The sequence below is a fragment of the Oncorhynchus nerka genome, linkage group LG4 (assembly GCF_034236695.1).
Source record: "Oncorhynchus nerka isolate Pitt River linkage group LG4, Oner_Uvic_2.0, whole genome shotgun sequence".
Lineage (NCBI taxonomy): Eukaryota > Metazoa > Chordata > Actinopteri > Salmoniformes > Salmonidae > Oncorhynchus > Oncorhynchus nerka.
The window spans coordinates 44,116,568-44,242,429 of NC_088399.1; the positions used below are offsets into that span (position 1 = coordinate 44,116,568).

At 42.1% G+C, this 125,862-nt stretch overlaps 3 protein-coding genes and 1 long non-coding RNA gene across 7 annotated transcripts; 2 read left to right on the top strand and 2 right to left on the bottom strand.

Moving 5' to 3' along the window:
• The first annotated feature begins 3,793 nt into the window (after positions 1-3,793).
• Positions 3,794-9,940, top strand: LOC115125929 (sulfate transporter-like). Its single transcript, XM_029655521.2, has 3 exons — positions 3,794-4,039; positions 5,550-6,197; positions 6,417-9,940. Exons 2-3 carry the CDS (start codon positions 5,604-5,606, stop codon positions 7,938-7,940), a joined length of 2,118 nt encoding a protein of 705 aa, XP_029511381.1. The 5' UTR covers positions 3,794-4,039; positions 5,550-5,603; the 3' UTR covers positions 7,941-9,940.
• Positions 9,941-11,910: 1,970 nt separating this feature from the next.
• On the top strand, positions 11,911-32,448 carry LOC115125939 (protein regulator of cytokinesis 1-like). Of its 4 annotated transcripts, none has more exons than XM_029655531.2 (14): positions 11,911-12,078; positions 12,701-12,833; positions 12,934-13,056; positions 13,174-13,407; positions 13,584-13,754; positions 13,874-14,023; positions 16,200-16,350; positions 16,433-16,569; positions 24,701-24,796; positions 27,948-28,100; positions 28,551-28,652; positions 28,988-29,092; positions 29,466-29,570; positions 31,655-32,448. In XM_029655531.2, the coding sequence occupies exons 1-14, from the start codon at positions 12,062-12,064 to the stop codon at positions 31,718-31,720; spliced, it is 1,743 nt and encodes a 580-aa protein (XP_029511391.2). In that variant the 5' UTR covers positions 11,911-12,061; the 3' UTR covers positions 31,721-32,448. The 4 variants fall into 4 exon arrangements, with proteins under 4 accessions (XP_029511391.2, XP_029511410.2, XP_029511398.2 ...); XM_029655538.2 differs by having other exon boundaries at positions 11,912-12,078; positions 29,000-29,092; XM_029655543.2 differs by having other exon boundaries at positions 11,912-12,078; positions 29,003-29,092.
• Positions 32,449-33,065: 617 nt separating this feature from the next.
• Positions 33,066-99,274, bottom strand: LOC115117643 (5-hydroxytryptamine receptor 4-like). The gene is made up of 8 exons (XM_029646135.2): positions 99,101-99,274; positions 76,779-76,890; positions 76,369-76,515; positions 75,032-75,232; positions 67,887-68,040; positions 65,884-66,464; positions 39,358-39,455; positions 33,066-33,723 (listed from the first exon to the last, which is right to left on the bottom strand). The coding sequence occupies exons 2-8, from the start codon at positions 76,829-76,831 to the stop codon at positions 33,632-33,634; spliced, it is 1,326 nt and encodes a 441-aa protein (XP_029501995.2). The 5' UTR covers positions 76,832-76,890; positions 99,101-99,274; the 3' UTR covers positions 33,066-33,631.
• LOC115125972 (uncharacterized) lies at positions 68,810-71,290 on the bottom strand. The gene is made up of 2 exons (XR_003863055.2): positions 69,816-71,290; positions 68,810-69,212 (listed from the first exon to the last, which is right to left on the bottom strand). It is a non-coding gene; the product is annotated as an uncharacterized LOC115125972 (long non-coding RNA).
• Positions 99,275-125,862: the final 26,588 nt, after the last annotated feature.

Below are 125,862 nucleotides of genomic sequence, written 5' to 3' on the forward strand. Positions count from 1 at the left end.
TATTGATCTAGTCACTGGTGCTTCCTGCTTTAATTTTTGCTTGTAGCAGGAATCAGGAGGATGAAATGATAGTCAGATTTGACCAATTGAGGGCGAGGGAGAGCTTTGTATGCATCTCTGTGTGTGGAGTATAGGTGGTCCAGAATTATTTTTCCTAAAACGGATTTAAGTTTCCCTGCATTAAAGTCCCCGAATACTAGGAGCGCCACCTCTGGGTGAGCTTTTTCTTGTTTGCTTATGGCGGAATATAGCTCATTCAATGCAGTCTTAGTGCCAGCCTCTGACTGTGGTGGTATGTAAACCGCTACGAAGAAGGAAAAAGGAAAACTCTCTTGATAGGTAGTGTGGTCTACAGCTTATCATGAGATACTCAACCTCAGGCGAGCAATAGCTCGAGACTTCCTTAGATATCGTGCACCAGCTGTTATTTAGAAAAACACATAATCCGCCGCCCCTTGTTTTACCAGGCGCCAGCTGTTCTATCTTGCCGGTACATCACATAGCCTGCCCACTGTATGTTGATATTGTCGTCATTCAGTCACGACTACGTTAAGCATAAGATGTTACCATTTTGTATGTCCCGTTGGTAGTTTAATCTTCCGCGTATCTCGTAAATGTTATTCTCCAAGGATTGCACATTTGCTAGCAGAATGGAGGGAAGTGGGGGTTGGACTTGATTTAGAAAGGCACACACCTGTCTATATAAGGTCTCATGGTTGACAGCGCATGTCAGAGCAAAAATCATGCCATGAGGTCAAAGGAATTGTCCATAAAGCTCTGAGACCGGATGGTGTCGAGGCACAGATCTGGGGTACCAAAACGTTTCTGCCGCATTGATGGTCCCCAAGAACACAGTGGACTCCATCATTCTTAAATGGAAGAAGTTTGGGGCCTCCCGGGTGTCGCAGTGGTCTAGGGCACTGCATCGCAGCGCTAGCTGTGCCACCAGAGACCCTGGGTTCTTGCCCAGGCTCTGTCGCAGCCGGCCGCGAACGGGAGGTCCATGGGGCGACGCACAATTGGCCTAGCGTCGTCCAGGTTAGGGAGGGTTTGGCCGGTAGGGATTGAACTCTTTGGCCTGAATGCCAAGCATCACGTCTGGAGGAAGCCTGGTACCATCCCTACGGGGAAGCATGGGGTGGCAGCATCATGCTGTGGGGATGTTTTTCAGTGGCAGGGAATGGGAGACTAGTCAGGATCAAGGGAAAGATGAACGGAGCAAAGTGCAGCGAGATCCTTGATGAAAACCTTCTCCAGAGCTCTCAGCGCCTCAGACTGGGGTGAAGGTTCACCTTTCAACAGGACAACGACCCTACGCACACAGCCAAGACAATGCACGAGTGGCTCCAGGACAAGTCTCTGAATGTCCTTGAGTGGCCTTGATTTTGAACCCCATCTCTGGAGAGATCTGAAAATAGCTTAGCAGCAACGCTCTACATCCAACCTGACAGAGATTGAGAGGATGTGAAAAGAAGAATGGAAGAAACTCCCCAAATACAGGTGTGCCAAGCTTGTAGCGTCATACCCAAGAAGACTCAAGGCTGTAATCGCTGCCAAAGGTAGTACTGAGTAAAGGGTCTGAATACTTATGTATATGTGATATTTCAGTTTTTTATTATACATTTTCAAACACTTCTAAAAACCTCCCTTTGCTTTGTCATTACTGATTGACGAGGGGGGGGAAACTATTTCATCCATTTTAGAATAAGGCTATAACGTAACAAAATGTGGGAAAAGTGAAGGGGTCTGAATAATTTCCGAATGCACTGTATAGGTTTTTCAAGAGGTATTTTTTGTCTGGAATGAATGGTATACAAACGGATGATGAGCAGTACTGTGTTACACATGAAACAATAACAATATACACATTTCAGTAATTTAGTACTATTACTCTACTGAAGCCTGTTACACGGTTGGACAGGGGTCTGTTGAATTCAACGTCTTCAGCCCACCAACAATGGTGCCATTCACTATGAAATACAGCCAAACAAGGCAAAAACCTAGATGAAGTGAATAACTGATTAGTGAAAAATACCTCTTTAGCTATTTAGCTATTCCATTATAAAAGGCTATATAATATCATTCTCTACACAAATATTATTTCATACATGTAGTTTATTATGTTTACACAGCTTCTAATTCATATTGATGATCCAGACCTTTTGGAGGGTATGTTTCAACTTAACTGGTCAAACAGAGTGATATCAAATCAAATCAAATCCAATCAAATTTATTTATATAGCCCTTCGTACATCAGCTGATATCTCAAAGTGCTGTACAGAAACCCAGCCTAAAACCCCAAACAGCAAGCAATGCAGGTGTAAAAGCACGGTGGCTAGGAAAAACTCCCTAGAAAGGCCAAAACCTAGGAAGAAACCTAGAGAGGAACCAGGCTATGTGGGGTGGCCAGTCCTCTTCTGGCTGTGCCAGGTAGAGATTATAACAGAATATGGCCAAGATGTTCAAATGTTCATAAATGACCAGCATGGTCGAATAATAATAAGGCAGAACAGTTGAAACTGGAGCAGCAGCACAGTCAGGTGGACTGGGGACAGCAAGGAGTCATCATGTCAGGTAGTCCTGGGGCACGGTCCTAGGGCTCAGGTCCTCCGAGAGAGAGAAAGAAAGAGAGAATTAGAGAGAGCATATGTGGGGTGGCCAGTCCTCTTCTGGCTGTGATAAGTTATGGTGTATGCCAAGACCTGGCACAAATCAATTCACACACATCTCACAAGACCTCACTGGTCAAAGTTTGACTTAATTCATCTGCATATAATGTCAAGGGCCATTGTACAACTTTTCCCTCATGGCACAATAGTGGAAAGACCAGACGACACATAGTCTTGTGATCCCACACTAGAGTCATGCCATATCATAATGGGATTTCACATGGGATTTCAAGCTAGGGCATTCTTTAATATTGGGTCCACAGATATGACATCACTGCAGGTCACGAGACAGGAACTATTAGCTAGTCACAGATCGATTTCTGTACCATAACACTGAGCACAATGGGACTTCATATAGCAGATTTGGAGTGATGTGCTCCATGGCTTAATTGGCTAAGTCTTAGTCAATGACATAGCTAGAAACAAGGAACACAACTCATCATCTAGTAGTTCATTAATGAGGACTAATATGCAATGCAGAAGTAAAAAAGAATGTGTGAACACGTATTTCCCTTAAAAGGCATACCTTACTAAACCCTAGGCCTCTGGAAACAGGACATTCAGTCAAATGCAAAAAAAAATCTAGTTCTAAAAAAACATGTACATTTCCATATTTGACACATGATGACAGATATATTAATGTATGCAATACATAATAAACTGAGAACAGGGATCAGTAATCTGGTGTCAGGTCAATAGTGAATGAACCCCTATCTTATTGCTGTGTTGTAAGACAATCACCAAACCAGGTCACTGTGTCAACTAGAACTACTGCATGTTAACAGTTTGTGACCCTTCTGCTTTAGTTTCCGTTTGTGACCCTTCTATTTCTGTTTCCGTTTGTGACCCTTCTTCTTCAGTTTCAGTTTGAAAACTAACCAGATCCCAGGTTAGGTCTGAATATTAACAGATAGATAAGCCACACCAGCCAGTAAACGATTGACTTTTGTTACCCTATTGCCCTGAACAAAATTAGATTGCCAAGGGAGGCCTTGCTTCCACTTTATGGACAACCCAAAAGGAGACAGTGGCCCCACCTCCCCACGCTGTCCAGCCTATGGCAATGATCAGTGTCAGGACAAGGGTTGCCCTTATCGCTATACTCATCCAACATAGATTTGAGACAACACCCTTTTTGTCATTCTACTCCGGGATAGCAAGAGAGGTGTGTGTATGACACTACCAGAGAGACAGGAGAGACAGGATAAGAGAAAGTAAAGAGAGAGCATGTGACACTCACATGTTGGCTGTGAGGGAGAACACTGATAGTGGTGACTATTTGTAGGTGTACCTGTAGGTTACATGTTCCTGACTACAAAACTTTGACACAAAATTTGCATTCCTCTTTGGGTTGGCAGAACGAAGTGTGGGTGAGTTATTGTTTTTACCTCAGCCTGAACATTGGTAGAATAACAAGTAGCCTGCGTTTGTAACCTATGTCTGCCATTTCATGCATTTCATGCGTTTTAAGACAGTTAAACGTAGAGCCTCTAGAGGAGGGTCTGAAAATGATTTTGACCTAAAATTGCTATTACTATTTGAGTACCGTTATTAATACATGAGGGGTGGGTGTTGACTTTGGTACAGGAAGAAGAAGCAGGAATCAAAGCCCATCAGACAGCTGTAATGAGGTTATGATGGGACACAACGATAAGATTTAATCTTCTGTTTACTGCTACCGTTAAGGGTTATCATCCCACCGGGCACAACGTCTGTTGCATGTTGGTGCAACCTAAGTTCATTGAAATGACGTGTAAACAACATTGATTCAGTCAGTGTGTGCCCAGTGGGACAGTTATCTACTGCATAGTTTAGGGCTTCTGAAGACATGATAAGACATGATGAGCTCTATGCTGAATGTCTGGATCACTCATTCATCTCAATCTAGAGATGTTCAGACTGTCCACAGTGGGAAATGTAGGAACTTTATTTCTACTGATTAGAGGCATGCTTTCTATCATTAGAGGCATGCTTTGATGCTTGATATTTCCGGTTAGGTCGCATTTAAGATATATTGGAGTTTTAGATGGTTTGTCAATACATTGTCTGCGTTTGTCTTTGAATTAAGAGACAATCTGAGATGGGTTGCCTAAAACACCTGTATATTTTCACTGTGGTCCTTGAGTAAGTGTTGCCACGGTTATCACCATTCAGGTAAGACCCAGATGCAGACAACGTCGAAGTAACAACAGTTTATTAATCGAACAGGGACAGGCAAAAAGCAGGTCAAGGGCGGGCAGAGGTCGGTAATCTAGATTGGTGGTGCAACGGTACAGGACGGCAGGCAAGCTCAGGCTCAGGGCAGGCAAAATGGTCAACACCGGGAAAACTAGGAAACAGGCCAAATAGAGAGACAGGAGCAGAGGGAAAACCACTGGTAGGCTTGACGAAACAAAACGAGCTGGCAACAGACAAACAGAGAACACAGGTATAAATACACAGGAGATAATGGGGAAGATGGGCGACACCTGGAGGGGGGTGGACACAATCACAAAGACAGGTGAAACAGATCAGGGTGTGACAACGATGCTGAATGTCTCTGTGTAACATTGAACTTGATGTGGGAGCACATTAACAGCAAGCAGGAAGTTTCTTTGACGATAGCCTAACTAATCTCTCACAGATCCCGACATGTTTATTGCTTTTCAATGTTTTCATTTTCACTAAATCACTCCTTGACTGAACCTCTGTTACAGTTTCAATGATACAATGAACTACGCATCAAAGTTTAACGAGAGAACTATGAGTAATGCAACACCCCTTGAATGCAAATGCTAGTTGGGAAGGTGTTTAATCATTGTTTCCTTCGGGGAAGGACACACTATCTAATGATCAATGAGTGTCATGATGAGTGACGATTCTCTGTCTGATTCATTCCAGGAGCACAGCTAAGCACCCCACCCCCACCCCCACAACCCACCCCTTTCAGAGGCCATGGAGGAAGCCAAAGTCACTGAAGTTCCCCACCTGGAGCGGAGGGTCCGGCAGCGGAAAGAGCCCATGACCGTTCTGAAGACCAAGCTGAGCCGTAGCCTGTCCTGCTCTGTGCCCAGGGTCAAGAACACCTTGACTGGGTTCTTCCCTGTGGTGCTCTGGCTCCCCAAGTACAAACTGAAAGAGTATATCTGGGGTGATCTCATGTCAGGCCTCATCATAGGCATCATCCTGGTGCCCCAGGCCATCGCCTACTGCCTGCTGGCCGGAGTGGACCCTATCTATGGCCTCTACACTTCCTTCTTCGCCAACATAATCTACTTCTTCATGGGGACCTCCAGGCACGTGTCTGTGGGCATCTTCAGTCTTATGAGCCTCATGGTGGGCCAGGTTGTGGACAGAGAGGTGTATATGGCAGGGTTCGAGCTGGATGATACCAAAGCAGCCACGGTAGATGGATTCTTAAACGTAACAGAAGACTCAGACAGCTCAGCCGTCAACCTGACAATAGGGGCCTTCGGCATGGAGTGTGGGAAAGAATGTTATGCCATCAGCATCGCAGCATCCTTGACGTTTTTGGCTGGGATTTACCAGGTACAGTTTCAACTACTCTGATTGATTCAGCACTCTCATAACTGCTTTCAACATGTAGTGGAACAGATTTCAACATGTAGTGGAACAGATGTAAATCATTTAGACTTGATTTACTCATGTCCTAAACATCATCAATTACCTCACATCAAAGATGACTGTGCTGAATATTGACCTTTAGATTAGATTAGCTATCTGATAAACATGGTTACCTCCTTTCAGGTATTGATGGCTGTGTTCAGACTGGGCTTTGTCTCCGTCTACCTCTCTGCTCCCATGCTGGATGGCTTCGCCACAGGCGCATCGTTCACCATCCTCACCGTCCAAGCCAAGTACCTACTGGGGCTCAAGATCCCTCGCCACCAGGGCTACGGCACTGTGGTGGTCACCTGGATCAATATCTTCAGTAACATCCAGAACACCAACTACTGTGACCTCATCACCAGCGTCATCTGCATCTCTGTCCTGGTGTTGGGGAAGGAGCTCCAAGATCGCTACAAGGATCGTCTGAAGATCCCTCTGCCCACAGAGCTGGTAGTGGTGGCGGGCGCTACACTGGTGTCCCACTTTGCAGACTTCCATGGACGGTACGACTCCAGTGTTTCTGGTGCTATCCCCACAGGCTTCATCCCCCCTAAGGTGCCCAGTTTTGGTCTGATGCCCCGGGTGGCCTTCGATGCCATCCCACTGGCTGTGATCAGCTTTGCCTTCACGGTTTCCCTCTCTGAGATGTTTGCCAAGAAGAACGGCTACACCGTCCGGCCCAACCAGGAGATGTTGGCCATTGGTTTCTGTAACATTATCCCTTCCTTCTTCCACTGTTTCACCACCAGTGCTGCCCTGGCTAAAACTATGGTGAAAGACTCCACGGGCTGCCAGACTCAGGTCTCCAGCATTGTAAGTGCCTTTGTCGTTCTCCTGGTCCTGCTCTTCTTTGCCCCCTTCTTTTATTCCCTCCAGAAGTGCGTCCTGGCCTGTATCATCATCGTCAGCCTGAGGGGAGCTCTCCGTAAGTTCAGAGACGTGCCCAGTAAGTGGCGCGTCAGTAAGATGGACGCTGTCGTCTGGATGGTGACTATGAGTGCCTCAGCACTGATCAGTGTGGAGATGGGGCTGGTGGTTGGGGTGGTTTTCTCTATCCTCTGTATCATCGTCCAGACCCAGAAGCCCAAGGTTTCGCTGCTAGGACAGGTCCATGACACTGTCTACTACGAGGATTTGGAGGAGTATGAAAACCTCATGTCCCTCCCTAAAGTGAAGATCTTCCGCTTCCAGGCCCCGCTCTACTATGCAAACAAGGACTTCTTCCTGAAGTCGCTGTACAAGGCCGTGGGCGTGGAACCCTTCCTGGAGATGACCAGGAGGATGGAAGCAGAGAAAAAATCTGAAAAAATGGCAGCGAAGGAAGTCGGGAGAGACGACAAGACTAATGGAGAGGTGAATGTAGGGCTGGTATCCAGAGAACTTGACTTCCACACTATCATCTTAGACTGCTCTGCCATGCCCTTCGTAGACTCCACAGGGATGCAAACCTTCAAAGGGATCATTAAAGACTATAAGGAGGTGGGTGTCACAGTGCTGCTAGCAAGCTGTAATACAACGGTCATAGATTCTCTCAGACAAGGCTCTTTCTTTGGGAAGGCTGACAAAGACATGGAACGCTTGTCATTCTATACTGTACACACTGCAGTTCAATTTGCCAATGACAGGGCAACATCTGCATTTATTGGTGACACATTGGTGTAGACCAGAGCCGTATATTTCCAAATAAATGGATATGTAAATAAATGGCTTTGGTCAGGGATGGACTGGCCTGGCAATTCTGGAAAATGCCAGATAGGCTGGACAATTTTTCTGTTGGGTGGCTTGGTCAAAATTGACACACACACAAACAAAAATGTTTTTATATCAAAATAAAACAATTAAAAAGGTGACATCGCCGGCGGTCCATGGGCCTGGTAGCCCTTCACACTCACAGCCCCTGTCATCCCCTGTACGGGTTGAAAATGGCAGATTTGGTCACTCATAAGCATCTAAATCTGAATGCAGTGGCTGTACAGTAATGTACTATATATGATGTCAGAACAAGCTCTTTACTTTACAGCCCTGTGTGCGATTCAACTGACAGTCATTCTAAACATGTGTACCACGTACAATAAAATAAATGCCCCCAAACCCTCCTGCTAATTGGGCTAGTAGTTAAGCAACATTTTTGTGGTCTGAGTGAGGGGACGCTGTAAATTGAGAGGAGTCAATGTGTTCTGACAGATGACACGTTGAGGATTATAAGAAACACTGCTGTGATGTCATACAAGCAAACCACACACCCAGAAGTCCAAATGTGCACTTCACATTTCCATATTTGAAAACTGATGTAATTTACCGTATCAACAATCATGATAGCTATATTTGATGTACAGTTACACGAATGACAAGCGTCATACCATGGGTTGTCCTGAACAGAATGTTTGTCATATTGTGAAGAAAATTGGCTGCGGAACACACACTTGAAGGACTCCATTCTATGCGCACAAAAATTACAATATGTTTGTCTGAAGTGCCTTGTGAAAGCCTAACACTGTAAGATCCTATTTTATAACTAGTCATGTTGGCAATAGAATAAGCTTTCAAATGATGTCCACCTGACCCAGATTGTGATTTATAATGGAACGTTTGTTTTGGACGTAATTGTGTGATGGTGGGGACGCAGGGCTGTGTTCCAAACAAAAGACTGTAGGTGTCCTTGCTTCAGTTCCTCAACGGCAAAGCTAGGAGATCAAAAAAAAACACCTTTAAGTTGAAGGCTCTTTCCTTGTGTCATAAAAGTGCATTGAAATGACTTAGGTACTGTGCACAGTTCGGAGAGGTGTGTGTCCACTTGAAGACACCAGTTAGACCTCTCACTCAAGCCCTTGTAATAATGTTTGCACCTACCCCAAAATTGCAGTGAATATTCTTATCTTATGATTGTATTCGTCATCAACAAATGCAGCGAAAATTACAGTAAATGTTAAACGCAGATGAAATCAACAGCGTAATGTTTGGATTTGTTTGGTCTTGTGTCAGGTGAACTGTTGTGTTCTCACATTTGGTCTGATCATTTCCTTCAATTTATACCATGGTCATGCATATACTTTTTATATTTCTTCTGTTAGAAACTATCCATATAGGTGTAAAGGGTTAAAGATGTACCAAGCAGAAATCTCTCCGACATTTCCTGGTTGCTAAAATTCTAATACTGTAGTTCACCTAATTTCAGTTTGTGACAAAATAAGCAAGTCTAGTGTAGAGAATCATTGTACAATCTGTGAAACATATTTTCCATAAGCAAAAATATTGTATTTTCAGCTGTTTGAAGCTGGTGTATAAAACCGAAAGTAAAAGACACAAAAACCAAATTTAAGACTGGGAAGCATAGAAATGGCGCTCATAGAACAGATCTACTGCTTCTTAGACTTGCTTTCAAGAAGAATGACAAATCTATAAATCACATTTCTATCAAATTTGCCTTTGGTTGTTCTGTGGGCAACGGCTGAGCTGAGGTCACGCAAACTCACCTTCAAGGTCAAATGTGGCATCAGACCTTCCCCGACTCTGTCATAAGTTATACAGCCAAGATCATAAAAAACGGAAAGGTGTTCATAAACGTAGCAAGAGCAAGTTGTACATTGTCACCTCAAAGATCCTATTTTGTTGGCGGCTAAACCTATGATTTGGTCAAACAGTAAAGTGTATTATCCTCATGATTCCTGTAATTTTGTATTTATCCGTTATTTTACCAGGTAAGTTGACTGAGAACACGTTCTCATTTGCAGCAACGACCTGGGGAATAGTTACAGGGGAGAGGAGGGGGATGAATGAGCCAATTGAAAACTGGGGATTATTAGGTGACCGTGATGGTTTGAGGGCCAGATTGGGAATTTAGCCAGGACCCCGGGGTTAACACCCCTACTCTTACGATAAGTGCCAGGGGATCTTTAATGACCTCAGAGAGTCATGACACCCATTTAACATCCCATTTGAATGACAGCACCCTACACAGGGCAGTGCCACTGCCCTGGGGAATTGGGATATTTTTTCAGACCAGAAGAAAGAGAGCCTCCTACTGGCCCTCCAACACCACATCCAGCAGCATCTGGTCTCCCATCCAGGAACTGACCAGGACCAACCCTGCTTAGCTTCAGAAGCAAGCCAGCAGTGGTACGCAAGGTGGTATGCTGCTGGCAATGAAAGTGTCTGCCATGTGCCTGTGCCTTCGCTGGTGTCTGCCTCCGTGATGAGCACTCTCTTCTCCCCCATGCGCTCGAGAGAGAAAAAAACAGCTTCGGAAACTTCGTGCCGTTCGCCCTCTTCTTCCTGTCGAAGGGAGGAAGGTCTCCGGTTTCTGTAGGTATACTTTGATTTTAAACAACCAACATGTACGCGTTCATGAGAGACTCAGCTTTCGATGGTGGGGTCAACCATTCGGACGCTACAGACAGAAGTTGGCACAGATGATTTTCGGGGATGTCTCTTGGTCGGACAAACACCGCTGTAACTCTGCCACCTCCCACCACAGATGCGGAAGACCAACACAGGTGGATTGAGACGCAGCCCATGCAAAAAAAACATCTCTAGCTTAAACAGAAGGATTTTCTTTATCATGCTAATAGGGGGGGGGGGTTAATGTAATTTGAATAATAAAACTAGCAAGCTTTTGTACAGTGATGAATGTGTCAGTGATAATGTTATCCGCTGGTTGTTTTATAGGGGATTTATGATTGACCATCTAACTACTAATCAAGGGAGAATTCATCTATTTTATGTTTCATTTTGAGTTTGACCAGGACAGATTCACCATAATATATTGATGGTGACTTCACCAGTTATTTTGTAACACACAAACTCCAGTGTCTATTCCAACAAGGTGTTGGTATCTAAACAATTACAATAGAAGTTGATGTTTCAGATGAACTTTTAAAGTTTGGAATCTTATCAAATTATTCTTAAAATCGTATTTTATATTACTTTGTAGAGTTGTTGACGGTTGAATGTTTTTATATACTGTGCATCTTAGTTATCAATAGAAACAACGCTTTTGTATAAAGTATAAGTAAATTCATGGTTTAATAAACTACTACAATACTAACTATGTGTAATTTAAATGACTAATGATTTTGAGACTATGAAGTTATATTGTATATAGTCCTTTTCAGTTGCCAATTCACTTGACAGCGGCTGTGTCAATGATTAACTGGCAAAATAACAGAATGCAGCATTGGAACAATTCCTCTGTGCTCAGCCATTACAGGCTTACTACCGTTTAGTCATTTCACAATTTGCTGTGTCAGTTTGATAGAAATAATCATTTACTTTGGGCATTGGCATGAATTATGCTGACTTTTCATATTGCAGGTTCAAACATCACTCCAAAGCACTACAGACATTGATTACAATGTGAGCTTTCCTGACTCTTCATTCAACATGATTGAATGTATAGACTTATGTGTATCCATCTAATCAGCAACATCTACCAAAAAATAACATTGATATGGCGTGTGGCGTAATTCTATAAAAGTATTTTGACTTACTTGGTATAGTACTGAAGTGAAAATACAATGTAGCCTACTGTCCACTTGATGGCGGCAGAGAGCCTCCTGACAAAAGTGAGAAAATGGGAGTGCCATTGGTGAGTGAATAGCCTATTACAGCGCTTCTTGAACAAGGACGTCTTTTTGAAATTTTTTTGCACAAGCAGCTGAAAGGGCACTGTTTCCGCACCGTTGTAGTGACAAATGAAACTAACCAGCCATCTACGTCTTTTTGCATAAATAATTGATACTCCTCAACAACTACCTATTTTTCCTTTATTGTTTTCGGGGGAAACTATGTCAAATCGGAGGAGGTAAGTTCAAGTTGACTTGGCTTGCTAAAGTATGTTACCTTAGTACAGACGGTAGCACCACAGTTATACGAAATCTTTGGTAGTACCAGTTAGCTAGTTAAGTTAACTGGTACTGTCTCTTAGCTAGTTAGCTGCATCAATGTTTGGTTGATTACAATTAGAAGTTGCTTCCCTTCCTAATAGAAATAGCTAATGACATTGCAGCATTGCCGAGATAGGGGGAAATGTTCAAACCGTTGGTAGCTAGCTAACAGAGGACTAACGCTAATCTTTGATACCCTTACAAACTAGCCAGCTGTGTGTTGGCGCTGGTCCAGGGTGTTATTTTTACATTCACCCCTAGATGGATTTCCACCTTAATATTAACAGGCTTTAACATTACATCTGCTACTCGCCAAAGTAAAGATGTTGTTAGAGTAACGGTTGCTGACTAACATTTATTTGCCTGAACCGCGAAAATAGTTGTGTGGTCCATTCGTTGTAGTGCAGATCTAACGCATGCGCTTGGACCAGAGCTAGTCTGGCAGTAAACAAAGTGTTCAAAATACCTAGTTATATGTTTGCTAGCTACTTAGCCAGCTTAAGTTACCAAATTTGATTGTCTTGTCACTCATCTCTGCAGTGAAGCCCTGGCTTTCTCGCTAGTGACGGGTATAAACCATGCCATGGCCAGGCTGGTGGACATCTGGGACAGCATGGGCATCATGGAGGAGCAGAGGGTGGAGCGAATGGAGACAGTGAAGAAACACATTGAGGTGAGGCTTTAGAAAACAGTATATTCAGATGAACTGCATGTTACTGAATCCTCGTCAAGTAGTCAATTAAATTAACCAACTCTGACACTATTTTCCTAAGGTCCTTTTGAATGATATGATCACCGAGGAGGAAGCCTTGAGGCACCGCATCCGGGCCAATATCATCACTTTTCAAAAACAGCTGGATACCTTGTGCCTGGAAATGTCAATGGATCCATACAAAGTAAGTGGTACTTTAAGGCTTTTTATAATCAACCTCAACATTGTTTGCTGATTCCTTTTCTTGACTCCATTCCTTCCTTTGTACAAACCTCCTGTCTCCGTCTTGCCCAAATGTCAGATGGAGGAGGGCCTGACAGTCCTCCAGATTGAGAAGAACCTGCGTCTGCGTGTGGAGGTTCTGACCAAGGAGAAGGGGGAGCGTTTGAAGGAGCTACACAGACTGCAGCAGCAGGATAAGGAACTGTGTGTGGAGCTGTGCGTCACCCCTTATTACATCCCCACTGGCAGCATGCCATCTCGCACGCAGCTACAGGAACTCCGGGAGCACATCCAGACCCTCAGTGAGGAAAAGGTACTGTAATGGCTGCAGGACAGGTTGAAGATTTGGGTTTAGTATGAATGTCATTTTGAACTTCCTATTGTCTTTAAAAAGCAACATTATTATTCAAACTGTGCATTTGTCATAACTGCCCATTGCTGGTATTTTGGAGAGAAAAAAATCTAAACTCTTATCACTCAATCCTGTAGAAGAGTCGTGCAAAGGTGTTCTCAGGTCTGCGTGAGGACATCAGGAAGCTGATGGAGGAGATGGGTCATGAACCAGAGACTAGCCTGGAGAAAGAGTCTGTGGGCCACGACGAGGATATATTCCTGCTCACCCATGAAAATATCAAAGCCCTCAAACTGCTGCTCTCCCAGGTACTGAAAATAATCTCGCCGCGCTACTAATGATTACTTATATATTATATTGTAGTCTTTTATTTTATCTGATGTGACTTCTAGGTCTGGGCCAATAGTATGTGTATAATTTTGTGTAGATGGAGGTCAAGAAGGAATCACTGAAAAATACTCTAGCTGAGCTGAAAGAACGATCCATGTGCCTGTGGAATCGTCTGGATGCGCTGGAGCAAAACTGCAGTGTGTTCCAAGAGAGTGTGCAGGGTACCCTCTCTGACCAAATCACACAGGTTGGAACTCTCTCCTCCTTCATACCTCTCCTTCACCACTGTGTTGGACAAAGCTTCCCATGCATACCACACACCACTGTTCAAAACACTAAACCTTACACTATGACTAGAATGTTGCCAAATCAAATCAAATTTTATTTGTCACATACACATGGTTAGCAGATGTTAATGCGAGTGTAGCGAAATGCTTGTGCTTCTAGTTCCGACAATGCAGTGATAACCAACAAGTAATCTAACTAACAATTCCAAAACTACTGTCTTATACACAGTGTAAGGGGATAAAGAATATGTACATAAGGATATATGAATGAGTGATGGTACAGAGCAGCATACAGTAGATGGTATCGAGTACAGTATATACATATGAGATGAGAATGTAGACAAAGTAAACAAAGTGGCATAGTTAAAGTGGCTAGTGATACATGTATTACATAAGGATGCAGTCGATGATGTAGAGTACAGTATATACGTATGCATATGAGATGAATAATGTAGTATAAGTAACATTATATAAGGTAGCATTGTTTAAAGTGGCTAGTGATATATTTACAACATTTCCCATCAATTCCCATTATTAAAGTGGCTGGAGTTGGGTCAGTGTCAATGACAGTGTGTTGGCAGCAGCCACTCAATATTAGTGGTGGCTGTTTAACAGTCTGATGGCCTTGAGATAGAAGCTGTTTTTCAGTCTCTCGGTCCCAGCTTTGATGCACCTGTACTGACCTCGCCTTCTGGATGATAGCGGGGTGAACAGGCAGTGGTTCGGGTGGTTGATGTCCTTGATGATCTTTATGGCCTTCCTGTAACATCGGGTGGTGTAGGTGTCCTGGAGGGCAGGTAGTTTGCCCCCGGTGATGCGTTGTGCAGACCTCACTACCCTCTGGAGAGCCTTACGGTTGAGGGCAGAGCAGTTGCCGTACCAGGCGGTGATACAGCCCGCCAGGATGCTCTCGATTGTGCATCTGTAGAAGTTTGTGAGTGCTTTTGGTGACAAGCCAAATTTCTTCAGCCTCCTGAGGTTGAAGAGGCGCTGCTGCGCCTTCTTCACGACGCTGTCAGTGTGAGTGGACCAATTCAGTTTGTCTGTGATGTGTATGCCGAGGAACTTAAAACTTGCTACCCTCTCCACTACTGTTCCATCGATGTGGATAGGGGGGTGTTCCCTCTGCTGTTTCCTGAAGTCCACAATCATCTCCTTAGTTTTGTTGACGTTGAGTGTGAGGTTATTTTCCTGACACCACACTCCGAGGGCCCTCACCTCCTCCCTGTAGGCCGTCTCGTCGTTGTTGGTAATCAAGCCTACCACTGTTGTGTCGTCCGCAAACTTGATGATTGAGTTGGAGGCGTGCGTGGCCACGCAGTCGTGGGTGAACAGGGAGTACAGGAGAGGGCTCAGAACGCACCCTTGTGGGGCCCCCGTGTTGAGGATTAGCGGGGAGGAGATGTCGTTGCCTACCCTCACCACCTGGGGGCGGCCCGTCAGGAAGTCCAGTACCCAGTTGCACAGGGCGGGGTCGAGACCCAGGGTCTCGAGCTTGATGACGAGCTTGATGACGAGCTTGGAGGGTACTATGGTGTTGAATGCTGAGCTGTAGTCGATGAACAGCATTCTCACATAGGTATTCCTCTTGTCCAGGTGGGTTAGGGCAGTTTGCAGTGTGGTTGAGATTGCATCGTCTGTGGACCTATTTGGGCGGTAAGCAAATTGGAGTGGGTCTAGGGTGTCAGGTAGGGTGGAGGTGATATGGTCCTTGACTAGTCTCTCAAAGCACTTCATGATGACGGAAGTGAGTGCTACGGGGCGGTAGTCGTTTAGCTCAGTTACCTTAGCTTTCTTGGGAACAGGAACAATGGTGGCCCTCTTGAAGCATGTGGGAACAGCAGACTGGTATAGGGATTGATTGAATATGTCCGTAAACACACCGGCCAGCTGGTCTGCGCATGCTCTGAGGGCGCGGCTGGGGATGCCGTCTGGGCCTCGGACTTAGCTAACAAGGAAACAGAACAGAGATGGTGCTAGTACCCCACAGTGTTTGAGACAGTTCTTACCCGGGTAATGTTCATTGGGGACCACTGAGGAAAAAACGTGTTTCTTATAGTACCTCCTCGTATCACTGTTTCTGAGCGTTGTTTTCCTTTTTCTTCATACTGAACCTGACCATGTTGTCCGGTCCAGTGGCAGGGGGAGGTGGACCGTCTGACAGAACTGCAGAAGACCAGGCTGGGGGATGTGATTGAAAAGGTCAGACAGGAACTAGTGACCTTCTGGGACAAGTGCAACCTCGGCCGTGAGCAGAGGGAACCCTTCAATGCCCACTTCTGTGACAGTGAGTAGAACACCACTATGAAATCTCACTCTCACAGACAAAATACACATGCATCTGATCGAACCCATTCGTTTTTCCCTAGATAACTTCACAGAGGAGTTGTTGGTCCTGCATGATGCTGCGCTATTGAAGGTGAAGAATTATTACGACCAGGTAAAGCCCTTACTGGAGGCCCTGCAGAGATGGGAGAAGTACTGGGCCCTCTTCCAGGATTTTGAGGTACTGCTGGTATTTGCAGTCAGGCTATGTTTGAATGAAATTGCAACGTTTTGTAAAATTGTGCACTACTTGGTGCATGTCATCTAGGACTGTCCGTAACAACAAAAAATCGACCAAGAGTTGACTTCTTTCGACCAGTCGACTGGTTTAAATTTCAAACGGTGTATTTTTCCCTATATAGAAATCAGCTAGTCTATATGTAGGCTAATGAGCTTGTCTTATGTTTTAAGCACAGTGATGAAATAATTAAGACACAAATGACTCAAGAATGAGCCAGGGATAGCCTACCCTCCTCCCCTTGCTGCTGGCTTTCTGCAGTTAAGCTCATGAAGTTGCTGGTAATAGCCTGTAGACACAAAATAGCCTACATAAAGTTAACAAATAAAATGTTGAAGCCTGCAGGTAGAAAATATCTTGACTAAAAATAAATTAGTTGGCTATGCATGGTTTGTCTGCAAGGAACATTGTATAAACTTGGTCCGGCCTGAAGCTCGCGCTAGCAAACTTGCAATATTGTATAAAAATGTTCTGGGCCCTTAGTTTCCCGCAAATTAGTTCCAGACCGACAAGGCTGTAGATACACAGTTGTAGACAGTTTGTGTAAGGGATGAGAAGTAATCAGGTAGGCCTTTTTTACAATGTTTCCACCGGGTCACAGCACAAGTGGTTATCGAAAGAGCTGGAAAGATTTTTCAAATAGGCTACGTTGAGGAACTATTGTCTTTCTCAATGGATGTAAAAACAGACTTTATTTACTTGCTGTTTGAGTTGAAGAAAGAAGTTCTTACTGACTTTATTGTCCCCATGGGGAAATGTTGTTGCAGTGTCATTTACACATTTGAATATGCTTTTAAATACAAAACAAAATTGACAATACAACTTTCATAAGTTACCAATACATAAACATTTTTTTTAAAGACTAGCCTGCCGGCCTTACTGAGTCTGTAGGAACATTAGCCCGAGCTATTTAGGAGGGATATCACACCTGGCACAAATGATTGTCTGGTTTTCCTGCTGAGGGGTGCCTTTACCTGCGCCCAGAGGGGAGTACGTCAAAGTCCGGGTACATGGGGTGGCTTGGGTCTAAAATGATTTTGTGAGCCTTGCGGAGGGCCCTGACCTTAAAGATCTCATCTAGGCCTGTCTGTTTGACTCCAAGTACCTTGCTTGCTGTGGTGATAATCCTTCTCAGCATATTTCTCTGGCTGACAGTGGCGCACTGCCAAACCAACAAACAATAACAAGTTCCACAGTGGTGGTGAGGTAAGACAATCAGAAATACTATCAGATCCCCAAATGGACACGTTTATAGGCCTACATTTGCACGCAGGCCAGGCAGCCTAGGCCTATTTCTCTGCATAATCCAGTGTGCGTTCTCAGTTAACGTTGATAGGAGAGCTACAAACAAAAGACAATTCATAAATTGACAACTCGGAAATGGTATGAAATAAAGCAAAACGTGTTCCTCATAAGGGTAGCCTAGGTTGTGTGGTCCTTAAACAACGTGTCCACTCCGGACAATGAGAACGGTAAAAGACGGTAATAATAATATATTGAATGCATTAACAGAAATTAAACCAATGTTGTAGATTAGAACGGTACATTACATTACATTACATTTAAGTCATTTAGCAGACGCTCTTATCCAGAGCGACTTACAAATTGGTGCTTTCACCTTATGACATCCAGTGGAACAGCCACTTTACAATAGTGCATCTAGGTCTTTTAAGGGGGGGGGGAGGGGGAGAAGGATTACTTTATCCTATCCTAGGTATTCCTTAAAGAGGTGGGGTTTCAGGTGTCTCCGGAAGGTGGTGATTGACTCCGCTGTCCTGGCGTCGTGAGGGAGTTTGTTCCACCATTGGGGGGCCAGAGCAGCGAACAGTTTTGACTGGGCTGAGCGGGAACTGTACTTCCTCAGTGGTAGGGAGGCGAGCAGGCCAGAGGTGGATGAACGCAGTGCCCTTGTTTGGGTGTAGGGCCTGATCAGAGCCTGGAGGTAGTGAGGTGCCGTTCCCCTCACAGCTCCGTGGCAAGCACCATGGTCTTGTAGCGGATGCGAGCTTCAACTGGAAGCCAGTGGAGAGAGCGGAGGAGCGGGGTGACGTGGTAAGAACTTGGGAAGGTTGAACACCAGACGGGCTGCGGCGTTCTGGATGAGTTGTAGGGTTTAATGGCACAGGCAGGGAGCCCAGCCAACAGCGAGTTGCAGTAATCCAGACGGGGAGATGACAAGTGCCTGGATTAGGACCTGCGCCGCTTCCTGTGTGAGGCAGGGTCGGCGGATGTTGTAGAGCATGAACCTACAGGAACGGGCCACCGCCTTGATGTTATTTGAGAACGACAGGGTGTTGTCCAGGATCACGCCAAGGTTCTTAGCGCTCTGGGGCGAGGACACAATGGAGTTGTCAACCGTGATTCATGGAACGGGCAGTCCTTCCCGGGAGGAAGAGCAGCTCCGTCTTGCCGAGGTTCAGCCAGGTGATGATCCGTCATCCACACTGATATGTCTGCCAGACATGCAGAGATGCGATTGCCACCTGGTCGTCAGAAGGGGGAAAGGAGAAAATTAATTGTGTTCGTCTGCATAGCAATGATAGGAGAGACCATGTGAGGTTATGACAGAGCCAAGTGACTTGGTGTATAGCGAGAATAGGAGAGGGCCTAGAACAGAGCCCTGGGGGACACCAGTGGTGAGAGCACGTGGTGAGGAACGGATTCTCGCCAACCTGGTAGGAGCGACCTGTCAGGTAGGACGCAATCCAAGCGTGGGCCGCGCCGGAGATGCCCAAAGAGGGTGGAGAGGAGGATCTGATGGTTCACAGTATCGAAGGCAGCCGATAGGTCTAGAAGGATGAGAGCAGAGGAGATTAGCTTTAGCAGTGCGGAGCGCCTCCGTGATACAGAGAAGAGCAGTCTCAGTTGAATGACTAGTCTTGAAACCTGACTGATTTGGATCAAGAAGGTCATTCTGAGAGAGATAGCGGGAGAGCTGGCCAAGGACGGCACGTTCAAGAGTTTTGGAGAGAAAAGAAAGAAGGGATACTGGTCTGTAGTTGTTGACATCGGAGGGATCGAGTGTAGGTTTTTCAGAAGGGTGCAACTCGCTCTCTTGAAGACGGGAGGGACGTAGCCAGCGGTCAGGGATGAGTTGATGAGCGAGGTGAGGTAAGGGAGAAGGTCACGGAGATGGTCTGGAGAAGAGAGGAGGGGACAGGGTCAAGCGGGCAGGTTGTTGGGCGCCCGGCCGTCACAAGACGCGAGATGTCATCTGGAGAAGAGGGGAGAAAGAGGTCAGAGCACAGGGTAGGGCAGTGTGAGCAGAACCAGTGGTGTCGTTTGACTTAGCAAACGAGGATCGGATGTCGTCGACCTTCTTTTCAAAATGGTTGGCAAGTCATCTGCAGAGAGGAGGAGGGGGGAGGGGGAGGAGGATTCAAGAGGGAGGAGAAGGTGGCAAAGAGCTTCCTAGGGTTAGAGGCAGATGCTTGGAATTTAGAGTGGTAGAAAGTGGCTTTAGCAGCAGAGAGAGAAGAGGAAAATGTAGAGGGAGGGAGTGAAAGGATGTCAGGTCCGGTTTAATTTCCGGCTGCCCGGAGCCCTGTTCTGTGAGCTCGCAATGAGTCGTCGAGCCACGGATCGGGAGGGGGAGGACCGAGCCGGCCTGGAGGATAGGGGACATAGAGAGTCAAAGGATGCAGAAAGGGAGGAGAGGAGGGTTGAGGAGGCAGAATCAGGAGATAGGTTGGAGAAGGTTTGAGCAGAGGGAAGAGATGATAGGATGGAAGAGGAGAGAGTAGCGGGGAGAGAGAGCGAAGGTTGGGACGGCGCGATACCATCCGAGTAGGGGCAGTGTGGGAAGTGTTGGATGAGAGCGAGAGGGAAAAGGATAAAGGTAGTGGTCGGAGACTTGGAGGGGAGTTGCAATGAGGTTAGTGGAGGAACAGCATCTAGTAAAGATGAGGTCGAGCGTATTGCCTTGTGAGTAGGGGGAAGGTGAGAGGGTGAGGTCAAAGAGGAGAGGAGTGGAAAGAAGGAGGCAGAGAGGGAATGAGTCAAAGGTAGACGTGGGGAGGTTAAAGTCTGTGAGAGGTGAGCCGTCCTCAGGAAAGGAGCTTATCAAGGCATCAAGCTCATTGATGAACTCTCCGAGGAACCTGGAGGGCGATAAATGATAAGGATGTTAAGCTTGAAAGGGCTGGTAACTGTGACAGCATGGAATTCAAAGGAGGCGATAGACAGATGGGTAAGGGGAGAAAGAGAGAATGACCACTTGGGAAGATGAGGATCCGGTGCCACCACCCCGTGACCAGAAGCTCTCGGGGTGTGCGAGAGCACGTGGGCGGACGAAGAGAGAGCAGTAGGAGTAGCGGTGTTGTCTGTGGTGATCCATGTTTCCGTCAGAGCCAAGAAGTCGAGGACTGGAGGGAGGCATAGGCTGAGATGAACTCTGCCTTGTTGGCCGCAGATCGGCAGTTCCAGAGCTACCGGAGACCTGGAACTCCACGTGGGTCGTGCGCGCTGGGACCACCAGATTAGGGTGGCTGCGGCCATGCGGTGTGGAGCGTTTGTATGGTCTGTGCAGAGAGGAGAGAACAGGGATAGACAGACACATAGTTGACAGGCTAGAGAAGAGGCTACGCTAATGCAGAGGAGATTGGAATGACAAGTGGACTACACGTCTCGAATGTTCAGAAAGTTAAGCTTACGTAGCAAGAATCTAATTGACTAAAATGATTAATGGTAAATGTACTACTGGTAATACTACCGCAATGGATTAGTCCACTGAGTCAGGCGTTGTCTCGTGAGTCAGGCGTTGTCTCGTGAGTCAGGCGTTGTCTCGTGAGTCAGGCGTTGTCTCGTGAGTCAGGCGTTGTCTCGTGTACCATACGTATTTTTAAAATTATTTTTTTACAAAAATGATGTATACACTACCGTTTAAAAGTTTGTGTTCACCTAGAAATGTTCTTGTTTTTGAAAGAAAATGTATGTCCATTAAAATAATATTGAATTCATCCGAAATACAGTGTAGACATTGTTAATGATGTAAATGACTATTGTAGTTGGAAACTGCATTTTTTTTAAATGTTTTTTTTTATGGAATATCTACGTAGGTGTACGGAGGCCCATTATCAGCTATCATCACTCCTGTGTTCCAATGGCACATTGTGTTAGCTAGTTAAGTTTATCATTTTAAAAGGCTAATTGATCATTAGAAAACCATTTAGCATTTGTTAGCACAGCTGAAAACTGTTGTGCTGATTTAGACTAGTTGAGTATCTATAGCATCAGTATTTGTGGGTTCGATTACAGGCTCAAAATAGCCAGAAACAAAGTGCCTTCTTCTGAAACTCGTCAGTCTGTTCTTGTTCTGGGAAATGAAGGCTATTCCGTGTGAGAAATTGCCAAGAAACTGAAGATCTCGTACAGCGCTGTGTACTACTCCTTTCACAGCACAGCGCAAACTGGCTCTAACCAGAATAGAAAGAGGAGTGGGAGGCCCCGGTGCACAACTGAGCAATAGGACAAGTACATTAGAGTGTCTAGTTTGAAAACAGATGCCTCACAAGTCCTCACTGGCAGCTTCATTAAATAGTTCCTGCAAAACACCAGTCTCAACATCAACAGTGAAGAGGCGACTCCGGGATGCTGACCTAGGCAGAGTTGCAAAGAAAAAGCCATATCTCAGACTGGCCAATAAGAAGGTTAAGATGGGCAAAAGAACAGACAGAGGAATATTGGGGGTAAAAAGTGTTATGGAATAATTAATCTAAGTTTTAGGTGTTCGGCTCACAAAGAAGAACATTGTGGAGGCAATGTGATATTCTGGGGGTGCTTTGGTGGTGGTAAAGTGGGAGATTTGTACAAGGTTGAAGGGATCTTGAAGGAAGGCTGTGACTCCATTTTGCAATGCCATGCCATACTCAGTGGACAGCGCTTAATTGGAGCCAATTTCCTCCTACAACAGGACAATGACTCAAAGCACAGCTCCAAACTATGCAATAACTATTTAGGGAAGAAGCAGTCAGCTGGTATTCTGTCTATACTGGAGTGGCCAGCATTGTCACTGCATCTCAACCCTCCCTATTGAGTTGTTGTGGAAGCAGCTTGACCTTATGGTACATAAGAAGTGCCCATCAAGCCAAATCCAATTTGTAGGAGGTGCTTCAGGAAGCATGGGGTGAAATCTCGTCAGATTACCTCAACAAATTGACAACTAAAATGCCAAAGGTCTGCAAGGCTGTAATTGCTGCAAATGGAGGATTCTTTGATGAAAGCAAAGTTTGAAGGAGACTATTATTATTTCAAGAAAAAATGATTTATAGCCTTGTCAATGTATTGACGATATTTCTTATTCATTTTGCAACTCATTACATGTATGTTTTCATGGAAAACAAGGACATTTCTAAGTGACCCCAAACTTTTGAACGGTTGTATGTATACACACACAGTGCATTCAGAAAGTATTTGGCCCCCTTCTCATTTTCCACATTTGTTTTACATTGCAGCCTTATTCTAAAATTTATTAAATAATAATTTTTCCTCATCAATCTACACACAATACCCCAAAATGACAAAGCGAAAGCAGGTTGTTAGAATTTTCGGCAAATTTATTACACATTTTTAAAAAGATGCCTTATTTACATAAGTATTCAGACGCTTTGTTATGACAGTCAACAAACACCTGTCTATATTAGGTCCCACAGTTGACAGGGAAAAAACACGCCATGAGGTCGAAGGAATTGTCCGTAGAGCTCTGGGACAGGATTGTGTGGATGTACAGATCTGGGGAAGGGTGGCAACTTTGCGGCAGCATTGAAGGTCCCAAAGAACAGTGGCCTCCGTCATTCTTAAATGGAAGAAGTTTGGAACCACCAAGACACTTCCTAGAACTGGCTGCCTGGCCAAACTGCGCAATCGTGAAAGAAGGGCCTTGGTCAGGGAGGTGACCAAGAAGCCGATTGTCACTCTGGTGGAGTGCAACAGCTCTGTCATTCATGCCTTTATGGTAGAGTGGCCAGACAGAAGCCACTCCTCAGTAAAAGGCATATGGCAGCCTGCTTGAAGTTTGCCAAAAGGCACCTAAAGGACTCTGACCCTGAGAAATGAGATTCTCTGGTCTGATGAAATCAAGATTGAACTCTTTGGCCTGAATGCCAAGAGTCATGTCTGTAGGAAACCTGGCACCATCCCTACGGTGAAGCATGGTGGTTGCAGCATCATGCTGTAGGGATGTTTTTCAGCGGCAGGGACTGGGAGACTAGTCAGGATTGAGGAAAATATTAACCAAGAAAAGTGCAGAGACATCCTTGACTAAAAGCCTATAGAGCGCTCAGGACCTCAGTCTGAGGTAAAGGTTCACCTTCTAACAGGACAACGACCCTAAGCACACAACCAAGACAATGCAGGTGTGGCTTCGGGACAAGTCTCTGAATGTCCTTGAGTGGCCCAGCCAGAGCCCTGACTTGAACCCGATTGAACATCTCAGGAGACCTGAAAATAACTGCTGCAACGCTCCCAATCCAACCTGATAGAGTTGGAGAGGATCTGCAGAGGAGAAACTCTCCAAATACAGGTGTCCCAAGCTTGTAGCGTCATAAAGAAGACTTAAGGCTGTAATTGCTGCCAAAGGTTCTTCAACAAAGTACTGAGTGAAGGGTCTGAATAAATTTAATATTTCAGTTTAGCATTTTTAATACATTTGCAAACATTTCTAAAAAAAAAAATCATTTTTTGCTTTGATATCGTGTGTAGATTGAAGAGAAATTATTTAATCAAATTTAGATTACGGCTGTAATGTAGAAAACAAAAAGGGGTCTGAATACTTTCCCGAATACACTGGATATTTTATTTTTGTTTCCAGCAAATCCTAAACCGATTATATTAGGGCTGACCCCATGTAGTTGACTGGTTGATGGTCAGCCAATAGCCTATCAACCAGTTGACTAAATGGGGTCAGCCCTAATGTGATCTGTTTTAGATTTGCTGAAAACTAAAATAAATTTGCACTCTAGATACTAGACAACAATCTGCTCATTTTCTGATACATGTTCAGTGTGTTGCTAATTTTGTTATTCTATATAATTTGACAAGAAAATGTATAATCTATCACTGAAACTTCTCTTTGCAGAAAAAGGCCAATGATCCAAACCGTTTCTCCAACAGAGGAGGAGCCCTTCTTAAAGAGGCCAAAGAGAAGGTCAAAGTTCAAAAGATGCTGCCAAAGGTAAGACTTAATTTGATTTAAGTCATGTCCTTCTATACATTTGTATGGCGGTTGGCTTCACAGTCTGAAGGAATGTTATATACCATTCATTCAACTCTGACAATTATTTTCACCTGCTTAAAATCTGTTGTAAATTGTAGAAATGATAGTCTTTACATTTTTACATATAAAATATGTTTAAGAAAAGTGACAGACATGGTTGATGGTAATCAAACAAACTCCTGCTAAATTAGTTGGAGTCCAGCGTTATATCAACACAGCTTCTATTCACAACCACTCACTGGAGCATCCAATGATCGGTTCAAGGTCATTCTCATATGCTGTTTATATGGTGGTGTCATTGAAGTTGTACTCTGATGTAAAATGCCAATGATGTATACAGTGCATTTAGAAATTCCATCATTCTTAAATGGAAGAAGTTTGGAACCACCAAGACTCCTAGAGCTGGCCGCCCGGCCAAACTGAGCAATCGGTGGAGAAGGGCCTTGGTCAGGGAGATGTCCAAGAACCTGATTCTCACGCTGACACAGCTCCTGAGTTCCTCTGTGAAGGTGGGATAATCTTCCAGAAGGACAACCATCTCTGCAGCACCAATCAGGCCTTTATGGTAGAGAGGCCAGACGGAGGCCACTCCTCAGTAAAAGGCATTTGACAGCCCGCTTGGAGTTTGCCAAGAGGCACCTAAAGGACTCTCAGACCATGAGAAACCAGATTCTCTGGTCTGATGAAACCAAGATTGAACTTTTTGGCCTGTATGCCAAGCATCACGTCTGGAGGAAGCCTGGCACCATCCCTATGGTGAAGCATGGTGGTGGCAGCATCATGCTGTGGGGTTGTTTTTCAGCGGCAGTGACTGGGGACTAGTCAGGATCAAGGTAAAGATGAACGGAGCAAAGTACAGAGAGATCCTTGATGAAAACCTCCTCCAGAGCACTCAGGGCCCCAGACTGGGGTGAAGGTTCACCTTCTAACAGGACAATGACCCTAAGCACACAGCCAAGGCAATGAGCGAGTGGCTTCGGAACAAGTCTCTGAATGTTCTTGAGTGGCCCAGCCAGAGCCCAGACTAGAACCTGATCGAACATCTCTGGAGAGACCTGAAAAATGCTGTGCAGACACGCTCCCCATCCAACCTGACAGAGCCGGAGAGGATCTGCAGAGAAGAATGGGAGAAACTCCCCAAATACAGGTGTGCCAAGCTTGTAGCGTCCTATCCAAGAAGACTCGAGGCTGTAATCGCTGCCAAAGGTGCTTCAACAAAGTACTGAGTAAAGGGTCTGTATACTTATGTTAATGTGCTATTTCAGTCTTGTATTTTTAAGACATTTGCAAATAATGTTTTGTCATTATGGGCAGTGTTGCAACGATATGACACTTTTTTGGGCCGATAGCGATATCCAATATTTTCCTTGCTAAAAAACACGATATCGATATTTTAAATTTTAGCAGCCTTTTAAGCATTCTAGCGCACAATTATATGTATGTACTGGTATGTCCCCATTACCAGTAAAGCATAATCGAAGCCTATTTCTTTCACTTACTTGCTGTGCTGTTTCCTTGTTCAGTCGTTTCATTCTCAACCAGGATTCCTATGGGACGCCATTTGGATCTTTGCGTGTCAAAATAGAAAACAATGACCAGTAGGTAGATAACACTATTTGACGCGTTAAATAAGCTTGCTGACCAATCAGGACCTAAATATGACTGCACGTCACATCATAATTTAACGCATTCATAAATTTTTACGTAGTTATTACACATTGATTACACTATCACTTGTATTTCATGTGACAATGATTCATCGATACGTATGCTATGATGCTGGTAAAGTTGTCTTGTGCACCCACAGTGCTGGTCATAAAAAGAAAAGCTAGCTTAGCTCATGGATGCAAACAATGTTCTTCCCCAAAAACGACATCTGTTTCAGTAGCCATTGTTAGCTAGCTAACTATATAGCTAGGTGTTATCATTCATAAGACAGTTTTTATTTGATTAATGGTGGTCGGACCCATCTATGTGAAGCCAACCACAATAATAATTAACCACAATAGTGGACTTTGTGGTTAGCCTTCAAAATAACCGTATGGCATAATTCTACTATTTGTATTAATTTGCATCACTTTCAATTACTTATTTTGAAGGCAAACCGCAAATTCCACTATTGTCCCTAATCCTTATTGTGGCTAGCTTCACCACACATAACCATGTCCGGTCGAGCCTCACTAGCCAGATGAAGCTAGCTGGCTTCTTATAACGTTAGCTTTGGGCAACAGGGTTAAGTAGCTGGCTAGCTATTTAATTTCATCAACTGAAGTTAAATTTTAATAGGTGAACAAGTGGCGACCTAGCTAATACTTACTCACAAGGATTCCTAAATCATTGCTAAGAATAATGAAGACTTTTGACAGTGCTACTGTATCTTTTTTGACACGCAAAGACTCAAACAGCGTTCCATAGTATGTATGTTGTGAAGCTAATAGCAGTGTCACTATTACTGTGTAACTCCGGTAGGGCAACATCTGAAAAATAGCGCGCTTGGTAGTGTGTACCGGTGCTCGAACAGTCGGCGAAAGCCAACATCATTCATGACAGAGAACGGTTGATTGTCAAGGGCAATGAATTCCATAATCTTGGATTTTGCCTTTTGAGTTGTCTCGCTAAAATGTTCTTACTCTTTCAAATGCCTGTTTGACTTGTTGACTGCTCGAGCCACACCTCAGACATTGTGGGCTAGGTTGTGAATGCTGTGTTGCACTTGTAGCGCCAAATTTTACATGTCGTGATTACGGCATGTACCTACGTTATATAGGTATGCACGTCAACTTTGACATTGGTTTCTCACATCAGCGTTAAACTAGACATCAGTTGATTCCGATGTTGGCATTTTTAGCTAATATCGTCCGAATCTGATATGTTCACCGATATATCGTACATCCCTAATTATGGGATATTGTGTGTCGATTTTGCGAGGGGAATAAACTATTTAATCCGTTTTAGAATACAGCTGTAATGTAAAAACAATAAGGAAAAGGTCAAGGGGTCTGCATACTTTCCAAATCCACTGTAAATGACAGTAAGGTGTGTGTGTGTGTGTGTATAAAGGCTTTTTACAAAGGAAAAGTGACATTGTTTCTCCCTGTGATGTGACCAGTTTGAGGAAGAACTGAAGAAGGGGGTTGAAGCCTGGGAGAAGGACCAGGGTTCTGCCTTCCTGGTTCAGGGCCGGAGAGTCATGACCTACATCTCCAGCCAATGGGAGGAGTACAAGCAGCAGAGGGACAAGGAGAAAAGTGAACGTGCCGCTGTAAGTCCAGCCCCTCCTAATTCTCACCCATAGATTACCACAGTATGAGTCATAATCCCCATAAACCCTAGCAGTCAAACAGGGAATTGGTTCCAATTGTTTTCCCACCATGCATTTTTCCCATAGGGGATTTTAGAAACACTTAAATGTGGGGCTGTGTTTCGTCTAGGCTTACTCTGGCATAACGTTTTGATACCTGTGTAAATCTCTCTTACAAGGTGACTGTTTTTCATCACAAAGCCATATCTCGCTGTTCCCATGTGCAAAAGGCCGATTCTAAAACTTACTGTGCTGAACGTAGATTAAAATAGACTTGTACAGTGTAGCGTGGTCAACATGTGTAACTGCCAAATGGCAATGCTGAGAAATGTGGATTTGACCATTCTGGGGCACTGATCGTTTGTTACTGACTGGTCTGTGACTGAGGCTTTGTTTGTCTCTGTGTTTAAGTTGCAGACATCAAAGAAGGGGGAGATGACGACTCCTTTCAAAACTCCCACTAAGAGGGCCCATGGAGGGATAAACGGCCCTACCCCCAACAAGATCAGAAAGGTACTAGGGCTGGGAATTGCCAGGGTCCGAACAAGCTATGAAGGAAAAATATGAAGTTTTGGTACAGGGACGGCTGACTAGCGCAAACATAGTATTTGGATTTTTTTTGTCAAATTATCTCCAGATATGTAGCTGTAGAAGGTACAGTAACTAGCACTTACAGTGGTCCTTATGAGATGAGTTCACTGGCCTCCGAAACCAACTCGAGCACTTAATTATTGTGGTAACACTTATTTTGATATAATTGCGTAATGTAAGAATCTCATTAAGTACCGTACGTAGGTGGAAAATGTAAGAAATGTGTCACTAGTCTTACATGACCTTGACCCACATAGCCCTTCTTTCAGAAGACTCCTAGCCAGGTTACCAGGGTGCGGTCAGCCAACACCTTCATAAGTGTGCCCAGCAGCAAGCCTCCTCTCTCCCAGGTTCAGATGCAGGTACACACCCAGCACTCACTCCAAACTGTGGACCATTGTTGGTTCTTGTGCTTGGTGAACAGCTTCCATTTATATAGCGCAATGACTATTAAGAGAACCACTAGGTGATTGCTGTTATAGAGTTTTTCCTGTTCGAGCCGTAAACCACTTTCCAAAGTCTACCTAGCTTGTGAAAGACACAGTATTGACAGCAAAATCCAAACTCGTCTTTAGAATCTAATCTCTTTCCATGTTAATAATTCTATTAAAGAGATGTAGAAATATAATACTTCAGGTGGATTCGATAGGTAAGCAGAGAAGGAAGTGTGCTGCATGTTCAGTATGTTGACTCTGATGTGCCGTGTTTGTTTGTGTCCACTCATTGGCTGTGCAGAAAATGAGGCCCCTGGAGAGCAGCAGCAGTCAGAGAACGCCTCTACTGGAGTGCAACAGTACAGAGAGGAAACAACCTGTTGACATCAGCTACCTTGACTTCACTGTGAGACCAGCCTTTTAAACTATACTCTGACTTTAAGACCAGCTGTTAATTATTATTTATTTTTACAAATATTTGAATAGGATTTTTCCCTCGGCTCTATAGTCAACCAATTAAATAAACATGGCACTTTACAAAACAAAAGCAATTCATACATTCTCATAGCTCATCATATATTGTTAGTTGCGCATTTTAAACTACTCTGACTTCACTGTAAGACTAACCCTTTAAACTAAACTCTACAACCGTCTTGTCTGCAGAAACATTTTGCTCTCAAAATCACATTTCCTGCAATTCTACACATTTTGTCATGGGGTGGAGAGAAAATATTAGTTTTAACGCAAATTTCCTGCAATTTATATATTGTTAAACCAGCCTTTTTAAACTATATTCGGACTTCACTGTGAGACCATCCTTAAGACTGTCACTGTGTACTTCAATAATCCGGACACATGAATTTACAGTGCATTCAGAAAGTATCCAGACCCCTTGACTTTTTTTCCACATTTTGATACGTTACAGCCTTATATTAAACTGTGGTGAATGCAATTGATTTGGAAAAACACACCGGTCTGTATAAGGTTCCACAGTTGACAGTGCATGTCAGAGCAAACACCATGCCATGAGGTCAAAGGAATTATCCATAAAGCTCCGAGACCGGATTGAAGTGCACATCTGGGGAAGGGTACCAAAACATTTCTGCAGCATTGAAGGTCCCCAAGAACACAGTGGCCACCATCATTCTTATATGGAAGAAGTTTGGAACCACCAAGACTCCTCCCAGAGCTGTCAGCCTGGCCAAACTGAGCAATCAGGGGAGAAGGGCCTTGATAAGGGAGGTAACAAAGAACCTGACGGTCACTCTTACAGAGCTCCAGAGTTCCTCTATGGAGATGGGAGAACCTTCCAGAAGGACAACCATCTATGCAGCACTCCACCAATCAGGCCTTAATGATAGAGTGGCCAGATGGAAGCCACTCCTCAGTAGAAGACACATCACAGCCCACTTGAAGTTTCCAAAAGCCACCTAAATACTATCAATGAGAAACAAGATTCTCTGGTCTAATGAAACCAAGATTGAACTCTTTGGCCTGAATGCCAAGCTTCACGTCTGGAGGAAACCTGGCACCATCCCTACGGTGAAGCATGGTGGTGGGAGCATCATGCGGTGGGCATGTTTTTCAGTGGCAGTGACTGGGAGACTAGTCAGGATCGAGGGAAAAATGAACAGAGCAAAGTGCAGAGAGATCCTTGATGAAAACCTACTACAGAGTGCTCAAGACCTCAGACTGGGGAGAAGGTTCACCTTCCAACAGGACAACGACCGTAAGAACACAGCCAAGACAACGCAGGAGTGACATTGGGACAAGTCTCGAAGTCTAGGCTGGGCCAGTAACCGAGAAGTTGCTGTTTCGAATCCCCGAGCTGACTAGCTGAAATTTGTCGACGTGCCCTTGAGCAAGGCACTCAATCCTAATTGCTCTCGTAAGTCGCTCTGGATCAGAGCGTCTGCTAAATGTAAAGTCTCTGAATGTCCTTGAGTGGCCCAGTCAGAGCCCGGACTTGAACCCAATCAACCATCTCTGGAGAGACCTGAATAAAAGCTGTGCAGATACGCTCCCCATCCAACCTGGCAGAGCTTGAGAGGATCTGCAGAGAAGAATGGGAGAAACTGACCAAATACAGGTGTGCCAAGCTTGTAGCGTCATACACAAGAAGACTCAAGGCTGTAATTGCTGCCAAAGGTGCTTCAACAAAGTACTGAGTAAAGGGTCTGAATACTTATGTAAATGTGATATTTCTGTATTTTTGTTGTAGATTTGCAAAAATATTGAAACCTGTGTTCTTTGTCATTATGGGGTATTGTGTGTAGATTGATGCGTTGGAAGAAAACCCTTTTTTTAAATAGATTTTAGAATAAGGCTGTAACGTAACAAAATGTGGGAAAGTCAAGGGGTCTAAATATTTTCCGACTCCACTGTAAGTTAAATGTTGACCTAAGTTTTTCCTCACTTTCTACTTCAACGGTGCTTTTTTGGGGGGGTTTATGGTATCAGTTACTGAAATATGTCTTTCATTCCCTCCAGAGTGCATTGTCCAAAAAGTCAAGTGATGCAGTTTTCAATTCCACAGCAAAGGACCCTGCGTTTTAAGAGGTGCGTGCACAGTTCACTCCTCAGAGGTTGTGTTCTGTCCACTTGGCACTCTTCTCCTGGCTACACGGCCAGTGTTTTAATAAAATTGGTTAGATTTCAAAGTAACAGCAACACCAATTAGCTCAAATTAGTTACATCAAAGACTTGCCGTGGCTACACGTGTCTTGATGCAACTAATTTGAGCTAATTGGTGTTGCTGTTACTTTGAAATCTAACCAATTTTATTTATGTATAGTAATACTACAACCTGCATGGAAGTGGATAGGTCAAAAGGGACTCTTAGTGTAATTTGCAACGTATTGTAATAGTAAAGGTGTGGATGAAACTGTCATAAAGCCATGTTTTCCAGTGATTTAATATTCTGTTGTCCAGGGCAGGTATTTCACGAGTTTGATACTTTTTTAAAGGTAGAGCCCCTTAGATGTTAGACATGCAGTACTTTAATATTCATTTGAAATGTTTTACTTTATAATAAATGACCAGGTAACACCAGAGGAAGTATCCTGTTTTGATACAGACCTTCCAGCAGATCTACATGCTAGTCTTTTAAAAAAATGTTTTATTATAAATATTTCTGTTTGTAAATATTGCTTTCTTGTAATGCTACTTCTCATTTGTTTCTTCTGCACACACACTGTCTTGGCAATGTGTTTTGTCCTTGTGTCAACATGTGAATTTGACTGTTTCTTGTATACCTATTAATAAATATGTCACCTGTCTTTTAATTACAGTAGTGCATGCATTTTTCATACTGGTCCCGCACTGGATTTGAACTCCACAACCTTGGCATTGCAAGCACCATGCTCTATCAACCGAGCTACATGGCAGTGTTTGAACTTTTATCTACACATGAAATGATGGCATGGGAGTTTGGCTTTATTCATGATAGGGAATTGTTGGTTTAGAGCCAAAGTCCTAAGATTGATCCAGACCCTGTAAACTTGAATGGTTATAGAGAATGAATGATATTCCTCTTGTGCTCCATCAATCCTGGATTGTTTCATTGACCTTGAGCCAAAACACTCCTTTACCGTTGACCGACGAGTGGGATTGTAGAAACCATGTAATTGTCATGGATAATCAAGTTAGTCATTTATGAACATGGAGAAGAGGATTTTTGGCTGTATAATTGCCTCACTCAAACAATGGCATGATGGTCAAGAACATTTAAATGCTTTCAAGGCAACACAGTATTACACAATTAAAGCTGTTTGCTATTCAACTGTCTCCATTGAAGCCCGTCACGTTGTCTAGGCTGCATGATTACAAATCTAAGGCTAGATTAAACTGACTGCAACGAGTTTGAATAATACCCTGATCCTGTGGGAAAGAATTTTAGACATTCAGAAGCACATTTTTAGTTGCCAAATTACATGATAGTTACATTTGGTACATCCCAACTATGCAAAACATATATATATATACACATGAAATATTTGTCAAAAGATAATGTAATGATAAGTTGATTGACATATTTAAACGTAGTTGTCCTTAAAACACAGGTCACTAGCAGGAATGGGAGAGACCCCAGTCCACAAAACTGCTTGGCCAACTGATTACATGTACAATAGCTTTTAACTTCATAGGGACTCTTAGAACATCAATCACAAACAATCTTGGCACAATGCTGAGTCATTCCACAGGCACATTAGCTTTTGATCTCTTCCTGTATCTTCATTGTCTGAGTCTTCACTTGGGGGGGGGGGGGGGGGGCTCGACTGGACAGTGCTTTTTTTGCATCAAATTCCATAAACCTTGATCTGCTAATTCGATAATCAGACTGCAGTCCTCTCAAGTACTTCAGCTCAGAATCTCAATGTCGTGACCATACGTCCCCATTAATACCTACTGTATTTCACTTGTTCGGCTTGTGTGAGACAAGCAGGTTAACACCATTATTTCTCTGGGCTATGGTCCACCCATGGAGTCTTGAGATCCTACCTCATTGGATAAAATCTTTCTGCTGTTCACTGTGGCTTCGGTTGGGAAGGAAGGATAATCTAGAAGGAGGAAATGAAAAGAATGCTGTTAGTTACCGTTTATAAGCTGATGAGGGTCAAAGTGAAATACTAACGATATCCTGTGGAAAGGTGAATCGGGAAAAACACGACTAATGTAGGTGTAGGGAATTTGTATACAAGTGCTGTTTCTCATGAGTTATAATACTGTTCTGTTTGTATAGAAAAGTGCACTGTAGTTGGCTTCTAGCAGGCAGGGCAGATACCAGATAGTGTTACGCAACCAGGTATACTAACAAAATAATAATTGACACATATTTCATGCCTCAAGACATGGATTCTTAATTACTAAACAAAAATACCCCTCTTAGCCAGTGAGAAAACACGTCATATTTGGAATATTGGATAGATCATGTCTTAGGTGGTTTAATCACATGTAGGGTTAGCTGATTTATGGCTGAGTTATGACTGAGCCCCTCAGGCAGCAATAAGGCTCATAAGAAGTGAAAAATAAGTAGGACTAGTGCTGCTAGGTTTTACTGCTGCCCTGTCTGAGTTCCAGAGAGTCTACTGAAGCCAGTCTCAGGAGGCCAAATGTCGGTTGTCCTCATTATCAGACCACCAAAGCCCTCGATGAGAAACCTGAGGGGGAACAAAACAAACAGCAATGTTCCTCCACCTCCAAATGCACTCTGTTCTCTCAGGAGACCCTTTACTGTCCAAGTAGAGCTCTGTAAGTACTTATCATACTCAGGCAAACAATGTCAGATGCCACCTGGCTTAGCCCGTACAGTATGGGAGGTAATTGTCATGTCATGATCAACTTGACAACATGAAAATGTCACCAATCAAGTTTGTCACGTGAACATCCATCAAACTTGGGAATGTGTTATCACTCCTACACTAATGTATGTTACAAGCGAGAATGACAAATGGCTTATGAATGGTCCATAAACAATATTGTAATTGTTTGTCATATTTACACTGCTGATCTGCCATTAAAGCTGTAATAATGCCACTGTAATTACTCATTTGTTGTAGTTCTGAAAGTCGCACTCACGAGCCAAAAGGCGTACTATGCCACGAATGTGCAGATTTGTGCACCACGTCATTGCTCTCTCTCGCGTCGGGCTGAAGCTCATTGGCTGAAACTTTAATTTCTAGGGGGCTGGCCCATGTGGGAGTTACTTATTAGTTGCCAAAGTTCGAGAGTATTTTTAAATTTACATAGCAACATATAATGCTACTGTGCCTTCTCTATGGTGGTATATTTTGTCAGTATAAAAATGCCTATTATATACACTTAAATGGAATGAAGGCAATCACAATAAGACACAGTAGCAGAATGATTCTGTACCTATGTCATTGGACTTGTCCACTGCAATTATGTTTTAGAGAGACTTACAGTAGTGAGTGCATACGTTTTCATGCTTTTCCTTTTTGGTAATTGAACAAAACCCTGAGCCACACAGGAACACACAAAACATACAAGACATGTTCAATGTTATTTCTAGATGATTTATGTTATGCCTTCTGGAGCCAGCTCAAACCTGAGAGCTGCATGCATGGAATCAGACAGTTATGTGAGACTGACTAAAAACTGAGTGGTCATCTGTAGCTTAGTTGGTAGGGCATGGCTCTTGCCATGCCAGGATAGTGGGTTTGATTCCTGGGGCCACCTATACACACAAAATCTTATATATATATGTAGGATCTTCATTTCAGCCTGTTTGCTACAGCAGGAAAATAATCCTGCAGCAATAGGAAATTTGGAATATAATTAACATTTTTGTAGGGTTTGATTAAAAAAATGGTAAGTGGAAATCAAGTCTGAAATTTCAAAGTGGAAATTACAAACTTCAGAAGCCTTTTTAAACCCCAAATACAATTCCCATTGCTGGAATGTTATCCCGCAACAGAGTGATCAAATTAAGATCCTGCACATGTAGGTCGCTTTGGATAAAAGTGTCTGCTTAAAGGCATATATTGAGACAATTTGAATGCCAATTATACATTTCTAGAGCAGCACACTTGTATGGTTCCATTCACCAACAGACAGTTATGATTTAGCTTGAGATGTTTATGCTTAATAAACTAAAATCGCTCTCCATAATGGACATTCTCACGTTTGACCAAAATGGGTTCTATGGTCCCCCTCGTAACCTCTGAATTGTATTTCATATAATTGAAACACATTGGTGTTTCACCCTATCACACTAAGCAGTAGATCAGACTGATATCTTTGATTGTAGTGCAAACTCTTGAGAACAAAAGGGGGTGTCCACATTTTTGATAACTGGGAAACCTCCAGGATGTACAGTTTTGAAAGAACATGTGCCAAAATAAACCCACACTTGGTCATGGACAACATAAACATGTCAAAAGAAGCACCATAACTAAATACCATGCAATACATGTCCAATTTGACCTAAACGGTATACAAGTCCTCGAAAGAGAATATGTAGTGAACTTGGGGCGGCAGGTAGCTTGGCGTTCCCTGCTCAAATCCCGAGCTGAGAAGGTAAAAATATGTCGCCCTGCCTCTGAGCAAGGCAGTTAACCCACTGTTCCCTGGGCGCTGAAGATGTCGGTTAAGGCAGCCTCCCGCACCTCTCTGATTCAGAGGGTTGGGTTAAATGCAGAAGACACATTTCAGTTTAAGGCATTCAGTTGAACAACTGACTAGATTGTCCCCCTTTCCAATGAGTAAGCTCTTTCCAATGAGGAACTCTTTTGACACCTCGTAGAGTCCATGCCCCAACGAATTGAGGCTGTTCTGAGGGCAAAAGGGGGTGTGCAACTCAATGTTAGGAAGGTGTTCCTAATGTTTGGTATACTCAGTGTGCAATATGTGTGGCTAAATTCACAGTGACTTCCTTGTCTTTGAATGTAACTTAAGCCTGTTTATACCTGGTGCTAACATGGGTCCTTTGTCCTGATCTTGTCTACATTCTGATTGTATCCACATTTCCAGAAAGACACATTTCTGGAAATGTGTCTACATATAATATTAAAATGTGTCTGAGGGCCTCCCGGGTAGCGCAGTGGTTAAGGGCGCTGTACTGCAGCGACAGCTGTGCCACCAGAGACTCTGGGTTCGCGCCCAGGCTCTGTCGTAACCGGCCGCGACTGGGAGGTCCGTGGGGCGACGCACATTTGGCCTATCGTCGTCCGGGTTAGGGAGGGTTTGGCCGGTAGGGATATCCTTGTCTCATCGCACACCAGCGACTCCTGTGGCGGGCCGGGCCAAGGTTGCCAGGTACACTGTGTTTCCTCCGACACATTGGTGCGGCTGGCTTCCGGGTTGGATGCGTGCTGTGTTAAGAAGCAGTGCGGCTTGGTTGGGTTGTGTATCGGAGGACACGTGACTTTCAACCTTCGTCTCTCCCGAGCCCGTACGGGAGTTGTAGCGATGAGACAAGATAGTAGCTACTAACAATTGGATACCACGAAAAAGGGGTAAAATTCAACAAAAAGCAAACAAACCAAAAAATGTATTCCATCCATTGTGTCTGCATTGTGACCAGATTTCCTGGACCCTTCCTATATGCAAATTATTTCACATATATTCTTTCAAAATAATGTGTATTTATTTATTGTAAGACATATTGATTTGATCAGTTAAGGGTGCCAACTGTCAATGACACTACCCCACCCATTCCACTGCTAAGCAACAGAATGTTGCTCTGACTATGATTCAACCTTCACTATCAGCCATATCATGGAGATGGAGAAATATCCATAATATCCATCATAGCATGATCAAACTTCACACATGTCCTCCACATACTGTAGAACTCTGTTGTGATTATAGCAACATTCGAGAAGATTGTGGGAACAGTATTTCAGGTACAGTCCAGGGCCCAGATTCATAAAACCTTCTTAAGAAAAAATGTCTTCTTAACTGCAATTTTCCCCCTAACTATAGACTTATGAAGAAAGTTAAGCAAAGTTGGTATTCTTCCAAAACGTTCTTGGAAATGTACTTGTGCTATGTCTTGTGTTTCTCCTGAAAGCAAACATTTAAAAAGAAATATGATTCTTGAAAATAAAGTTTTGGAATTTGTTCTTAATTCCAAGATAGCTTAACCCTTTTCGTAAACGAAGGGCAGTGAGAGAATAAGCTCATGAAAGCAATTGAACATGTTTAATTCACTCACAAAGTTAATCTGAAAGTTTCAGTGTTGATTTCTTTAAACCCAAGAACATGTTTTAGAACAGTAATCTCTGTAGGAAATATGCTAACATGATTGCCATTGCTAGCTAGAAAGCTAGATAAATCGGTTGACTAGCAACAAACATCCTAAGAAGATTTGTAAAGAACATTTTTGAGAAGTTTGTAAGAACATTATTCAATCTTAAGATATTGTTGAGGAATTGCACATACAAACTTTGTTATGAAATTCTTCTTAAGAAGCTTCTTACGTTTTTGAGTAAGAAGTGTTTTGTGAATCTGGGCCCAGGTGTTTATTATCCACTATCCTCCGTGGGAACCTCAACATGTCTGTGACGTGGATTAAACCTGAAGCTTAAAGCTGATACACATGAGGTCTACGTCAACGAAGGGCGACCATTTGAACATGTCCATGGGAAGGGTTTATTGACTAGTTTGCTGTTTAATTTCATCTTGATTCCTCAGGCGCTGGTCCACATGGTTGTTCTTGCCAACATATAATGTGATCAGTCTTAAAGTATAGACTCTGAAACCTGGAGGACTCTGGGTGGAAATCAAACCCAAACACTGGACCTGAGACACCTACTAGGCAGACATGAGGAGCCATGGAGATCACATGTTCAAATCAAATCAAATCGAATCAAATTTGATTGGCATAATAATAATAATATGTTTTTCTTCTGACATGACATCAAAGAATGTTGAAATTGAGCTACAGTATATGATACAAACCACTTCAACCTTATTTCACAGGGGTCAGAAAACAGAACCTGGCATGAGTCCATGGGGTACTTTGAGTATGCTGAATGTCTTACTGCCAAAACATGCTACGAAGGATTTGTTCTGCCTCTAAAAACAAATAAAATTGCATTTTTTAAACTCTATCAAATCCCAAAGTCCCAGATAGTTTCAAATGTAGTACAACCAAAGCCCATCTCTGGTGTAACTTGTCAGGGAATAGCAGCAGGCAATAGTTGTACAAATGTAGAGCCATGGTACTCTACATTTAACAACTGTTTATTCCCAGATCAAAAAATAACAGAACAAAACAGGTTTTTCTTTTTTTTACCTTTATTTAACTAGGCAAGTCAGTTAAGAACAAATTCTTATTTACAATGACCGCCTACACCAGCCAAACCTGGACTAATTGTGTGCCGCCCTATGGGACTCCCAATCACAGCCAGTTGTGATACAGCCTGGATTTGAACCAGGGTGACTGTAGTGACTGAGATGCAGTCCCTTTAGACCGCTGCACCACTCGGGAGCCCAGGTACCCCAAAGGAAATTAAAATACCAACTTTCCAATCACCAGACCATTTTTCCAGGTATTATGCCACCGGTACAGTAGGTATGTTTATGTGCCCCCAACCGATTGTATTTTTTTTGTTTGTTTATCTGCATTGTTTTTCAATATTTTTTTTACTGATTTTGTGCATAATGTTGCTGCTACCGTCTCTTATGACTGAAAATAACTTTGAGATATCAGGACTGCGATTACTCACCACAGACTAGCAGAATCCTTATTCTTCTTTCACGACTCTGATGAGCCCGAGGTGGAGGATATACGGCTTCCTTGGGAACAGGCCACGACAACCGTGATCTGAGTGAAGATGAGACGGAGAAAGAGAGGCCAGAGAGCGGGCCGCCTTCTGAGAATTCGAAGGCAATCGAATAAACCCCCACTTCCCTCAATTCTGCTAGCAAACGTGCAATCTTTGAACAATAAAATATATTAGTTACGGGGAAGATTAAACTACCAACAGGACATTAAAAACTGTAACATCTTATACTTCATGGAGTCGTGGCTGAATGATGACAATATCAACATACAGCTGAACTGGCTGGTTATACGATGTACCGGCAGGATAGAACAGCGGCGTCTCGTAAGACAAGTGGCGACAGATTATGTATTTTTGTAAATAACAGCTGGTGCACTATATCTAAGGAAGTCTCGAGCTATTGCTCGCCTGAGGTTGAGTATCTCATGATAAGCTGTAGACCACCCTACCTACTGAGAGAATTCTCATCTGTATTTTTCGTAGCTGTTTACATACCACATCAGTCAGAGGTTGGCACTAAGATAGCATTGAATGAGCTGTATTCCACCATAAGCAAACAAGAAAACGCTCACCCAGAGGCGTCGCTCCTAGTAGCCGGCAACATTAATGCAGGGAAACTTAAATCTGTTTTAACAAATTTCTATCAGCTTGTTAAATGTGCAACCAGAGGGAAAAGAACTCTGGACCACCTATACTCCACACACAGAGATGCATACAAAGCTCTCCCTCAGCCTCCATTTGGCAAATCTGACCATAATTCTATCCTCCTGATTCCTGCTTACAAGCTAAAATTAAAGCAGGAAGCACCAGTGACTAGATCAATTAAAAAAAGTTGTCAGATGAAGCTACAGGACTGTTTCGATAGCACAGACTGGAATATGTTCCGGGATTCCTCCAATGGCATTGAGGAGTAGACCACATCTGTCATCGGCTTTATCAATAAGTGCATCGATGACGTCGTCCTCACAGTGACCATACGTATATACCCCAACCAGAAGCCATGGATTACAGGCAGTATCCGCACTGAGCTAAAGGCTAGAGCTGCCACTTTCAATGAGCGGGACTCTAACCCGGAAGCGTATAAGAAATCTCGCTATGCCCTCTGACGAACCATCAATCAGGCAAAGCATCAATACAGGACTAAGATTGAGTCGTACTACACCGGCTCTGACGCTCGTCGGATGTGGCAGGGCTTGCAAACCATTACAGACTACAAAGGGAAGCACAGCCGAGAGCTGCCCAGTGATATGAGCCTACCAGATGAGCTAAACTACTTCTATGCTCGCTTCGAGGCACATAACATTGAAACATGCATGAGAGCACCAGCTGTACCGGAAGACTGTGTGATCACGCTCTCCGCAGCAGATGTGAGTAAGACCTTTAGACAGGTCAACATTCACAAGGTCGCAGGGCCAGACGGATTACCAGGACGTGCACTGCGAGCATGCGCTGACCAACTAGCAAGTGTATTCACTGACATTTCAACCTCTGCCTGCCCGAGTCTGTAATACCAACATGTTTCAAGCAGACCACCATAGTGCCTGTGCCCAAGAACACTAAGGTAACCTGCCTAAATGACTTCCGACCCGTAGCACTCACGTCTGTAGCCATGAAGTGCTTTGAAAGGCTGGTCATGGCTCACATCAACACCATCATCCCAGAAACCCTAGACCCACTCCAGTTTGCATACCGCCCCAACAGATCCACAGATGATGCAATCTCTATTGCACTCCACACTGCCGTTTCCCACCTGGACAAAAGGAACACCTATGTGAGAAGGCTATTCATTGACTACAGCTCAGCGTTCAACACCATAGTGCCCTCAAAGCTCATCACTAAGCTAAGGACCTTAGGACTGAACACCTCCCTCTGCAACTGGATCCTGGACTTCCTGACGGGCCACCCCCAGGTGGTAAGGGTAGGTAACAACACATCCGCCACGCTGATCCTTAACACAGGGGCCCCTCAGGGGTCCATGCTCAGCCCCCTCCTGTACTCCCTGTTCACTCATGACTGCATGGCCAGGCACGACTCCAACACCATCATTACATTTGCCGATGACACAACAGTGGTAGGCCTGATCACCAACAACGGCGAGACAGCCTATAGGGTGGAGGTCAGAGACCTGGCCGTGTGGTGCCAGAACAACAACCTCTCCCTCAATGTGATCAAGACAAAGGAGATGATTGTGGACTACAGGAAAAAGAGGACCGAGCACGCCCCCATTCTCATCGACGGGGCTGCAGTGGAGCAGGTTGAGAGCTTCAAGTTGCTTGGTGTTCACATCACCAACAAACTAACATGATCCAACCACACCAAGACAGTTGTGAAGCGGGCACGACAAAACCTATTCCCCCTCAGGAGACTGACAAGATTTGGCATGGGTCCTCAGATCCTCAAAAAGTTATACAGCTGCACCATCGAGAGCATCCTGACTGGTTGCATCACTGCCTGGTATGGCAACTGCTCAGCCTCCGACCGCAAGGCACTACAGAGGGTAGTGTGAACAGCCCAGTAAGATCCCTGGGGCTAAGCTTGCTGCCATCCAGGACCTCTATACCAGGCGGTGTCAGAGGAAGGCCCTAAAAATTGTCAAAGACTCCAGCCACCCTAGTCATAGACTGTTCTCTCTGCTACCGCATGGAAAGCGGTACCAGAGCGCCAATTCTAGGTCCAAGAGGCTTCTAAACAGCTTCTACCCCCAAGCCATAAGACCCCTGAACATCTAGTCAAATGGCTACCCAGACTATTTGCATTGCCCCCCCCCCCCACTCCCCTCTCCACACCACTGCCACTCTCAGTGGTCATCTATGCATAGTCACTTTAATAACTCTACCTACATGTACATACTACCTCAACTAACTGGTGCCCCCGCACATTGACTCATCTATGCCTTATCACTTTAATAACTCTACCTACATGTACATACTACCTCAACTAACTGGTGCCCCCGCACATTGACTCATCTATGCCTTATCACTTTAATAACTCTATTTTATTTGATTTAGTTCTCCATTATACGATGCTGATAGATGAAAACACTGACAACTGAAATTACCATCAGCCTCCTCTGATCCCTGGTATGTGGATGTTACTTGTTTCAATTTGTATTGGGTTTATTGGATTGAGGCTGAGACACACTGTTACATTTTCCAAAAATGTGGTTCTAAACTCAAAACCTTGATCATAACCAGATGACCATCGGTATGGTCAGAGCAGGACAGGAGTGAGAGGGACTGTGTGAGAGAGAGGGTGGTCTGTCTGAGGAAATGGACCCTGCTATTGGAGGAGCCTTGCTACAGTCCCTTCAAAGAGTATTCACACCGCTTGACTTTTTCCACATTTACAGCCTGAATTTGAAATGGATTAAATAGAGATGTTTTGTCACTGGCCTACATACAATACCCCCATAATGTAAAAGTGGAATCATGTTTTTCAAAATATGTACAAATTAATAAAATATGAAAATGAAACATCTTGAGTCAACAAGTATTCAACCCCTTTGTTACGGCAAGCCTAAATAAGTTAATGAGTAAAAAGTTGCTGAACAAGTCACATAATAAGTTGCATGAACTCCCTCTGAGTGACATAATAGTGTTTAACATGATTTTTTAATGACTACCTCATCTCTGTACCCCACATACAATTATCTGTAAGGTCCCTCAGTTGAGGGATGGTGAATCAATACGCTTTGGATGGTGAATCAATACACCCAGTCACTACAAAGATACAGGCGTCCTTCCTAACTCAGTTTCCAGAGAGGAAGGAATCCGCTCAGGGATTTCACCATGAGGCCAATGGTGACTTTAAACAGTTACAGAGTTTAATGGCTGTGACAGGAGAAAACTGAGGATGGATCAACAACATTGTAGTTACTCTACAATACTAACCTAATTGACAGAGTGAAAAGAAGGAAGCCTGTACAGAACAAAAATATTCCAAAACATGCATCCTGTTTGCAACAAGGCACTAAAGTAATAGTGCAGGAAATGTGACAATGCAATTCACTTTTTGGTGCAAATCCAATACAACACATTACTGAGTACCACTCTCCATATTTTCAAGCATAGTAGTGGCTGCAACATGTTATGGGAATGCTTGTAATCATTATGGACTGGGGAGTTTTTCAGGATAAAAAATAAACAGAATGGACCTAAGCACAGGCAAAATGCTAGAGGAAAACCTGGTTCAGTTTGTTTTCCACCTTTCAGCAGGTCAAATAACCTAAAACACAAGGCCAAATCTACACTGGAGTTACTTACCAAGAAGACAGTGAATGTTCCTGAGTGGTCGAGTTAAATCTGCTTGAAAATCTATGGCAAAACCTGAAAATGGTTGTCTAGCAATGATCAACAATCAATTTTACAGAGCTTGAAGAATTTTGAAAAGAATAAATGGGCAAATGTTGCACAATCTAGGTGTGGAATGCTCACAGCTGTACTCACTGCCAAAGGTGCTACTACAAACTATTCACTCAGGGGTGTGAATACTTATGTAAATTAGATATTTATGTACTTCATGTTCAATCATTTGCAAAAATGTTTAAAAAAATATATTTAATACATTTTGAATTCAAGCTGTAACACAACTAAATGTGAAATAAGTCAAGTGGTATGAATACTTTCTGAAGGCACTGTATCTCAGCAGGTAGACAAATCACCACAGCTTAGCTCACTGAAGGGATCTAGGAAGCATCAAGCATCAACCAGGTCTGGTAAAATGAAGTAACACAAAATATCTGTTATATGTGAAAAATGATTTTTTTAAATTACTGTTCAAGTTTCAAAACATGCAGATAAATTACACATGAATACTACACTTTGCATTTTTGAAAATGTATTGACAATTATATACAGAAAACAAATTAACAACATACTTCCAGCATGCTTATAAGGAAGGGCACTCAACATGTGCAGCACTGACACAAATGACTGATGATTGGCTGAAAGAAATTGATAATAATAAGATTTTGAGAGCTGTTTTGTTAAACTTCAGTGCAACCTTTCATATCATTGATCATAACATATTGCTGAAAATAATTAGGTGTTATGGATTAACATTTTCTGCCTTATCATGGATGGACAGTTATCTATCCAATAGGGTTTTCTTTAATGGAAGCCTCTCTAATGCAAATTTGGTTGAGTGTGGTGTACCACAGAGCAGCCAGCTTGGACCATTATTGTTGTCTGTGTTTACTAATGACCTTCCACTGACCTTGAATAAAGCCTGTGTGTCCATGTACGCTCAACAACTCAACAGTATACATGTCGGTGGCAACAGTAAATAAATAGCTGACGCCCTCGACATATCGCTCCAATCAGTTTTAGAATGGGTAACAAGCAATTGGCTGATGCTAAATATTTGAAAAATGAAAAGCACAATTTTTGGGACAAATCACTCACTAAACCTAATCTGGATCTATTATTGAATCTATTACATAAATCTGTCGATGTGCCTTTGAGCAAGGCACTTAACCGTAATTGCTCTTGTAAGTTGCTCTGCATGAGTGCATCTGCTAAATGACAAAAATGTAAAATATCCAATTTACATATGTATTTACACCCCTGAGTTGTTACATGTTAGAATCACCTGTGACAGTGATTACAGCTGTGAGTCTTTCACAGTAAGTCTCTAAGAGCTTTGCACATCTGGATTGTGCAATATTTGCTTCAAGCTCTGTCAAATTGGTTGTTGATCATTGTGAGACAACCATTTTGATGTCTTGACATAGATTTTCAAGCAGATTTAAGTCAAAACTTATTTTGCCTGTGCTTACAGTAGCTCCATTCTATTTATTTTTTACCCAGCCACCACTATGCTGGAAAATATGTAGAGTGGTACTAAGTAATGTGTTGTATTGGATTTTCCCCAAACATAACACTTTGAATTCAGGATCTTCACTCTGTCAATTCCTTTAGTATTGTGGAGTAACTACAATGTTGTTGATCCATCCTCAGTGTTCTCCTATCACAGCCATTACACTCTGTACATGTTTTCAAGTCACCATTGGCGTCATGGTGAAATCTCTGAGTGGTTTACTTCCCCTCTGGCAACTGAGTTAGGAAGGATGTCTGTATCTTTGTAGTGACTGGGAGTATTGATTCACCATCCAAAGCCTAATTAATAACTTCATCGTGCTTAAAGGGATATTCAAGCATTTACAAATAGGTGCCCTTCTTTGTGAGGCATTGAACCTTTGTGGTTGAATCTGTGCGTGCAATTCACTACTCAATTGAGGGACCTTACAGATAATGAGGTAGTCATTCATAAATCATATTCACCACTATTATTGAACACAGAATGAGTCCATTCAACGTATGTGATTTGTTAAGCACATTTTTACTCCTGAATTTATTTAGGCTTGTCAAATCAAATTCTTATTGACTCAAACATTTTCTACAAACAAAATTCCACTTTGACATTATAGGGCATTGTGTGTAGATTAGTGACACAACATCTAAATGTAATACATTTTAAATTCAAGCTGTTACACAACAATATGTGGGAAAAGTAAAGGGATGTGAATATTTTCTGAAGGCACTGTATATGTATATTTTGTACTCTGGTATGGAAGGTCATTTCCTGCAATTTCATCCATTTTGCCATGGGGGTTTTGTACTGTGTATTTAAATACTGTATTCTCAACATACAGTACCAGTCAAAAGTTTTGACACACCTTCTCATTCAAAGGTTTTTCTTTATTTTTACTATGAACACTATGAAGTAACACATATGGAATCATGTAGTAACCAAATAAGTGTAAATAAATCCAAATATATGTTATATTTTAGATTCTTCAAAGTAGCCACCCTTTGCCTTGATGACAGCTTGCACACTCAAAGGCATTCCATTCTCACAACCATCTTCACCTGGAATGCTTTTCCAACAGTCTTGAAGGAGTTCCCACATATGGAGGTGTGTTTTGGGTCATTGTCCTGTTGAAAAACAAATGATAGTCCCAACCAGATGGGATGGCATATCGCTGCAGAATGATGGCATATCGCTGCAGAATATTGGTTAAGTGTGCCTTGAATTCTAAATAAATCACTGACAGTGTCACCAGCAAATCACCCCCACACCATCACAACTCCTCCTTCATGCTTCATGGTGGGAACCACACATGCGGAGATCATCCGTTCACCTACTCTGCGTGTCACAAAGACACAGAAGTTGGAACCAAAAATCTCAAATTTGGACTCATCAGACCAAAGGACAGATTTCCACCGGTCTAATGTCCATTGCTCGTGTTTCTTGGCCCAAGCAAGTCTCTTCTTCTTATTGGTGTCCTTTAGCAGTGGTTTCTTTGCAGCAATTCGACCATGAAGGCCTGATTCATGCAGTTGTAAGGGCACAAGGCGAGACCCAAATGCAGACACAGGAGGCAGATGATTGAGATCTGAAATGTATTATGACAAAAGGGGTAGGCAAAAGGCAGGTCGGTGTACAGTCGAGAGTTCATAAACAGTCCAAACAGTACCAGGAGATAGGCAGGCTTGAGGTCAGGACAGGTAGGGGTTCTGTAACTAGGTCTGAGTCCAAACAGTACCAGGTGATAGGCAGGCTCGAGGTCAGGGGCAGGCAGAGTGGTCAGGCAGGCAGGCTCAGAGTCAGGACAGGCAAGGGTCAAAACTAGGAGGCAGAGAAAAGAGACTGGGAAAGCAGGAGCTGAGAAACAAAATTGCTGGTTGACTTGACAAACAAGGAAACACAGGGATAAATACACCAGGAAAACAAGCGACACCTGGAGGGGGTGGAGACAAGCACAAGGACAGGTGAAACAGATCAGGGTGTGGCAGCAGCAGTCTCCTCTGAACATTTGATGTTGAGATGTGTCTGTTACTTGAACTTAGTGAAGCATTTATTTGGTCTGCAATTTCTGAGGCTGGAAAGTCTAATGAACTTATCCTCTGCAGCAGAGGTAACTCTGGGTCTTCCTTTCCTTTGGCGGTCCTCATGAGAGCCAGTTTCATCATAGAGCTTGATGTTTTTTTCTTGAAATGTTCCGTATTGACTGACCTTCATGTCTTATAGTAATGATGGACTGTCATTTATTTTTGTTATTTCAGCTGTTCTTGCCATAATATGGACTTGGTCTTTTACATTTACATTACATTTTACATTTAAGTCATTTAGCAGACGCTCTTATCCAGAGCGACTTACAAATTGGTGCGTTCACCTTAAGACATCCAGTGGAACAGCCACTTTACAATAGTGCATCTAAATATTTTAAGGGGGGGGGGGAGAAGGATTACTTTATCCTATCCTAGGTATTCCTGAAAGAGGTGGGGTTTCAGGTGTCTCCGGAAGGTGGTGATTGACTCCGCTGTCCTGGCGTCGTGAGGGAGTTTGTTCCACCATTGGGGGGCCAGAGCAGCGAACAGTTTTGACTGGGCTGCGCAGGAACTGTACTTCCTCAGTGGTAGGGAGGCGAGCAGGCCAGAGGTGGATGAACGCAGTGCCCTTGTTTGGGTGTAGGGCCTGATCAGAGCCTGGAGGTACTGAGGTGCCGTTCCCCTCACAGCTCCGTAGGCAAGCACCATGGTCTTGTAGCGGATGCGAGCTTCAACTGGAAGCCAGTGGAGAGAGCGGAGGAGCGGGGTGACGTGAGAGAACTTGGGAAGGTTGAACACCAGACGGGCTGCGGCGTTCTGGATGAGTTGTAGGGGTTTAATGGCACAGGCAGGGAGCCCAGCCAACAGCGAGTTGCAGTAATCCAGACGGGAGATGACAAGTGCCTGGATTAGGACCTGCGCTGCTTCCTGTGTGAGGCAGGGTCGTACTCTGCGGATGTTGTAGAGCATGAACCTACAAGAACGGGCCACCGCCTTGATGTTAGTTGAGAACGACAGGGTGTTGTCCAGGATCACGCCAAGGTTCTTAGCGCTCTGGGAGGAGGACACAATGGAGTTGTCAACCGTGATGGCGAGATCATGGAATGGGCAGTCCTTCCCCGGGAGGAAGAGCAGCTCCGTCTTGCCGAGGTTCAGCTTGAGGTATTTTACCAAATAGGGCTTCCACAAATTAACTTTCAACATGGCACACCTGTTAATTGAAATGCATTCCAGGTGATGAAGCTGGTTGAGAGAATGCCAAGAGTGTGCAAAGCTGTCATCAAGGAAAAGGGTGGCTACTTTGAAGAATCTCAAATATAAAATATATTTTGATTTGTTTAACACTTTTTTGGTTACTGCATGATTCCATATGTGCTATTTCATAGTTTTCATCTCTTCACTATTATTCTACAATGTAGAAAATAGTAAAAATCTAGAAAAACCCTTTAATGCGTAGGTGTGTCCAAACTTTTGACTGGTACTGTAGCTCATTCTAATATTTCTACTACTGTACAATGCATTTTAGGTACACTGTTTATACACAATGCATATTTATTTATATACTGGATTCTTGACATAGCTTACTCTAATATATCTACTACTATACATATAATTCTTAGTATAACTGGTGTAAATTAATCTGTTGTATATACATATATATACATATGGATTACTGTTCCACTGCTGTTTGGATTGTTCATTGGATTCATTTTTGACATTTCTAGATCATTTTTTGTATTATTTGTGTACTTGTTTGACATTTAACTCAATTGTTAGGAGCTAGTAGCATAAGCATTTAGCTGCACCGGCAGTTGCTAAAAGTTGTACACAACAAATCCATTTTGATTTTGATTTGTCAAATGGTACAGGGGCCCACTCAGGCCGTAAAAAGAAAACCGGTCTTGTTACATCATGAATAAATGTCGCTTGTAAAAACAAGTTCCTAGTCGCAGCTGTTATTATCTGAGTACAAAGTAGGACACTTTGCAAACTTTGTTTACAATTTCATTAAGAATGAATTATGAGTGTTGATGTGAAGGTGTATCATGTATGGAATGCATTTGATCTTTGTTATATGGAATGTTTGTCCAGAGTTAATTGTGTTGCTGCACAATGCGGAGGAGAGCTGGACTTAAATCAATTATCAACGCTCTATCAACATCTGTCAAAGCAAACATGCTGATATGGAATGCTCATATCAAGGCTAATTAAACGTAAATAAACCTTCAATAAACTTCATTCCAACTTAATCAAAACCAAGAGGTGATACAGTATCTGAACAATCAAAAGGTCTGTACTGAAGATCACCGACTCTCCAGACATTACCGCGGACTGACCAAATCAAGTGTTCACATACTTCAATAATCCACTCACATTGCCACTCCGTACTGTTCGTCAGCATTACTCAGTGTTAATGGAACAGTGCGTATTTATACTGGCAATTTGCTTGTAAGCAAAATCCTCCAAATGCAGATCCTGCCAAACGCCTGTCTTGAACTGGGATGGGAAAGACTAATCAACATGATCATTTTGGACAGATCTGGCAGTATCACCACCGTGGTTAGATTTGAACACTGACATCAGACGATACACATGAGATGATGTACCAGTTGTTTTGCTGTTACTATACAAACAAACATAATGGAAAACAACTTCTTTGGTTGTGAGTATCATTCTGAAAATACATGGGACCATGTCACTGAGCAGACATTTATTGTAATCAAATTAGTCCTGCAAGCTGGAGAAGAGACTGGAACCTTTTCCAGGTTACACGTGTTACAATGATGATTACTGAGATTGTCAAAATACAAGTCTACCACAAAGCTGCTCTTCTGGAGATGAAACCAACTACATTTCCAGAATTAGCTAGATATTTCAGTATGCTGTATTGGGCAGACACGAGAGGCAAACCTAAAAAAACAATGGATGTTTTCCAGGACTAATCAATGTGACTGCCTGACAGCCGTAGTCAACAGACTGACAGGGCTGGCCATCAACCTGAGATGAGTTGATTTGGTGCTTCATAGACAAAACTTTACCCAAGTTTGACCAAATATGGAGATATCCTTCTAGGAAATGGATCACTGTAGCAGGTGATATCGGCACACAAATGGGTATTTTCTTGGTAAGTCACCATGGTGATAAACACTGATAGGAAGGCTGATAATTGGGAGACAAATTGTTCAAGACAGCCTCACTCAATCCACTATTGTAATCAGCATAACAAAATGCTCTGTGATTTTAGAAAAAATAGGATTTGATGAATTCTAGTGGTATACCGTTCATCTCCTGATTCTCCTCATACATAGAAACAAGCGGAGACAGAGTTTCCCATGTACAGTCATGTAGTCAAGTCAGAGTAGGAATAATAGAACATGGCAATGTGATTCCAGAAGATAACATACCCTCTTCATGCAACCTAATTTCACTTCCATACAAAGAATTGTATTTAGGCATTCAGGTCAGCAAAGTACAGCTGTTGGTGATTAACATTGGCAGCATGAGGGTACAATATACAATAGACTGCAACACACCAGTCTCTACAGAACACCTTCTACACTAGACAACAGAAGCCCAAAGGGTGTCCACCGAACCAGACCTTCACAGTGCTATCAACATTTCATTAAACATTGTAGACATTTGCAGGCTTTCCCCACGCATATAAATTGCAATGTATAGACTTGTTGAATTCCACGTGTCTTTTTAAAACATCACTCTCTCTAAACCACGGAGGCTGTTAGTTGACATTTTAGGGTGCTACAACGACTGGGTTCCAGATCCATACAGTTAACATCTGCAGATATACATACACACATGCACAAACACACACAGTGCACACAGCTAAACACCTGTAATGTACCAAAGGTCAAATCTATGTAGCACTTAGCCTGCTTCTTTAGTGAGCTTCTTGAAATGCCTCAACCCTTCGGCCTGTCTACCTGGAAGGAAGGTTAATAGTAGTGTGCCAAATGGTGTAGTGATTACATTGAACATATCTTCTATTCTGTTAGGCCTACCCTTTACCACAATGAAGACGCACAACACAAAGGACGGTGATCATCATCTTTGTATCAGTTCATGACTGCAATGTTCATGGGAAAAGCTAATTGTGACAAAAGAAGCATCATGACCCGATGTAGGCTACAGTACGGCTGTGTCAGTGAGAGAATCAAAAAGAGTCCAGGTCTGTTTGAGGTGAAGAACATTAAACCCAGTGTTTCCCCAAGGATTGGTAGTGGTACTGTAGTGATAGTGGGTGTGGCCAATTGCACAGTCTTGGCTGCAGAGACAAAATGTTGCTTTTTTAAAGCTAACTTCCTTAAATTTGTTCATGGGCCGGAGAAAAATATGTACAGTTTTAAAGTTAGTTTTCTGCAATACTACACATTTTATCATGGGCTGAGAGAAAAGAAAACAGTTTTAGAGCTAATTTCCTGCAATTCTACACATTTTAAAGCTAATTTCCCATGGCTTATGCCATTCTTATGCTATCAGAGTGACTCAGACAAAATCAATGAAAAAAGTTCTTAGTAGCTAGCTAACTTTTTAATTTGGATCCCGCGACACAGTTGGCATCAGTTGCTGAGACTGGTAGCTTCTGTCCAGTGATCCTGCCAACCAAGGATGGGTCTGAGGAGCTATTTGGGCTTGCAGCTAACCTAGCTGCTAGCTAGCTGCATATCAAGCTAGCAGGGTTTTCTTGAGGGCTTGAACACAGCCAGCGACGCGGTTAGCCATTATGTCTGGGACTGCGGATTGTCCCGGGTTTGTGGCTGTCTAGATCCTTGATGTTTGTTGTTCTCAATCTTCCCTGTGACTTGCCCTGTCTCAAACTGCGAGGAGTAACAGAGTAACCTACGTTGCTAGCTACCATGACAAAGACCAAAGCCGGCAGGTGTACCGTTGAGGACAGTGGTGTCTCTCTATCAAACGTGAAGGATCTTTTAACAAACAAAAATAGTTCTACAAGCAGTTGTTACAACAACAAGGAAATAGCTTAAAGTGTTTTGTCGAAATACTGGTAGATTCAACTAATAAAAGAATGGACAACCTGACCAGAGAGATCCAGGACCTGAAGAACAGTTTGCAGTTCTCCCAGGGTCAGCTCAATGAGTTGAAACAGGAGAACAGCAAAATGACAGCAATCTGTAAGTCATTGAGAGAGGACATCAGTTATGTATGTGAATCCATGATAAAAATGATTGATAAATCAGATGGAACAACATGGTTGTGGACGGAATTGCAGAATCTCCACATGAGACTTGGACGGAGTCTGAGGACAAAGTGAGGGAAATGATCTCTGAAAAACGGACCACAGGCCACAGGAAGATTGGAGTGCACACACAGGATTGGAAAACCCACCCCCGGCCCAGGTGACAGGCCCAGGCCAATAGTGGTAAAATTCCTGAGGTTCAAGGACAAGGTAGCTGTTCCTGAAAGAGCCAAGAACTTGAGAGGAATGTATATCTTCCTCAACTATCCTGAAGCTGTGCGCCAGAAGAGGAAAAAACTGATCCCAGCCATGAAAGCTGCCAGAGCGCGTGGGGACATTGCTTACATCCGCTATGACAGGCTCATTGTCCACCCTCCCTCCTAGAAGCCTGGAGGGGATGAGAGAGCCAAGCCTATGGGTTCGTAGTTTCAACCCCACAGCACGCACGCACGCACGCACACACACACACACACACACCACACACACACCAGTTGATTAATGTACTGCTGAATGTATATTTTTGTATCTTGCTTTGTATGCTCTTTTCAGTATTATGTCTATCTCTGATAAGCTACCCAGGAAAGGGCTGAACATATTAATATATGTATCCTTAGAAATAAGGTTAATGAAATCAACAACTTGATAACATCAGATAACATTCATATTTCAGCCATTTCTGAGACTCATTTTGATGATACAGAAGTAGCAATACACAGATATAACATCTATAGAAGAGACAGAAATACTTGGGGGAGGTGTTGTGGTATATGTTCAGAGCCATATCCCTGTAATTCTTAGAGAAGATCTTATGTCAAGTGTTATTGAAGTGTTGTGGATGCAGGTTCACTTGGCACATCTAAAGCCTTTTCTTTAGGGGTGTTGCTATCAGCCACCAAGTGCTAACAATCAGTTTCTAAACAATATGTGTGAAATCCTTGATAGAGTATGTGATGTAAACAGAGAGGTCTACTTTCTTGGGGACCTGAATATTGACTGGTTTTCATCAAGCTGTCCGCTCAAGAGAAGGCTTCTTACTGTAACCGGTGCCTGTAATCTGGTTCAGGTTATTAATAAACCTACCAGGGTGTTTACAAACATACCGGAACAAGATCATCCACATGTATCGATCACATTTTTACTAATGCTGTAGAACTTTGTCCTAAAGCTGTATCCATACCCATTGGATGCAGTGATCACAATATAATGGCTATATCCAGGAAAGCCAAAGTTCCAACAGCTGGGCCTATAATAGTGTATAAGTGATCATACAAAAGATTTTGTTGTGACTCTTATGTGGATGATGTTCAAAATATTTGTTGGTCTGATGTGATTAATGAGGAGCATCCAGATGCTGCACTTATTCTTGATAAACATGCACCTAAAAAGAAACTAACTGTTATAACTGTTAAGGCTCCATGAATTGATGAGGAATTGAAAAACTGTATGTTTGAAAAAGATGGGGCAAAAGGAATCTGAATACACATCTGACTGGCTGAATTACTGCAAATTGAGAAATTATCTGTCTAATCTCAACAACAACAAGAATAAACTTTATTATGAAGCCAAAATCAATGATATAAAGAATGATGGAAAAACACTTTGGAGTACTTTACATTAATTTATGGGCAGGAAGACAAATTCAACTCCATCTTTCATCGAATCAGATGGCTAATTCATCACAAAACCATTTGATGTTGCCAATTATTTTAATGATTACTTAATTGGCAAAGTGGGCAAACTTAGGCAGGAAATGCCAATAACGAACAGTGAGCCATCATATTTATGCATAAAAAAACTAATAATGAAAGAAATGCATTGCAGGTTTGAATTCTGTAAAGTTAGTGTGGGATAAATTATTCTTATCGATCAATAATGACAAACCTCATGGGATTGACAACTTAGATGGAAAGCTACTGTGGATGGTAGCTGACTCTATAGCCACTGCTATCTGTCATATCTTTAATCTGAGCCTAGAGGAAAGTCTTTGTCCTCAGGCCTGGAGGGAAGCCAAAGTAATTTCGCTACCCAAGAGTGGTAAAGCGGCCTTTGATACTATTGACCATGACCTGTTGTTGACCATAACCTGTGGTTGAATAAAACATACATGATATGTTATGGCTTTTTTAGTGTGGATTCAGAGCTATCTATCTAATAGAACTCAAAGGGTTTTCTTTAATGAAGGCTTCTCTAATGTCAAACATGTAAAGTGTGGTGTACCGCAGGGCAGCTCTCTAGGCCCTCCACTCTTTTCTATTTTTACCAATGACCTGCCACTGGCATTAAACAAAGCATGTGTGTCCATGTATGCTGATGATTCAAACATATACTCATCAGCAACACAGCTAATGAAGTCACTGAAACTCTCAGTTTGTTATGGAATGGGTGGCCATTAATAAACTGGTCCTGAACATCTACAAAACTAAGAGCATTGTATTTGGTACAAATCATTCCCTAAATTCTAGACCTCGGTTGAATCAGGTAATGAATGGTGTGGCTGTTGAACAAGTTGAGGAGACTAAATTACTTGGCGTTACCTTAGATTGTAAACTGTCATGGTCAAAACATACAGATTCAATGGTTGTAAAGAAGGGCAGAGTTCTGTCCGTAATAAAGAGATGGTCTGCTTTTTAGACACCACACTCCAAAAAGCAAGTTTCTGAAAGCTCTATTTGTATCTAATCGTGATTATTGTCCAGTCATGTGGTCCAGTGCTGCAAGGAAAGACGTAGTTAAGCTGCAGTTGGCCCAGAACAGAGCGGCACATTTTGCTCTTAATTGTAATCAGAGGGCTGTTATAAATACTATGCATGCCAGTCTCTCTTGGCTAAGAGTTGAGGAGAGACTGACTGGATTCTTCTTATTTTTATAATAAACATGAATGTGTTGAAATTCTCATTGTTTGCATAGTCAACTTACACACAGATCTGACACACACACTTACCCCACAAGACATGCCACCAGGGGTCTTTACACAGTCCCCAAATCCGGAACAAATTCAAGAAAGGGTACAATATTATATAGAGCCATTGTTGCATGGAACTCTGTTCCATCTCATATTGCTCAGATAAACAAACCTGGTTTCAAAAAACAGATAAAGCAACACCTCACAGCACAATGCCTCTCCCCTATTTGACCTAGATAGTTTGTGTGTATGCTTGATATGTAAGCTACGTATGCCTTTTTTTAAAATGTATGTAGTTCTGTCCTTGAGCTGTTCTTTTCTATTGATATTCTGTATTGTGTTTCATGTTTTGTGTGGACCCCAGGAAGAGTAGCTGCTGCATTTGGAACAGCTAATGGGGATCCTAATAAAATACCAAAGATACCAAATATACAAATGGTTGGGGAGTAACGGATTACAAAAAAATGGTATCGTAAATCGTTACGTTACCAGCAAAAATATTGTAATCAGATTATAGATACTTTCAAAAAACTAGATGATTACTTCGAGGATTCAATTTAAATTCAGAAAGGATGTGCGGGAAAAAAAATCATTGACACTTCTCTGTTTTCTCATTGACATTCAAATCAGCATTGAAAAAAGGCGCAAGTTTAAGTTTATTCCACCTGAGCGAATCTGACCACAAGTCAGAGACCACTATGATGACACACTATATTTAAAATGTATTTGGTGGATTGCGGGAAAAGAGCAGGAATGGGCTTTTTGTAGGCTACAGTCCAAGCTATCTCTTCCAATGGTGCAACTGCTGTCAGCATCCAAAGATTATCCAACTGAAATAAACGCTTGGGGGTCAGGATGACAGCAGTGGTGTAGTGTACGGCGATACGGATATCACTTATTATTGATATCTACATAGCGCATTGATGTGAATCACACTTCTGCTCTCTCATTTAGCTATTTGTGCCTTATGGATTGTGGTTGTTGTGGATGGCTGTTCACAAGTCTAAATGTGTATTTGAACCCAATAATGGTTGAATTCAAGAAGTTTAAGCTGCCTATCAATCATTGTTTTTGATACCAGTGGGCAGCAAGTGAAAAATGTGCTCTTGTAACAGCTGCATAGTTTAGATCCCAGCCTATGGAATAAAAGTAGGGATTTTATTGCTCAGTCTAATTCATTTATTTATTTAAAAAAATGTAACCTTTATTTAACTAGGCAAGTCAGTTAAGAACAAATTCTTATTCACAATGACAGCCTACACCAGCAAAACCCAATTAAGCTCAGCCCTATGGGACTCTCAATCACGGCCGGTTGTGATACAGCCTGGTGGTGATAATGCAGTACAGGGCAGTGCTGATAAAAAAATGGACACCTCCTCAAACTCGCACATTTTTGATAGACTTTAAGGGGCAATCTGTCGCTATATACATTTTTGGACTTATAAATTGTATTTATATAACTGGTTTCCTTCCTCTCTGTCATATATATATATATATATATATATATATATATATATATATATGGCCAGCAACTGTATGTACATTTGAACATTTTAACAAAGTTAAATTGGTAACATACATTTTTGTCTTCTTCTATTGCCTATTAAGGGGAACGTAATCTAAAAGTAACTGAATGTAATTAGATTACGTTACTGAGTTTGGGTAATCCAAAAGTTACCGATTACAATTTTGGACAGGTAACTAGTAACGGTACCGGATTACATTTAGAAAGTAACTTACCCATCCCTGCATTTACAGTGCCTTCAAATAGTATTCACACCACAACTTTGTCCACATTTTGTTGTTGTTACAGCCTGAATTTAAAATGGATTACAATTAGATTTTGGTCACAGGCCTACTACACGCAAAGCCCCATAATTTCAAAGTGGAATGAAGAATTTCTAAATGTTTACAAGTGAATTAAAAATAAAAAGCTGAAATGTCCTGAGTCAATGAGTATTTAACCCTTTGTTTATGACAAGCCTAAATAAGTTCAGGAGTAAAAATGTGCTAAACAAATCACATAATAAGTTACATGGACTCACTCTGTGTGAAATAATAGTGTTTAACATGATTTTTGAATGCTTACCTATGTACTATCTGTAGCCCACACATACATTTATCTGTATGGTCCCTCAGTCGAGCAGTGAATTTCAAACACAGATTCAACCACAAAGACCAGGGAGGTTTTCCAATGCCTCGCAAAGAAGGGCACCTATTTGTAGACGTTTTTTTTTAAAACAAAGCAGACATTGAATATCCCTTTGACCATGGTGAAGTTATTAATTACACTTTGGATGGTGTATCAATACACCCAGTCACTACAAAGATACAGGCATCCTTCCTAAATTGCCAGAGAGGAAGGAAACCTGTCAGGGATTTCACCATGAAGCCAATGGTGAGTATAAAGCAGTTACAGTTTGGCTGTGATAGGAGAAAACTGAGGATGGATCAACAACATTGTAGTTACTCCACAATACTAACCTAAATTACAGAGTTAAAAGAATGAAGCCTGTGCAGAATACAAATATTCCAAAACATGCATCCTGTTTGCAATAAGGCACTAAAGTAAAACTGCAAAAAAAAGAAAGAAAGAAATGTAACTTTTTGTCCTGAATACAAAGTGTTATGTTTGGGGCAAATCCAACACAACACATCACTGAGCACCACTCTTCATATTTTCAAGCATGGTGGTGGCTGTATCATGCTATGGTTATACTTGTCATTGGCAAGGACTAGGGAATTGTTTTGGATATAAGTAAATGGAATAGAGCTAAGCACAGGCAAAATCCTAGAAGAAAACCTGGTTCACTCTGCTTTCCAACAGATGTTGGGAGACAAATTCACCTTTCAGCAGGACAATAACCTAAAACACAAGGCCAAATATACTGTAGAGTTTCTTACCAAGGTGACGTTGAATGTTCCTGAGTGGCCTAGTTACAGTTTTGAATTAAATCTGTTTGAAAATCTATGGCAAGACTTGAAAATGGCTGTCTAACAATGATCAACAACCAACTTGACAAATTTTGAATAATTTTTAAAAGAAAAATATAGCAAATATTGTACAATCCAGGTGTGAAAAGCACTTAGAGACTCACAGCTGAAAAACGTACAGCTGTTATCGCTGCCAAAGGGGATTCTAACATGTATTGACTCAGGGGTGTGAATACTTATGTAATTTTAATATTTCTGTATTTCATTTTCAATACATTTTAAAACATTTCTAAAACAACATATTCACTTTGTCATTAGGAGTTATTGTGTGTAGATGGGTGAGACAAAATATATGTAATCAATTTTGAATTTAGGCTGTGGAATAAGTCAAGGGGTATGAATACTTTCTGAAGGCACTGTATATTTATTGCCGTGGCGGCAGAGACTGTCCACAGTTTTTGCTCAAGCTCTGAGGTAGAATAACTTAGTGTTCATTAGATTAACAGATACTGCATCTGCAGTAACTTTCACCTACACCCTAAAATTGTAATCTAGGAATGTCAAATGCAGAAACGTGTCCCAATGGTGCAGAGCTGTTGACAGGGATGTAGAGTTGCTACAGGAAGTAGTGTTGGTGGCCATATTGAGAGCAGTCCCAGCTAGCACATTTGGTTTCTTGGAAGTAATGGTAGCGTACATTTTTGGTTTCCCATTGGTTCTGGGAACGAAGATATATGTTTCTGAGAATCTAGTGTAGCACATAGGGATGTGTGAAACTTGCTCCTCAGCCTTAAGTATCCCACTTGCTTTGCCTCATTAGCTAGCTTTTGAGGTGGTGCGATCGGCTACCCTTGAGGAGGGCGGTCACGTGTGTTTTTAAGGCAGAGGTCCCGAGTTCGCGCCAGGTATGGGCCGAATCGGGAGGAGGTAGTACTCCCTAAGCAAACAGGGTGACGTCCTTTACAGTGGTTCCTAGTGACTCTGATCTACAGTTGCACTCAGTTCAGTGCTGGAGTGTAGTGCTCATCTGCATCTTGTTTTGTTGCAGGCAACGTTTTTCGTAGCTTAGCTAGGACTGTGTCTGTACACTTTCCCTCCGCTGTGCGCTGTAAATGGGACAAACGAAAGAAGCGCGATTGAAGTTGATTTCACCGATGCCAGGACATTAGGCTATAATTTGATAAAATAGATGACTCAATTGTTGACTCGCTTATGTGTCCTGTTCGGCCCACGGGCCTTATGTTTAGCATGTACGCTCACCTATTAGCCACGCTATGACTACGTTATGACCGACTTGTGATCATTGCCCTGAAACAGTGCATCCCGCCCGAATGGGTGGAGGCAGCAAACAATGTACGGTGCGGGGCGCCAGCTGTGATTTACAGCTATACATTTTTGGGGAAAAAGTGAATAAATGTATTGGTGAATTATAATTAATCATGTATTGAACTGCATCCATCTAGTCTCCCAAAAATGCCTTACTGTACATCATGGATTTTTTTAGTAAAGTAGAACCTATTTCAAACCTCTTATAAAGTTGGTTTTGTAGCATAAAGTAGGAATTTGATATTTTTCACTGATATTATGATTGTCTGTTTGTTTCATATCTGCAAAGTAGTTAATGCTGTCAATTCCACTTTAACATTCTCTGAACGTTCTGAGAACATCATTTAAAATAGAACCATAAGGAAACCTGTAGGAAACGTTATGCTGAAGTACTAATATTCCCACAGAAGAACGTTGTTTCTTAACGTTCGTTGAACTTTGAGAACATTCCCAATGCCAAACCAATTGGAGAACATTCCTAGAACAATACCAAAAAATGTAATTAAATGTAACCATGTTTGAACTTTTAGGAACATTCTGTTAAAGTAATAACGTTGTTTTGTCATGTTCCTTAAATGTATTGAGGATGTTCCAAAGCCAAGCAACTATCCTACACCATTCCAATAACATTTTGGGAAGGTTGCAGGCAACATAACCATAGGACAACCATACTCTCATGAAGCTCTAAGAAACATATGGTTCTCAGAACGGTATATGCTAGCTGGGGTAGGAGGCACTTATGTCTCTGTGGTGAACCAACACACTGAGAGTGAATGTATTTACTTTACAAATGAGCAACAGCAAACAAAGAAAGTAGGGGTGCTTGACAACAATGACAAAAATCCATCAAAGGGGCTTACCAAGAAACATTTCCAAAAGGACTAATTGCAGGCAGAAAGGAGCACTCAACAAAAAAGGCAGAGATCAATGTTTTATTTGCTCACTTTAATCCATTGTTCAGGTTAAGTACAGGTGATTGACTCATCCTGAACAATGGACTAAAGTGCTGAAACTCCTTTCTGCCTGAATTAGTCATTTTCTTGTAAGCCCCTTTGATTACTTTACAAATGTATTTCTCTCATACCACAGGAGGTTGGTTGCATCTTAATTGGGGAGGACGGGCTCGTGGTAATGGCTGGAGTGGAATCGGTGGAACGGTATCAAATACATCAAACACATGGCTTGGTGCCATTCCATTCGCTTTGTTCTCGCCATTATTATGAGCCATCCTCCCCTCAGCAGCCTCCACTGCTCTCAACCCTTGTGGGCAATACAGATTCAATGGCACCTATAGAGTACACATTTTTATCCTAACCTTGTGGAATTCCCAGTCAAGCTAGGTTCCATTTGGTTGTATTGACTCGTCACCTTGCCACCAAGAGAGCTTATACACAGGAAAGCGTATGTTCTGGTGCAAAATGGATTCTGTAGCTACATCACTTAGATATAGACATTTTAGATAAAACATAATCCATCCATGCTTTTATCTTTTTATCAACCTTTATTTATTTAAGTAGGCAAGTCAGTTAAGAACAAATTCTTATTTTCAATGACGGCCTAGGAACCCTAGTGGGTAAACTGCCTTGTTCAGGGACAGAACGACAGATTTGTACCTTGTCAGCTCAGGGATATGAACTTGCAACCCCAACACTCTAACCACTAGGCTACCCTGCCGCATCTTGGATGCAACAGTGATGACAAGAGAAGGCTACTTCTGGCAAGATGGTGGAATGCTTTCAAGATGCTAGAACATTGTGTTAGCGGTTAGCTTGAGGCAGTCTTGAAGATGGTGATATTGCTTTATTATGCGATGATGTGAAGTGTAGTTATTTCAGGATGTAAAAGCCCAGGTAGCTACAGTATAGGGCTTGTAAATTGTTGAACAACATAGTGAACGTTTTAACAGTGTTTCCACTATATATTCATTTTGAATCCTTCCCTATTTGCTATGTGAATAAAACCAGAGTGCTCAGCGAAGTCCATCAAATGGTATGGTAGTCTGTGTGTGAACCAAGGCTAAACATGCTTTTCAGCCACAAGAACTTCATTCTCTGTGTATATTATGACCTTGCTACACAAGGCTTGGTTTTTGACGTGTAATGTCCTTATGCCTTTTTCCTGCAGATGACTAAACACACACTCTCTATCGACACTTTGTTCTGCTGCTGAAAGCAGCTTCAGAATAAACAAATACAAACTAGAGCAGCTAAAGCTACTAAGCAAAAGGAAATCCATAACAAATACTGAAAACAATGGATGCACAATTCAACACAGAATGGATTTTGACCATCCTATGTAGGCATTATAACATAACTAATAAAGTGTTATTCAACACCCTGAAACCTCATGGAAAGACGACCAGTGCTCTATACTATGAATCAGGTTTGAGGAGTTAGCGAGGTCTACGGAATACAAATGAGGAACTTCTTCATTTCTCCTCCCCAGGCCTCCGCCTCCCCTAGCACAATCAAATCAAATTATATTGCTCCATGCGCATTCCCAACAATGCAGAGTTAAAAAGTAAGACAAACATTTGCTAAATAAAAAAGGAAATAGTAGCACAATCAAAACAATAATGAGGCAATATACAAGGAGTACCAGTAACGAGTCAATGTGCAGGGGTATAAGGTAGTTGAGATAATTATGGTAATACAGTATGTACATGTGATTATAGGGGTAAAAGTAACTAGGCAATCACTGAACAAAATATAAACACAACATGTAAAGTGTTGGTCCCATGTTTCATAAGCTGAAATAAAAGATCCCTGAAATTTTCCATATGCACAAAAAGCTTATTTCTCTCATTTTTTTGCATAAATTTGTTAACATCCCTGTTAGTTAGAATTTCTCCTTTGTCAAGATAATCCATCCACCTGACAGGTGTGGAAATTCAAGAAGCTGATTAAACAGCCGTATCATTGCACAGGTGCACCTTGTGCTGGGGACAATAAAAGGTCACTGTTTTTGTCACACAGCACAATGCCATAGGTGTCTCTAGTTTTGAAGTCATGTGATATTGGCATGCTGACTACGGAGTGTCCACCAGAGCTGTTGCCAGATAATTTAATGTTAATTTCTCTAGCATAAGCTGCCTCCAGCGTCGTTTTAGAGAATTTGGCCGTACGTCCAACCGGCCTCACGTGCATGACACCGTGTGGGTGAGCGGTTTGCTAATGTCAACATTGTGAACAGAGTGCCACATGGTGGCGGTGGGGTAATGGTATGGGCAGGCATAAGCTACGGACAGCGAAAAAAATAGCATTTTAACAGGCTCAGGTCAGGCAGAGGTCGGTAATCCAGAGGTGGAGCAAAGGTATAGGACGGCAGGCAGGCAGGCTCAGGGTCAGAGAAAGGCAGTGGTCAGGCAGGTGGGTACAGGGTCCGGACAGGCAAAGGTCAAAAACCAGAAGGACGAGAAAAAGAGACTAGGGAAAAACAGGAGCTGAAACAAAACGCTGGTAGGCTTGAACAAACAAGACGAACTGGCAACAGACAGAAAACACAGGTATATATACGCAGGGGATAATGGGGAAGATGGGTGACACCTGGAGGGGGGTGGACACAAGCACAAGGACAGGTGAAACAGATCAGGTCGTGACGATAGACAGCAATTTGAATGCACAGAGATGCCTTTGAGGCCCATTGTCGTGCCATTTACCCACCTCATGTTTTAGCATGTTGCTAATATCTCTCTGTCCTAACATTTTTCCTTACTAGGAACTAGAACGAGAGAATCTTTTCATAATGTCCTCCCAAAAAATGACCTGCCCTATCCAGTCTACTTCCACCCTTTTCTGACAGCTGGAGCAAAATTCCTTTCACCCTCTTCCATGACTGTTAGCTGCTAGCTAATAATAATATATACATGTATATTATATATATATATTTTCAAAATGTATTTACCTCCATGAATAAGTTCTCCAACTGCCTCTGTTTTTTGGAATCCTTATAAAAATCTAAAAAAAAACCCTACCTCTCGCAAATATTCTGTCATCATCCCCTTCATTTGAGGAAGATGACTGCTTAAATATTTTATGAATCTAATATTTTTTTGTTTGTAAAAAATAGTAACGTTAAAATAACTACCATATTACACGTGTAATAATGACAGCATTTGCTTCCCATATGTTATGTTTTGTATGGTATGTATTCATTTGTGGATGTCCATCACCCATTTCGTATGATATGTTACGAATTACAATTCATGTTATATGTTACAAATTTGCTAAACTTACAATTTGTTATGAATTTGCAAAACATACAATATGTTACAAATTTGCAAAACGTATGATAAGTTACGAATTCTAGCTAGGTAGCTAGGTGGCTAACGTTGCCTAGGCTAGGGGTTAGGGTTAGGGTTTAGGAGTTAGGTTAAAAGGTTAGGGGAAGTAAGGCTGTCCTCAACTAAATAAAATCTTGGTAGACTGAAAATAGTCTGTTTTTTCGACCAATCAATTGGTTGACATTTTCACTATGTGACTGACTACTGACCACTTTAATGCTAGAAGAAAAAGTATCTTACGCAAAATCCGTAATGATTTTCCAACAGCTTCTATTCTAGTTGCAGTAATTTGATTCTGAGCGGAAAAAAGAGACATCTGCTTTGTGTCTCAGACATTTTTTAATAGAGAGACATTAGGCTGTCTCTAATACCGTTTGTTTTTCTGCCTACTATATTACACAAAAATGAATCCAAGGAGTAACCACTACAACTGTGAATATGGCCGCAGAGTTACCAGTTAAGAATGAAATGTTATTTTCCAAAACGTAATAAAATAGAAACACATGGACGGTAGACTTGTAACATTTTGTATGGAAACAAAGTCAATCATTATGTGAAAAACTCACAAACAAAACACTGAACAATAAAAAAAGGCTAAGTCACCCTGGAGAGAAGTATGTAAAACCAGCTACTTCTCTCTCTCTCTCTCTCTTTCTCTAAACAGCCTTTGAGAAAGATAAATGATGACACAAAAAGATCACAACATCCAGCACCTTATCCGATTTCAAAAGGAAAACATAATCATAAAAACATGAATAAACAAACACTATCCCATTTCAAAATGTCAATGTGGTTTAAAAAGCACATACATACTACTTCTGGGCCAATTGACAATCCAGGATATAGTCACATGCATTTTGTTTTCCCCCCTCTGTGTATCTAGTAGTGTTGATGAGGTCATATAGGCGCGGGCTGAGTGGCCTAAGTGCCTTCCTCACACATGGGCCTCTGAGTCTGGTAGAAGAGTACAGCACTGCTCAACGTGCCCAACCAAATTGGGTATGGAAAAAAACAGGGTATAAGAGCAAATCTAAATCTCCCTAATGATGCCCCATCCTTTACTTGTCTTCACTTGACGATAACCTATTCTGGCTTCCTGGTTGTCTAATTAAACATGAGAATTTTTTTAATAACACACAGACATTCAACAGTTAAACAAACTCAAGCTTCTGAGTTTGAGTTAAACTCTCACTATGTTGTTCAACAATTTAAATATTCATTCTTTGATGACCCTGATTGGAGAATAACCTGGTTTTCTCTTCAGACCTCAACATGTCACACCCTGATCTGTTTCACCTGTCTTTGTGTTTGTCCCATGAATTTTTTAATGTTTTTATTTAACATTTATTTAATGAGGCAAGTCAGTTAAGAACACATCCTTATTTTCGGCCTAACCCTAACCGGAAGACGCTGGGCCAATTGTGCGCCGCCATATGGGAATCCCAATAACGGCTGATTGTGATACAGCCTGGAATCGAACCAGGGTCTGTAGTGACGCCTCTAGCACTAAGATGCAGTGCCTTAGATGTCAAATCCTACCTGTTGTCTGTGTTTCCTGTGCTATAGTTTTTGTTTTTCTTAGTCTTCCCAGTTCTGACCTCTGCCTGTCCTGACCCTTATCCTGCCCGTCGTGCTGTACCTGCATGACTCTGATTTGGATTACGACCCTTTGCCTGCCATCATAAGGCATTGCAGTAACAAAAACGAGAGCACAGGAAACACAGGAAAACGCTGGTAGGACTCGACGGGACAAGCACAAAGACAGGTGAAACAGATCAGGATGTGACACAAACGTCTTGGGCAATATCTCATCTCAGATTAATCAAAAAGTATTAGAAGTAAGATAGGGCACCAGAGACTCAGCTTAACCCACCTACCTGAGAGAACATTATGTGTCTGTACCTGAGAGAGAATGATCTTAATTCAAGGCTAAATGATAAAAGGTAGGACACGTGTGGGTGGTCCAGTATCAGTTCCTTACCTGAGTGCGACGGAGGTCCCATTGACAGATCCAGAGTAGCGTCTGGTGGGGCCGTAGCTCCCCTGGCGTACGTATCTCTCACCACCACAACACAGTACCATGAGGAAGGCCCGTCTGAAGGCCCTGTTCAGGAAGGCGTAGAGAAAGGGGTTAAGGCCAGAGTTAATATAGCCAAGCCACAGCCAGGCGGTCCACATCTGCCAGGGCACACTGTAGTGGATGAAGGGGTCCACCACGTTGGTAATGAAGAATGGGGCCCAGCAGAGACAGAAGCAGCCCATGATGACAGCCAGGGTCTTGGCAGCTTTGGTCTCTATGCGCATGCGACTGGAGCCCTGCTGCTCGGAGCTGAGGTAGTGATGGGGGGGCGCCGAGTAGTGGGCGGAGCCTGCCCGCTGCAGCGTGCCGATCTGCCGCGCGTGGCCCATGGCGGTGATGTAGATGCGCTGGTAGGCCAGCACCATGAGGCCCAGGGGAACGTAGAAGGCCACGGCGGAGCAGATGAGAGCATGCGGACGGTTCACCACAAATACACAGTTGGTCTTGTTGCTGCTGCTGCTGCTGAACTTCCTCTCCTCAATCTGGAGACAGACAGCATGCAGAGAGAGAACAAGCAATGAACAAGCAGATCCACATACAGGAAGAGGCATGTGCGTTCTGTTGTAATCCACATATGGAATAGTGACACGCTTGTATCCCCTTCAACCCGAGAGTGTAACGATTGCCTAATGTCCATTTACTGACTCTCTTAAAACAAACTATGAACGGGTAGACGTTGACATATAGTATTATTTGTGTTCATAAACTGGTAGCTGTGAATTGTGCTCAGCACTGACTCCAGTGTTTAGATTTCAGTGCGCTTGGAATTTTCTTGGGTGTTTATGTCTATGTAAATGGTAGTGGTAGCTTTAGCCTAGGATGGTTGAGTGCACTTGGATGGCACACTGAGAGAACAAAACATTAGGAATACCTGCTCTTTCCATGACATAGACTGACCAGGTGAATCCAAGTGAAAGCTATGATCCCTTATTGATGTCACCTGTTAAATCCACTTCAATCAGTGTAGATGAAGGGGAGGAGACGGGTTAAAGAAGGGTGTTTAAACCTTGAGACAACTGAGACATGGATTGTTTATGAGTGCCATTCAGAGGGTGAATGGGCAAGACAAAATATTTAAGTGCCTTTGAACAGGGTATGGTAGTAGGTGCCAGGCACACCGGTTTGAGTGACAAGAACTGCAACAATGCTGGGTATTTTCACACTCAACAGTTTCCGTGTGTATCAAGAATGGTTCACAACCCAAAGGACATCCAGACAACTTGACATAACTGTGTGAAGCATTGGCTTCAACATGGGCCAGCTTCACTGTGGGATGCTTTTGACATGCCCCGACAAATTGAGGCTGTTTTGAGGGGACAATGGTGTGCAACTCAATATTAGGAAGTAATGTTTTGTACAGTCAGTGTATATGGAGAATTTGAATTTTGTAAACAATAATCAGTGTCATCATTTGACAGAGATAAGTTTTTTCAGATGTCAAAGGTGAAACAATGAGTCATTGTACTATTTTTAGAACTAAAAGAGGGCTTGTGTGTTTGCTCTCCCCAAAGAGCTTGATGCATGAACAGTTCATGATCTCAGCAGCTCAAAATCGGCACTATGTCAAAACATTTTTTTAAACTATTCAAACATACTGTACGTCTCCAGTTTGATCTGTTGTGCTTGTTGCTGAAAAGGGCTGTGAATAGTGCAATTGTTTTATGACTACTACAACACCATTCTACGAGATTAAAAGAATGTAATTCTTGATGTTTTAACCATGTGTCCTTCACTTAACAATATCTGTCCACATTTTCAAGGATCAACAAAGCAATTCATGGTAGCTCAAAACATCTAGCATGTAAATTGATTTGGATCAAACGATTTAGACGACAGAGCAAGACTCTGTCTGTAGTAGAACCATCGGATAGACAGGCAAGGTCACAAGCTGCTTACAGACTTACAATGTCCTCTATGCCGATGGCATGCCAGCTTTGCATGATGGGAAGGAAGGAGATGAAGGAGGCGATGACCCAGCATCCCCCCAGCATTAGGGCCACTCTGACGGGAGTCATCTTAGTCCTGTACACCAGCGGCTGGCAGCAGATCGCATAGTACCTACAGTATCAAAATAATATAACAACATTATAACATCAACATCATAGATTCAACAGAGGAAAAAACCTGTAATCTATTGATAGTGGTTTTCTGAATAACATTTATATCTACAGGCCACAAATATCTACCTGCTATGTACACACCAAAATATTGCTAATGATGACTCATTCCTTATTAAGATCGTCTCATTACTTGCAATACCAAATAATAAACTAAACGGACACCCTCTATTAAATGCTTTAGTCCTATATAGGTGGATAAGAAAGACAAGCAGTGACTCATCACTTCAAAGACTACTTTAAAAAAGAAATATCCTTCTAATGATCGATTGCAGTTTTATAATAAAATGTTACACAAAAAAAATGTGGGTCATTTCTGTAACCCTGCAATATAGTACCTACCGTGCTCCTACATCTACATTGCTTGCTGTTTGGGGTTTTAGGCTGGGTTTCTGTACAGCACTGTGTGACATCTGCTGATGTAAAAAGGGCTTTATAAATACATTTGATTGATGGATACCTGGCACTGGGTTATTTTGACCCAGCAGTGGGTTGGTTTTTACTCTTGCTGGGTTATTGTTATTCATGTATTTTTAACCCAGCCGAGGGTTATTTATTACTTTATGGCTGGGTTATCATTATTTGTATGTTTATTTACCCAGCAGTGTTCATTTCTTAGTTTCTTGCTGGGTACTCTTTTTCTACCTTGTCTCTATTACAGAATCTGCTAATCTTCTTAAAGTACAAATACTGTTAACAATCAAAGTTACAACGTTACTACACAAATGTTTATTTTTCAGCTCTTAATTTCAACTACAAAATGAAGTCATGCAAAAGATTTAAAAAACAAATAAGGAACACACAATCAACCAACATTTTAGAAGCACAATCCATCATTTGAATATCTCAGCAGCCCTACCAATTAAAGCTGAGGAATGGGGCTGAAGAAAAGTCACCACCCCACAGCTCCTACCAGGTATACATTTTCAACATGATTTTATGTCAAACAACAACAACAAGGAAACATAATGTCTTCTGCTCCAGAGCCTGCCCATTCATGATGGTGAATGCCAGGGAGTAGAGGTGATTTGTCCCCGAGAGTCACAATGAAGGGTTCGGGTCTCTTGTTCTTTTGGTCGCCTTGCAGAGTTATTCAGCCATATTTGTAACAACCTGGGGATTAGAAAATATTATAAATGTTGAAAAATGATCACGACACTTTTGCACAAGCCCGTGCACGCATGCACACACACACACACACACACACACAAATTGTGGCCTTTCCTATTTCTCAGAATATGCTCTACTCCTATACAGTCTATTATTATTATTTTTTATTTCACCTTTATTTAACCAGGTAGGCTAGTTGAGAACAAGTTCTCATTTCTCATTGGTTCTCATTTGCAACTGCGACCTGGCCAAGATAAAGCGTAGCAATTCGACACATACAACAACACAGAGTTACACATTGAATAAACAAAACATACAGTCAATAATACAGTAGAACAAAAGAAAACAAAAAGTCTATATACAGTGAGTGTAAATGAGGTAAGTTAAGGAAATAAATAGGCCATGGTGGCGAAGCAATTACAAAATAGCAAATAAACACTGGAATGGTAGATCGGCAAAAGATGAATGTGCAGGTAGAGATACTGGGGTGCAAAACAATTGCTGTGTGCAGGACGTTAATCTGCATTGAGTTGAGTCCAGCTCCTTTGTGCATGGTTTACAGTGTTACATATTAAATATAATTTAATATTCCACATGTATACTTACAGTATGACTTTCGGGAATCATCAATGCTTGGGCAGGTAGTCTTCTTTCCAACTTGTCACACACGTCTTTAGTATCTGTATCTGGGGAATACAGACGTAACAAGATTTTAGGGGGCAGTCAAAATGGACAAACGTGGATAAACATTTGAGATACTACTTTAATTTCCATATGTAGCTGCCTGCACTCTGTACACTGGTGGTGGGATAAGTACTCTCAGGGCCATGCCGCCTTTAGTATCTGGGGGACAAAGACATGACAACATTTAAGTGGAGAGTCTAATTGGATAGTTTAAACTTGGCTGAACAATTGAGACACTCCTTTCAATCCAATATGTAGCTAGCTAGCTATATCCACTTATCGTTAAAGTAACTGTGCCTGCATCCAGACAGACTAGCTAGCTAGCTAGCTAACTCGTGGAAATAATTAGGCTAAAAACCATACAGTAACTGAACCACCATAAAAGCATGAATTATAAGCTTGACAACTACTGTAGCTACCAACCATGTTCATTTTACTGCAATGGGCACACACAGAATTCTTGGTACAAATCTACTTTGAACAAAAGTATACACCTTACACACATGGGTATGGGCTTAAAAAAGAAGAGACCTGCAACATGTCAGATATAGAATTGAAATGTATTTAATTTTAAGTTTGCATCCCAATACTATACTTGATCTACATCATATAAGACTGAAGTTTAACAGAACCATTTGACATAGAAACACCAGATTTTTGGCAGTTAAGAAAACCCAATGTTTATTAATTATGAAATTATGAAAAATATGAATAATATTGCACCCATGAGGCCACTAGAGGGTGATTTGGTCATTTGACTACAGGACAGGGCTACATTAACTCAGAGAGAGGGAATACTCCTAGCTAAGTACAACGTCTAACGTTTGGCTAGATAGATAGCTAGTTAAGATAAATTAGCTAGATACCTGAGAGGAAACAATGCCGCACACAGTAGGCCTACAGAAGAAAGGTTTTATTCAGGCACTGATATAGCTATCTTCAACAAAAACCTTATATTTCTGCTTTCACACACAGCACATGAAAATAGCTTGCATCATATGATGCAAAACGCAGCATCATATGATGCAAAATGGCATTATACAGGGGATGATTTCTGTATTTTGAAAGTTACATATCTTGAAAACTTGAGTGCTGACAAGCAAAACATTTTGGGACTATGTCAACAATCGACTAATGAAACAAATACCAAAAGATCATTTTGGGGTGGAATTTTCCATTAAGACCATCAAAACATTAAATACATTACACAAAATCAACTACTTCTATCAAAACATACAAATATGTTACACAAAAGCCCATTAAATACAGGGCCTTCAGAAGGTATTCACACCCCTTGACGTTTTTCACATTTTGTGGTGCTACAAAGTGGGATTAAAATGGATTTAATTGTCATTTTTTGTCAACGATCTACACACAATACTCTGTAAAAGTGAAAGAAATATTCTAAAATATTTTTTGAAATTCATGAAAAATAAAACACTAATATATCTTGATTATATAAGTATTCGTCCCCCTGAATAAAAACATGTTAAGCCGAAACCACACAGACAGACGTCGTCAATGGCGTCAAAATGTGCGTGCGAGAGTAGAGAGAGTCAATTCACATTACACTGCCTAGTGTATGCCAACTTAATGGTCATGAGAATCCATAATAAACTGTTGTAATATGTTATGTTCGCTTTGTGAACTATTGTTGTGTGTTCCTTTTTTTACGCCGTAAACAAACTAAATGCTTTTCGTTTGATTTGGGCTTTAGAATCACCGTTGGCAGCGATTACAGCTGTGAGTCTTTCTGGATAAGTCTCTAAGAGCTTTCCACACCTGGATTGTGCAACATTTGTCCATTACTCTTTTCAAAATTCTTCAAGCTCTGTCAAATTGGTTGTTGATCATTGCTAGACAACCATTTTCAGGTCTTGCCATAGATTTTCAAGCATATTTAAGTGAAAACGGTAACTAGGCCACTCAGGAACATTCACTTTCTTATTGGTAAAAAACTCCAGTGTAGATTTATCCTTGTATTTTAGGTTATTGTCCTGCTGAAAGGTGAATGTATCTCTCAGTGTCTGGTGGAAAGCAGACTGAACTAGGTTTTCCTCTAGGATTTGCCTGTGCTTAGCTCCATTCTGTTTCATTTTCTTCCTGAAAAACTCCCCAGTCCTTAATGATTACAAGCATAACATGATGCAGCCACCACTATTCTTGAAAATATAGAGAGTGGTACTCAGAGATGGTTGTATTAGATTTGCCCCAAAGATAACACTTTGTATTCAGGACAAGAAGTGGATTACTTTGCCATATTTGTTGTAGTATTACTTTAGTGCCTTGTTTAAAACAGGATGCATGTTGTGGAATATTTTTTATTGTGTTCAGGCTTCCTTATTTTCACTCTGTCAATTAGGATGGTATTGTGGAGTACCTACAATGTTGTTGATCCATCCTCTTTGTTCTCCTATCACAGCCATTAAACTCTGTAACTGTTTTAAAGTCAGTTTCCTTCCTCTCCGGCACCTGAGTTAGTAAGGAAGCCTGTATCTTTTTAGTGACTGGGTTTTATTGACACACCATCCAAAGTGTAATTAATATATGTAACGTCACCATGCTCAAGGGGATATTCAATGTGTGCTTTTTTATTTTTACCCATCTATTAATTGGTGCCCTTCTTTGCGAGGCATTGGAAAACATCCCTGGTCTTTGTGGTTGAATCTGTGTTTGAAATTCACTGCTCGACTGAGGGACAGAGATGAGGTTCAAAAATCATGTTAAACTCTATTATACTCCTGAACTTATTTAGGCTTGCCAAAGGGGTTGAATACTTATCGACTCAGGACATTTCAGCTTTTAATTTGTTTTACATTAAAAAAAAACATAATTCCACCTTGACATTATGGGGTATTGTATGTAGGCCAGTGAATTTTGTATTGATCCATTTTAAATACAGGCTTTAACACAACAAAACGTGAGAAAAGCCAAGGGGTGTGAATACTTTCTGAAGGCACTGCACTAACTACAACTATCAATATACCCTAACCTGGTTAACTGTCTTTTATATGGCTGTGCCATTTGTTGATACTATAATTATAGTATGCACCATAAAAGGCAAGTAAATTATATTATCACAGCATGGGCTGTATTATTTTTTCCTCAAATGTAATTCAAGAGCATGAATATCCAGAAACAAAAGGCTTTATTTACCTTTTTCCATTTTAACTGAGAGCTGAACTATCTTCTTCTATGGGTCCCTCTACAGTACCTCTCCTTTGTCCTTTTCCTTGGCCTCTTACTTGGTCCATTCTTGCAAACAGCAACTCAGATTTGACCTCTTTTATGCATAAGGACTGATTGCTGATTGAAACATTGTGCATATAAGTTTTGCACACGTGCAGAAGAGGTTCGCATTCATGGGAATAATTTGTATCAGCTGTCACCAAATGTAAAATTTTGTTTTTCGTTTTTCATGATTTACTCAACTTGCACCTTTTGTAGAGAGTTGTGTTTACTGTTTTTCAATAATGTGCTTAGCATTTGCATTGTGTGCGAAAGCAATAAGAAATTACTTGGAGATCAAGTGGACTCCAGTTTCATTAAAAGTGTCTTAGCAATCGAGAAAAACTGTAACCTGAATGGATGATCAGTAACGTTAGCTTTTTACTCACAGCTTTCAGTCAGCCACAACGCCTTGCCCATTGGTCCGTCAAAAAGTAATTCCACTCAGTGCCTGGCTGCACTGGTAGACTTGCTACAGCTGCAACAGTCCTCATTCACGAGCTTGCCGGATAAGTTTATTCTTCTGGATTTGCCCGGGAAAATTAACCCACTCACTGGGTCATCATATGTCAAGAGTACCAGTACCGAGGTGATGTGCAGGGGTACGAGATAATTAAGGTAACTATGTACAGTAGTAGGGGTAAAGTGACTCGGCGATTTTTTAAAACTTTCACAACAGGAGTGTGAAAGTGTCTGTGTGACTGTGTGTAGTCAGTTGACTAGCTAATTAGCAGTCTTGTTCAGCAGTCTTATGGCCTGAATTCTTCGGGGCACATTCAGTGATCGCGTGCCCGCTGGAGCCGCTTCTTCTTGTTTTTAACTGATAAGCGTGGATCCCGTTGGGGTCGTGGTTGTCTGCTGCAATAGCCCATCCGTGAGAAGGACTGACGAGTTCTGCGTTCCTAGATGCAGAGGTACTGAGACGGACGCGTCTGGCACCGACGATCATGCAACGCTCAAAGTCACCTAGGTCACTCGTTTTGCCCATTCTAACGTTCAATTGAACAGCAACTGATTGCTTCAATGCCTGTCTGACTGCTTTATATAACAAGCCATGGCCACGTGACTTACTGTCTGCATGAGCAAAGCATTTTTTTAACGGGGTGGTGTACCTAATACACTGAGTGTATGTCCAAACTCTGAATCAAATAGGTTTCCCCAAAATAACATGGTCGCTGTGGTAAAACGTTTATTTTGATTGTCGATCTTGTGCATTTATCAACATTTCATCAGGTAGACTGACTTCAGATGTGTCATGTAAACAAGATTATTAGGAAATGGTTCTTCTTCCACATAACATGTAAACGTTTAAATCAAACTATTATATTATTCTGACTAGTCACAATAATCATATTATTGTGTGCCAATCGTGTTCTTATTGGTCAGTCACCAGTAGACCTAGACCCTGTCACACTGACCTACAGGGGGCCCACAAACTCCCCCAAATTAAAAATAATAATAATTTGTTGAAGGCCCACTGGAGGTCGGGCCTTCAGGGCCCTGCATACCCATGCCCTGCATACCTGTTTGGTAATCCGGCCCTGGTCCTGTAGAGAAGCATACATTAGATTTGTTTGGAGCAAGGGGGTGAGCTAGCAGGTGACTTACTCCAGTGACTTTTGACTGTATGGGGCAGGTGCAGGACAGGACAAGATATCTGCTCATGTATCAGCCCAGCCATGACAGGCTGCCATATGCTTAAGGACAGAGAAGGACAGAGAGCTGCTAGAGAAGGGCCCTCCAAGACATGTGCTAATGCTAACACACAGCTGGGTGCTAACAACGGTGTACGGCTATTAGGCTGAATGGATGCATCAAGGTGACTGGGCTGGGGGGGCGTGGCAACAGTGCAATAGTTTTGCAATAATTACCAAAGTGAAGGGATGTTTTTCACTGTGTTCATTGCTCACCTGTCTAGTGCTATGCAGCACAGGTGTAGGATAGATGCAGTGGTCAGAAACACATCCAACGAGGTCCTGACCAGACAGAAGATCTCCCCATACCTCCACTGACCTGTAGTCAGCTCAATGGCTGCAAATGGCATGACAACCACAGCAACCAGGAGGTCTGCAAACGCCAACGACACTATAAAGTAGTTGGTCTTCTTTTTCCTTGAGGCAGAAGGGGAACAAAAGCATTTTCATTCATTTCCAGAAAGGCGCATGAGTTGAATGCAAAGATAATTATATTTTTTTTATCTAGCTTTTAAAATGATCGACTTATCTGCACTAGACAGAACAACCTTTTTTTGCTCATAACTCTTTAAAACCATACCGCATAAACATAGAACATGACAGAAACAATGCCTGTGTCTAATGTGAGAACAGCTGCTTTGTTGTCACCCAATAGCCAGAAGGTGGCATATTCATCAGTCTGTCAATCACACATCTCCTACTTCAATTAAATTCTGTCCAATATTTTTTTTGTACATGACATCATATGTAATTTTATAGAAAACAGTGCGCGTAACAAAAGGCCCATATGAGAATCCCCTAGAAGCAAATATACAGACTTGTTGACACACAGCAACAAGATAATGTTCTCTAGAGATGTTGGGACACAGGATGTAAACACAATTATACTATCCATCTCTATGCTAAAAAGCACACTCTAAAGCAGTGGTTCTCAACTCCAGCCCTTGAGTACTTCCAACAGCACACATTTTTTGTTGTGCTTTAAAGGGGTCACATTTTCTCCTTTGAGCACTTAGGCAATTTCTCAATTGGATTTGCTCCTGAGTCCTCTCTCCTCCGTACTCTCACCTCCTTTTGAAAAGGGTCAAAGGGAATCGAGGAGAGGCGGCGAGGAGTGCTTGTATGAAATGAGACTCTCCTTCTCCGCTCGCACATCATCAGGAAAACTACGTTTACAGGGATGGATCCCAAAATAAATGTGTGAAGTGATGAAAACAAATTCAGTTAGTTGTGCTAGACATTTTATAAATAAAACAATAAGTAGAACATTGTTTTAGAACGTGTGCATGGTTTTCTCCTTCGACAAAACAAAAGCTGATTCAAAGGTGGTGTGGCAGATTTAAAAACTCTTCCGTGAATGACACATGACTTTCCTCAATGAAAGGTGGCTATCGAGGAAGGGAGGACACTTTTTCGTTCGCAACTCGACCACTTATCGGATTCTGGGTCACGGAGGAGAGAGGAAAGAGGGTGGAGCATGGACATTTGCCCAAATTAGAAAAAGCCTTCGATTTGACAGGACGTGACCTACATGTAACAGGAAGTGGGCTTACCGAAGATGTCTGTCCTTGCAGAGCGCCACCATCACCAGCAGGTTTCCCAGAACAGTCATGATGATGATGATGGAGAGGAAGATGGTGAGAATGACCCTCTCCAGTGAGTTCAGTACATGCTCCATGTTTACCACGTCATCGACTGAACTACACAATCAAACAATTACTGTTATTAAGGTCATCATCATAACATCATTGGAATATGACTGATAATCATAAGACATGTATGAATGAAGACCTTTCATAACATTAAAAAATATATATTTTCAATAACAGAGAGCATTTGATGTGTGGGCTGTGTCGCCTCTAAATGGTATTTAGTTTATATGTTTCATATAGACCATCATATCCCAACAATGAATAATGTTCCCTCTCAGGAAATAAAAGTGATTTGAATTTAAATGAATTACTCGTGTTCCACTGTGTGTTCGTACTGTTCAGGTGGGTGGGATTCTGTGGCCATCGCTGTTCATCTGCATAGAGGGTGCTAAAGGAGAGTCCTCCACACCAGTCGCTGTGGCCCTGAGGACAAACACAACTAGGCAGTTCATCACAGCTCTAATACTAACACTGTGAATTGTTCACATCTACAGCTGTAATACTGTACGATGTTACAGCTGTAATACTGTACGATGTTACAGCTGTAATACAGTACGATGTTACAGCAGTAATACTGTACGATGTTACAGATGCAATACTGTACGATGTTACAGCTGTAATACAGTACGATGTTACAGCAGTAATACTGTACGATGTTACAGCTGTAATACTGTACGATGTTACAGCTGTAATACTGTACGATGTTACAGCTGTAATACTGTACGATGTTACAGCTGTAATACTGTACGATGTTACAGCTGTAATACTGTACGATGTTACAGCTGTAATACAGTATGATGTTACAGATGTAATACTGTACGATGTGACAGATGTAATACTGTTACGATGCTACAGCTTCAAGGCTGTACGATGTTACAGCTGTAATACAGTACGATGTTACAGCTGTAATACTGTACGATGTTACTGATGTAATACTGTATGATGTTACAGATGTAATACTGTACGATGTGACAGATGTAATACTGTATGATGTTACAGATGTAATACTGTACGATGTTACAGATGTAATACTGTACGATGTTACAGATGTAATACTGTACGATGTTACAGCTGTAATACAGTACGATGTTACAGCAGTAATACTGTACGATGTTACAGATGCAATTACAGCTGTAATACGATGATGTTACAGCTGTAATACAGTGTTACAGATGTTACAGCAGTAATAATACTGTACGATGTTACAGCTGTAATACTGTACGATGATGTTACAGATGTAATACTGTTACAGCTGTAATACTGTATGATGTTACAGATGTAATACTGTACAGATGTTACAGATGTAATACTGTACGATGTTACAGATGTAATACATGTTACAGATGTAATTTACAGATGTAATACTGTTACAGATGTTAGAGATGTAATATTGTATGATGTTACAGCTGTAATACTGTACGATGTTACAGCTGTAATACTGTATGATGTTACAACTGTAATACTGTATGATGTTACAGATGTAATACTGTATGATGTTACAGATGTAATACTGTATGATGTTACAACTGTAATACTGTATGATGTTACAGATGTAATACTGTATGATGTTACAGATGTAATACAGTACGATGTTACAGATGTAATACAGTACGATGTTACAGATGTAATACTGTACGATGTTACAGCTATAATACTGTACGATGTTACAGCTGTAATACAGTATGATGTTACAGCTGTAATAAAGTACGATGTTACAGATGTAATACTGTACGATGTTACAGATGTAATACTGTACGATGTTACAGATGTAATACAGTGCGATGTTACAGCTGTAATACTGTACGATGTTACAGCTGTATTACTGTATGATGTTACAGCTGTACTACAGTACGATGTTACAGCAGTAATACTGTACGATAGTACAGCTGTAATACTGTACGATGTTACAGCTGTAATACTGTATGATGTTACAGCTGTAATACTGTACGATGCTACAGCTGTAATACTGTATGATGTTACAGCTGTAATACTGTACAATGTTACAGATGTAATACTGTACGATGTTACAGATGTAATACAGTACGATGTTACAGCTGTAATACTGTATGATGTTACAGCAGTAATACTGTACGATGTTACAGCTGTAATACTGTACGATGTTACAGCTGTAATACAGTACGATGTTACAGATGTAATACTGTATGATGTTACAGCTGTAATACTGTACGATGTTACAGCTGTAATACTGTACGATGTTACAGCTGTATTACTGTATGATGTTACAGATGTAATACTGTATGATGCTACAGCTGTATTACTGTATGATGTTACAGATGTAATACTGTATGATGTTACAGCTGTAATACAGTACGATGTTACAGCTGTAATACAGTACGATGTTACAGATGTAATACTGTACGATGTTACAGCTGTAATACAGTACGATGTTACAGCTGTAATACAGTACGATGTTACAGATGTAATACAGTATGATGTTACAGCTGTAATACTGTATGATGTTACAGCTGTAATACAGTACGATGTTACAGATGTAATACTGTACGATGTTACAGATGTAATACAGTACGATGTTACAGATGTAATACAGTACGATGTTACAGATGTAATACTGTACGATGTTACAGATGTAATACAGTACGATGTTACAGATGTAATACAGTACGATGTTACAGATGTAATACTGTACGATGTTACAGATGTAATACAGTACGATGTTACAGATGTAATACAGTACGATGTTACAGATGTAATACAGTACGATGTTACAGATGTAATACTGTACGATGTTACAGATGTAATACTGTACGATGTTACAGATGTAATACAGTGCGATGTTACAGCTGTAATACAGTACGACGTTACAGATGTAATACTGTATGATGTTACAACTGTAATACTGTACGATGTTACAGCTGTAATACTGTACGATGTTACAGATGTAATACAATACGATGTTACAGCTGTAATACAGTACGACGTTATAGCTGTAATACAGTACGATGTTACAGCTGTAATACTGTACGATGTTACAGCTGTAATACTGTACGATGTTACAGCTGTAATACTGTACGATGTTACAGCTGTAATACAATACGATGTTACAGCTGTAATACAGTACGATGTTACAGCTGTAATACAGTACGATGTTACAGCTGTAATACAATACGATGTTACAGCTGTAATACAGTACGATGTTACAGCTGTAATACAGTACGATGTTACAGCTGTAATACTGTACGATGTTACAGCCAATGACAGACTGCCCGTCTGGATCACCGGGAATTTTCCCAGTGGGCCGCTTGACAATTGGGGTCATTGCAACGCAAAATATAAATAACCCCAGACCGCTTAAATAAAAATAACCAAGTGCTGTGTGTCTGACTGGCCTAGGCGAGCGGGCTGCCGGCCCACTGCCACTGCTGTTGGGTATTACATCTGTCAGCCTCTCTCTCCCAGCCAATTACTTTTGGTCCAGTCCATTCTAACTTTACCTGAGCCCTGCCCCTTTCCTATCTCTGTTAAGTGGTGACATTTGGATAAATATTGAAGCGGAGCAAGATGGACAACCAAAAAGAGAAAAACGTAAAGCTGGTGCTTAAAAGCAGAGAGAGAAGAGGTTGAAGTCCCTTGAGGCTAATGCAGCCAAATGTTTTAAAATAACAAATTATTCATTTAGCGCCGTTGTCCAATTGGAATTAATATTATACTAGTGGTATACAGTATACTATTATATGAAATTATATGAATATATATGAACATTATATAATTCATATATTAATATTATACTAACATTATACTATTATGTTATAGTATTATACTAATATACTAATTTATACTAATTACTCATCCAGGTCGAGGATAATGCATCTGCGGTGGACAGATGTAGATTGAGCCAAAGCCAGGATTCCACTGCCACCCAAATTTGTGATTATTTTAAGAGGCCGAAGTCAGGGGACCTAGATATGTTTTTTAGCTTCCACCCCCAACAAAAGTGTGAAAAGTCTGTGGTGCAGAAGGTTTTTCTTTTATAAAGATGAGACCAACAGGAAGTGGCTGTCATACAGTGAAGAAAACCATGCTTTATTCTGCTTCATTTGTATGGCATTTGCAAAGCCCACCGAGAACAGCCCTTTCACGAATGGAATGGCAGACTGGAAGCATATCCATCAGGGAGTGGGAGAGCATGAGAAGAGCGTTATGCATAGAGGTCATGCTGAGGCCTACTTTCTAAGGTCCTCCAAAGGTAACATTGAGAGCCTGTTCATCAGCAGTCAGACGTCTGCTCATAGAGAGCAAGTGAACAGAAGAGGGCAAGTGCTAGAGAGCATTATAGATGTTATTATAGTCATAGGCAAGAGGGGTCTGAGCTACAGCGGAACGCAGTCTGAAGCAGCTTATACGCTAGATGACAGCAGCATTGACCATGGTAACTTTTTAGAGATGATCATTCTGCTGGGAAAGTACGACCTGTGTGTGAAAGAGCATCTCACTGCCTGCATAGAGAAAAGCAAAACACTGCTTGAGTCTGGGTCAAGAGGGGGCAGAGGCTCTCTAATCACTCTATTATCAAAGACTACCATCGATAACGTCATTACCACCATCCAACACACTATGCAGGCCACCATAGCAAGTGAAATCCAGGAAGCTGGTATGTTTTCAGTCCAGATTGACACTATGCAGGACATTACAACACAAGATCAATGCTCTGTCATAGTCAGATATGTAACGAACGTCATCCATGAGAGGTTTGTGACTTATGAAATGCGAGGCATCCACTGGACAATACTTTGTCCAGGCACTGAGTGAAGTACTGGAAAACATTAAGCTTGACATCAACAAGTGCATTGGCAATTCCACTGATGGAGCCTCCAGTACGCAAGGCCAGTATACAGGCTTCCCTGCCCTTCTCTCTGCAAAGTCAACCAATCAAGTGCATGTGTGGTGCTATGCACACATTTTGAACCTTGTTTTGGCAGACACAACAGAGAGTGTCTTGGCAAGTGGGTCACTTTTTTCTCTCGTTAACAACACAGCTGTGTTCTTCCGTGAATCCTACCAGAGGGTGAACATTTGGGAGAAGGAGAACAAGGACACAAGACACAGACGTCTTGCTCCAATTGGAGAGACATGCTGGTGGGCTAAAGACAGTGCCTTAAAGAAAGGCTTTGGAGCTTTTGGAAGTCCAGATGAGGGTCTGTATGTTGATGTCCTTCTCACTCTTTCAACCATACAAGATCAGAAAAACATCAACACTACTGGACAGGTCAAGGCACAAGGATACATTGAGGGGTTGCTGAAGTATGAAACAATACCTAAAGCTCAGATATTCCTCAGAATATTTCAGGCCACCTCACCAGTCTCAAAATATCTTCAAACAAGTGGAATGGACATTCTGTCTGCGCATCGTATGGTTGTGTCTACAGAGGAGCAGTTGAAAGGAATGGCAAGAGATGTTGAAAAAGTCAAGGCAGCCGCAGACACATTTGTTCAGTGGGCCAACAGGAAGTTGCAGGAACGGGATGGGGAAACAGAGCTGGAGTTAGAGACCACTCTGCCAACGAAAAGGGCTTGAAAGAAGAAAACCATGCCTGGAGAGATTGCACAAGATGAGACGTTTACTGGGGCAGAGAGTGCATACAGGATTGGTGTCCATAATCAAATTCTGGATACAGTCATAGATAGCATCCATCGGCGATTTCTGAGTAATGGCACTTTGTATGCCGACATGGCTCTTCTGGACCCTAAACACTTTAGTCAGCTAACATCCAGTGCCAGTGGCCTTCCACAGACAGCCCTTCAAGAACTAAGCAAATGTTTGATCAAATCTGACAGCAGAGCAACGGTGGCCAATTTAAAGAGTGAGCTCATGAGTCTGGTAGAACAGTGGACTAGGTTAAAACAATCGGGATTTGAATACACAACCAGGACTATGGAGGGTCATGGACCTGAAGGAAATTAAGACGAGGTGAAGATGGTGAACAAGAGCTGTTCATCTTGCAAGGACTGTCCAGCGTGTTGCTACCGTATTCTTAGTCAGTACAACCTATTGACTGACGTATACCACATCATGGGCCTTGCTTACAAGTTCCGACTTACACGGTCAGTAACCCAGGTAGCTTGCGAGCGGAGCTTCTCTACTCTGAAATTCATCAACAGTAGGCTCAGCACTCTAGCTCAACAGCACCTGGGGGCTTTTATGCTCATGGTTACTGAGCGAGATATTTTAATGGCCCTGGACAGTGACCTGGTTATAGATGACATTGCTGAGAGAAGTGAGCTGCTGCAGAAATTGTTTAATTTAAGGAGGTAGGAAATATGTTTATTTAAATGTTATTCTATGACACCAGTCTTTTCACCAACAAATGTATTCTTGTAATATTTATTTCAGTGGTCAGATTGCTGCCAGTGCCATTTTGCCAGTATCTGCTCCTTCCAGCCTCCTCCTAAGAGCAACCTTGTTCTTTTTTACATCTATTTTACTAAACGTATTGTTTTAAATATTGTTCATTAATCTTGTTTACATAAAGTGTTTGTGTGTCGGTTGTGTGGGTGGTGGTGTATCGCTGGGGGGGTTTTGGTGGGCCGGTTACAGCTGGGAGTCAAAAAGACCAGGGCCTGGTTACAGCTGTAATACTGTACGATGTTACAGCTGTACTACAGTACGATGTTACAGCTGTAATACTGTATCATGATACAGCTGTAATACTGTATGATGTTACAGCTGTAATACTGTATGATGTTACAGCTGTAATACAGTACGATGTTACAGCTGTAATACAGTACGATGTTACAGATGTAATACTGTACGATGTTACAGATGTAATACAGTGCGATGTTACAGCTGTATTACTGTATGATGTTACAGCTGTAATACAGTACGATGTTACAGCTGTAATACAGTACGATGTTACAGCTGTAATACAGTACGATGTTACAGATGTAATACAGTACGATGTTACAGCTGTAATACAGTACGATGTTACAGCTGTAATACAGTACGATGTTACAGATGTAATACTGTACGATGTTACAGATGTAATACAGTGCGATGTTACAGCTGTAATACAGTGCGATGTTACAGCTGTAATACAGTACGATGTTACAGATGTAATACAGTACGATGTTACAGCAGTAATACTGTACGATGTTACAGCAGTAATACTGTACGATGTTACAGCTGTAATACTGTACGATGTTACAGCTGTAATACAGTACGATGTTACAGCTGTAATACTGTACGATGTTTCAGCTGTAATACAGTACGATGTTACAGCTGTAATACAGTACAATGTTACAGATGTAATACTGTACGATGTTACAGATGTAATACTGTACGATGTTACAGCTGTAATACTGTATGATGTTACAGCTGTAATACTGTATGATGTTACAGCTGTAATACTGTACGATGTTACAGATGTAATACTGTACGATGTTACAGATGTAATACAGTGCGATGTTACAGCTGTATTACTGTATGATGTTACAGCTGTAATACAGTACGATGTTACAGCTGTAATACAGTACGATGTTACAGCTGTAATACAGTACGATGTTACAGATGTAATACTGTACGATGTTACAGATGTAATACAGTGCGATGTTACAGCTGTAATACAGTACGATGTTACAGCTGTAATACTGTACGATGTTACAGCTGTAATACTGTACGATGCTACAGCTGTAATACAGTACGATGTTACAGCTGTAATACTGTACGATGTTACAGATGTAATACTGTACGATGTTACAGCTGTAATACAGTGCGATGTTACAGCTGTAATACAGTACGATGTTACAGATGTAATACAGTACGATGTTACAGCAGTAATACTGTACGATGTTACAGCAGTAATACTGTACGATGTTACAGCTGTAATACTGTACGATGTTACGGCTGTAATACTGTACGATGTTACAGCTGTAATACTGTACGATGTTACAGCTGTAATACAGTACGATGTTACAGCTGTAATACTGTACGATGTTTCAGCTGTAATACAGTACGATGTTACAGCTGTAATACAGTACGATGTTACAGATGTAATACTGTACGATGTTACAGATGTAATACTGTACGATGTTACAGCTGTAATACTGTACGATGTTACAGCTGTAATACTGTATGATGTTACAGCTGTAATACTGTACGATGTTACAGATGTAATACTGTACGATGTTACAGATGTAATACTGTACGATGTTACAGATGTAATACTGTATGATGTTACAGCTGTACTACAGTACGATGTTACAGCTGTAATACTGTACGATGTTACAGCTGTAATACAGTACGATGTTACAGCTGTAATACAGTACAATGTTACAGATGTAATACAGTACGATGTTACAGCTGTAATACAGTATGATGTTACAGATGTAATACAGTACGATGTTACAGATGTAATACTGTACGATGTTACAGCTGTAATACAGTACGATGTTACAGCTGTAATACTGTACGATGTTACAGCTGTAATACAGTACGATGTTACAGCTGTAATACTGTACGATGTTTCAGCTGTAATACAGTACGATGTTACAGCTGTAATACAGTACGATGTTACAGATGTAATACTGTACGATGTTACAGCTGTAATACTGTACGATGTTACAGCTGTAATACTGTATGATGTTACAGCTGTAATACTGTATGATGTTACAGCTGTAATACTGTACGATGTTACAGATGTAATACTGTACGATGTTACAGATGTAATACTGTACGATGTTACAGATGTAATACTGTATGATGTTACAGCTGTACTACAGTACGATGTTACAGCTGTAATACTGTACGATGTTACAGCTGTAATACAGTACGATGTTACAGCTGTAATACTGTACGATGTTACAGCTGTAATACTGTATGATGTTACAGCTGTAATACTGTACGATGTTACAGCTGTAATACAGTACGATGTTACAGCTGTAATACAGTACAATGTTACAGATGTAATACAGTACGATGTTACAGCTGTAATACAGTATGATGTTACAGATGTAATACAGTACGATGTTACAGCTGTAATACAGTACGATGTTACAGCTGTAATACAGTATGATGTTACAGATGTAATACAGTACGATGTTACAGCTGTAATACAGTACGATGTTACAGATGTAATACAGTACGATGTTACAGATGTAATACAGTACGATGTTACAGATGTAATACTGTACGATGTTACAGCTGTAATACAGTACGATGTTACAGCTGTAATACTGTACGATGTTACAGCTGTAATACAGTACGATGTTACAGCTGCAATACAGTATGATGTTACAGATGTAATACTGTACGATGTTACAGCTGTAATACAGTATGATGTTACAGCTGCAATACAGTATGATGTTACAGCTGTAATACTGTATGATGTTACAGCTGTAATACTGTACGATGTTACAGCTGTAATACAGTATGATGTTACAGCTGTAATACAGTATGATGTTACAGCTGTAATACTGTATGATGTTACAGCTGTAATACTGTACGATGTTACAGCTGTAATACGGTACGATGTTACAGCTGTAATACGGTACGATGTTACAGATGTAATACAGTACGATGTTACAGCTGTAATACAGTATGATGTTACAGCTGCAATACAGTATGATGTTACAGCTGTAATACTGTATGATGTTACAGCTGTAATACTGTACGATGTTACAGCTGTAATACAGTATGATGTTACAGCTGTAATACAGTATGATGTTACAGCTGTAATACTGTATGATGTTACAGCTGTAATACTGTACGATGTTACAGCTGTAATACTGTACAATGTTACAAAGCCACTATTTACCCACTGTCTGGTACTCATGATTGAACAATGACTTCATAGAGGAATTCTATATCAGTCGTGAATATTTTTAACTCAGAAGTCCAGGAAAGTCCATCAAAGTCTAGGAAAATTGTGTTGTCATATTGGCAACAGTTATAAAGTTCATGTCATAACCCACTATATCTAGTGTGTGTGAGGTTACCCTCATGTTACAGTATGATGATTCTGTGTCAACATATTTGAGAATATCCCTCTATGGTCCACATTTGGCCTTGATATAAGACAGCTACAGTAGATTACAACTACAGGCAGAGAAGGGATTTCCGGATGGAGATCAACAAGTATGGTCTGAATCCCTCAGACATTGACGAAGCAATTGTGAAAAAGCAAACAGAGGGCAGTGTCTGGACACAAATCTCCCCTGCCGCACAAAGCTCAGTGGCTCGACAACAAACAGAGACACATAAGCACACTTGCATGCTGTGCACCCACACACACCTTACAGAACAAACACAACCCACGCAGCCAATGGAATAACAAAATATCTGCTCTATCTGTATTTAATCACATAAAAAGGAGCAGAGAAAGCTTTTAGACAACGCAGCCATCTTCTTTGACAAACTATTACTCTAGAGGTGTCTACATTTCCGAACATAAATGTGTCATCTTTCAGACTGGGAGTTTAGTTAAACAGGAAGGTTCCACTACACAACACGAGGAAGGGAGGCGAGTTTTGGCACATTATTATTAACAGGGAGTCCTCTGTGGCCAAATTACATCTCAGCCTCCTAGGAGGGGGGGGGACAGTGGGCCCAACTCACACACGACTTCTTTGCCTGGAGCCCCTGCTGGGTAAATACATGGGGACAGTGAGAGTGATGTGGGAGTATGCCGAGATCCAAGTGGGTAAACACATGAGAAGACTATGGTGTTCACCATTCTAGAAGACTCCTCATTCTAATATAGATCCAACCCTAAGCACTGCTCTTCAAAAGAAAAGCGCGTGCCATATTGTACAATATTTCTCCATAATCTGCCAGGCTTCAAGTACTCCATGAACAGCTTCTGATGGAATGACGGACTATTCCAGAGCAATTATATGCTCACAAGTTACATTTATAAACATGTAATCAAAGTGGAATGACTGTCATTCTATTGTATTCCATGAAATACAACTCTGGTTTGGTTTTGTGTAAAAAGCAAGACAAATGGTAAAGAAATGTTTAATTGTTTGACACTGTCTTCACAAATCACAGTTTGAGATCCATTTATCATTGGCCCTACACTAGAACATACAGGACACCTCTTACAAAGAGGAGATGCATTCCAGGAACACAAACATACATGGGGATGCCATCACAGCTTATTTCACAATGCTTACCCGGGGTCTGGGAATATCTTTCATGTATGGCTTCTATTTTGTGTTCAAATGCCTCAGAGAAGAATAGTTCATTTCCCATGAATAGCTTGCTGGAGAGTCAAGAGTCCTCAGCAATGCACTGCAAGTGTCTTCCGGCGCCGACAGAGATGGCCGCCTCGCTTCGCGTTCCTAGGAAACTATGCAGTATTTTGTTTTTTCTTACATTGGTACCCCAGGTAATCTTAGGTTTCATTACATACAGTCGGGAGGAACTACTGAATATAAGAGCAACATCAACTCACCATCATTACGACCAGGAATATGACTTTCCCGAAGCGGATCCTGTGTTCTGCCTTCCACCCAGGACAATGGATCGGATCACCCCCCTTTCGACCTCCTCCTTTTTCCGCAGCAACCAGTGATCCGGGTCAACAGCATCAATGTAACAGTATAACTTTAGACCGTCCCCTCGCCCATACCCAGGCGCAAACCAGGGACCCTCTGTACACAACAACAACAGTAACCCACGAAGCATCGTTTCCCATCGCTCCACAAAAGCCGCGGCCCTTGCAGAACAAGGGGAACAACTACTTCAAGGTCTCAGAGCAAGTGACGTCACCGATTGAAACGCTATTTAGCGCGCACCGCTAACTAAGCTAGCCGTTTCACATCCGTTACACACGCATCGCGCTGACAGAAACAAGCATCTTTCTGGTAAGAAGAGGGGCAGGGGGGGGGGTATGATTAACGAGATGTGGTGTGGTCATAACCACATACAGGAACTCAAGTCCTTCTGTTCACCTGACTTAGAATTCCTCACAATCAAATGTCGACCACATTATCTACCAAGGGAATTCTCTTCGATTATAATCACAGCGGCATATATTCCACCCCAAGCAGACACATCGATGGCCCTGAACAAACTTTATTTGACTCTATGTAAACTGGAAACCACATATCCTGAGGCTGCATTCATTATAGCTGGGGATTTTAACAAGAAGGCGCAGCAGCGCCTCTTCAACCCCAGGAGGCTGACGAAATTTGGCTTGTCACCAAAAGCACTCACAAACTTCTACAGATGCACAATCGAGAGCATCTCGTCGGGCTGTATCACCGCCTGGTACGGCAACTGCTCCGCCCACAACCGTAAGGCCCTGCAGAGGGTAGTGAGGTCTGCACAACACATCACCGTGGGCAAACTACCTGCCCTCCAGGACACCTACACCACCCGAGCCACTGCCTGTTCACCCCGCTATCATCCAGAAGGCGAGGTCAGTACAGGTGCATCAAAGCAGGGAACGAGAGACTGAAAAACAGCTTCTATCTCAAAGCCATCAGACTGTTAAACAGCCACCACTAACATTGAGTGGCTGCTGCCAACATACCGACTCAACTCCAGCCACTTTAATAATGGAAATTTATGGAAATGTATGTAAAAAATGTATCACTAGTCACTTTAAACAATGCCACTTAATATAATGTTTACATACCCTACATTACCCATCTCATATGTATATGTATATACTGTACTCTATATCATCTACTGCATCTTTATGTAATACATGTATCACTAGCCACTTTAAACTATGCCACTTTGTTTACATACCCTACATTACTCATCTCATATGTATATACTGTACTCGATACCATCTATTTCAGCTTGCCTATGCCGTTCTGTACCATCACCATATATCTTTATGTACATATTCTTTATCCATTTACACTTGTGTGTATATGGTAGTAGTTGTGGAATTGTTAGGTTAGATTACTCGTTGGTTATTACTGCATTGTCGGAACTAGAAGCACAAGCATTTCGCTACACTCGCATTAACATCTGCTAACCATGTGTATGTAACAAATCAAATTTGTTTTGATGATTTTTGATTTGCAATAGTTTAGACATAGGAATGTCAAGAAGAATGCACTGCAATCCTGTGAAATAGTGCACAGGGTTTGCAGTTATCTTTTCATGACCACAAACCAAAAGGATTACTAGTAAATTGATAACGACCATGTGATTACAGTTCCCTGGAAACTTTGTGTAACCGACTCCATTAGAGGTCGACAGATTAATCGGCATGGCTGATTGATTAGGGCCGATTTCAAGTTTTCATAACAATTGCTAATTGCCGTTTTTGGACGCCGAATATGGCCGATTTACATTGCATTCCTTCGGGGAAACTGCGTGGCAGGCTGGCCACCTGTTACGCGAGTGCAGCAAGGAGCCAAGGTAAGTTGCTAGCTAGCATTAAACTTACCTTATAAAAAACTATCAATATTCACATAATCACTAGTTAACTACACATGGTTGATGATATTACTAGGTTAACTAGCTTGTCCTGCGTTGCATATAATCAATGCGGTGCATTAATTTATCATCGAATCACAGCCTACTTCGCCAAACAGGTGATGTTTTAACAAAAGCGCATTGGGGAAAAAAGCACAATCGTTGCACGAATGTACCTAACCATAAACATCAATGCCTTTCTTAAAAAAATGTGAAACCTGCATATTTAGTTCAAAGAAATTCATGTTAACAGGCAATATTAACTAGGGAAATTTTGTCACTTCTCGTGCGTTTATTGCAGGCAGAGTCAGGGTATATGCAACAGTTTGGGCCGCCTGGCTTGTTGCGAACTAAGTTGCCAGATTTTTACATAATTATGACATAACATTGAAGGTTGTGCAATGTAACAGCAATATTTAGGCTTAGGGTTGCCACCCGTTCGATAAAATATGGAACGGTTCCGTATTTCACTGAAAGACTAACTGTTTTGTTTTCGAAATTATAGTTTCCAGGTTTGACCATATTAATGACCAAAGGCTCGTATTTCTGTGTTTATAAAATTATAATTAAGTCTATGATTTGATATTTGATAGAGCAGTCTGACTGAGCGGTGGTAGGCAGCAGCAGGCTCGTAAGCATTCATTCAAACTTTATTGCGTTTGCCAGCAGCTCTTAGCAATGCTTGATTCACAGCGCTGTGTATGACTTCTTCAAGCCTATCAACTCCTGAGATTAGGCTGGCAATGCTAAAGTGCCTATTAGAACATCCAATAGTCAAAGGTAAATGAAATACAAATGGTATAGAGAGAAATAGTCGACACGTCATAATTCCTATGATAACTACAACCTTTCTTAACTGGGAATATTGAACAACCAGCTTTCGTATGTTCTGAGCAAGGAACTTAAACATTTTTTGACCAAATTGAGCATGTTTCATTATTTATTTGAGACTAAATAAATTGTATTTATGTATTATTTTAAGTTAAAATAAGTGTTCATTATTCATTCAGTATTGTTGTAATTGTCATTATTACAAATATATACACTGCTCAAAAAAATAAAGGGAACACTGAAACAACACAATGTAACTCCAAATCAATCACACTTCTGTGAAATCAAACTGTCCACTTAGGAAGCAACACTGATTGACAATACATTTCACATGCTGTGCAAATGGAATAGACAACAGGTGGAAATTATAGGCAATTAGCAAGACACCCCCAATAAAGGAGTGGTTCTGCAGGTGGTGACTACAGACCACGTCTCAGTTCCTATGCTTCCTGGCTGATGTTTTGGTCACTTTTGAATGCTGGCGGTGCTTTCACTCTAGTGGTAGCATGAGACGGAGTCTACAACACACAAGTGGCTCAGGTAGTGCAGCTCATCCAGGATGGCACATCAATGCGAGCTGTGGCAAGAAGGTTTGCTGTGTCTGTCAGTGTAGTGTCCAGAGCATGGAGGCGCTACCAGGAGACAGGCCAGTACATCAGGAGACGTGGAGGAGGCCGTAGGAGGGCAACAACCCAGCAGCAGGACCGCTACCTCCGCCTTTGTGCAAGGAGGAGCAGGAGGAGCACTGCCAGAGCCCTGCAAAATTACCTCCAGCAGGCCACAAATGTGCATGTGTCTGCTCAAACGGTCAGAAACAGACTCCATGAGGGTGGTATGAGGGCCCGACGTCCACAGGTGGGGGTTGTGCTTACAGCCCAATACCGTGCAGGACGTTTGGCATTTGCCAGAGAACACCAAGATTGGCAAATTCGCCACTGGCGCCCTGTGCTCTTCACAGATGAAAGCAGGTTCACACTGAGCACATGTGACAGTCTGGAGACGCCGTGGAGAACGTTCTGCTGCCGGCAACATCCTCCAGCATGACCAGTTTGTCGGTGGGTCAGTCATGGTGTGGGTTGGCATTTCTTTGGGGGGCCGCACAGCCCTCCATGTGCTCACCAGAGGTAGCCTGACTGCCATCAGGTACCGAGATGAGATCCTCAGACCCCTTGTGAGACCATATGCTGGTGCGGTTGGCCCTGGGTTCCTCCCAAGACAATGCTAGACCTCATGTGGCTGGAGTGTCAGCAGTTCCTGCAAGAGGAAGGCATTGATGCTATGGACTGGCCTGCCCGCCCGTTCCCCAGACCTGAATCCAATGGAGCACATCTGGGACATCATGTCTCGCTCCATCCACCAATGCCACATTGTACCACAGACTGTCCAGGAGTTGGCGGATGCTTTAGTCCAGGTCTGGGAGGAGATCCCTCAGGAGTCCATCCGCCACCTCATCAGGAGCATGCACAGGCATTGTAGGGAGGTCATACAGGCACGTGGAGTCCACACATACTACTGAGCCTCATTTTGACTTGTTTTAAGGACATTACATAAAAGTTGGATCAGCCTGTAGTGTGGTTTTCCACTTTAATTTTGAGTGTGACTCCAAATCCAGACCTCCATGGGTTGATACATTTGATTTCCATTGATAATTTTTGTGTGATTTTGTCAGCACATTCAACTATGTAAAGAAAAAAGTATTTAATAAAAATATTTCATTCATTCTGATCTAGGATGTGTTATTTTAGTGTTCCCTTTATTTTTTTGAGCAGTGTATATATAAATATCGGCCGATTAATCGGTATCTGCTTTTTTTTGGCTCTCCAATATTCGGTATCAGTATCGGCGTTGAAAAATCATAATCGGTCGACCTCTAGACTCCATAGAAGGAGCCAAAGTGACAAGAATCTGGGGACAGAATAAGTGGTGCTCATTTTCTCTCCCCTGAATCTGTAAAACTGTCCCCTGGACATTCTAATAGAAATTACTAATCCAATTGAAAAGAAAAAGCATACAAATTTCTACCATGTGTTTCAAATTCCCAAGACAAAGGAAGATGAGCATTGTCATTATCAATTACAGGACTCAAGATAGCTTTAGTATTTCCTAAAAAGTCTGAATTGAATTGATCTTGCAGATGATGTCACGTTCTGACCTTAGTTCCTTTGTTTTGTCTTTTGTTTTAGTATGGTCAGGGGGTGAGTTGGGTGGGTTGTCTATGTTAATTTGTCTATGATTTTCTATTTCTGTGTTTGGCCTGGTATGGTTCTCAATCAGAGTCAGCTGTCAATCGTTGTCCCTGATTGAGAACCATATTTAGGTAGCCTGTTTTCCATTGTGTTTTGTGACTGGTTATTTTCTGTTTAGTGTTGTGTTGCACCTTACAGGACTGTTCGTTGGTTGTTTATTGTTTTGTTTTCAGTGTTCATTAAAATATTTAAAACACTTACCACGCTGCACCTTGGTCCTCCTCTCCTTCCCCAGACGACAAGCGTTATAGAACCACCCACCAAGAAAGGACCAAGCAGTGTGGTAACGGGCAGCAGCAGCAGTGGCCGGAATCGCAGGACTCTGGACATGGGAGGAGATTCTGGACGGCAAGGGACCATGGGCACAGGCTGAAGAATATCGTTGCCCCCAAGGCTGATCTGGAGGCAGCGAAAGCTGAGAGGCGGTGGAATGAGGCAGCACGTCGGCGCTGTTGGAATCCCGAGAGGCAGCCACAAAAATGTATTGGGGGGCGGGGGCACACAGGGAGTGTGGCTAAGTCAGGTAGGAGACCTGAGCCAACTCCCCGTGCTTACCGGAGAGCGAGAGGGACCGGGCAGGCACCGTGTTATGCCGTGAAGTGCACAGTGTCCCCGGTGAGTGTGCATAGCCCGGTGCGGTACATTGCAGCGCCTCGTATCGGCCGGGCTAGAGTGGGCATCGAGCCAGGTGCCATGAAGCCGGCTCAGCGCATCTGGTCTCCAGTGCGTCTCCTCGGGCCAGTGTACATGGCACCAGCCTTACGCATGGTGTCCCTGGTTCGCCAGCATAGCCCAGTGCGGGCTATTCCACCTCGCCGCACTGACCTGGCTACAGGGAGCATTCAACCAGGTAAGGTTGGGCAAGCTCGGTGCTCAAGACCTCCAGTGCGCCTTCACGGTCCGGTCTATCCGGTGCCACCTCCATGCACCAGCCCTCCGGTGGCAGCCCCCCGCACCAGGCTATCTCTCCGTCTCCTCCCTACAGGTGCTCCCGCCTGTCCAGAGCCTTCCTCCTGCCCAGCGCTGCCAGAGTCTCCCGCCTGTCCTGAGCTGCCAGAGTCTCCCGCCTGTCCTGAGCTGCCAAAGTCTCCCGCCTGTCCTGAGCTGCCAGAGTCTCCCGCCTGTCCTGAGCTGCCAGAGTCTCCCGCCTGTCCTGAGCTGCCAGAGTCTCCCAGTCTGTCCTGAGCTGCCAGAACCGCCAGTCTGTCCTGAGCTGCCAGAGCCGCCAGTCTGTCCTGAGCCGTCCATCAGCCAGGAGTTGCCAGAGCCGTCAGTCAGCCAGGCGCTGCCAGAGCCGTCAGTCAACCAGGAGCTGCCAGAGCCGTCAGTCACCCAGGAGCTGCCAGAGCCGTGAGTCAGCCAAGAGCTGCCAGAGCCGTGAGTCAGCCAGGAGCTGCCAGAGCCGTGAGTCAGCCAGGAGCTGCCAGAGCAGTCAGTCAGCCAGGAGCTGCCAGAGCCACCTGTCACTCCGGCGCTGCCGGAATCTTCCGTCCATTCGGGACCCGTGGCTAAGGTCCCCAGTCCGAGGTCGGCAGCAAGGGTCGCCGCTCTTAAGAGGCCACGGAGGCGGTTAAGGAGGCGGAGAAAGACTATGGTGGAGTGGGGTCCACGTCCCGTGGACAGACACCCACCCAGACCCTCCCCAATAGGTTCAGGTTTTGCGGCCGGAGTCCCCACCTTTGGACCTTAGTTCCTTTGTTTTGTCTTTGTTTTAGTATGGTCAGGGCGTGAGTTGGGTGGGTTGTCTATGTTAATTTGTCTATGATTTTCTATTTCTGTGTTTGGCCTGGTATGGTTCTCAATCAGAGGCAGCTGTCAATCGTTGTCCCTGATTGAGAACCATATTTAGGTAGCCTGTTTTCCATTGTGTTTTGTGGGTGGTTATTTTCTGTTTAGTGTTGTGTTGCACCTTACAGGACTGTTCGTTGGTTGTTTATTGTTTTGTTTTCAGTGTTCATTAAAATATTTAAAATATGAACATTTACCACGCTGCACCTTGGTCCTACTCTCCTTCCCCAGACGACAAGCGTTACAGATGATCATGCCATGAACGCAAATTAAACTTACTGTAAAAGCCTTGAATGAATCCCAAACCATTTACCAGCGCCTATATTATAATATTTACAAGTAAATATTCCAAAACAACTTCACACATTATGCTTTAAGAGGTCTGGCATGCTGTGGATTTACATGTGAGGAGGAGGAGCGTCAGATCTGGCCACTGGCCGCTTGGACGTCTCCATGTTAAAATATGATACCCCTGTAATGCTCTCATTGCTCAATGAGTGATGGTCCTGCTATCATATCCACAACCTATGGATTTCAGAATACACTGATAGACATTTTATTGAAAATTTGCATCCTAAAATAGTCATATAGTTAAACTAGAACTGGATAAATAAAATCCTATTTTTTACTACTAAAATCTAGGAAAATAACACTTGTCGCCTTCATTCATTTTCATCCATAGTCACGTGATGTAAAATCTGGGCATTTCACTTTCCAGTGTGTTCAGGCATACTTCTGTCCCAACACATTCAGGCAAGGAGCCGAGTTTAACCCAAACAGACTTGCGGGAAGGGAAATTGAAGGGAATTTGAGAAATAGCATACTTGTAAAGTTTGTTTAAGAACCAATATACATGGGCTCCTTGTCAAACTTCTGTCCCACATTCATTTGTTACAAAGTGAGAGAATAAAAATAAGTAAATCAGAGATCCTGATATGTTTAAACCCCTGCCACCATCACAGTCCGGAGTTATTGAGAAAGACCAAAACAGATGAATTGAATTACAATACATTACAATACATAACATTAGTGGAGGAATAAGAATAAAGTTACGACAACGATCTGACACCTTCCCACACTGGCTGTCTTTACTGTGTGGCTGTTGAACAGGCAAACAGGTAAAAATTCTATACACCTCCACTGACCACTTGCCACAATTTGTTTAGTTTAGTGAATTTTAGAGTACGGAATATATAATCTAACCATGCTATAATCTCAGCCACAGTAGTTTAATACAGTAAGAGTAAGTAACTGTAACAGTAGGTTGACAGTAACTGTGCATATGGAGGATCTTCATTTGAGCCAGTTTGGTACAGCAGGAAAATAATCGTGCAGCAACAGGATGTGTAAATTATTATGTGGATTATAAATAATGTTAAAGCTCCCAATTCACCACTTTATTGACAACGTTTCGATTGAAACGTTGTCAATAAAGCGGTGAATTGAGAGCTTTAACAGTGTGCGGGCCTTCTTTGTCTATGCTAGTACTCTAATTTATCCCTGCACCTATGTTTTTAAGGTTGTGCGTATGACCACAAACTTGACTATAATTTATGGACCTTTTTGTAGGGGTTGACACATTTTTCATAAGGGAAAATCAAGTCTGACATTTTTAAGTGGAAATTACAAACTTCAGAAGCTTTTTAAAAATCTCTAATACACTACAATTAAAACATTTCCTGTATTGCAGGAAAGTTCTCCTGCAACAGGGTGATCAAATGAAGATCTTACATCTGTACCAGTAGTTTGGACAGTGTGTTCTATATACCGTATGTTCTATGTGTGTTCTCTGACATTTACTCTAATGGCTGACAAATTGGGCTTCTCCACCGTAATCCAATCGTATCATCTATTCTAATTCACATGACAAGCATTTCAAAGCCTCTCATTTTCTCCATAAATAACACCATAAAGAAGACTTTTCCATGTGCTTAGGGAGACAATTTCACACACTATTCAAACCAACGACAGGGACAGGATGCAAACCCAAACTCTCATTCCGTGCAAAGAAACATGTTTTATGAATTGAGCTACTTAGATGACTGTAATGATTTGTGAAGGAGTAAGTGACTATGCAGGGCCACTCAGGAGTCGTTGTGACGCCTGTGATAACGGAGAATGAATACAGACACACCAGGCACCATGGAATAAAACAGCTATTCGCTACCATCAGGCAGCTGTGGATGTGGTTTTCCCTCTATTCGGTGGAAACGGACTAAATCTCCATTCTCTCATGGCACCACATGGCAGCACTGTCAAGATCAATGATAACTAGATGCTTGGGCTAGGCACTGTAACTGAAGCTATTGAGAGTATGATACGTTGTTGGATCACACTTCTGCTAATAGCCTCTAATAGACACAACATCCTACTTATCAGGATGTGGATACTTTTAAAATGGAACCGAAGTGGAGCTTGGAAGTGGAAACAACCTGAAACAGAAAGAAACTAAGGAAAAGTAGTAGCAGAATCTTATGGGCATGGTACACTGAAGCACTAGTAGAGTCAAAGACTAGTAGAGACAAAGCCTAGATACTATCTTCCCAATCATGTCTGCTGGTGCCTTAAAAGACAGTGCAAAGTTTCTAATCCTACTATACCTATACATGCAAACATCCTCTTGAGAGTATTTCAGCAAGGCTATACATGATGCTTTGGATATGAATGAAATGAAACAGGATTGGTCACAGCATAAGCATTCCTCCTTGGGGTTAACGTTACATCATCACTGGAGCTCTCCTAAACACTGCAGACCTGGTAGCAACTAACGTACGTGTGTGTGTGTGTGTGTGTGTGTGTGTGTGTGTGTGTGTGTGTGTGTGTGTGTGTGTGTGTGTGTGTGTGTGTGTGTGTGTGTGTGTGCACACAAAAGGAAAAGGAAGAGAGAGAGAGAGAAAGTGTGTTTACTCTGTGCTGTGAAATGGATGTGAATGTTTGCCATTAACGGTTCAGTACTTTCTAGTCTCTTTTAACCTCCATTTAGATCCGGGGTGTTGGTTTAGCTGCGGACCAGCTAGCCTGATCTCTGCTCTAATGAAATCCACAAGGTGTAACAGTATAAAACCCAACAAGGTGTTATATATATACCAACCCAGTAAGTGGTAGGCTACTGTTTACTAAAGGGTGATAAAGTAACAAGGATGGAAGAAAAAATGACATTTAACGCGTTGATGAAATGAGCTTGCAGTCTATGAGCAAGTGAAGACATGAACAGTCCTGAGAGGCAGGAACAGGGACCTTGAGCCTGCAGACATTGAGCCTCATTTTAATATCTGATGATCATGGCATAATAATGGCATATGATCATGGCATATACAGTAGGTTCAGAAGTTTTGTGAAATAGTACAGTTGAAAAATATATGGCAAATAGAAATCAAAACTGGATGGTAATTTAGAGATAGATGGGAGGGGTTGAGGGTAGCTGGATGGAACTAAAAACAAACAAAATATAACTATTGTCAAATATAATGTGTCTGTAAAATGTATATAGTATGTACATTAGTTTAGTCCAATTAGGGGAGGGGTGGTAGGGTTAGGGGAAAATAAAACATTAAAATATATTTAAACATCTATATATATATATATATATTATATATACATACATACATACATACATACATACATACATACATACATACATACATACAAAAAAAAAAATATATGGGGGATTGGAAATGATGCAGACAATTATATTGATAAAACCCACAATCTATATTCAGTATTAAAGCTGATCTACCCCCTAAACAATAAAACACTTGGATTTGCCCTTTAATTGCCATCACGCAATGAAATGCAATGTTAAGTTATGGACAATAGGCTAAACTGTTCTATGCCAGTTTGTATGAAAACTGGGTTAAGAAAAAGAGTGCACTTTAATTGACAATGCTATGCACAAAAAGAGCAAGTGAAATATGTTACTGCTCTGTTCACTGTCAAATTAGCTACCCAGGTCACAAATAACAAACTAAAGGTAGCCTATGCCTAATCACGGACACATAATAATAATGGCTAGATAATTATCTCGATTATAACATGCATTAATTAGTTAATAAATAGAATAAACAGCCTATACAATTCAGGGTTCGTATGGGGTTTGTGTACGTTAACAACCATAATAATGCCTACTTCAATCATAGTCGGGTATAAGAGTACATTTGCTGAAAGTCTCGTGCGTAATTGTGTTATGTGCAACGACATTGCCCAAGCAGAATATCCTCAGGCTGTACTACTACAAACTCTTCAATTAGGTTATATTATTTTCGATGGTAACCAATTCATTTTCAGTGTCTAAATAGCTACATAAACCCCCAATGCTACTGAGGTTTTCCAAATTTGATGTCAAAGTTTTCCTCACCTTTTAGGGGTCGGGCGCTCGGTTTTCGGGTGTGAACAGCTCCCTGGGTTGCTATAGACTCTCATATTCCATAGGTGTCACGGAATAATTAAACACACCAGGCAATGACCACTGAGTGCCATAGGAGCGGGAAAGTTACATGCCATGGTGCGCGAGCCGATGTGCAGGAGAACAGATGAGTGGGTCACAGTTTGCAAATGAACTACATTTCATTTCATTTCTACAGCTGGGCGGTAGATGGGAAACCCGCTTTTAACGCCAGTTTCTCTCGGATGAGAGAAAAGGTTGACTAGACCGTCCCCATGTGGTTCCAATAAGGAGACACTAGGAGACCACAACTTTCCTTCCCCCTGTGAGCCACATTATTGTGTCAAATGCTGGAGACTTTGATGAACTCTTTCCCTCCATGCACTGACATTATTTGGCTCAGAATGTGCGTAGGTCTGCAGCTTCAAATCAAACAAAGTCATGTTCAAACAGTATTAGTATTTGCAACTATGGACACTTTTGGCAAATATGTTTCATGAAATACACTTTTATCAACAGAGATATTTTGTAAGGAACCATATACCGGTATTGGCTGTGACCATTTTATTCGACAATACATGGATTTTTCACAAAACACAGATGACACTGCAGATGACATTATCATCACATCATAAAACATTTAATTTTAGTTTAAAACTGAACGACAAACACAACGGGTTTGGGGGTTATTGGGTTTATCTGTCTATAGGGATTGGTACTACCACATTAAGAAATAACAGAGTAATGGTAAATTGCGTTAGTTGTTAAAAAATAAATTGTGTTAGTTGTTAAGAAATAAGTGGGTGGGAATGGATATCTACAATATCATTGATTGCTATAAAGACAGTAAAATATATTTTGATAAGCTGTATTGAGCAGGGGTATATGAGCAGGGGTATACCCGTTTTATACAGAAGTTGTTATTTTCTGATAGTAATAACCTTGAAATCCTCATTTCTGACACATTTTGTGGTGGTTATGACAATTTGCAAATATATAATGATTTAACTGCCAGGCCATGTGGTTTACTTGGTTAATATGATCAGCTATCATTTTATAAGTCCCAACAACAACATAATGAGATGTATTCTTTCAAATAGAGGACAATAGAGCCCCACAGTGAATGTGTCATAACACCCATAAAACCTAGTAGTCAGACTAGCAAATGGTTCCAATCGTTTTTCCCACAGGGGATTTTAGAAATACTTAAAATAAGGTATATTTTGTGTAAGCTAACCCTGTGGGGAAACGCTAACGATTTGATAACCATGTACATTTATTTCGGACAAGGTGACTTATCAAAATCTTCGGCTCTACTTACTCTCAAATTGGAAAATGCTAATGAGCATCAAAGCAGACTACAAATCCTCCTGCACATCATCTCTAGCTGACACCTTTACTAACAGGTATTGTGTCCATTTATAACTTGCCCAAGACAGTTCACAGAGTTGTCAATTTAAAGAAATGTCGCCAATTTATTCATTACTGCATTTAGCTAACATTATATAGTTAATCCAGAGATTCTTACCTTTGCCTCGATTTGGCAGTCTCATCCAGATCATCATGACTTTACTTATCATGAGTAAAGAATGGCGCCAGAGGAGATGGCTACTGTTTTACGGACTTCTAACCAATTGTGCTCTTTTGTGTTTTTTTGCGTCGTTTGTCATTTATTTTGTACATAATGTTTCTGCCATCGTCTCTTATGACTGAAAAGAGCTTCTGGATATCATAACAGTGATTACTCACCTCCAAGCGAAGGATTTACTCCAGATACCTGACCAGGTCGGGGTGCCTTGTGAGAATTCGTTGGCGAGTGAGTAACCCTCCTCTACCGTCTTTCCTATTGGCCAATGTGCAATCATTGGAGAATAAACTGGATGAGCTCCATTAAAGCCTATCCTACCAACGGGACATTCAAAACTGTAATATCTTATGTTTCACCGAGTTGTGGCTGAACGATGACATGGATAATATACAGTTGGCTGGTTTTTCCAAGCATCGGCTTGACAGAAACGCTGTCTCCAGTAAGACAAGGGGTGGCAGTCTGTTTCTGTTTGTCAATAACAGTTGGTGCACGAAATCAAATAATAAGGAAGTCTCAAGGTTTTGCTCGCCTGAGGTAGAGTATCTCATGATAAGCTGTAGACCACACTATTTACCAAGAGAGTTTTCATATATTTTTAATGAGCTGTCTATTTACCACCACAAACCGATGGCACTAAAATCGCACTCAACGAGCTCTATAAAGCCATAAGCAAACAAGAAAATGCTCATCCAGAGGAGCTGCTCTTAGTGGCCTGGGGACTTTAATGCAGGGAAACTCAAATCTGTTTTACCTCATTTTTACCAGCATGTTACAGTGCCTTGCGAAAGTATTCGGCCCCCTTGAACTTTGCAACCTTTTGCCACATTTCAGGCTTCAAACATAAAGATATAAAACTGTATTTTTTTGTGAAGAATCAACAACAAGTGGGACACAATCATGAAGTGGAACGACATTTATTGGATATTTCTAACTTTTTTAACAAATCAAAAACTGAAAAATTGGGCGTGCAAAATTATTCAGACCCTTTACTTTCAGTGCAGCAAACTCTCTCCAGAAGTTCAGTGAAGATCTCTGAATGATCCAATGTTGACCTAAATGACTAATGATGATAAATACAATCCACCTGTGTGTAATCAAGTCTCCGTATAAATGCACCTGCACTGTGATAGTCTCAGAGGTCCGTTAAAAGCGCAGAGAGCATCATGAAGAACAAGGAACACACCAGGCAGGTCCGAGATACTGTTGTGAAGAAGTTTAAAGCCGGATTTGGATACAAAAAGATTTCCCAAGCTTTAAACATCCCAAGGAGCACTGTGCAAGCGATAATATTGAAATGGAAGGAGTATCAGACCACTGCAAATCTACCAAGACCTGGCCGTCCCTCTAAACTTTCAGCTCATACAAGGAGAAGACTGATCAGAGATGCAGCCAAGAGGCCCATGATCACTCTGGATGAACTGCAGAGATCTACAGCTGAGGTGGGAGATTCTGTCCATAGGACAACAATCAGTCGTATATTGCACAAATCTGGCCTTTATGGAAGAGTGGCAAGAAGAAAGCAATTTCGTAAAGATATCCATAAAAAGTGTTGTTTAAAGTTTGCCACAAGCCACCTGGGAGACACACCAAACATGTGGAAGAAGGTGCTCTGGTCAGATGAAACCAAAATGGAACTTTTTGGCAACAATGCAAAACGTTATGTTTGGCGTAAAAGCAACACAGCTCATCACCCTGAACACACCATCCCCACTGTCAAACATGGTGGTGGCAGCATCATGGTTTGGGCCTGCTTTTCTTCAGCAGGGACAGGGAAGATGGTTAAAATTGAAGGGAAGATGGATGGAGCCAAATACAGGACCATTCTGGAAGAAAACCTGATGGAGTCTGCAAAAGACCTGAGACTGGGACGGAGATTTGTCTTCCAACAAGACAATGATCCAAAACATAAAGCAAAATCTACAATGGAATGGTTCAAAAATAAACATATCCAGGTGTTAGAATGGCCAAGTCAAAGTCCAGACCTGAATCCAATCGAGAATCTGTGGAAAGAACTGAAAACTGCTGTTCACAAATGCTCTCCATCCAACCTCATTGAGCTCGAGCTGTTTTGCAAGGAGGAATGGGAAAAAATGTCAGTCTCTCGATGTGCAAAACTGATAGAGACATAGCCCAAGCGACTTACAGCTGTAATCGCAGCAAAAGGTGGCGCTACAAAGTATTAACTTAAGGGGGCTGAATAATTTTGCACGCCCAATTTTTCAGTTTTTGATTTGTTAAAAAAGTTTGAAATATCCAATAAATGCCGTTCCACTTCATGATTGTGTCCCACTTGTTGTTGATTCTTCACAAAAAAATACAGTTTTATATCTTTATGTTTGAAGCCTGAAATGTGGCAAAAGGTCGCAAAGTTCAAGAGGGCCGAATACTTTCGCAAGGCACTGTATATGTGCAACAAGATGGAAAGAAAACTCTAGACCATCTTTACTTCACACAAAGAGAAGCGTCAAAGCTCTCCCTCGCCCTCCATTTGGCAAATCTGACCATAATTCTATCCTCCTAAATGCTGCTTACAAGCAAAAATTCAAGCAAGAAGTACCAGTGACTCACTCAATACAGAAGTGGTCAGACGACACAGAGGCTAAGCTACAGGCCTGTTTTGCTAGCACACACACATATGTTCCGGGACTCATCCGATGGCATTGAGGAGCATACCACATCAGCCACCAGCTTCATCATCATCGATGACGTTGTCCCCACAGTGACCGTAAATACATACCCCAACCAGAAGGCATGGATTACAGGGAACATCAGCACTGAGCTAAAGGTTACACCTGCCGCTTTCAAGGAGCTAAAAATAAATTGCGCTATTGCCTCAGATGAACCATCAGACAGGCAAAGTGTCAATACAAGACTAAGATTGAATCGTACTACACCGGCTCCAACGCTTGTTGGATGTGACAGAGCTTGCAAACTATTACAGACTACAAAGGGAAGCACAGCCGAGAGCTGCCCAGTGACACAAGCCTACCAGATGAGCTAAATTACTTCTATGCATGCTTCGAGGCAAGTAACACTGAAACATGCATAAGAGCATCAGCTGTTCCGGACAAATGTGTGATCACGCTCGCCATAGCCAATGTAAGACCTTTAAACAGGTCAACACTCACAAGGCCGCAGGGCCAGATGGATTACCAGGGCGTGTACTCCGAGCATGCGCTGACCAACTGGCAAGTGTCTTCCCTGACATTTTCAACATGTCCCTGTCCGAGTCTGTAATAGCAACTTGTTTCAATTAGACCACCATAGTCCCTGTGCCCAAGAACACTAAGGTAAACTGCCTAAATGACTACCGACCCGTAGCACTCACGTCTGCAGCCATGAAGTGCTTTGAAAGTCAGGTCGTTGCTCACATCAACACCATTATCCCAGAAACCCTAGACCCACTCCAATTTGCATACCGCCCCAACAGATCCACAGATGATGCAACCTCTATTGCACTCCACACTGACATTTCCCACCTGGACAAAAAGAACACCTATGTGAGAATGCTATTCATTGACTACAGCTCAACGTTCAACACTATAGTGCCCTCAATGCTCATCACTAAGCTAAGGACCCTGGGACTAAACACCTCCCTCTGCAACTGGATCCTGGACTTCCTGACGGGCCACCCCCAGGTGGTAAGGGTAGGTAAAAACACTCTGATCCTCAACACAGGGGCCCCTCAGGGGTGTGTGCTCAGTCCCCTCCTGTACTCCCTGTTCACTCATGACTGCATGGCCAGGCACGACTCCAACACCATCATTACATTTGCTGATGACACAACATTGGTAGGCCTGATCACCAACAACGAGACAGCCTATAGGGAGGAGGTCAGAGACCTGACCGTGTGGTGCAAAGACAACAACCTCTCCCTCAATGTGATCAAGTCAAATAAGATGATTGTGGACTACAGGAAAAGGAGGACCGAACATGCCCCCATTCTCATCGACGGGGCTGTAGTGGAGCAGCTTGAGAGCTTCAAGTTCCTTGGCGTCCACATCACCAACAAACTATCATAGTCCAAGCACACCAAGACAGTTGTGAAGAGGCACGACAAAACCTATTCCCCCCTCAGGAGACTGAAAAAATTTGGTATGGGTCCTCAGATCCTCAAAAGGTTTTACAGCTGCACCATCGAGAGCATCCTGATGGGTTGCATTACTGCCTGGTATGGCAACTGCTCGGCCTCCATCCGCAAGGCACTACAGAGGGTTGTGCGTATGGCCCAGTACATCACTGGGGCCAAACTTCCTGCCATCCAGACCCTCTATACCAGGCGGTGTCAGAGGAAGGCCCTAAAAAATGTAAACGACTACAGCAGTCATAGACTGTTCTCTCTGCTCCCTACATGTACATATTACCTCGACGAACCGGTGCCCCCGCACATTGATTCTGTACCGGTACCCCCTGTAAATAGCCTTGCTATTGTTATTTTACTGCTGCTCTTTAAGTATTTGTTACTTTTATTTATATATTTTGGGGGGTATTTTTCTTAAAACTGCATTGTTGGTTAAGCGGTTGTAATTAAGCATTTCACTGTAAGGTCTACACCTGTTGTATTTGGCACATGTGACAAATACAATTTGATTTGATTTGTTGCTTTGCTATGGTCCCTGGTTGCTGAAGAGAGAGAGAATGTGTACCAGTCACAGAGGCACTCGCTGTCATTTTTTTTAACACAGCACGTTCAAGCTCGGCCCAAATCAATTGCAGACGGGCTCCCTCACAGATACATATGAGGGGGGAGTACAAATCTTACAAGCTTGTTTGGCTGGTCTGTAGCTTATTCTTTAGATGTTTGGGGCTGCTTGTGAAGCATGATCAAAATCAAAGTGACTCTGGACTATCGCACTTGCCAGAGTCTTTAGGGTGTCTATAGCTAGGTTTCCATCCAATTGACGACAGATTTTCATGAAAATATTCTAAAATCTGCATAAAAACAAAACGCTAATTTCAGAGTTTCTTTGGGAAAATTTGGTGCTGAGCTTGAAGATTTTAATTTACTGGACATTTGAAGAATTTACCGACATCCATATGCCTTAAGATCCGACCTGGCTTCAGATTCGACCTGGCGCAGCCAGCATCATCAATAAACGAGGGATATTGGCCAAATGAGCCACATTTACTTAAAAACAGCCTGTAACAAATCGATGTGTAGCATATGCAAAAAAAAAAATGAATTGTCCACCTCAAGGTTCAGCTGTCAGAGATTTGAGCACTAATTGCATCAGGACATTGCATGCTTAGGCCTATAGGCTTAGTTGTCCACTGCATGACATTAATATTTCAAACAAATATATATAGCCTATAAATTGGAAAAGAAGCTTAGCCCCAGAGAGACAGAAACTTTTGAATGGAACATTCAAATCACAGGGCTTTTGCGCCGTTATTCAAATTACATTTTCACTGCAGCCTGGAGTAGAATTTTGTACTGGCTTGAAAACAATCGCGAATTATTAATTGCATTGTGGTGTTGTAGGCTAGTCTAGGTAGGATAATTGTATTGTCCCTAAACAAGATCAATATGGGAGCTTAACTGTTCTTTCATGTGCAGTGGGTTCTCCACTGGCAATCAGCTATCCCTTTTTGTTCTTGTGTATTCATATTTTTTAACATTTATGCAGCTTTGAATGCTTTCATGTGTGGTTTGATTGCTAAATAGCCTATTGCACATCTGGATAAACGATCCACCTAGCACTATTGTCACTATGAATGGTGGATAAAGGGCAGGATGGACCATTAGACTGGTAGACTATACTGATCTGTAGTATAGTAAAAGTTACCACACAGAGAAGCATAGTGCATAAGGGAAGTACCAAAACACCTTGATATAGGGGAAGAGCATGCAAGCAGATAAGGACATTTGTCTAGGTTGGAAGAAATTATATAGTAAAACCAGAAACTAGCTAATGTAAACCAGGGAGAGAAATGCACTACCCTCCTCTGTGCCCAATTTAAAAAAACACAACCCTCACCAAACCAAAAAAAATACACCCCTCCTGCCCAATCTGTCACTTAAACTTAAATGCTTTGAAAGCTGACAAAAATTAAATGTTATTTGTGTGTGTGTGTGTGTGTGTGTGTGTGTGTGTGTGTGTGTGTGTGTGTAAATCTATCCCTGCGACACAAATAAAATGTGTAGTTGCAAAAGCTCCTATTAATTCAAGACATAGCGACAGAGGATTATATACACACTGTTATATACACACTGCTTATAACAAACATGTGCCAAGATCAGAGGGGACCTGTCATTCAGGGCAGATGGGGCTGTTTTGAGCCACACCTGTTTAGCAAAAAAAATACAAATAATAATTGTTGTTTTTTGTTTGTGCCTGTTTTGCGTGTTATTTTGGCATTAAAATACTTGTCACATATCAGTTTGCCCAAAAAAATACGAAAATGTGAGCTTTGACTGGGAAAATACACGTTGAATGGTCAACCAACTCGGAATTCCAAGTCGAGAACTCAGGCCTAACTCATGCCATGAGGCGTCACTACAGACCCTGGTTCAATCCCGGGCTGTATCACAACCGGCCGTGATCAGGAGTCACATAGTGCGGCGCACAACTGTCCCAGCGTCGTCCGGGTTAGGGGAGGGGTGGGCGGGGCGGGGGAGGCCGTCATTATCAAATAAGAATGTGTTCTTAACTGACTTGCCTAGTTAAATAAATGTTAAATAAAAATACATTATTTAACTTTTTTTCTGAGTTCCCAGTTGTCTTGGGTTGAAAGCACCATAAATCCAGAGAATGCCAGACTTTGATGATAAAGTTTCATGACAAAATTTGCCCACAATAAGGACCATCTTCCTGTTCAAGTGAGTACAGAGCAACAGTGAGTCCAAAAATGTATTGTATGCTGCTGCATAAATTATGTAATATGACAGAAAGATGTATACTGTAGCTAAGAAAGTAATACTAATAATGTAATCCCTTTCCTCCTCATAACTTAGCCTACTGTTCTGACTTGGTGGTGCACATGTAACCTATAGACTGTTTAAGAGAAATGTCATCATTGAATATTGTAAGAGTTTTCATTGTCTACTTATACCCCCTTTGTTTATCCTATGGTTCTGACTTGGTGTACAGGGAAAATGCTGCAAGAGCAGCCCATGTTCTGATTTCTGTCGCAGTACATTTCAAGAGTGCTGAATAAGTAGTAATATTGACTTTGTCCGTCTTAGCTTGCTCATTAATGTCTTAATTGAAATTACAGATATCCTCTTGTCCACTCATCGTTCCCTTATGCCATAGTTTATACATCTCAAATGTCAATTGTCAAAACCACATTTGTTTAAGCAAGTCAGCCATATCAGCTATCAACTAAGGCAGTAAATGAGGCTGAATGAAGTGTGCCAGACAAGCCTATGCGGTTGGGACAGCTTTATGTAGGCCCTAACAGTTTGTGGGCACCGTTTGTCACCGTTACAGTGTAATTCATGCATTGTTTTGTGTTGTGTTGTGTAGTAGCTTTGCTGGCATGGATCTAAAAATATATATATAGAGTTTGCACCACCAAGATTGACATGCTAAAATCGCCACTGGGCAAAATAGTACAGTAGTCTGAAACTCTGCAGAGGAGTGGGACTACTGGTGGGACTACTGGTGGGACTACTAGTGGGACTACTGGTGGGACTACTGAAGTCCATCCAGGAAGCGCTTTGCTGAATACTTTCGGTTGCGGTCGAGATATCAGGATGAGATAGCAGTGTGATAGGTCTGTGTAATATAATGTGACAGCTGTCATAAACAAACAAATTGGGCGACTTTAGTCATGCTTTCAGTTTGATTGGAGTTTGTTTTATGGCATAGCTAGACAAATAGCCATTTCCGTCTTTAACCTTGTTGCAGAATGGATATAAAAGGCTGTATGCAGAATAAATGCAGAATAAACAGGTATTTTTTGTATCACTCCAACAAACTAGACCATGCCATCTAATCCAACTACTGTTTGGTTAAACTAAACATTGAATTGCCACTGCAGAGTGATTTAAAATCATGTTGAAACTACCGGCCACTGCAGGGTGATTTAAAATCATGTTGAAACTACCGGCCACTGCAGAGTGATTTAAAATCATGTTGAAACTACCGGCCACTGCAGAGTGATTTAAAATCATGTTGAAACTACCGGCCACTGCAGGGTGATTTAAAATCATGTTGAAACTACCGGCCACTGCAGGGTGATTTAAAATCATGTTGAAACTACCGGCCACTGCAGGGTGATTTAAAATCATGTTGAAACTACCGGCCACTGCAGAGTGATTTAAAATCATGTTGAAACTACCGGCCACTGCAGAGTGATTTAAAATCATGTTGAAACTACCGGCCACTGCAGAGTGATTTAAAATCATGTTGAAACTACCGGCCACTGCAGGGTTCTCTGTGCCGGGCGACAAGTCTGGACTTTTGCCAAGATGCAGTGACTTTGTGAACAACGAATTGAAAAGCAATCAAGATTGCCGAACAAACCAACAACCTTCGTCTGTTAGGAATTCTTTGTGATAGTCCTATTATAGCCACTTATTCGCACGCTTGTGTGTGTGTGCGTTGGTGTGTTGCAATAGCCTAATCAGTTGAACTTTGTCACTTTGTCATAGGCTTACATTGTTATACATTAATACATTGTTTTGCTTTTCATAGCCTACATATCCATTTAGACTTGATTTCTATTTTTAACACATTAGCAGGCAATGATAGGATTTCATTTATGATAATTCATCCATGGATTAGACAGGGCTTGGTAACTGACCATGTCATGAGATGCACCAGTGACTTTGTCTGGGGGGTAGGGGTTCAATGCATTCCACATGAGGTTACAGTTTCTGGTCTGAATGTAAAATGATAACATTGTAGTCTAGTATTGGACCTATCCCTTGCCAGACCCACTGGCTCCAGGTCATCTACAAGTCCATGCTAGGTAAAGCTCCGCCTTATCTCAGTTCACTGGTCATGATGGCAACACCCACCCGTAGCACGCACTCCAGCAGGTGTATCTCACTGATCATCCCTAAAGCCAACACCTCATTTGGCCGCCTTTCGTTCCAGTTCTCTGCTGCCTGTGACTGGAACGAATTGCAAAAATCGCTGAAGTTGGAGACTTTTATCTCCCTCACCAACTTCAAACATCTGCTATCTGAGCAGCTAACCGATTGCTACAGCTGTACATAGTCTATCGGTAAATAGCCCACCCAATTGACCTACCTCATCCCCATACTGTTTATATTTATTTACTTTTCTGCTTTTTTGCACACCAGTATCTCTACCTGTACATGACCATCTGATCATTTATCACTCCAGTGTTCATCTGCTAAATTGTAATTATTCACCTAGACTCTTTTTTTTCTTTTTTTCTACTGTGTTATTGACTTGTTTATTTTTTACTCCATGTGTTACTCTGTGTTGTTGTCTGTTCACACTGCTATGCTTTATCTTGGCCAGGTCACAGTTGTAAATGAGAACTTGTTCTCAACTAGCCTACCTGGTTAAATAAAGGTGAAATAAAAAAATTAAAAAATTAAAAATTAAAAGATGACAGCTATACCCCTTTGCTTCCCCATTGAAAGAGGAAATTACAACTGATTACAACTGATGGGCAAATGTGGTCATGATATTACTGTTTTTCAGAGAAATCATCTGTGTTCCTGAAATAATTTTATTATATTTTTATTTCACCTTTATTTAACCAGGGATTTTAGCTAGGGATTTTGACTTGTGGTTTTACTTAATTCTCCGTACTGGCCAATGATTATAATGGTGATTCTGATCCAACCATTAATTCATACATTGTTGTGCCCCTGGCCTGAGAGGATGGAATATCAAAATGTAGCTAACGTTAGATGTAGAAGGCTAATGTTAACTAGCTAACGTTGCCCATGAATGCAAGTTAGGCTAGCGAGCAAACATTTTAGCCAGGTAGCCTAGGACAACAACAAATAAAAGCGTGTACTGTATGACTGAGTTATAGACCGTTTCGTGACATGAAAGAGAGGAGGATGGCATTGGTGTTTCTCTACAAGTAGGGTGAGTCAACATGAACTCAGAACCATGGACAGCCACATCATGATTTGATGATGTTAAAATGTTGAATGTTGTTTAAATGGTGCTGGAATAGTGGAGGCAGCTCCTGTTTTCTTTGCGACTTGCGGTAACTCTGTGGTTCTAAATCAATAGTTATTTTGTGGTCCGAAAATGTAGGAAACATTAACTTGCTTGACCATGCTGTAGGGCAGGTTACTGTACATGCAATATGCTTTGTGGACTTCACCAGACAGAGGCTGGGATAAAACAAGGGTGTGGTTGAATTTATTCTGCCACTGTGTCTTATTTTTGTCTTGGTCTTTAGGCCTACACTGCATTCGGAAAGTATTCAGACCCCTTGAGACTTTTTCCACATTTTGTTACGTTACAGCCTTATTCTAAAATTGATTAAATATGTGTTTTTTGGCGTCAATATACACACAATACCTCATAATGACAAAGCAAAAACTGTTTTTGCAAATGTAAAAAATGTAATGAAATATCACATTTACATAAGTATTCAGACCCTTTACTCAGTACTTTGTTGAAGCACCTTTGGCAGCGATGCCTTGAGTGTTCTTGAGTATGATGCTACAAGCTTGGCATACCTGTATTTGGGGAGTTTCTCCCATTCTTCTTTGCAGATCCTCTCAAGCTCTGTCAGGTTGGCTGGGGAGCGTCGCTGCCCAGCTATTTTCAGGTCTTTCCAGAGATGTTCGATTGGGTTTAGTCTGAGCTCTGGCTGGGCCATTCAAGGACATTCAGAAACTTGTCCTGAAGCCACTCCTGCGTTGTCTTGGCTGTGTGCTTAGGGTCGTTGTCCTGTTGGAAGGTGAACCTTCTTTGCCCCATTCTGAGATCCTGTGCACTCTGGAGCGGGTTTTCATCAAGGATCTCTCTGTACTTGGCTCCGTCCATCTTTCTCACGATCCTGACTAGTCTCCCAGTCCTTGCCACTGAAAAACATCCCACAGGATGATGCTGCCACCACCATGCTTCACTGAAGGGATGGTGCCAGGTTTCCTCCAGACGTGACGCTTGGCATTCAGGCCAAAGAGTTCAATCTTGGTTTCATCAGACCAGAGAATCTGGTTTCTCGTTGTCTGATAGTTCTTTAGGTGTCTTTTGGCAAACTCCAAGCAGGCTGTCATGTGCCTTTTACAGAGGAGTGGCTTCCGTCTGGTGACTCTACCATAAAGGCCTGATTGGTGGAGTGCTGCAGAGATGCTTGTCCTTCTGGAAGTTTCTCCCATCATCAGATCTTTCAGAGTGACCATCTGGTTCTTGGTCACCTCCCTGACCAAGGCACTTCTCCCCCGATTGCTCAGTTTTGTTATGCGGGTGAGTGAGGACCCAAAAGTGCTATAACAGAAACAGAGTCTTTTAATGTCAAAACACAGGGAAGACATAGATCCTCTTCAGATGTATCGATTGACAACATAGACAACCCGCAGAGAGGGCGACAAATAAATCATAAAGTCCTCTGATCTTAACAGGAGAGTCCCCTACTAGCAGCAGAGGAGAATAGCAGGGTTAGCGGCGACAGACTGCTGGTCTCTCCGGGTAGGCGCGGGTTGTAGAGGACAGAGGTACCTGATCACACGTAGCATCTGATGAAGAGGCAGATTACGACAGGACAAGGGTGAAGCAAACGAGAATCTGACAAAGACAGAAGCAGAAACAGAGAGAGAAATAGAGACCTAATCAGAGGGAAAAAGGGAACAGGTGGGAGAGGGTAAACGAGGTAGTTAAAGGAGATGAGGAACAGCTGGGGGAAGGAAAGGAAGAGAAGGTAACCTAATACGACCAGCAGGGGGAAACGAAGTGAAGAGAAAGAACAGGAACAAGACATAACATGACAATACATGACAAGTTTGGCCAGGTGGCCAGCTCTAGGGAGAGTCTTGGTGGTTCCAAACTTCTTTCATTTAAGAATGATGGAGGCCACTGTGTTATTGGGGACCTTCAATGCTGCATAAATGTTTGGTACCCTTCCCCAGGTCTGTGCCTCGACACAATCCTGTCTCGGAGGTCTACGGACAATTCCTTCAACCTCATGGTTTGGTTTTTGCTCTGACATGCACTGTCAACTGTGGGACATTATATAGACAGGTGTGTGCCTTTCCAAATCATGTCCAATCAATTTAATTTACCACAGATGGACTCCAATCAAGTTGTAGCAACGTCTCAAGGATGATCAATGGAAACAGGATCCACCTGAGCTCAATGTCTAGTCTCATAGCAAAGGGTCTGAATACTTAAAACCTGTTTTCACTTTGTCATTATGATGTATTGTGCGAGGGACAAAAATAATTGCATCCATTTTAGAATAAGGCTGTAACGTAACAAAATGTGGAAAAAGTCAAGGGGTCTGAATATTTTCTGAACCCGCTGTATATATCACGGTCACAAGGCATATAAATTAACAGGTTATAGAGAAAACAATTCAAATATCACAACACATAGGGTAAAGTTGCTTCAGGCCTCCACACTATTCCTTATTTAGACCAATAGATGGAGTCATTGTACTGTGTTTCTTTATTTCTCATATACTATGAGCAGCTCCATAATGTTGTCCGTTGTATTCTGTGTTTTTTAATTCATGCGAGGAGGCCTGCTTGCTGCTTCTGTCTATCACCAACCTCTTCACAAGAAATTGTCTCGACTCAGGGTCTGACCTCATCAGCAGGTAAAGACTTGGGTAAGACAGGGTGAAAATGTCATGACAAATAGGCATGGATTTATGCTAACAGTGCTTGTTTCGCAGTGTTTCTTTCCTGCACAGTGTTTGTGAAAAGTGATTATACGGTCTTTCTGCAACATAAGAACCCTTTAAAACCCCCAGTCACATAACTTCATGCACTCAAAATACACCGGCAGGACCATACCAGAAATGTATGTTTTGTTCACTTCTCTGACTACCACTTCTTGTGGAGTGTACCCCTTGTTTAAACAGCTGGGGACAGAGCTGGTGTTAGGGCTGTTCCTGAACGTGAACCCAGAGTGAGATTACAGGCTCGGTACCCTACACGGGCACAGTGAGATTACAGGCTCGGTACCCTACACTGGCACAGTGAGATTATAGGCTCGGTACCCTACACGGGCACAGTGAGAATACAGGCTCGGTACCCTACACTGGCACAGTGAGATTACAGGCTCGGTACCCTACACTGGCACAGTGAGATTACAGACTCTGTACCCTACACGGGCACAGTGAGATTACAGGCTCGGTACCCTACACTGGCACAGTGAGATTAAAGGCTCGGTACCCTACACGGGCACAGTGAGATTACAGGCTCGGTACCCTACACTGGCACAGTGAGATTACAGGCTCGGTACCCTACACGGGCACAGTGAGATTACAGGCTCGGTACCCTACACGGGCACAGTGAGATTACAGGCTCGGTACCCTACACTGGCACAGTGAGATTAAAGGTTCGGTACTCTACACGGGCACAGTGAGATTACAGGCTCGGTACCCTACACTGGCACAGTGAGATTACAGGCTCGGTACCCTACACGGGCACAGTGAGATTACAGGCTCGGTACCCTACACTGGCACAGTGAGATTACAGGCTCGGTACCCTACACTGGCACAGTGAGATTACAGGCTCGGTACCCTACACTGGCACAGTGAGATTAAAGGCTCGGTACCCTACACGGGCACAGTGAGATTACAGGCTCGGTACCCTACACTGGCACAGTGAGATTAAAGGCTCGGTACTCTACACGGGCACAGTGAGATTACAGGCTCGGTACCCTACACTGGCACAGTGAGATTACAGGCTCGGTACCCTACACGGGCACAGTGAGATTACAGGCTCGGTACCCTACACTGGCACAGTGAGATTACAGGCTCGGTACCCTACACTGGCACAGTGAGATTACAGGCTCGGTACCCTACACTGGCACAGTGAGATTAAAGGCTCGGTACCCTACACGGGCACAGTGAGATTACAGGCTCGGTACCCTACACTGGCACAGTGAGATTACAGGCTCGGTACCCTACACTGGCACAGTGAGATTATTAATATATGTTCTATTGTCGGATACACCAGATAGGTGCAGTGAAATGTGTTTTACCCATAGTAGTACGGCGCCCGTGGAGCAGGGTTAAGTGCCTTGCTCAAGGGAACATTGACAGATTTGTCACCTTGTTGGCTCAGGTATTTGGTTACTGGCCCAACCGCTAGGCTACTTGTACCCTACAATGGCACGGCGAGATCAGCCTCTGCCACCCATACTGTAGATTTACCCCTCTTAGACATGCTGCTCACACTGGGCCTCAATTTAACACATATTTTAGTCTCACTTTCTTTCAAAGAACTTCCTGCCCCCTTTGCACATACAGTATATTATTTGATCAGAATGTGACCGTAGACCTTTCAACCCGCTGTCCTTCCCTTACAGGGATCATCTCATCTCTGGCTTCTGCACAACGCTGGAGGCAAAAGACAAGCTCATGGACATCATTAAAAACAAGCTGGAGTGTGAGAGACAGGGGTGAGTCCATAAACATGTTGTCATAGACACATACCTTGTGATCACATGTGGTGGGTCTTCTCTCCTCACTTTCATTGTCACTGGCTCTCAAAGCTCTATCACTTTCTCTCTCTCTCTCTCTCTCTCTCTCTCTCTCGCTCTCCTCCCCTGTCTCTCTCCCCCCTCTTTCTCTCTCTCTCCCCCTCTCTCTGAATAGCCAATCAGGTGAGTCCACTATATTGCTTGTTATCTCATCTCTCTCTCTCCAATTCATGATCTGAGCTCTAGGGGGAGTAGCATGCCCACGTCTCTATAGACGTCTGAATGTAAAGGGAACATCGTGTCTTTTTCTAGACTTATTATAGCCAATTGGGATCTCCTTGTGGCACGCAGTGACAATTACTTTCTTTCTTTCTAAGTTGTTTACAATGATACGTCAGTATTTTCCCATATTCCCCACTTTCTGAAATCAAGCATGAGTATACAGATATCAACTCTATTTGTATTTTCCTTCCCATCCCAATGTATATTATCTCTGATATTAGGAAGGGTATTAATCAAAGCAGGCCTACAATCTCAGTCAGTGTTTATGATGCAGTTTCTGAAATGTATGGATTGTGTGACTAAAAATAAGTTATTGAATATCGTATTATGGATGTTTTTAGTAATAGAGCTGTCAGCCAATAGATTATTGTCTTACTCCCATCGCCAATTCATTATGGTCCAGTTGATGACATCCATCTTGGAATAGTGTGACCTCATGCCTCTTTACGCATCAACTACAGCCCACGAGGGGAATTGATTGGGCTTAAATTGATTGACCCTCTTGTGTTTTCTGTGTGAGTGGAAAAAGTAATAGCTTGCATTTGCAATGGCTTAAATTGTGTGCTAGGATGTTGTGTAATGTCTTTTTCATGTTTTTTTTTAACACTGAGTGAGTGTGTACAGTTAGTGTACAGTTCTCAATTAAAGTTGTATTTTTTAATTAGGAAAAACCCATAGTCAATTGGACTGATGTAAAGATCTCTCCCTGTGTGAGTCCTGACCTGGAGATGTCGTTAATAAGAAGCGGCTTGGGACTTCAATCAGCCAGTGAGGCGCCGACACAACTAAGAGCAAGAAAAAACAATTACAAGTGTTGAGATTAATCAGACACAAACAGGTGATAATAGATGCATATTTAATACTAATAGCTCATGAATATCAATCTGTCGTACAGAGTGAACTGTCAGGGTGGGGAGGGGAGGATGGAGAGAGGGAGGATTGCGAGGGAGAGGAGGATAGAGGAAGGGAGTCGGGAGGGGAGGATGGAGAGGGAGATGATGAATAGAGAGAGGGAGTCGGGAGACGGAGGGGAGGATGGAAAGGGAGAGGGAGAGAGAGGAATAGAGAGATGGAAGAGGGAGAGGTAGGATAGAGCGTGGGAGGATAGAGAGAGGGAGTCGGGAGAGGGAGAGGAGGATAGAGAGTGAGATGGAGGAGAGGATCTAGAGGGAGAGGATGGCGAGAGGGAAAGGTTGGAGAGAGAGAGGGAGAGGGAGAAGAGGGGAGGAGGAGGAAGGGAGAGGAGAGGAACCCAGCTCCCAGTAGACCTCCCCCTCTCGACAGGTGGATGAATAATGCATACTTACACGCCCAGGTTATGATTGGTAATTGATTGAGGCATAAACACTGATGATGCAGGGCTGGAGTTGGGTGGAGGAGAGGGGGGGGGTTCGTCATGGGTGGAGGGAGGTTCGTCATGCCGTCCCCTCACCTGAGGAAAAGCAGCTCCGCCACAACAATAACAATACCAGGAGAGTGAGAGAGAATGAAAGAGAGAGTGGGAGAGAGAGAGGGGGAGGGAGAGACAGAGAGAAGACAAAAGTGGGTTAGCGAGAGAGAGAGTGAGAGGAAGATAGAGTACTTTAACCAAGACCCAGGCAGCCAGCCAGGCATCATAGCCGCAAGGCCTCACCTGGCATCATTAAGGTGGCGGATTAAGATTCCCGAGCTGTCGGAAAGACGTGAGTAATCCTCTCAAATGGAACGAGGGAGTGTGCAGCGGCATTTTAAGCCTGTCCTGTTGTCGCTTGCTGGTGGAATATTAACTCTGAGGTCAGTGAGTCTTACTGTTCTCTACAATGACCTGACTGGGGATGATGTGGCTGAGCTAGTTTCCACTAACACTGTCAGACTATTGCCGGACTCTTTCTTTCCTACTGCACTCATTCACTTAGCCCTGGACTCTTGGACTCTCACACTTCATTCTGGAACCCATAGAAGACTTTATATTCCAGGACAGTTGCTGCATCACCTTTGTGCCAGCCTATGATCAGAGATGGAGTCGAGACAGCAACTGTTGAGATCCAGACCCATCTTTGCCCCATGTTGTGTTTATTTATTTCCCTCAGAACTTTGTGCCCAGAGCCCCGGCCAGGTGAGCCCATATGCTGTCTGCTAATGTGGTTATACATAAAACATCCACATCTGGCCTGCTGCCTGCCTCACTGGCTGGTAGCAGGATGTGCATGTCACTGGGAATAAGTACTAGGCCTGGTGAGGGGTTGTAGTCTACCGGGGACCTGTGATACAAGATTGTAGCTCCTCGGCTTCAATCAGCCATCTTTAAATGCCAGGAATCGCGAATACAGACATCCTAAATATGTGAGGTCACTAGCTTCCCTTTTAGACTTCCACTAAACCATAGAACTAGTGTACACATTGAGGAGATTTTCTTCCACTCGGTTTTTGATAGTTCATTGGAATCAAATGTATCTTCCCAGTCTTCAAATAGTTGTATTAGAATCGTATTAACCCAGATTCTCTGTCCCTGTACCATGATCAGTATTTCTTTCAGAGAACAAGGATCAGTATTCAGAAATGGGTTTTGTCTAGCACTCTGCAGAGTGGTGACACGTTAAGCAATGTTTTTCAAAGCCTGTGTTTATGTGTGTGTGTGTGAGTGTCCATGCTTGAGTGAGAGTGTGTGTGTGTGTGTGTGTGTGTGTGTGTGTGTGTGTGTGTGTGTGTGTGTGTGTGTGTGTGTGTGTGTGTGTGTGTGTGTGTGTGTGTGTGTCCATGCTTGAGTGAGTGCGTGTGTGACCTGTAGACATGCTCTCTGCTCTGCTTTGAGAGGAGGCTCTCTCTATCTCCCGCTGGTAAACAGGAAGCAGATTCTCTATAATGACACATCAGTGCCTCTCTGTGATGGACTTAATGCCTTAACAAACCCCCCACTGCCTCTAATTGAGTTAATGCAAGAGGGACAGAGGAGAGGAAGAAGGAATTCTTCCTCGGGATTCTCTCTCTGTATTGTGCCAGTCGAACACTAGTCATTAAGAGTGATGATTGCTGATTGCATACCAAATGTATGTTGCTATAATTAAATACCTCAGTTTGTTCCTGCCATGTTCATGTCTCTAGGATTTCTAGGAAAAGCAACCACTGATGTTGAGTTATAGTCAAATTATTGCCCTCACAATGCAATGCCAGTCTCCTACTGTTTGATTCCCTCCAAAGGACACTACTCTGGGAGGCTTCCACATTCCCACGGGTTACGCTGCGACCTGGAAGTGTTGCAGAGGACTTCCTGCCAGAGAGTTGGGGTGGAAGGTGAGGAAACTCTTCTCTTATTGCTTTTACAGTAGCATTATTCACTTTTCCTCTCAAACAGTGCATCAAAACAGTGCATCAAAACAGTGTAGCAAAACAAAAGGGAATGAGCTCTCAGTGGAGGCACGCTCTGGGCCTGAGTGTCTTGTCCTGTCTGTGTACCTCTGTCCGTGCCGCTAGCCAGACTGCAGCTGGAGCTAATCATTATTCTCTCTCTCGCTCTCTTTTAGAATATAGCCTTTCTATCTCTCTCTCTCTCTCTTCTCTAATACCTTCAGAATATAGCCCTTGTAATGTAAGGATTTGATGTTTTTGCCATGATTGGATGTTGAGATCGAAATGAAAGTTTCCATTATGCTGATGATCACATACTTTTCCTGGGTCAATCGAGCTGCCATCTGGCATTATAGTTTTATAGGAGGAACTTCTATATTGTGAGCTTATCTTGTCCTCTTCTGAAGGATTTAACTTCGAAAGGTGGTCCTCTTTAGCTCAGTTGGTTCTAAGCTGACATATGGAATTGTTTTGAGGTCATACCATGGATCATTTTGCTATTTCATTTAGAATTTTAGGACCCCTTTAGATACAAAAAAATATATATATTTGATAAAATATTGAATTTGGCCTTTTACTAATACTTAATAGCACATTCATAAATGTCAAAAAAAGAATAAGGTTTTGAAGTGTCTGTCCTATATCTTGGCGATATAAGACAGCTCAGAAAATATATATATATATTTCCACATATTAAACCCCTTATTTTTGTTGGCACAAAATTACCTGTATACTTCCGTTCATTTGTATGGGTTTAGATGAGTCACTTATGTGAGTCCTAGAGCAAAACGAAGAACCCCATCCTGTTTGTGAGAATCTCCCCTTCCCATATTGGGGTCACATTAGTTTGTATCCCCAAATGGATCGGACGCTACAATCAGAAGTTGGCACATCGACGGCACTGACTTCAGACGACTCTCCTGACACTTAATATTGTGGAGTAGCTACAATGTTGTTGATCTTCAGTTTTTTCCTGTCACAGCCATTAAACTCTAACTGTTAAATGTCACCATTGGCCTCATGGTAAAATCCCTGAGTGGTTTCCTTCCTCTCCGGAAACTGAGTTAGGAAGGACACCTGTATATCTGTAGTGACTTGGTGTATTGATACGAATATGAATACCTTCACCATGCTCAAATGGAAATTCAATATTTTTTACCAAGGTGCCCTTCTTTGCGAGGCATCCTGCCTAAATGACTACCAACCCGTAGCACTCACGTCTGTAGCCATGAAGTGCTTTGAAAGTCTGGTCATGACTCACATCAACACCACTATCCCACTCCAATTTGCATACCGCCCCAACAGATCCACAGATGATGCACGCTCTACTGCACTCCAAACTGCCCTTTCCCGGTCAAAAGGAACACCTATGTGAGAATGCTGTTCATTGACTACAGCTCAGCATTCAACACCATAGTGCCCTCCAAAGCTCATCAATAAGCTAAGGACCCTGGGACTAAACATCTCCCTCTGCAACTGGATCCTGGACTTCCTGACGGGCCGCCCCCAGGTGGTAAGGGTAGGTAACAACACACCCACCAAAGAAGTCAAGGGATGTGAGAAACTCCCTTATTCCCACTGATTAGTATTTGAATATATGTTCCCTTTGGTCTCCATTGCTGGGTCGATTATTGTTCCCATGTCCTTTGGTGGTGTGAGTACCTATGCGTTGCTGCAGCTGTTACGCTGCGTGCTTTATATATTGTGTATTATGACTGTTCAACGAGGTATACCATCGCTCTTTTGTTTGGGTACAGCCCAGTGTTTTTGTATACGTGTTTGTTTTGGGTGTATTAAAAACCCCTATTGTGTATTCCTGCGCCTGTCTCCAAATACTTCATATCAGTGTGACAGTTGCGAATTGTTAGATATTATACTCCACTGTTGGAGCTAGGAACACAAGCATTTCTCTACACCCGCAATAACATCTGCTAAGTATGTGTATGCGACCAATAACATTTGATTTGATATTCCTAGCACGCAATGACTTCATCAAGCTTGACCCCACAAACTTGGATACATTTGCAGTTCGTTTTTGTTGTTTTTCACATCATTTTGTGCCCAATACAAATGTATGGTAAATAATGTAGTGTCATTTTGGAGAATAGAATAGATTTTTTTTAACACTTCTACATTAATGTTAATTCTACAATGATTACGGATAATCCTGAATTAATCATAAATAATGATCACTGAGAAAGTTACAGAGGGTCAAAGATCATACCTCCAAGACATGCTAACTTAGTATGTCTTGGGGTTATGATCTTTGACCCTCAGAATTGTATCTCTTATGATTATTCACGATTGATTCAGGATTATCCGTATTCAAGGTAGCAGACACACTAAGTGTTATTCATTTTATAAAGTCATTATTGCTAATCTTTATCAAGGGTGTCAATAATTTTGGACCCCTCTGTATCAGTGGAGGCTGCTGAGGGGAGGACGGCTCATAATGTCTGGAACAGAGCAAAATGGAATCCACACTTAGTGTGGATACCATGTGTTTGGTGTATTTGATCCCGTTCCACTCCAGCCATTACTATGAGCCCGTCCTCCCGAATTAAGGTGCCAACAACCTATTGTGCACTGTTTATACTGTATGTCCTTAACAATTGCACAAGTCTCATACATAGAAAATATGGGTTCTGTCAAGAGAAATCATACCATCCCTAATCATAACCATTCAATATTCTCTCCAATATTTTTCCTCCGCATATTTATCTAATTATCTTATGTTGACTCAAATAATAGCAGAACGCTGTCCTTCATTTTCTTTAGATGAATCAGAAGTACTACAGGGGAGGGGAAATATGAGTCAACCGTGGTAATCTGTTGATTAGCCATGAGTCAACTGTAGCTTCAAATGCCTGGGTGCAGTGAGTGAGTCTCTCTAGTCATTTCTACACTGCTGCAGTTATAGAGCATGATGCCCATGGCTAATCAACAGAACAGCGTGTAAAAACTCTCTCTTCCTGTCCACTTTCCACACCGGCAGATGGAGGCTTAATTTTCCCTGGAGGGTCCACCACTGCCCACCCCCATCCCAACCCCAACTCCGTGCCGTCCCCAGGCCTCTCTCCTCTCACTGAGCTCTGCTACCACCCCCCCCTCAACCTGTCATCCCCTCTCAGTGGTCCAATTCCCTGCCCCCAGCAGAGGCCGTCACAGCTGGTGATATGGGAACAGGAAGTGAACTGCCACTCACTGTGACCTCATACAGGGCAGCCAGGCCAGGTCTCATCATGCATCAAACCCTGCAGCAGTGGGAAGCATCCGTGGGCTTCCGACTGACAATGAGGCCAGTTTGATTCACTCTCTCCACCTTTCTGTCCTTCTATTATTCTCTCTCTCACCGACCCCCCCCCCCCTCATCATCATCATCAGAGCACCTACCGTGTTGCTGCTGTATAATTTCATGGTATGAATTTCACACATTATCATGCACTTATCAGACATTATCACAGTGTTACCACAGAATTTCACTGTAACTCTATCATGACTGTATGACTGAATGTTGTCTCTTACCAGATCCTTGGGCTCTAAGCATTGACAGCCTTATCAACATTATCTCTGATACTCAGTTGTTCTCGTGATAGAATAGAGATCAAGACTAATCCCCTAGATATACAGACGCTTGTGAAAGTCTACACATTCCTTGCACAGTCTTCACATTTTTCTGCCTTAATATTACATGTAAAAATGGATTACGTTATACATATTTTTCTTACCAATCTACACAACCTACTCCACAATTTCAAAGGGAAAGAAAAAGAATAGAACATTTTCCTAATGAATAATAATACAAAACCAAAGATGTGTTGATTGTGTTTGTCTTCACAACCCAGAGTTAATACTTGGTGGATGCACCTTTGGCATCCATTACAGCTATAAATCCTTTTGAATAAGATTCTACCAACTTTTCATAAATCTTAGAGCAACATATATCCAAATTGCTCAAGCTCAGTAAATTCTGCAGGCAATCATTGACGGACAGCAACATTCAAACCTCTCTGATTTTCAAGCATATTTAAATCAGGACTGAGACTAACCCACTCAGGAACACACAACACCTCTTGGAAAGCCATTCTGGTGTGTCTTTGGCATTACAATTTGCGTAATGGTCCCGCTGAAAAATATTTTAAAAACTCCCAGGGTTTGTTTCGCAGAATACTGAGACATCTTTTCTTCTTTTTACCTGGGTTTTGCTCCATTCATATTTATTTTGATTCGGAGAAACCCCCCAGTCCCTGCCAGTAACAAGCATACCCATAACTTGATGCCACCACAAAACTTGAAAATACAGAAGGCGTCACTCTATCGTGTTGCGTTAGATTTGATGCAAACCTGTTTTTCATTTAGGTCAAAAGGTACATTTATTTGATGTTTGTCTTGCGTGTAATGCCTGAACATATATTACAGAGATGTAGCACATAGTGAAGGGTCTGAATACTTGAAACAGGGTTATAAATGCTTTGTGAAGCCTTAATTGAATATGATTTATTAGGCCTTTATTAAGCGGTGCTTATGCCACCCTTTATAAAGCATAGGTTTATGTCATATTTGACATTGGTGGTTATGTCACACAGTTATGCCACATTTATGAACCCTTTATAAAGCATGACATACGGTTCTAGATGATTTGTAACACGTTAATGTAGTGTTTATGAAGGCTTTATAAGCTGCACTTAATTTAAAGCGGGACCAAATGTAACGTGAGAATTGCATTGAGAAAGGAAATGATTTGTTATGAACGTGTATTGTAATGTGAAACATGGATTTCTAGGTGAAACACTAAGTTTGGTGAAACTGTACGATTTTGTGTGTTCTTAGTCTGTTGAAATTGTGCTTAGCGTTTTCAAACAAACTGCCTTTTGGATTATCTGTTTTGAATTTTGTACTCAGAGTTGTGAAAATGTACGACATAGGTGTGGAAATTGCACCAAACCGACAAAAAAAAAACAGCATCCTTTTTTCATACAGTGTTGACTGTAACTTGACATGAACAATTTTTGTAGAATTTGTATCCAATGATAGGTTGTGAACATGTTAAGAAATATGTCGGTCCTACAGTTTTATTATCCTTATACAGTACGTGCGTCGGATAAATCATCAGAAATGGGGGTAATGTAAAGCAGTTGACTGCCATTTCTGCCCCATGTAACATTATACAAGACCACCTTTTCTTTACGTGACTTGTCAACTGATACATTATCACCTGTCCCTCTGCTTGAAATGTATCAACTTAGTGTATTAATACAATTCAGATGATTGACATATATTGTCACATTCAAACCAGGTATTTCAGCAGTGCATTGTATACTACAAGTATAATTCCAAATGGTAGAATATATATAGACTCTTACAACTTTGTCCTATTGATGCACACTGGCTGATGGAGAATGATTGGCGTATTATTTACAGCCACGTCCATATTTGGTTTTACCTTCAACCATAAATGTATGTCAAATTGATGCATTTATGAGGTAAACATATAGAAATGTATAGTGTTCAGCAGTTATCAAACTAAATACATTAACTAGGCACTACATACTGTTGGTTCAATAGTTATCCGTTTTGAGCAGTTTGATTAAGTTCATTGTGTTGTTAACAAATTAGAATAGAATTTTTGAAAAGCAGATACATAGATTGAATATGTATCCAAATTGAAAGAGTGATTTGGTGCAGTGAACAAGTGACTTGTGAATTTGTTTGTTGTACTCAGTCAATTGAAAATGTGCTTAGAGTTTTGAAACATCAGTTTTGATTTTTGCGCCAAAGTGCTAAAAAAAATAAACATTCAGGGGGGGGGCATTAGAACCCATTTTCATAAACAATAGGGGGGAAATTATATACAATAGGGGGAAATGATATAAATGATATACATTTTCATAAATGGACTGTCCGTTATCTAGTACTATTTTTTAAAGCATTGCAAAAACAAGAGGGAAGGACTATGTTTATGTGTAATGTGGATGAGTTCAGAACTACACAGGCTGGTTTTCAATCAGGTTGAGTTTAATGGGAGAGAGTCCATATGCTGCATAGAAAATAAACCAGCTAATAGGGTTTATGTTGTTGTTTTTGTTGTGGTGTTGCTCAAGGGAGGAGATGTACAGTCTGTTGTGCTGTCTGCTTTTCATGCAGCAAAGAAAAAATAGGAAGTAATTCAGCCATTCATTTCCACTTCTCACTGTAGCACTGCACCACCTTCAGGACTGGTAGACTGGAATGTGACGTTTTAGGGAGGACAGTGGTGGAGAGATGGGGCTATCAACAATAAAGAAACGGCTTAGTACTGCTCTCTCTATCATCACTCCCAGAATAGAGGCAAGCTAATAAACAACCTATTTATGTGTTCATTTCACTTTTACTTTTTGACTCTTTGTTGGTTTGCCAGACATCCACCATTATCAGAGCCCCAAAGATTCCATTTCTCCATCTAGGCAGGAAGTTGACCTGGGGTAATGGAGTGTACCTGTATCTGCTACGCTTCTATTTCCTCTCAGATGAGCCGGACGCTCCTTTTGGCTGCTGTTGCTATGGTTTCCATGCAGCTGTGCAACAGATGTTGTGTGCAGCTGTGTGGGGCAGGGCAATGAACTTTGTTTGTCTCCAGCAGACAGCCTTGGTGTAACTGAACCCCTGTACCATAGACAGATAGCAGCCCGTTATTGAAGGAGGCCACATCAACGGTTGAGCTAACGTGTGCTAATGTGATTAGCATGATGTTGTAAGTAACAATAAAATGTCCTGGGGGGGGAACCATCATTTTGGAATGAGATGTGTCCACATACTTATCATACTTTTGGTAATGTAGTGTATCTGTGTTTGTATTAGTATTTATTATGGATCCCCATTAGCTGCTGCCTGGGGTCCAGCAAAATTAAGGCAGTTGAACAATTTTAAAAACATCACAATACATTCATAACAGATTTCACAACACATTAAGTGTGTGCCCTCAGGCCCTACTCTACTACCACATATCTACAACACAAAGT

Bases quoted from the DNA above. Each gene is read 5' to 3' on its own strand.
- LOC115125929 (XM_029655521.2), top strand. From the start codon at position 5,604: ATGGAGGAAGCCAAAGTCACTGAAGTTCCCCACCTGGAGCGGAGGGTC. The intron at 6,198-6,416 runs GTACAGTTTCAA...ACCTCCTTTCAG, and splicing joins TTTTGGCTGGGATTTACCAG to GTATTGATGGCTGTGTTCAG.
- LOC115125939 (XM_029655531.2), top strand. The intron at 13,057-13,173 runs GTAAGTGGTACT...CCCAAATGTCAG, and splicing joins TGTCAATGGATCCATACAAA to ATGGAGGAGGGCCTGACAGT. The intron at 24,797-27,947 runs GTAAGACTTAAT...TGATGTGACCAG, and splicing joins TTCAAAAGATGCTGCCAAAG to TTTGAGGAAGAACTGAAGAA.
- LOC115117643 (XM_029646135.2), bottom strand. From the start codon at position 76,831: ATGGCCACAGAATCCCACCCACCTGAACAGTACGAACACACAGTGGAA. The intron at 76,516-76,778 runs GTAATTCATTTA...TTGATTGTGTAG, and splicing joins GAACACACAGTGGAACACGA to TTCAGTCGATGACGTGGTAA. The intron at 39,456-65,883 runs GTAAGGAACTGA...ATCTTCACTCAG, and splicing joins GGGACCTCCGTCGCACTCAG to ATCACGGTTGTCGTGGCCTG.